This window comes from Vicugna pacos, chromosome 15 (assembly GCF_048564905.1).
Source record: "Vicugna pacos chromosome 15, VicPac4, whole genome shotgun sequence".
In the NCBI taxonomy this organism is placed as follows: domain Eukaryota; kingdom Metazoa; phylum Chordata; class Mammalia; order Artiodactyla; family Camelidae; genus Vicugna; species Vicugna pacos.
In genome coordinates, this window is record NC_133001.1 from 30,006,459 (window position 1) to 30,147,772 (window position 141,314).

The 141,314-nt window shown below is 49.0% G+C and overlaps 1 protein-coding gene across 1 annotated transcript; it reads left to right on the top strand.

Annotated features, from left to right (window-relative positions):
* Positions 1-32,479: 32,479 nt before the first annotated feature.
* Positions 32,480-107,561, top strand: LOC140685710 (uncharacterized). The gene is made up of 87 exons (XM_072937792.1): positions 32,480-32,607; positions 36,437-36,517; positions 37,866-37,887; positions 39,377-39,465; positions 40,055-40,165; positions 40,889-41,018; positions 41,457-41,518; positions 42,439-42,568; positions 43,007-43,068; positions 43,989-44,118; positions 44,557-44,618; positions 45,539-45,668; positions 46,107-46,168; positions 47,089-47,218; positions 47,657-47,718; positions 48,639-48,768; positions 49,207-49,268; positions 50,189-50,318; positions 50,757-50,818; positions 51,739-51,868; positions 52,307-52,368; positions 53,289-53,418; positions 53,857-53,918; positions 54,839-54,968; positions 55,407-55,468; positions 56,389-56,518; positions 56,957-57,018; positions 57,939-58,068; positions 58,507-58,568; positions 59,489-59,618; positions 60,057-60,118; positions 61,039-61,168; positions 61,607-61,668; positions 62,589-62,718; positions 63,157-63,218; positions 64,139-64,268; positions 64,707-64,768; positions 65,689-65,818; positions 66,257-66,318; positions 67,239-67,368; positions 67,807-67,868; positions 68,789-68,918; positions 69,357-69,418; positions 70,339-70,468; positions 70,907-70,968; positions 71,889-72,018; positions 72,457-72,518; positions 73,439-73,568; positions 74,007-74,068; positions 74,989-75,118; positions 75,557-75,618; positions 76,539-76,668; positions 77,107-77,168; positions 78,089-78,218; positions 78,657-78,718; positions 79,639-79,768; positions 80,207-80,268; positions 81,189-81,318; positions 81,757-81,818; positions 82,739-82,868; positions 83,307-83,368; positions 84,289-84,418; positions 84,857-84,918; positions 85,839-85,968; positions 86,407-86,468; positions 87,389-87,518; positions 87,957-88,018; positions 88,939-89,068; positions 89,507-89,568; positions 90,489-90,618; positions 91,057-91,118; positions 92,039-92,168; positions 92,607-92,668; positions 93,589-93,718; positions 94,157-94,218; positions 95,139-95,268; positions 95,707-95,768; positions 96,689-96,818; positions 97,257-97,318; positions 98,239-98,368; positions 98,807-98,868; positions 99,789-99,918; positions 100,357-100,418; positions 101,332-101,461; positions 101,878-101,915; positions 104,260-104,353; positions 106,121-107,561. Exons 1-87 carry the CDS (start codon positions 32,542-32,544, stop codon positions 107,380-107,382), a joined length of 9,381 nt encoding a protein of 3,126 aa, XP_072793893.1. The 5' UTR covers positions 32,480-32,541; the 3' UTR covers positions 107,383-107,561.
* Positions 107,562-141,314: the final 33,753 nt, after the last annotated feature.

Consider the following 141,314-nt stretch of genomic DNA (forward strand, 5'->3'; position numbering starts at 1 on the left):
TTTGTGTGTGTGTGTGTGTGTGTGGTGGTTTCATGGTTCTGTGTATACAGTATGTCATCCACATGTAATGACAGTTATACCTCATCTCTTCCAGTTTGGATCTCTTTCATTTCTTTTTCTTGCCTGATTGCTGTGGCTAGGACTTCCAGGACCATGTTGAATAGAAGTGGTTAAAGTGGGCCTCCTTATCTTGTTACAGATTTTAGTGGAATAGTTTTCAGTTTTTCACTGTTGAGTATTGTGCTGACTATAGGTTTCTCATAAATAGCTTTTATTATGTTGAAATATGTTCTCTGTATGCCCACTTTATTATGAGTTTTTATCATAAGTGGCTGAATTTTGTCATGCTTTTTTGTCATAGTGTTGAGATAACTATGTGGTTTTTGTCCTTTATTTTGTGGCTGTGGTATGTCACATTGATTGATTTGTGTATTTTGAACAATCCTTGTGTCCCTGGGGATGAATGCAGCTTGATCACGGTGTATGATTTATGTGTTGTTGGATTCTGTTTGCTAATATTTTGTTGAGGATTTTTACATGTATGTTCATCAGTGATACTGGCCTGTAATTTTAGTTTTTGGTAGTGTCTTGATTTTGGTATCAGGGTAATGGTGGCTTCATAGAATGAGTTTAGGAGTACTCATTCCTTTTCAGTCTTTTTAGAGTTAGAGGAGGATGGGTGTAAGTTCTTTGTATGTTTCATAGAATTTCTGAGTGAAGCCATCTGGTCTTGGGCTTTTGTTTGCAGGGAGGTTTTTGCTAATTGCTAATTACTGCTAATTCTCTTTCATTTCTAGTGATTGGTCTATTCAAGTGGTCTGTTTCTTCTTATTCAGTCTTGATGAACTGTATGTTTTAAGAAACTTGTCCATTTCTTCTAGGTTGTCCAGTTTGTTTCCATATAGTTGTTCACAGTATTCTGTTATGATATTTTGTATTTCTGTGGTATTGGTTTTAGGAGCTTAGTTCTTTAATGTTTTTCAGATTGGCCTAGCGTAATTCACATTCAGTAAAGCAATGGTTTATAGTTATTAAACTGAGCAAGTAGATTATTTTTAGACGTTACTGTCTTGAGCCTTTGCCCAAAAATGAAGTGTGAATCCTCACATCCGTTCCAAAAGGTTTTGTTTCAGTGAGGGCTTAGAAGCAAGACAGGAGCCTGGGGTTGTTCCTAGGAAAACATGGTGGGTGGGAATGCACATGCTCATTGAGGGGGATGTCCACAATTCATTCACCTAGAAACTTTAGTATGTTAATTTATTCATTGATTTATCTTGACATAGCTTATCTCTGGACATTTTTTCCTGTTACATTGATGGACATATCTTTTTTTTTTTTTAACCAATACCATACTGTGTTTATTACTTTCACTTTATAGTAAGTCTTGAAATCAAACAGTATAAGTCTTCCAACTTAGTTTTTTTTCCAAAATTGTTTGAACTATTCTAGGTCTAGTCTTCTTTAATTTCTTCCAGCATTATTTTATACGTTTCAGAGTAGAGCTCTTTCACATGTATCTGTAGAATTTATTCCTGAGTAGTTAATATTTTCATACCATTGTAAATGATATTTTCAAAATTATAGCTTCCAACTGTTCATGTCTGACACATAGGAGTATAGTTGATTTTTATACAGACCTTCTTGCAGCTTTGCTAAATTCGCATATTCGTTCTAATACCATTTTTTGTAGATTTCTTAGATTTTCTATTTTGATCATATCTGTGAATGAAGAAAGTTTTATATCTTCCTTTTATTCATATATATGATTATGTGTGTGTGTGTGTATATATATATATATTTATTTATTTACTTATTTACTTACTTATTTTTTTGCTTTTTTTCACTGGCCAGGATCTCTAGTCCATTTTGAATAGAAGTAGTGGGAAGTCCTTGCTGTATTCTCAGTGTTAAGGGCAAACATTCACTCTTTCACTGTTAAGTATGAAGTTAGGTGTAAGTTTTTCATGTGTGCCCTTTATTACGCAGAGGAAATTCCTTTAAAATCCTAGTTTGTTAAATTTTTTTTTCTTTTTTAAAGTCATGATTAGATACTGAATTTTACCTCATGCTTTTTCCACATTTATTGGTAGGATCCTATGGTTTTTCTTTTAATATGAAATGCATTGATTGATTTTCAGTGTTAAACTTACAACCTTGCATTCTTAAGGTAAAATCTTTGTCTGATTTTGGTATTAGAAGAGTGGTTGTCTCTTAAAATGAATTGGAAAGTGTTCCCTTTTCTGCTTTTTGGTAGGATTTGTATTCTTTCTCAGAGATTTGGTGAAATTCAGCAGTGAATTCAGAGCCTGGAGTTTTCTTTGAGAAGCTTTTAACTACTTATTTAATTCATTTGATAGACAGACTGCTGTTTGTTACTGGCTTTTTTATTTTTTCTTGAGTGAGTTTTGGTATTTTGGGTGTTTCCAGAAATTTTTCCATTTCCTCTAAGTTGTCAAAAGTTTGTGAGCATAAATGTGTTTTATTATTCTCTTTTTAATACATGTATGATCTGTAGTGTTTTTGTTTTTATTCCTAATGTTGATAATTTGTCATTTCTTTTTTTCTTTATTAGTCTGGCTAGAGACATATGATGTCATTGATTCCTTAAAAAATTAATGTTTGGTATCACTGACTTTTCCCTATTGCTTTTATGTTTTTAGTTCCATAATTTCTACTCTTTATCATTTCTTTCTGATTATTGTGGGTTTAATTTGCTCCTCTCCTGATAACTTAAGATGAAAGCTTCGGTCATTTATTTGAGACTTTTCTTCTTTCCTAATATAAACATTAAAAAAGAATAAATTTCCTGCAGACAACTGTTTTAGCTACATATAATGCTGTTTTTTTTTAACATTCCGTTGAAAATCCCTTTTTATTTTATCTTGTGATTTCTTCTTTGACCTTCAGAGTTTATTTAGAAGTGAATTACTTAGTTTCCAAGTATTTGGAGGACTTATCAGTTATTGTCTTAACTTAATCTTTTTGTGGTCAGAGAAACGACTTGGTATGATTTCAGTTCTCTTTAAATTTATTGAGTTGTTTTATGGCCTAGAACATGATCTGTTGTGGTGAATGTTTTAAGTGTATGTGAAAAGAATGTTTATATGCTGGTTTGGGGTAGTGTATTCCGTAAATGCCCGTTAGATCAAGGTGGTCAGCTTCATTTTGTGACCTCTTGTTCTGTCAATTATTGTGAAACAAATGTTTAGCTGTCCAGCTGTAATTGTGGATGTCTCTTCTGTTCTGTTTTTGCTTCCTGTATTTTGAAGTTCACTACTAACAGACATTTAAGGTTGTCCTGTCCTCTTGGTCCCTTAAGTCCTTTGTTAGTATGGAATGTCTCTCTCCATCCTCAGTGTTTTTTGAGCTGATATTAATGTAGTTATCCCAGCTTTCTTTTGATTAGTGTTTTTGTGGGATGTCTTTTTTCCTTCCTTGTACTTTTAACCTGTCTCTGTCTCTGTGGAATCTGTGTCTGTATGTGTGTAGACAGCATGGAGTGTTCGGTCTTGTTTTTGTTGTTGTTGCTGCTGTTTGATCCAGTCTGCCCATCTCTGCCTTTTATTTGGAGATTCTTTTAGAAAAGACCATTTCATATAATATAATTATAATTTGTTTGGATTTCAAGCTGCCCTTAGTGTGACTAGTTTTCTGTTTGTCCTGTGTGTTCTTTGTGTCCTTTCCCCTCTTACCTGCCCTCTTTTGAGTTAAGTTTTTATTGTTGTTTAAATGAACCCCTTTTATCTGCACTCCTGGCTTATGAGCTCTGCCTCTGTTGATTTACACTGGTTGCTCTAGACTTTGCACATCGTTAACTGATTATAGCCGATCTTTAGATAATACACCAGTTTACATAGAGTGTATGGTCCTTGAAACAATAAACTTCCATTTCTCCCTCCATATTTAGTCCTCTTTTACTTCTTCATATGTATGTTCCCCCACAATACATTATTGTTAGTGTGCTTTAAATCATCATTATCTTTTAAAAATATTAAAAGTGAGAAAAGATCTTTATATTTACTCATCGATAATTTCCAGCTCAGCGATTCCTTTAAATTCCCTCTAGATGGTGTCATTGTCTTTTCACTTGATGAACTTTCTTTTGACATGTCTCACAGTGCAGCCCTGCTGGCAGTGAATCCTCTAAGTTTGTGTTTGTGTGGTATTGCATCACCTTCACTTGTACTTGGAGTGGAGTTCTAGGATGCTAGCCTTCCCCTCTCGTGTTAAGGACGCCCCTCCATTGTCTCCTGTCGTACATCATTTCTGAAAAGCAGTTTGCTCTCATTCTGTCAGTGTTCTTTTTAGTGTGTTTTTTTCCTCTGACTTTTAAATTCATTTCTTTATCACTAATTTTGATGTGATGTACCTTCATGTGGTTTTTCTTTATATTTATTCTGCTTAGGATTTGTTAAGTTTTCTTGAATCTGTGGGATTATGGTTTTTATCATCTTGAAAAAATTTAGTCATTACTTAAACATTATTTCTCCTGTCCTCTCCCTCTCTCCTATTTTTGACCCCAATGACATGTGTGTTATTCAACTGAATATTGTCCCACCAGTCGCTGATACTTTGTTAATTTACGTTTCAGTCTTTCTTGGTCTCTCTGTGCTTCATATTGGACAGTTTTTATTGTTGTTTCTTAAAATTTCCTGATCTTCTGCAATGTCTATTCTGCTATTAACCTGTGTATTTTTTATTTCCAAACTTGTACTTTCCTTTGCTAGAAGTGCAGCTGGATTTGTTTACTTTGTATCTACCATTTCTCTGCTTCCTTTTGCTTTACCTTCTTACTACATGAAATATATTTATAATAACTTCATAATAGCTTTGTTGAGACCTAATCATACAGGTATATAATTTACTCACTTAAAGTGTATAAGTCAATGTCTTTTAGTAACAGAGTTGTTCAGCCACACCCACAATCTAAATTTTAGATTATTTTCATCACCCCTCTGTCCCCATTAGCAGTCACTCCCCATTCTGTCCTCCTCTCCAGCCCAGGCAACCACTAATCATCTTTCTGTCTATAGATTTGATTCCTCAGGACACCTCATGTGAATGGATCATATGTGCTCTTTTGTGACTACTTTTTTTCCCCCACTTAGCATAGTGGTTTCAAGGTTCATCCACACTGTAGCATGCTCAGTACTTCATCCCTTTTTGTTGCTGAATAATACTCCACTGTATGGATATACTACATTTTACTCATTTTGTCAGTTGGTGGACATTTGGATTGTTTCTCCTTTTTGGCTGTTACGAATGATGCTGCTGTGAACACTTGTGTACAGGCCTTTGTGTGGACATAACTTTTCATTTCTCTTGGGTATGTACCTAGGAGTGGAGTTACTGGGTCGTATGATAACCCTATGTTTAACCTTTTAAGGAATCGCCAAACTTTTCCGCAAGAAGCTATACCAGTATAATATTGTTTAATGCTCTTGTCTGCTAATTCCGTTATCTCTTGTCTGAGTCTGTTTCTGTTGATTGCTTTTTCTGCTGGTTTTGGGTCATAATTTCTTCTTCCTTTGCCTGCCTGATGATTTTTGCTTGGATATCAGACATACATTGTTGGGTGCCAGATTTTGTTGTACTCCTTCAAATAGTGCCGGACTTTGTTCTGGCATGCAGTTAAGTTACTGGGACTTAGTTGTATCATTTTGTAGCTAGTTTTTAGGCTTTGTTAGGGTGGGTCTAGGACAGCTGTTAGTTTAGAGATGATTTAGCTCCATTATTAAGGTGGTGATCTTCTGAGGATTGTGTCTGCTGCCGTGTGTGTTTAGGAATCATTTCCACTCTTGGTGGTGGAGCCATGAACTCGTCCTGGCCGTGTGTGAGCTCTGGGCTTTTTAGACCAACTGTTCTCTGGTGCTTGTCTCCCCAGCTTAATTTTTTTAAATATATTTTTATTAACGTATAGTCAGTTTACAGTGTTGTGCCAATTTCCGGTGTACAGCACAATGCTTCAGTCATATAGGAACATACATGTATTTGTTTTCATATTTTTTCACCATAAGTTACTACAAGATACTGAATAAAGTTCTCTGCTGTATAGTATAAACTTGTTGCTTTCCCAAAATTTAGATAGTCTCCTCTTAACACGGATCAGAATTCAGCCTGACTCTAGGGAACCTCTGTGCTGCCCCCTCCTCCCAGGGGTGCGGCACTGCCAAATCTAGCTGTCTTGGCCTCCGTGAATGTTGATCTCTACCCCTCAACTCTGTGACTGCTGTCCTCTGAGTTTCCCCTTCTCTGTGCTGTGGCTTGGAAACTGCCTCCTGGCACTAAGTTCAGGCTGTTATCAGGCGTGCCTCCCTAGTTTTACTGTTCTCAGAAATTCAGTTCTATGCTCAGTGGTAGAGCACGTGCTTATTAGCATGCATGAGGTCCTGGGTTCAATCCCCAATACCTCCATTAAAGTAAAACAGATAAATCTAATTACCTCCCCCTCCCAAAAAAACAAACAAACAAAAAAGATCTTTTCTTCAGTTTTATGAGGTAGAATTGACAATATATTGCATGTAAATACATATATACAATATACTGCACATATTTTGTTAGTTTATGTATATGTATTGATTGTTCTAAGAACAGGTTAGAGCTTTAGCTTTTTAAACTTAGTTATCAAAGGAATAAAGCCAACCAGAAAATAAGAATCAATAAAATGCAGTAATCTGATCATAAAGGACAGCCAAATATGCTTACACATATTTAAGAAGTCAGTCATTAAAGTTATAAATAATAAGTAGTTCACTTGTGTTCCCCCCTTTTTTTATTTTTTAGATTTCACGTATAAGTGATATATGGCATTTTTCTTTCTCTTTCTTGCCTACCTCAGTTAGAATGATGATCTCCAGGTCCATCCATGTTGCTTCAAATGGCATTACTTTATTCTTTTTTATGGCTGAGTAGTATTCCATTCTGTGTGTGTATGTATGTATTTATATGTATATGTGTGTGTGTGTGTGTGTATATATATATATATATATATGTATGTATATAGTCTCACAACTTCTTTATCCAGTCATCTGTTGATGGACATTTGGGTTGTTTCCACATCTTGGCTATTGTAAGTAGTGCTGCTGTGAACATTGGGGTGCATATGTTTTTGAATTTTATTTTTCTCTGGGTATATGCACGAGTGGAATTGCTGGATCACATGGAACCTCCATATCGTCCTCCATAGTGGCTGCACCAGTCTACACACCCACCAACAGTGCAGAGGTTTTCCTCTTTTCTGCACCCTCTCCAGCATCTATCATTTGTAGACATTATAAAGATGGCCATTCTGGCTGGTGTGAGGTGATATCTCGTTGTAGTTTTGATCTACATTTCTCTGACCATTAGTGATGTTGAGCCAATTCATGTATCTATTGGTCATTTGTATGTGGTCATTGGTGAATTGCTTGTTTAGGTCTTGTCCCCGTTTTTAGATTGAGTTGCTTTTTTTTGATATTAAGAGGTGTGAGCTGTTTCTATATTTTGGAAATTAGTCCCTTTTTGGTCGCATCATTTGCAAGTATTTTCTCCCATTCTGTAGGTTGTTTTTTCATTTTGTTGATGGTATCCTTATCTGTGCAAAAAAGTTTTTAATTAGATCCCATTTATTTATTTTTGCTTTTATTTCAATTACTCCAGGAGCTGGTTCAAAAATATATTGCCAGGACTTATGTGTGGGAGTATACTGCCTATGCCCGTGAATGCGCGTGCCAGGGTAAAGGATCTGAAGCCTGGTGCTCCCCCAGGTGCGAGCCCCGCCCCTCTGCATATGTCTCGTGCTGGCCTTCCCATCTGTGTGCCGTGCGTGGTGCCTCCCGGGCGCCCAGTGCGCAGGCGCCATCCATAAAGCTCGATCGTGCAAGGAGCGCCAGCGGGTCAGAGCGGCGGCAGCGGCGAGGATCCCTGGGCGGGCTGGCTGACGTGCGGTCAGGCCATGTCCCCGGGCATCTGCTGAACTGGAGAGCCCAAGAATGTCTACACTGAGGAAGGTGCCAGCCGCTGGCCCAAAGCCGCGCTAGGACCCGGTGGGGGACGCAGGAGCCATTGGGGTTTTGGAGGCGGGGCGAGGGCTGCAGAGAAAAGGACAGCTGGGGCACCGCTAGGGCTGCTGGTGGCGGGGGCACCCGTGGCAGCCTTGCGCGGGGCCCTGGCTCACGAGGCTCCCAGGGGTGCGGGAGCGAGCACCAAGCAGGGCTTCACGGAGAGGTGACTTTCTCCGCTCGGCCCCACGAGCTGGGGGACCCGAGGAAACCCGGGATGGGGCGCCGGCTGCCGAGGGGCTGTGCGCCCTGCTCAGGCTAGGTACCGCGAGGGGGTGGGGACTGCAGCAAACCATCCTCTCTCCCCGCCCAGCGGGGACCTGTAGACAACCACTCTTGGGAATGGATGGAAGGCGCCGGGAGCCTGGGCTGCGCGAAAGGGGCGCGGGGCGCAGCGGGGAGGCTGGAGGAGCCACTCACGCCTTGTGCGACGTCCGCGGCGACCAGGGGGCTGACAGACTGCCCCGGGAGTGTGGCCTTGGGCTCTCCAAGTGGAAGGGGAGCACGGAGGCTTTTTGTGGGCAGTTCCTGAGCGAGGCTCAGAATTCTGTAAGGAGTCTCCCCTGGCAGCAGCGGTTGTTCTGGGCTGGTTGGCTAAAGGTAGCCGAAAGTTGTAATTATTACAGTCTTCCCAGCGAGGGGTGGGGGCGGCAGGCATGGTGGCCCCCTGCTGGGTCAGGTGGGTGCCCGGTTCCTGGCACCCCCACCCTGTAGAACGTGCTGCATGGAGAGACGTGGAGTGGGGTTCACGTGATCCGGTGGGGGCCAGGGAAAGAGTCGGGGGTGGAGAGGGGCGGCAGGGCACAGATCCCAGGGGCGGTGGGTTTGCAGAGGGAGAGGGGCTAGAACCAGCCCCAGGGGGCGACCTGTGTTGGAAACTAAAGAGCCGCTCCCTAGGTGCTCGCTCTCCTTTGGAAAGTGTTCTGGCCACCAGTGTGTTGCTTCCCCCATGAATGGCTACTTGGCAGGTCTCCGGATTCAGGACTTACCTGGCTCCTATGGAGTAAAAATAAAGTGATCATCAGGGATTCTTTGCTGTGATTAATGCTGCCAGTGCAGGCTGTGGGTGGTTTCGGAGCCGGAAATGTAAAGCGCACCTGCTTTTTCTGTCATCAGAGGAGAACTTCAGACAAGGCTTTACCGAGGGGCCTCAGCTGGGGGGGGTCTTTGGGCTTTCCTCACAGTAACTGTGCCTCCTGCTGGACAGTGTATCTGATTGGAACTCGCAGGCCTGGTAATCTGTGACTTCAAGAAGACTCTTAGTTGCAGATGTGAAGTAATTGTATTAGTTATTAAAAAAACCCGCGGCGTCTCAGCATGGCCTGAAGGAGCCCAAGAGCCCCGTCGAAAAAGCAGTCTTTCACTCCCTCAAAGCTAACACCACAGAATCCTTTCCCCTTTCCCACACCTTGGAAGGAACAGCATTCAGGTTTGAGGTTAATGTACATTAAATCACTATTTTCATTTTACTTCCTGTGTGTTCTTTGCAGAAAATAATAGGTAACCAAAGCAAAAAAAATGGTGAAATAAGAAAAAATGGTCATTTGGGGCAGGTCAAGTTTTTGCTCTGGTGTTTAAAAAAATGTCATTAATCAGGAATTTCCAGTAGTCAAATTGGTGCAGGCAGCTGGGTGACTCACAGATGTGACTCTGATAGTAATTCTAGACTGTGTGACTTTCTCATGGCTTGGAAGGGAACGACTTAGAATATTTTTCACCCCACATCTGGCAACATGACCAGCAGGCTGTGGGGAGTATTCTGCCCAGGCACATCTGGGCTGGGAGGTCTGTGGACCCACTGAACAGGAACAGCATGAAGCACTCCCATCCTGGAGCACACTGCCCCTTTCCCCCACCACCTCGGTCCGGTCCGTCCCAGGTCAGGAGTTCCACAAGTGGGAGCCTGCCTTTATTCTCCCTGAGCTCCTGTCAAGGGAGGCTGCTTTGTGTCTATGAGCCCTTCCTGCCCCCTTGTGGCCTCCCCTCACTAATTTTCTCTGCTCTTGGTTAAGAAGTCCATAAGTGTTGAATAAATTATCCCAGTGATCAGGGTTAGCTTTAAGAGCACAGTGAATTCTTTATCAGATCATACAAAGTGATGACGTAATTGGAGGTTTCTCACCACAAAGATACTTTCTGAAATATGACGTCTAAGTCAACTTTCAATGCTGTTAATCATTTTCTCCCTTTCCTTCCGAAGAGCTTTGCGCTTACAGTATAGCTGTCCTAAGTGGTGCTGCTGGAGACATAAATAAACATGGGGTTTATTTAGCAATGTTTTTGTGAGCTTTGGGTTTCCTGAGTTGTAAATGAATTAATAACAAAGTGTTTATTTTTATGTAGTTCAGATTACTTTGCATGATTTCTTCTCAGTGATGTAAATGTCTTCCTACGGCAATCTGTTGCTTCTCTTATTTTTGTCTACTTCATTTTTGAAGTTGGTGGAAATTTCACATTAAATATTAAAAGGAAAAAAGAACTTTGCCAAATTTGAGTCACATAGGATTCTGAACACCCAGAATCCAACCAGTTCTGAAACTAAATTCTCGTATTTTAAATTTGTTACAGGATTTGTTTTCTGTGGTTTTGACAGAGTGTCTCTCATCCTGTGCCTGCACGATGAAATTGAATAAATGCTGTAATCCTTTTCTATTTGAGGAAAAACTTCATGGTTTCTTGGTTACTCAAGGAGTTGAATGATATACATGTTGATCATAGATTTTTAAAGGGAAATTAATCAAATGTGTTATTTATTGACCCTTGGAATGGATATGCCATAGTCATTCACTGGACACAATAAAAGTAACTGATTCATCATTTTGGCCAGATGGAAGTCATATTTCAAGCATTGCCACATGTCGGTTATAAAAGAATTACGGGGGCCACCAAATACGAAGTTAGCAGGCAAAGTATTCTCTGGTTAATCATTCTGATCAACCACAGGTTTACATATAAATCATTTTTATTCAATAACCATCTTCCCATCTGATCGCCAAGTTTTCAAGTAGGTGTTGTTGTCTTTGGTCACAAAGCCTGTTCTGGGTGATTTCATGTTTATTCACGACAAACGCTCTGGTTTCTGGGAGCTAAGCTGTGGGCCTCGGGGTGGATGGTGGGGGTGCAGGGCTGCAGACTCCTCTTTATCTCCTGTGCCTGCTGTTAGAAGGGCTGTTGCGTTTACTGCATGTGCCCCTTCCAGGGCTTAACACCAGCTGCAAACAACAGGTTTGAGTCAATGTTGCTCTCCTGGGAAAGGCAGTGGGAGTCCACGTGCAAAGCCAGCTCTGTTTTCTGTGTGGTCTGTGCACTGGCCTCACCTGTGATAAGAGAGTCAGTCAGGCAGCCCCTCGAGGGGTCCCTCACTCTCAGCCTATTTCTGGCTGTTCCCACACTTCCCACGAGGGGCTTCAGTTAGGTGACTCTCAGGGAACACGTCTCCAGACTCGGTGCTGATGGTTTCTCCTGCTTGGGTGGACTGTGTGTGTTCTTGAAGGCTCTTTCTTGGAGGGTCTCCAAGGAGTTGAGCTCACTAGTCTGATGAGGACATCTTCTGTGGCCTGTGCCATCTGGCCTCCCAGGACAGCTGCACAGTGATTTCTCTGGAGAGCCAGCCTGGCCCACTTTTAGGATCTGGCTGTGGTGGGCCCACTCTCTGCTTGGAGGTGGGCTCTTAGTGGGCTCAGGAAGTCAGGACCCCACCCCTCTCTCAGGAGTAAGTTTCCCGGTGAGGAACATGGCATTTCTTTGGAGCCAAGAATGGTACTCGCCTTTGAGGGAAGTTTAGGAAGTAAATCTGAAGGATGTGGGGCCATCACTGCACAGCCTCTGAGTGAGGCATGGTGGCCAGCCTGGAAAGGAAACCGGTACCCAGGGCAGCAGGGGTTCTGTGGCTCTTAAAAGCAACCAGACAGCACCTGTGAGTCTTCAGTTCATCCACTTGCTTGTTTCTCTAGTGATACTTTATTAAGAGTCATGGCAGGCACTTAGTGTTAAAAAAAAAACCACCAAAAACAGGGATATGCTTTCTGATCTACTCCAAATACCTCTTTTGATGAGGGCTAGCATTTTGTTGATGTTTTGGAGGCTGCCGTATTTCCTCGATTAGCCCGAGAGAGAGGTGAGTTTTCCCCTTTTACTCATCTGACTTGCTGAGCTCCAGCAAGTAGGTCATATCTGTTACCATGTTCGAGGTGTTAGCAGAGGTGGATGCTGGCAGTGGTTACAGGTCTCTGTACTGCACAGTAAGTGGGTTTAGCTGAATCAGAGACTCTCCTGTCCCCAGTGTGCCTTGTGAGTTGCCCTGTTGCAGTTTCCAAAGAACTAAACTTAGTATGAGACACTTGGGTTGAGAATCTGTCCTATAGCTTATCAATAATAAACTAAATAACCAGTGGCCATCAACTGTCTTATGTGTAAAAGACACATTTGATGGATTAGTATTTTAATGGCAGAAACAGAACTTTTGTCTTTGTCAGGCCAGATTTAGGCAAAGCTTAGCATTTCTGTTGTTGGTGATACTGACTCTCCAACTGCTGCTGAGTCTCTCTTACTGTCTCTCAGCTGTTTATCATAATTAGAAGACAGCTCATAAACTTATCCCGTGTAGCATGTTAGCTGATAATCCCTTAAGATTTGTTATTCTTTGGCATATTTGCATTTTAATGCTAGTCCAAGAAATAATCAAATTGATGACTCCCTGGTGCTGGAATGATTTTGGAGAGTTGGATGGGAGAAGTGGGCACACACCCTCCTGCTTCCTTATGAGGCTGGTTCTACTAAGTGGATGCTTTCAGATCGTCAAGTAACAAAAATGTCATGTTGATGCTTTGCTCTTATAACCTCACATACTGATTTTTTTTATTAAAGTATGGTCAGTTACAATGTGTCAATTTCTGGTGTACAGCATAATGTCCCAGTCATGCTTATATATACATATATTCATTTTCATAGTCTTTTCCATTATAGGTTACTACAAGATTATTGAATATAGTTTCCTGTGCTATACAGAAAAATTTCTTTTTTATTCTTTTAACATTTGCAAATCTCAAACTCCCAAATTTACTAAAGTTGTCCAAATTCGCTGCTGTAGCTCATCTTGCTCATCATGAGGATGAGTCCAGTGATCCACTGAGGTTTTCTCTGAAACTGACTCTCTGAGTGGATGGTACTCAGTGGGAAACACCTGGACTGTGCTAGTGCATCCAACCCTCCGCATGTGCACCCACTGCGGGCAGCCTGCCATTTTCATGTGATTTTAATTGGTATGGCATAAACCTCTGAATTCAGTAGACTGTTAACAAGACAGCTGAATATTCATTCAACAGGGTAGCTAGATGGCCGTAAACAGTGAATTAAAAAAAAAAAACCCTTCAAACTCCATAATTGGAGGATATTGAAAACTCTTCATACCAGCAGGCTGGAGTCAGGGAGAGGACTGGGAAGCCCTGCCTGACTGTGGCCTGGCAGGGGGTCCTGTCATGTAGTCTGCACGGGTAACACTGACCGTGGAGAAGTTTTGGAGGGGGAAACCAAAAAGCTTTAGATCTTTTGCTGAATTTTTTTAATGTGCTTCTAAATCAAGTAAAAACCATCTGTAAAAAGGTGAGAATAATACTGAATGGCCTCTACTATTATGCAGACCTTTGCTGTCTTTTCAAGGTCCTTTGCAGCTCACTTAGGACTAATGCCTTTTTGGAGAAGAGATCTGTGAGACATGTTTTGGATGGAACTTTGCAGTGCTGGCCGCTTGATAGTTGAAGTATCTTTTTAAGATCACTAGTTTAAGGCTTAAAAATCCTTTTTATGATTTAAGGGGCCTAGTTTACATTTAAAATGATACCCTAGGATATATTTTAAACTTTCACGGTGGAGTATGTTTCCAGATCTTGACAAAGGTCTCAAACAGAGAAAGAGCTTTTCCTAGCAGATGAGTGAGCTGGAGGGAGCGAAGCTGACAATCCCTGTTTTACTCCAGATCAGGATAGGCGGACAGCAGAACAGTGTGGTCCTGCAGAAGCTGAAGCCTGACACTCCTTACACCATCACCCTGCCCTCCCTGTATCCTGATGCGGAAGGAGGTTGTATGACGGGAAGAGGCGAGACCAGTAAGTGAATCTGGACTCCTGTGGCTTTTTTAGTAAACCATCATGGGGATGGAATCACATCTTCCACTGGAAACACTGGGGTGACACAGAGTTTTGCTAAACTTTTAAGATTTCATGTTAATCTTTGGTTTTTTTTTTTTTTTTTTTTTTTGGTCTCTGTTGGGGATGGAGGGTAATTAGGTTTTATTTATTTTTTAATGGAGGTACTGGGGATTGAACCCAGGACCTTCTGCATACTAAGCATACACTCTACCCATGAGCTATACCCTCCCCCAAAGATCTAAATTGTTTTTAATATCCTTACTGGAGTTATCTGTCTCTGGTCTTGGAGAAAGGTGTTTATTACCTTCTAGGATAACACAAACAAACTATGCTCTGAGGCCACAGTACCTTGTGGAGGGATGAGACATGTACCCGATAATCACAGACCTTTTTTCCTTTATTCACTACTTCAACAGGTATTTGCGGGGTGCCTGCTAAAGGGATCCTGTGTTCTAGGGTTCCCAGGACTCATCAGTAAACCTGGGCTTCGTGTGTGCTGGGTTGTTAGTCACAGTGATGTGCTTTCTGTGCATTTCAGAACCTTTGAATACCGCGAGGAACCTCAGTGTATGACCGACCCTTCCACCAGCACTTTGCACGTTCGCTGGGAGCACACAGAGTGAAATCCTCACCAGTAGAAGCTCTTTTATGCACCCACAGCAGGTGGTCTGTAGGAACTGGTCACTATTTCCTGTAGGGAAAAGTGTGTTAGTTTCAGCTGTAGACTGCAAAGTGGAGATCAAGAGTTAACTAGTGTACCGTAGCGCTGAAGGAGTTCATGTTTCTTCTGTAGAACTTGATGGAGGGTAGTCGGTTGGGGCCTCAGTGCCTGGGTGATGGGAACTTTTGGGGGACTGGGGCTGGGGAATCAAATCATTCTAGGGGCTTTTCAAGAAGGAGCTGGCTGTGTGCAGAGCGGCCTTCATCAACTCTTAACAACAGTTCATATGGGGGCATATCCTTAGGTCCCAATACTACGGAACCTGCTTCTTGACTTGGTCTTCAGTTAATATTTTGAGTGATTGTTCAAAGTATTATTTCTTGTACAAGGTTTTCAAATCAAGTACTTTACATTTTATTAAAATCTTCAGGTGCCAATCCCTGTGAATACCAATGATGCCATTCATAGGAATCTGCAGCCAGATGCCCCAGACACCGTTACAGTGGTTCCCCTTTATCCTGAGGGCGATGGAGGGTGTACACCAGACACTGGAAGGATGTGGAAGTAAGAAGGCAGACAAATTTAGCGTTTTCATGATGCATTTTGCTTTTTAGTGTAGCATAAAGTTTAACATATAAAGAAAATTTGGGAAATTCATAATGATGGAATAAAAATGTAACATTTACACATAGTTTACCTCCCAACCCCCACCAATTGTTAATATTTTAGTATATGAAATAAAAATGACATTCTTCTGAAGTGTTAACTTTAGGATTTATAAATGTGTATACAGTTACCAGTATTCTCTGTCACTGACAAAAGTTCATGAGCTTTGCTTTGTGCTCGATAAATTTGTATGAAGCAGCGTTTTGTCACTGGCTTTGAGTGGCAGTTGTTGAAATCTGTTGGTCACGTTACTTGATAGCACATTTCTCTGCTGATGAAGTGCTTTTTGGCATTGAAAATCTCTGCTTTCATTTGCTATTAACATCTTGGGAAAACAGTTTATAGTGGTTTTACAATTCTTTGTAGTATTGTTTAAAGTCTTTGGTGCATACCTCTAAATATTTTATTTGGCTTAAAAATTTATGTGTTGATGGCTAAAAGAAAGCAAATGTGGATGACTTCTTTTGGCAAAAGATTAGTGATCTAGAAAAATGATGTTATTGGTAAAATGGAGTTTGGGGATAATATATGGATTTAATTTGCATGTTTTTCTAAGTCCCTGTAGGGGCAGTTAATTGAGAACTGAGTTATCTTTGATTTCTCCCTATATTTGCCTTTTCTTTGACTCACAGAAGACATTCAGTGTCTGTTGAATGAGAAGAAATGAATGATTGAAACCAGCTAACCTAGCTGCCACAGTTAGATGGGTGTCCTCGGTGTTGTCAGTTCTCATTTAGAGGCGGAGGTGGTAGAATCCTCTTGTCTCTCTCTCCATGACCTGTGCTGGAAGACTGAAGCTTCTTTTCCAATTTCTCGCTCTTGCTCCTTGTCCCTTGTCCTTTTATGGCCAACCCAGTACTACTACTTGTACTCCCTCGTTTTTATTGGCAACAACTTAGCTTCCATAGAGACCAAGGCCCTAGTTGGCTAAGTTTGGCTAAATGTGGATTTGGAGAGTTTTCATCTGCTTTTGAATGCAGATAATTCAAAGTCTAAAGAGGTCAGTATTTTATCCTGCTACAAAGTGGAAGTTTGGGGGAAGTGATAACAAAAGCTTGACATGTATAAATAGATGTAAGAAATACATGTTGGCTTTTCTTTCCTCAGTGGTGAGAAGACTGGCCAGAGATGTCCAAGTGTACAGTCCGACCCCAAACAGCTGGGACGATCTCGACCCCGCCCCTGGCCAGTGCCGCAGTACCGCGTTGTGTGCGCTCCCCTGGCTAGCACGAGGCCCCCGGAACTTGTAAGTACTGTTGTAACCTTAGAGCTGGCAGAAGAATTTTGTAGATTTTACGGTGCCTCCTGCTGTAGTTGCTGGTGCAGGACAGTAGGTCAGTTGGTGTGGCCCTGGGTCACAGGCACACTCATTTCCTGATGAACTTAGTCTCATATTTGTGTCATGTTTGGCAGCCTGTGAGAACACAGGCCACAAACATGCCCATGTACAATGCTTATTAAGTGATTGCTTTTGATGAATTAAATTGTAACGGTATGAACTGTAGGGTTAGTAAGCAAAAGCAAATTTGGGGAAAAAGCAAATTAGCTATATGAGTTAAAAACCCTAGTAGTAAATGCAAGTCGTTGATACACCTTGTCAATATGGACTTTCATTGTAACACACACGTCTTTGTTAGGACCCTACCTAAAAGTTTGCCTTCATTGGCTCTTAATAGACTGCCCAATCTGGCTTAGTACTATTCCATTCTCTAAGTAGATTAATAACAGAGAGAGCAGAAATGACTAATTTGAGTAGGGAGAGTGTCACAACACCTGAGGGAAAGTAAATTTATGAGACTTTACAAAAAGAAGCAGGGACCATGGACAAAGATAAACACAAGTTGAGCCTGTCCGAGTGTTGATTTGCACCCTTGTGTGTGGCAGGACATGTTCAGACAGCACTGCCCTTGTCCATCGCATGGAGTAGCTCCATTTTAATAGAAAAACCTTTCCCTGAGAAGTGTCTCTAACATTCAGGGTGCTTTGGGGTCACTATCGTAAGCCCTGGATGTTGTATTTGAGAACCTTCGCCAGGAACCTAAATGGGAGGTTGTCGAGGTTGCTAAGGGTCAAGTGTGTACTCAGATTTAGTGGAGAGGGAATTTCTGAGGGAAAAGTGCATGTAATGCTGTGGCCTGGGGAGATGTCACGAAGTAGCACAGAGGTTGGCTTCTGCTGAGTCTGGGCTCAGTCCTTCAGTATAAACATTATTATGCTAATAAAAGAGTAAATAAGCATTTGGGTTGTTACCAGACAGAATTTGGCATGTCATCCCCTCCAGGTTGTGGTGCCAGGGAACACCCCCACGGCGCACTTGGAGCAGCTGGTTCCAGACACACCCTATTCCATGAACATCACTGCGCTCCACTTGGATGGAGGCGGAATCCCAGCCCCACGCGGGGCCAAACACATGAGGCTGAAATCCTTCCCACCCAGTTCCCTTGTGACTCAGTGAGGAAGGCTGGGCAGGTGGGTGCTGAGGGGGGTGCTGAGAGCCACCGCCACCTTGCGCAGGTGAGGGGATGCCTGGAGCCCACTTCTGCCCGGGTTCCCATGTGCACATTCAGTCTGAGGGCCCTCTGGGCTGAGTGAGTGTCACTGGGCCGAGTGTCACTGGGCTGTTTCCTCATCTGGGACCTGGGTTAAGGAGAGGTTTCTTCCCTTCTCCTCCCTGCAGTGGGTCTTTTCACCAACTGGGCACTTTTGAAATGTGAGGGTTCAGCCTGTGTTTCATTCAGCAGGAAATGGTCAGAGTAGTTAAAATCCTGTTCTCTCCCAGTCTGTACATTTAGGCTCCAACCCAGCCTTTTTTTCTTCAGTAATGTTTTGGCAATTCTGAGTGTTTTGTGATTCCGTATAAATTTTAGGATGATTTGTTCTAGTTCTGTGAAATATGTCCCGGGTAATTTGATAGGGATTGCATTAAATCTATAGATTGCCTTGGGAAGTATGAGCATTTTAACAATATTGATTCTTCCAATCCAAGAGCATGGGATATCTTTCCGTTTTTTTAAGTATTCTTTAATTTCCTTAATGTTTTCTAGTTCTCTTGTGTATAAGTCTTTCACCTCCTTGGTTAGATTTATTCCTAGGTATTTTATTACTTTGGGTGCTATTTTAAAGGGGATTGTTTCTTTACTTTCTTTTCCTGTTGATTCATCATTACTGTAAAGAAATGCAACTGATTTTTGAATGTTAATCTCGTAACCTGCTACCTTGCTGAATTCTTTGATTAGTTCTCGTAGTTTTTTTGTGGACCTTTTAGGGTTTTCTATATATAGTATCATGTCATCTGCATATAGTGAGAATTTTACATCTTCTTTTTCCAATTTGAATCCCTTTTATTTCTTTCTTGCCTGATTGCTGTGGCTGGGACTTCCAAGACTATGTTGAATGGGAGTGGTGATAGTGGGCAGCCTTGTCTTGTCCCAGATTTTAAGTGGGAAGCTTTTGAGTTTCTCACCGTTGAGTACTATGCTGGCTGTAGGTTTGTCATATATAGTTTTTATTATGTTGAGATATGTTCCCTCTATACCCACTTTGGTGAGAGTTTTTTTTTTTATCATAAATGGGTGTTGAATAGTTATTTTTGAATCTTGACCAGTATTGCATTTTCAGTATAGTCTACTATTACTCTGTTAATATAATGGCTTAATTCATATAATAATATTTTGTTTGAATATGTACAGCATTGTGTATGTGTATATATATATACATATACACATATATATATATATATATATATATATATATATATATATATATTCCTTTCCTTACTCTTTTTCATTATGGTTTATTATAGGATATTGAAAAACGTTCCCTGTGCTATACAGAAGGACCTTGTTTTTATACTTATTTTACATGTAGTAGTTTATATCTACTGGAGTTTGTATCTGCTCATCCCAAACATCGAATTTATCCCCCTTCCTGCTTTCCACTTAGTAATCAAAGTTTGTCTTTTAAGTCTGTGAGTCTGTTTCTGTTTTGTAAATAAGTTCACTTGTGGCATGTTTTAAATTCTATCATATGGCATTTGTCTTTCTGTAACGAACTTTATTAGTATAATTTGTAGATCCATGCATTTTGCTGCAAATAGTATCATTTCATTCTTTTTTATGGCAGAGTAGTATTCTGGTGTGTGTGTTTATAAAATATATGTATATCTAAAACACTTCTTCTTTATCCATTTATCTCACAGGGGACATGTAGGTTGCTTCCATGTCTTGGCTATTACAAATAGTGCTGTTTGAACATTGGGATGCATGTATCTTTTTAATTTAGTGTTTTCTCTGGATGAGCCCAACAGTGGGATTGTTGGATGACATGGTAGCTCTACTTTTAGTTTTTTAAAGAACTTCCTTACCATTTTCCACAGTGGTTGTACCAATTTGCAGTCCCACCAACAGTGTAGGAGGGTTCCCTTTGCCCAGTGTCTCCAGCATTTGTTATTTGTAAACATTTCAATAATGGCCATTCTGACTGGTGTGAGGTGATACCTCATTGTAGTTCTGACATGAATTTCTCTAGTTGTTAGCAATGTTGAGCATCTTTTCATGTGCCTGTTGGCCATTTGTAGTTTTCTTTGGAGAAATGACTAGGTCTTCAGACTGTTTTGGGGTTTGGATCATTTGTTTTGTTGTTGTTGTTACTGAGCTTTATGTGCTATCTGTAAATTTTGGAAATTAAGCCCTTTTTGGTCACATTGTGAATATTTTCTTCAATTTTGTAGTTTGTCTTTTCATTTTCTTTATGGTTTGCTTTGCTATGTGTGCAAAAACTTGTAAGTTTGTTTGGGCCCCATCTGTTTATTTGTGCTTTTATTTCTTGCCTTGGGAGACTGACCTAAGAACACATTGCTACAATTCATGTCAGAATGTTTTCCCTATTTTCACTTCTAGGAGTTTTATGGTGCCATGTCTTATATTTCAATCTTTAAGCCATCGTGAGTTTATTTTTTATGTATGGTGTGAGGGAGTGCCCTAACTTCAGTCACTTACGTGCTGCTGTCCAGTTTTCCCAATACCACTTGCTAAGGGAACTGTCTTTTCTCGATTATATATCTTGTCACCTTTGCCAAAGATTAATTGTAGGTCTGTGTGTTTTATTTCTGGGATCCCTATTCTGTTGCATTGATCCATGTGTCTGTTTTTATGCCAGTACCACACTTTTTTGATTACTGTAGCTCTGTAATATTGTCTGAAGTTTGGGAGGCTCATTCCTCCAGCTCTATTCGTTTTCTTCAGTATTGCTTTGACAATTCTGTGTCTTTTATGATTCCATGTGAATTTTAGGACTATTTGTTCTAGTTCTGTGAAAAATGTCCTGGGTAACTTGATAGGGAATGCTTTAACTGTGTAGATTGCCTTGGGCAGTGTGGCCATTTTAACATTATTAATTCTCCCAATCCAAGAGTATAGGATATCTTTCCATTTCTTTAAGTCCTCTTTAATTTGTTTAATCAATGTTTCATAGTTCTCCATGTGTAAGTCTTTCACTTGCTTGGCCAGATTTATTCCTAAGTATTTTATTGTTTTGGATGTGATTTTAAAGGGGATTTTTTATTTTTTTTTTTGCTTTCTTTTTCCACTATTTCATTGTTAGTGTAAAGAAATGCAACTGATTTGTGTATGTTAATGTTGTATCCTTCTACTTTGCCAAATGTTTTTGTAGTTCTTCTCTGTCCTTCTTTCTTCATATTCTTCTCTTATGGTTGGTTGATTTTCTTTGTTGTTATGTCTGTGTTTCTCTCACTTGCCTTTGCATATCTAATGTCAGTTTTTGATTTATGATTACCATGAGGTTCATATATTTCGCTCTGTTCCAATATCTGATTGTCTTAAAGTGATTGTGATTTAAGGACATGTAAGTTCTTTTTTTTGGTTTTGATTTTATTTTCTATATCTTCATATGCCTTGTATAAATGTTTACTGTAAGTATAGTTTTTACAAGTTTTGTCTTTCAGTCTTTATAGTGGCTTATTTAAGTGGTTGATTCACAGCCGTTGCTCCATTTTTGCCCTAAAAGTGGGATTTCCCCCTTCACACAAGTTCTTATTTCTTGTTCCTTTTCACATAAAGAAAACCTTTAAATAATTCCTATAAGGTCAGTTTAGGATTGATGAACTCTTAGGTTTTGCTTATCTGAGAAACTCTTTAACTGTCTTTCAACTGTGATTAATAACTTTGCTGACTATGTAGCCTAGGTTCTAGGCTTTTCCCTTTAAGTACTTTAAATATATCATGGCTGTTCCTTCTGGCCTGCAATGACTGCTGAAAAACAGCTGATAGGCCTCCATGAGCTCTCCTGTCCTCACGACTATGGTGAAACCACAGCTGACTGCTAAACAAGCATCGAAAAAAAGATGAACCTGGCAAAAAAGATCTTCAACTGGAAACAAAGCGGGGACCACAGCAGGATGATAGGAGAGGTGTGCTCATGATATAATCAAGCCTTATACCCCCCGGGGTGGGCTACCCACAAGCTAGAGAGTAAATCACAGAGACCCTCCCGCAGGAGTTCTGAGCCCCATGTCAGTCTCCCCAGCCTGGGATTTCAGCATTGGGAGGAGGAAGAGGCCCCAGGACATCTGGTTTTGAAGGCAGGGAGCCCCATGGGGCTGGGGGAAACAGAGAGTTCATTCTCTTGGGAGGCGTACACAGAATCTCATGTGTGCCAGGTTCAAGGGCAGAACTAGTGATTTCATAGAAACCTGGGCCAGGCCTGCCTGCTGGTTTTGGAAGGTCTCCTGGGGTCATAGGGGAAGGCTGTGGCTCACCCAGGGGATATAAAAACTGGTGGCTGACATTCCAGGAGTATTTATCTATGTGAGCTTTCCTGGAGGCTGACATCTTGATTGAATCACTAGCACCAAAACCTAGCCCCACCCAATAACCTGTAGGCTTAAGGGCCGGGAAGCCTCAGGCCAAAGAACATACTGGGTGGGAACACAGCCCCACCTATCAGTGGGCTTCCTGACCTAAAAATACATCGAGACAAGGCCCTTCCCACCAGAGGTCCAGGAACAAGCTTCACCCAGCAGTGGGCAGGCACTGACTTCTCCTGCCAAGAGACCTGCATAAGCCTCTAGTCCAGCCTCATCCACCAGGGAGCTGATACCAGAAGGAAGAAAACAACGGCCCCAAAGCCTGTGGAAGGAGCCCACAAACACAGGCCAGAGTCTACACTGGGACTGGCTGGACTCTGGCCCTTGGGTGACAAGAGGAGTGTACTGCTGGGACACATAGAATGTCTCCCACAGAGGGCCACTTCTCCAAGGTTGAGAAACATAACTATCCTACCTAAAAGTAGAAGTAGAAAGACATACAGAATGAGACGACAGAGGAGTATCTTCTAGGCCAAGGTACAAGATAAAATCCCAGAAAAAGTAAGTGATGAGACAGGCAGTTTATCTGAAAAAGAAGTTAAAGTAATGATGATGAAGATGTTCAGAGAACTCAAGAGGAGTATAGATGCACAGAGCAAAATTTTTAGCAGAAAGTTGGAAAATATAAAGAATACCCAGAGTTGACTAATAAAATCACTGAAATGATTTTAATGCCCTAACACACTAGAAGGAACTAAGGCTAGACTAAATGAAGCAGAACAGATCAGTGAGTTAGAAGACAGATTAGTGGAAATCACTACTGCAGAACAGGAAAAAAAAATGAAGAGGAATGAGGATAGTTTAAGAGAACTCTGGGACAACATGAAGTACACTAATACTCACATTATAGGGGTCTCAAATAGAGGAGAGAGAAAGGACGTGAGAAAATTTTGGGACAGATAATAACCAAAAACTCCCCCAACTTGGGAAAGGAAACAGTCACCCAAGTCCAGGAAGTGCAGAGAGTACCACACAGCATCAGCACAAAGAGGAACACATGAAGGCACAAAGTCATCAAACTTACAAAATTAAGGGTAAGGAGAAAATGTTAAAATCAGCAAGAGGAAAACAACAAAATGACATACAAGGGAGCTCCCATAAGGTTATGTCAGCTGATTTCTCAGCAGATAGTCTTCAGGCCAGAGGGGAGTGGCACGACATATTTAAACAGATGAAAGTGAAAAATTTACAGCCAAGAATATTCTGTGCAGCAAGGCTCTTTTTCAGATTTGATGGAGAAATCAAAATCTTCTCAGATAAACAAAAGCTAAAAAAATTCACCGCCGCCAAGCCAGCTTTACAACAGATGTTAAAGGAGCTTCTCTAGTTATCTAACCATAAGAAAACAGAACCATAAGAAGAAGGGGGGGGGAAGACATACACAAGATTGCTGTGGCTGTTCAGGGTCTTTTACGGTTCCATATAAATTTTGGAATTGTTTGTTCTAGTTTTGTGAAAAATGCCGTAAGTGTTTTGACAGAGGTTGCGTTGGATCTGTAGTTTGCTTTGGGTAGATGACCATTTTGATAATGATGCTTCCAGTCCAAGAGCAGAAGATATCTTTCTGTTTCTTTGTATCATCTTCAGTTTCCTTCATCAGTTTTCAGAGTATAGTAACCTCCTTGGTTATTTATTTCTAAGCTTATTTCTAGGTGTTTTGTTGTTTTTGATGCAATGGAAATGTTTATGCCAGTTATGAGATTCTGGGTTTTGAAGTGAAAAAAAGTGAATGAAAAGCCACAAATTGCAAAATATCCTTCTCTTTTACGGGTGAGTTGTGTTCCATTAGGTAATGTGTATGGTGCATCTTCTTTATCCAGTCATCTGTTGATGTGCACTTGGGGTGCTTTCATGTCTTGGCAATTGCAAAAGTGCTGCTGTTAATAGCAGGGTGTATTACCTTTTTGAATTAATTCTTGCTTTGTGGTTGGCTTTACTCCTTTAGTAACTATGTAAGTTAAAAAAGCTACAGCTCTAAACCTTCTTAGAGACAGTGAACAGTAGATATATGTAAATTTTAAAAATACATGCAATAAGAAGAGCTGATGGGCTTATGAAGGATTTCCTTTAATGTGACATTTTCCTCTTTTTTTGCCTTTAGAATTCTGTTATTGTCTTTCTTTTTGACTTTTTTTATTGATTTATAATCATTTTACAATGTTGTGTCAAATTCCAGTGTAGAGCACAATTTTTCAGTCATACATGAACATACAGATATTCATTGTCACATTTTTTTGTCTGTGAGCTGCCATAAGATCTTGTATATATTTCCTTGTGCTCTACAGTATAATCTTATCTATTCTACAACTTTGAAATCCCAGTCTATCCCTTCCCACCCCCTTCCCCCTTGGTAACCACAAGTTTGTATTCTACGTCTATGAGTCTTTTTCTGTTTTGTATTTATGCTTTGGTTTTTTTTGTTGGTTTTTTTTTGGAGTCCACATATGAGCGATCTCATATGGTATTTTTCTTTCTCTTTATGGCTTACTTCACTTAGAATGACATTCTCCAGGAGCATCCGTGTTGCTGCGAATGGCGTTATGTTGTCGGTTTTTATGGCTGAGTAGTATTTCATTGTATAAATATACCACCTCTTCTTTATCCAGTCATCTGTTGATGGACATTTAGGTTGCTTCCATGTCTTGGCTATTGTAAATAGTGCTGCTATGAACATTGGGGTGCAGGTGTCATCCTGAAGTAGAGTTCCTTCTGGATATATGCCCAGGAGCTGGATTCCTGGGTCATAGGGTAAGTCTATTTCTAGTCTTTTGAAGAATCTCCATACTGTTTTCCACGGTGGCTACACCAACCTGCTTTCCCACCAGCAGTGTAGGAGGGCTCCTCTTTCTCCACAGCTTCTCCAGCATTTGTCATTTGTGAATTTTTGAATGATGGCCATTCTGACTGGTGTGAGGTGATACCTCATTGTAGTTTTGGTTTGCGTTTCTCTGATAATTAGTGATATTGAACATTTTTTCATGTGCCGGTTGATCACTTGTATTTCTTCCTTGGAGAATTGCTTGTTTAGGTCTTTTGCCCATTTTTGGATTGGGTTGTTTGGTTGTTTCTGTCATTGTCTTTAAATTTCACTTTTTGAATAATGATAGGTCTTGGTGTGAGTTGGTTTGAGCTGATCACATTTGGGACTCTCTCTGATTCCTGTGCCTGGATATCAGCTTTGTTCTTCAGATCAGGGGAGTTTCCAGCCATAATTTTATCAAAGGTTTTCTCACCCGTTCTCTCTCTTCCTTCAGGGACCCCTATAATGTGAGTGTTACTGTGCTTGATACTGTCTCAGAAGTCCCTTAACCTCATGTAATGTGCTTTTTCTTCTTACCTTTCTGATTGGGTGCTTTTCATTATTCTATCTTACGGATTGCTAATGGGTCGTCTGGACTGCCTGATCTTCTGTGTTACCTACATTTCTGCTCTGACTGGTTCTTTCTTAGACTTTCTACTTCTTTTTGAAAATTCCCCCTGTGTTCATCTGTTCTTTTTCCCAGTGCAGTTATCATTCTTAATACTGTTGCTTTGACCTTTTTGTCAGGTAAATTCTTTATTTATTTTCATTATGGTTATTTTCTTATTCTTTCACGTAATATATGTTCCTGTGTGTTCTCATTTTAATTTGCTATATCTCTGTGAAATTAGATGAAACAGTTACCTGTCAGAATTAAAGGTGTGTCCTTGTGTGAGAGCACTCCTGTGCAGTCTTCTGTGCTCAGCAGGTTTGTGGGGAAGAGCTGGACCTGAAGTGATTCTGGGCTGCCCTCTTCCCTCAGGATGTGCTGGCAGCCCCTGCAATGGGGGTGGCAGGGCTGGAATCAGAGGGACTGGAGCCAGTTCCAGGTTCAAGCAGGGGCTTCTCCTCTGCTCAGTGACTGTTCCAGCCCTATCAGGGGTGGCATAGGGTCCCATAGGGCTGGAGCAGGATCTCTGTGGGAGTGGGGTTCGCCTGGGCGTGGTGGCAGTCTTTGCTTTGGTTTGGGATGTGGCTGAGGCCTGAGGGCTTGCAGCGGCCCTTCTGTACTGGTATAACCTTTTCTCTGACGTGCACAGCTTGGCTAGAGGGTGGGTCAGGGCCAGAGAGATTGGGGCCGCAGCCCTGAGCTGGCCCCACCGCTTGTCGGGTGTGCACAGGAAAGTGAGTTCTGGGGATGGCAGGCTCTGCCCTGGTGCTAGTGCTGTTCCCTGTAGAGGGTGTGCAGGGACACTCTAGCTGGCCGTGACTGCTGGCCGTCTTTTCAGAGACAGGGCCACACCCAGGCCAGCGCCACTTTCCCCCACTGTATGCACGCTGACTGGCAGTGGAAGCCTCCATCTGAGAGGGGAGCAGGAGCCTGGGGAAGTCCAGGGGGCCCCCGTCTGAGCCACCCCTGCAATCCGGCCAGAGCCCCAGGCAGTGTTCAGCCTGCTGTGTCCCTGCCGTGATGGGGAGTCACTGGGTCTCTGCACAGGCTCTTCATGAGCAGAGGCTCAGCTTCTTACAGTGCTCCAGCAAGCCCGCTGGTTTTCACCCCAGCTGAGGGGGCTCCTTATCCCAGTGCTGAACCCCATGCCTGGGGTGCCTAATACATGGTTCAAACCATGACGTAAGGTGCGGGTGATTGTCAGGGCTGGAGCAGCGCTGGGACCTCATGCTGTCTGAGCATGGATGCCCACAGCTTCTAGTGTGTTAGGCCACTGGAGGGCCCTGCGGGGAGCGGCTGTAAATCTGTGGCACAGGTAGATGGGGCTTGTCATGATTATTCCTCACAAGGATGGTGTAAGGTCAGGATATGCCGTCTTATTTTCCAAGGGATTGATTATTATGTGTAATGTGCCCCAGCTGCCTAGTGTGAGCAGCATAACTGCAGGTACGCTGGGTCCAGGAATGCAAGCTCCAGTTACGCTCTCAGGAACCAAAGGAGCAGGTCCTAAACGGGCATGTTTACCATAAACGCTCTTACACGTCAGTCATGGGGAGCACCAGATTAAGAAATGGATGCTGCCTGAGTTTAGTATTGAATTATTAGAGAATGTAATGAATGTACAAGATTCAGGATCAGAATTAGGGGGGAAGGTATAGCTCAAGTGGTAGAATATGTGCTTAGCATGCGTGAGGTCCTGGGTTCAATCCCCGGTACCTCCACCATAAATAAATAAATAAAGCAAGTGAGTAAGCAAAAGTAAGTAAATAAATAAATAACCCCTGCCCCAGAAAAGATTCTGGATCAAACTTAGTGCAATGAAAAGTGGAAATGATCCAAGGAGTACATACAGTAAGAAATTAAGTCCTGAATTTAATCATCTTGTTTGAGTTTCCCAGTGGGTAAAAAATGATTAGGGTTTTGACTAATGTTGTTTTGATTGAACTATAGAATGTGATCAATTGTGAAGTGTGGAAGTCTAAGGATACTTGTAGTAAGGTTAACATTGTGATGATACCGTTTTAGGGGCTAATGATTCCTGGGATAGATGTAGTGGGCTGGCTATGTGTGCTGGGGGAAGAAGACAAGTTGCTGATGCAAGAGGAGGCACTGTGATAGAGAGGAAGGCTAGTGAAAAGTGAAGGCTAGCGTCACTCAGAGTTGATTCAGGAAGAATGAGCTAATAAGGCTGGTTAATAGACCATGAGATGTAGTATTAATTCAGAGGATATAACTTTTGATAATTATGTTAATGGTATTAATATAATGTTTGTAATAATGAGTTTTATTTAGCCTTGAAGAAGGTTAAGAATTTGTGCATAATCAGTACCGTAGCCGTTGGATCCCACAGCTATTAGCGGTGCAGCCGCACAGGCGGTGAGCACTGACGGTAGGTATTATGCCAGCTAATGTAGAATGGGTGCTGAGCATGCTGACAGTTGCTGTAATGAATAATGATGATATTATGCCATCTAAGCATAGTAATGGGGGTATTAAGTGTGATTGTATATTAGTATCCATATAGGATGCTATAAATGCAAAAATAACAGTAATGTAGACTGATGCCATTTGATAGTTATGAAGCTAATTATAATTTTACGAGTCAGAATGTTTTTCTTTAAACTATCATACATTCATTCTAATCCTTGTAAATTCATTTATAGGCTACGTTTATGGCTGCTAGCAATGAGGATAGAGTGTGTGCTATGAAAACTTTAGTTTTTAAGTTATTCTTTTGAAATGTTCAGGGTAGGGGTAGGAGGAGGCCGATTTCTAGGTCAAATAATCGAAAAGTAGTGACAACTGAGAGTAAATAAATGGAGAAGGTGGGCATGCTGGCCCTGTAGAATCAGACCCACACTTGTGTGGGCTTGATTTTTCTGGACAGACACTTATTAGAGGAGGTCAGAGTGTGACCAGGACAAGCTATGAGTCTGGCAGTGCACTGGTGAGTGACGTCAGTATAAGCTTTATTATTCTTTCTCCAGTTACACGAAAAGCCGTAGGTTGGAAGTCAGTTGTACTGTTTAAGTCTAAAGAATAAAATGGTCATCAATAGATAGCAACCTGTAGGAACAATCACACTTCATCTACAAAACGCAGTATCAGGCTGTGGATTGAAATCCAAAGTGATTAGATGTAAAGGGAAATTTTAGCTGGTATAGAAAGCACAGAATGAGAAAAGTAGAGCCAATAATTTTGTGTAGTCAGTGGAAGCTTTTAGCCATGAAAACTACTGAGCCAAAAACTCCAACTGCAGTTGTGAATTTTATATTCTCCTGAGGCTAGCAGTGATGTAAAATAAGTTCCCAGGGCAACTGTAATGAATCAGACGAAGTATTGTTTATGACTTCTTTCTGTTAGATGATGGTGAGCGCAAGTGAGGGGAACTTCAGAGGCTCACAGAACTGAAGTATTAAGAAGTTATTATGGGAACTGTGTGTGTGGTCAGTGTGCTGTTAGGTGGTGTGTGCACATATTTTTATCATTTTTCTGATCAGAAGGTAGATTATCTTTTTAGGATCTACGTGCATTTGCCTGTGCCTGCGTGTGCGTGTGTGTGTGTGTGTGTTGAGAGTTTGGTCATGGGGTGAAATACTGTAAACTTACCCACCTTGTACTGAGAGCTGTAGGATCTCCTTCTCTGCTAAAAACACCCTGCTCTTGTCACCACATTCCCATCCGTGACAGCACTACTTTGTAATGAATGTATGTAGTGTTCTGTTTCTCATGGATCAATGCAATGCATCCATTTATAGTTCATAAAGTTATTTATTTATTTTATTTAAAGTTATTTATTCATATGTAGTACTCATATGTATGACGGATCTTATGTTTTTACTCTTATTTACTTTGATGCCTGACTTAATGATGATAGAGGACTCATTTCCTGAGACAAAGCTGACTTGCTGTTAGAAGTCAGGAGCGCTCAGGAACATATCCTCGCCCTGCTTGTCCTGACAGCTGCGTGACTCAATGCCATTGGAAGAGGAGTTTCCCGAGACAAAGCCAGCAGTCTCCCTCAGAGCCTCAGGGAGCAGGTCAAAGGACGGGCTCCAGGTGGGTCCCTTTCCAAGGCAGACTTGGTTCAGGGTAAAGTTCCAGCATTCACCACCCCTGAGACCCTTAGGTGATTCAAATCCCCTTTGTCTTCTCATCCATAAAATGGGTTATTGACAGTGTTGTGTAATTGGAGTACTGCACTTTGAATTTGGCCAGTTGGCACGTTTTATTGCTCAGTGTGAGACCTCAATACCTTTGACCTGGTGTTCATTGGTAATTTATAGGTGGTGCCGACTCCTGAGGGCTGGAAGGAATTCTGACAGTACGAGGAGACCCAGGATCCCTGAAGCCTGCTCACCCTGGATGGGGCTCAGTCCCTCCAGGCTGGGGGATCCTCAGGCCAGCACAGCACCTGAAGCCCGGCTGTGGAAGCAGGAAGGCCCATGGTGTAGTTGGAAACACAGCCCCACTGTGTCTGTGAGGATCAGGGTCAGCTCCCCACAGGACAGGCTCTGGAGTTTCCTCCCTCAGGGCAGCCCATTTTCCTGGAAGTCAGCCCCTACAGGGATAGATATAGAGGCTGGAACAGCAGTCCCAAGAAAAATGGGAGGTACCAGTGTTTGAAAGTATGGTGACTCCTGGGGAGCTCAGCTCCAGGGAGATCAGAGCCTCAGAGTGGGAAGGACTGTGATGCCAGGATTCCTGCCTTTTCTGCTCCCTCCACTCTGGGCTTTCCCAGAGTCAGGCCACCCTGTCCCTTCGTCCCCCACCATGCACTGTGGGCTGGCTCCTTCTTGCCTTCTCTTGTCTCTGCTTCTCACTACCTGGTTACCCTCTGTCACCTCCTCTCTAGGACTTGACCACCACCTGTCTATCTGAATCACTCACGCACTGTCTTTCTCCCTGCCTGTCTCTTTCTCTGTCTCTCCACCCAGACGCTCAGGCCCTGGACTGTGGTCCAGCACTGTCCAGGGCCAGAGGGCCCCAGCTCTCCCAGCCCTCCCATTCTCACAGCCAAGTTGTGGCCCCGGCCCTGCGCACAGTAGAGGAGCCCGGTTACAGAGGCTGCTCCTGCTGGTATTTACTGCTGCACCACTGTTCCCCCCTCTTTCTGGGCAGCACAGCCTCACCTTGACCTGTTGGTGGCCCTTGACTTGTTCGTGGCCCAGTCTGGACCCCAGAGCTGCTGCAGGGCTGGTCACCTCCCCCAGCTGGAAGGGGGGAGGGCCCTGTGGGCTTAAGGGGCTCCTGGGAGATTGGATTGAGAGACGTATAAGGAGCCAGATATTTTCACCCACCTCCTCTTTGTGAGTGGCAGAGTCCCAAACCACTGACTGTCCCCTGCCTGTTTCTCACTAAGAGCTCCTGAGCTCCTTAGACTTAGGAGGGAGCTGCTGCCCTCAGTCCTTTTCAGAGTTTGCCTGGAATTGAGGCTCCTGAGGGCAGCTGGCAGGGCAGGGCTGGGGCACAAAGCCTGTGTTAGTGCGGGGCCCTCTCACTGGACTCCCGTGGCCACTCCAGGCACCTTAGCCATCCCTCACTGTCAGCAGTTGGCCATTTCACGGGGACAGATAGGCTCTCTATGACCCTTGAGACTGGCAGGCCCTACGTGCTCAGTATTTCTTGATTGAGTGAACACAACCATGCCCCATATCAAGATACCAAATCTTCCCACCACCCCAGAAGGATTTCTCTAGCCCCTTCATAGCCAATACTGCCCCAAAGCATAACTTTGCTTCTGCCTCACCTCGGTAGTTTCTGCCTCCTCGGACCTGGGTGTACCTGAGTCACCCAAGTGCAGAGTGGAGGGTGTGACAATATACAATTATACTGTGTAGTTGTATATATGGTAAAAATAATAGGGTTTATTTTTATGCATGTATCATGTGTACCTAAAATTAATGTGTCACATACAGGTGTACTACAGATAAGGACGGCCGTATGGGTGTGGTGATGTGATTAGGATGGTTTGCTGTTTAGATCGTCTCCATCTTGTGGACATCCTATCTGCCTTTTGTATGAAGTGCTGAGTGAGGGGGAGTGAAGACCTCCTACCCTGCTTGTGCAGGTGATTCCTCTTGGTTCTGTCATTCTTTTCCTTACGTCTTTTTCAGCCCCTGTCTGTGGGAAACTCTGGGAATCTGGAGAAGGGGGAGGAAGCGCCCAGAATTGGAGGACAGGGAACCTGAGTTGGGCAGGACCAGAAAGCATAAGGTCAGGAAAGTTTGCAGAGAGGACCCAGGGTTGGATGGCAGTTGGTGGGGGGGGGGATCAGGTGGGCGGGGCGCATTCTAGAAGTGAGGTCACCCGGAATGTCCACTGTGAGGACCAGGGGCAAAGGCAAGGCAGGTGATTGGTCGAGAGAGGGCATGAAGCATCAGCGTTGCTAAGGCAGCGTTCAGACAGGAGAAGGCTTGGAGGGAGGCATCTTGTCCCCTCCAGCTGCTCCTGAGAGTCCGCTTGACCTGCTGTTTGTTTTCCTGCCCTGCTGACCTTCTCCCCTGACTGAACCCTCCTTCCTCCCCTCAAGGGTTTGATTGACCCTCACCCTTTCTGTGACCCCCTTCTCCTCCCAAGTGCCCAGCCCTTCTTCCTGTCACACTCCCTCCCCAATCCCATCCCCAGCCCCTTCCCTCCCCTCCCCTCCCCTCCCCTCCCTTCCCCTCCCTTCCCCTCCCTTCCCCTCCCCCCTACCTCCTGCCTGGGGACCTCAGGGCCCTGGGAGGACCAGGACATGAAGATAATGGGGATGCTTTCCTGCCGCTACGTGCTGGGGTGTACTGGATATGAAAATACAACTGTGAGTAAACATTGGGCATCGGGTTTCCTCCTTTTTCCTGGGCTCTTCCACACTATGGTTAAATATCTGCTTTCTCACGGGGTCCTTGATGGGAACATATCGTTGGTGCAGACCAAGGCCCTCTGGGCAGGTTTCTTGACCAGCCTGCAGCGGCCCTGGCCAGCAGCATTTTCATCAAGATCTGGGTCCTGTCATGACCTCTTGGACCAAACACAGCAGGTTGACAAGATGAAACCTGAAATAGTTACTTTATTGCATCAAAGAAGGAAATGTGAATGTACTAAAAAGCCATTGAGTTGTATGCCTAAAATGGGGAAATGTGTGAATTATATCTCAATAAAGCTGTTTTTTAAAAAGTGAGAAGCTTATTTACTAGAAGTCATAGTTAGACTGGCTTCTGGAAAGCTTGTCAAGATCCTGCTTCAAGCTGTGCACGTTTGGTTGCAGTCGCTGTGAAGTGCGCTCTCCTGTGAGTACACTCTTCCCAGTGGTGACATGTGGCAGCCCTGGGAGCAGTTGTGTCTCAGCACTGGGTTGATGCTAGTCTGTTAAACAGTGAAGTGTCATTTGTGCTCTGTGCTTTCTGGTTTGTTAACTTCTAGCAACAATTCTTTTTTCTTTGAAGTGTATTCTTTTCAGAAATCTTAATGTAACAAAAGTATTCAGTAGCCCTGTAATTTTTAAAATATTTTTATTGACATATAGTCAGTTTGCAATGCTGTGTCAGTTTCTGGTGTACAACAGAATGCTTCAGTCATATAGGAACATACATATGTTCTCTTCCATATTCTTTTTTACCATAAAATACTACTAGACATTAAATATAGTTCCCTGTGCTGTACAGTATAAGCTAGTTGTTGTCTACTTTATATAGATTAGTAATTGTGAATCTCAAACTCCCAACTTTTCCCTTCCCACTCCATTCCCCCCAGTTATCATAAATTTGTTTTCTACGTCTGAGTCTGTTTTTGTTTTGTAAATAAGTTTGTCTTTTTTTTTAAGAGTCCACATATAAGTGATATGGCATTTTTCTTTTGCTTTCTGACTACTTCACTTAGAATAACATTCTCCAGGTCCATCCTGGAGAATGGCATCATTTTATCATTTTCTATGGCTGAGTAGTATTCCATTCTATAAATATACCACAGATTCTTTATCCTGTGAGTGGACATTTAGGTTGTTTCCATGTCTTGGTTATTGTACATAGTGCTGTATGAACATTGGGGTGCATGTACCTTTTTGAATTAAGGTTCCCTCTGGATATATGCCCAGGAATGGGATTGTTGGATCATATGGTAAGTGTATTTTGAGGAATCTCCATACTGTTTTCCATAATGGCTGCACCAAACTACATTCCCACCAGCAGTGTAGGAGGGTTCCCTTTTCTCCTCAGCTTCTCCAGCATTTGTTGTTGGTTGACTTTTGAATGATGGCCCTTCTGACTGGTGTGGGGTGATATGTCATTGTAGTTTTGATTTGCGTTTCTCTGATAATTAGCGATATTGAGCAGTTTTTCATGTGTCTTTTGGCCATTTGTATGTCTTCATTGGAGAATTGCTTGATTAGGTCTTCTGCCCGTTTTGAGATTGGGTTGTTTGTTTTTTTCTTAAGTCATACGAGCTGCTTATATATTCCAGAAATTAAGCCTTTGTCAGTCTCATTTTTGCAAATATTTTCTCCCATTCTGTAGGTTGTCTTTTTGTTTTATTTGTAGTTTCCTTTGCTGTGCAAAAGCTTCCAAATTTAATCAGGTCCCATTTGTTTATTTTTGCTTTTATTTCTATTGGACTTCTAGCAAATTCTGAGTCATCTCTTTCTCATCTTGGAGGCTACTACCCCCAGGGACTCTGTGTCTGACTAGGTTGACAGGAGCCCTGAGAGCCCAGTCGATGTGAAAATGAGTGGCTGCAGCCTGCTGGGATGTTTATAATGGGGAAATGCCTGGGAGCGACATGACCAGGAGGGGGATGAGTTGTCATTCTTCCTTTAGTAAAGTGTCCATGTTCAGAGTGTTGGTTTTCTCGAAGCAGAAAGGGTCCTTCATGTCCTTAGAATTGTCCAAATATGAAGAAATAGAGATACATGCTGTGAAATTTTCACTCTATCAGGAAAAAGCACCTCCGCACCCCAAAAAAGAAAGACTGAGAACACCTCATGGATCTAAGTGGGTTTGTTCTGATGGGCTTTCAGCAGATTCTCATGGACCTGGAAAAATTGAGTGTCAGGAACAGTCTTTGCACGGAGGCAGAATCACACCACGTGAACACTCCACCCAAAGAGGAGTCTGTTCTTTTTCTTTCGAGCCTACTGAGGAGGACGTTTCTAGGTCGTATTTCTTGGAATTTTTTCCCTCAAAGAGGATGAGGCTGAGTTCTCATAGGTTAGTTAAGCCCTCTTTCCCTACCGCGTCTTTGAGCATTTGGATAAACTAACTTGTCCTCCTCCTCCGTTGCTCATGGCCGCTGACAGAACCTGAGTCCATCAGCCTGGTGGATAGACTATAGGTAGGAGTCAGCTACTGACATCAGCGCTTAGACAGGACCGTGTGTGACAAGCATGCCCATGACGGAAGGGGTTTTACCAATTGGTGCCTAGATGGTGTTTGTCTTTTTGTCCCCTGGTCTGCATGTCTCCCCTTTGTGCTGAGACCCACTGCTCTCTCAGACTGTGGTTACGCGAAGACAGTGTGTGTTTCCCACAGCACACATTTTACTGACCTCAACGGTGAGAGCAGCTGACAATGACTATGTTACCGATTTCAGAGGCTGCTTTCTAGAGGTTTTATTTGCACAAGACTGAAACTTGGTGTCTAGATTAGTACAAATTACATTGTACATTTATTCCCTCCTATAATACTTATAAATCCAGTTTTTACAAAACTGAGTGTTTGCCTTTTGTTTTGGTGACCGTACATTCCAGAAATACGAATTAATTTTCATTGCAACTATTAATGGATGTAGGTGCAATACTATGAAATATGCATGTGAATTATTTGTACTGATTATTTTGAATTTTCTTTTTATGTTAACTTCATTCTTAGGGTTTAACCATATTATACAAGATTACTCAATAATACAAATCCTTATTTACTTCAGAAGTCTGACATTATATGCTCTGGTTCAGAATCAGAGTGAACATTGAAAAAAACCTCCATGGTTTTTAGAAAGTTGGGCTAAAATAAATCATTAATTTTTGCTGGAATAGTAATTTTGACATTATTATAAGAGCTGGTCTGCTTTCTCACTCATGTCCAATCTATAAACGTACAAATACATCTCTGTACATATCTCTGTATTCTAACACATTTTCATTGTGACTTTTCCGTACATTTTGGGTGCATTTTTGGCGATATTTCATAGAAGTTTGTCCAGATACTTCATTAACATACAATAGAAGATGTAGGCTTCCCATCCCCTGTAGGTTTGCGTTTCCTCATTTTCAATTTCAAGTTGGCTTCTGCATTCATAAGTTAAGTTCTGTTAACTATTTTAAAAATATTTGCAACGTGTCGGCAAAGTCAAGTGTGTAACATTTTGTGTGTCATATTTTTCTGCAGCTTTAGTCTGGTGTGTGTACATGTAATATCAGCACCTTTCCAGTGATACAGTTTATTGATATTTGACATATGTGAGCAGTAGTGAAACTATCACCAAATGAATGCAGTAAACATGCCCACACTCCCAACAGCTTGCTCCTGCTCCTTTTGAACTCAAGTGTCCCTTCTTGCCTCTCTGAGGAGCTGTGGTTTAGGGTTTCTAAAGATGATTCTCTGTGACAGATAAGCTGCAAATGTCTTTGAGGTTCCTCATTATCTCCAATATCTTTTCAGATCCTCGAGATTTATGAACTTCTTGCTGCCTCCTGGGGAGCTTCTCGTTTTCTCTTGTTTGTTTGGAGGACCGTCTGCGCTGTGAGTATTACTAAAGTACCTTATAGTGTCCTTTTAATCACACCTAACAGGAATTTTTATAGTCACTGGACATTTTATTTGCCTGCCTGCGCCAGAATCCAGGAGTCTTTTCTTTGTTTCCTTTTAGATAACTAACTTGAACGGAAATTAGTTTTGAAATGGAAATTTGTTGCAAAATACTATCTTTATAGTAAGAACTCAATGAGCAAGACAACAGTATATTCTCAATGAGACAATGGCAATTTATAAACTCTTCTCTTCAGTAGCAAAACAGGAAGGTTAAGTGTTTGGTGAGCCCATCTCTCTCCCCACCTGCCCCTGTCTGTGTGTTGGGTGACAGGGGACAGGGACTCTCTGTTCCCTGAGCAAGTGTGAAGTGAAGGGAACATCTGTGGTTTTCTGTTTACCCTCCGTGCATACATTCTTCTATAGCCACATTATTGCCGCTGGAGCTTCAACCCTGTGATGATACTCCAATATCTTGGCAAGGTTAGGGCTGGCCTCAGTCTCTGATCATCACTTAAAGTTTTGAATGAAAAAATATGTGTTAAGGGTCAGGGAAGTGTGTCTTTACATGGTATTACAGTGGAGTCCTGCCTGGGTTTTATTGAGCTGTTATTCCTCAGATGATGACTCGTGTCTGAGTTAGGAAGCATGTTCGCTTCTTGAAAATGGTCACTGTCGGTCCTGCTGCTGCTTGTGCTTGTATTACAGCCATTGCTCACTTTCATTCTCGTCTCATGTCTCATTTGATGTCCGTTTGTTTTTAGTGGTCTTGACAAATCTTACGACTTCATATGTTACAATTGCTTGTCAATTCAACAGTCAACTCTATACGATTTCAAAAAAGCTTTCACTGAATGAAAGTTGTGCATGTTAGTATAAAGACTTTGCCTTTATTTTTCTTTCAGTTTCTCCTCTCTCTCTCTCTCAAAGGTTGCACAGCAATCCAGGTTCTGGACTTACGTGTGGATGTTTGGTTTGACAAAAAAAAAAATCGGATAAATGATGCATTACAACATATTATGAAAATAATACAGTTCAGTGTTATTAAACATGAATATGCATTATGAAAATTAAAGTAGATTGGTGTTTGTTTAATAGAATGTAACAGATCTTTTGTTCTAAAATAAGTTATTTACCATTGTGCTATCAGCAATGGTGAGTGAAAGATCATGCCTTAGGTAGGAAATTCTGATTTTTTTTGATTTTTAATCATATGAATCATTATGCTGATCCAAATTGATAATTGTAATTTCAATGGATTACTGTTTTAATAGTTTGTTAGGAACTATATATTTACTAATTATATGTTTTGACTTCAAATTTAATGTTTCTTCCTCTCTAGGTAAAGCCTCCAAAGCCTCAAGGTAAGATGTTAGGGTTTAGTTTTCTTTGTAATGTTTTCTCAATACTGGGATTCAATATGGGTTTTAATTCAACTAAGAATAAACACAGTGACTTCTGATGTCTAACTGACTTAACTCTTGAAAATTTTACTCCTGGGATGGTGTCTAAATGACACCATAGAGGAAGTTGGCATCTATTGAGATATGAGACCAGGAGGATCACAGGAGTAGGGAGAGTAAGATGAGTTTAATTTTGCATAGAAACCTTTAGGAAGCAGGTGATGAGAATGTTCGCAGTGACTGCCTGACCTGACCTGGCTCTTGGTGAAAAGGAAAGATGCTGAAACACCACTGGAGCCTGTCAGGACTCTCAAGGCTGAGGGAGGGATGCAGATGTATCCAGGTGTGTGTGTCACAGCCGAGGGGAAGCCGTGGGCTGTGACTCGGAAGTGAAGGGGGCCATTCGTGCCAGTGGGGACTTAATGGAAGTGATTCAGCCTGAGAATGCTGCTTTCTGCTGACTCAGTGGGGCTGTGCTTGGCGGGCAGGGTGGCTGCCTGGCACTCAGTAGGCCCTCGAGGCCTGGTGTTGGTGACGGTGGATACAGAAATGCTGGTGCTTGGCAGAGTGATCTCAGCATCAGAGCGTCCCCGCTGGGCAGAGAGAAGTTGCATGTGCGCTGTGCGGTCAGATGAGGGACTTAGATGCCCAAGAGAAGAGCCTGGAGCTGAGGGTCGTGTTCTAGAGCATCACACGTGGAGTCGCCTGTGACCGGCTGCTTTGTGTGTGCTGTTTTCCTGAAGCAGTGATGGGAACATTCTCATCCTGGCGATGGAAAAGCTTGTCATTCAGGGACTGTGTGTTACCCAGGCCCTTCAGTGACTAGGTGGTGAAGCCCACATGGTACCAAAGTGTTTAATTCCAGCGACCTTGTCCTCCAGGGCCCCCAGCATGGTTTTCATGAAAGACGATCTGCCAGGCAGCAGGACGACACTGGGGACTTGTGCGGGCCCAGTCAGGCGACGTGTTGAACTTGCCTTCTGTGGTGCTGCGGATAGGATAGAGCCTGGCTGTGGGGTGAACCTGTGTGGGATGAGGGTTCTTTTTTTTTTTTCTTTCTTTTAAACAGGGGCATGTTTACTTACCTTAGTAATTGGAGTAGGGAATCTTCAGGGGACAGGATGCTTGGTTTTTCTTTTTCAGCTCTGGTGATGTCAGAAGTAGTTGAATGATTGAATTTTCTAAGAATGGTGCTTATAACTGGGAGAGAATTTAGGAGAAGACTTTATTGTGTTTCTGCATCCTTGAAAAAAATTGAACTAGGAATCTCAGCGATCTCACATGTAGAATGCCAATAAGATTTGCTTCCTTTAGGTACAGTAGTAAAGTTAAAAAGTTAGTTATACTCTTAGTGCCAGCCAAAGATATGTCTTTGCTGCCAATAAATTGGGGTAATTCTATTCTACTGGATTTTCCTACCAATATGAGAAACTGCTTTATCTCCTTTTAGTTCCTTTAAGGCAGATGGCTGAGAAGATCAAGAATGTTGAGGAAAAAAGCAGAGAACTTGCAGAAAATATATCTGCTTGGAAGCAGAAGGTATCATTGTCCTGATATTCTTTTTCCGATTTCAGCTTCAGTTATTTGGCTCTCTTTTCTCTCATCCTTCTGTTCTGTTCCGTATGTTCTATAAGAGGTCTAGATTCAAAGCAAGTGTCCTAGATAAAAAAAACAAATGTCTTCTGTAGAGCAGAGGGAACTCTACTTGATATCTTGTAATCTATAATGAAAAAGAATGTGAAGACAAATATAGGTATATATATATGTGTGACTGAAACACTATGCTGTATACCAGAAACCGACACATTGTAACTGACTATATTGCAGTAAAAAAATAAACAAAGCAAGTGTCGTAGATGTAAAGCACCGCTTTCTGTATTAGTGGAAGGGGTCACACACAAGGTGCGTTCAGCTACCAGTGTAATTAGTATTTGTAATTCCTTTATTACATATTTGCATAGGCCACTGAGTCAAAGAAGTGCTTAGAGGAGACCATTAGGCAAAAGAAGATGCTCTCTGGTGAAGCGCTGACGTTTAACATGCAAACCTCTTCTTTTCCTAGATTACATTCTGAAAACAAATGAAAGTAATGAGTAATTGTTACTGATTCAATATGTTTTTTTTGAAGGAGAACTTGAAAACCGTTGACAAGGATAATGAGTATTTGAATAACATCATTCAAATTACTCTAGCTAAACTGCAGGCAGCGAGGGGTCAGGATGCCAAGAGTCCACACTCGGTAAGAGTTTGGCTGCAACGTTGACCATAACTGGGCTTCTGAGGCTTTTTGTGCCCTGGGCGAGCTGCGCGCTCAGGTCCACTTGCTTTTGGCCACAGCAGAATTTGGGAGCCCGGTAGCGGAACCTCCCACTGAACAGTGATCCAGAATTTCACAGACTAAAACCTCCGTGACTTTTTAACTTCAGAGACTACGAAATATGTCTTATTTTCACAACCTACGGAGTTTCCTCTCCACTCACACTGTCCATCGCCAGTAACAGTGCTGTAGTCTCCCTTGCGACTTCCTCTGATGCTTGACCCCTCAGCCTTTGGCCCAGGCTGCCCTTCCCCGGAAGCGCCCTCGCTTCCCCCTGTGTGCACTGGGTTGTGTCTCTGAAGACCCAGTGCGGGCTTCCCAGCGCCCCGTGACCTAGCGACCTGCCACGGGCTCTCCTGTCCCTTGTGCCGCTCACCCTATGCCTCCGCCCTGGGTTGGAGAGCGGTCAGACTTCTGCGTGCCGGGTCGTCTTCCTGGCTCCCTCCCGGTGGCAGAGTCGAGAGAAGGGCCCCCCCCCCCTTCATGAGTATCGGCAGCTCCTCCCAGGGGAGAGGGCTTATGCTCTGAGAGGTGGCGTGCGTCCTTGTTGTCCCCATGACTAACTGGGGGAAAGACCCCGTGCGTGAGTGTGATGGTTTCTGGCGTTCGGTTCTTGTTTAATTAATTGCCCTCTTGTGTTCCTAGGGGTTGGCGACCGAGCCAGAGGCTGGCAGGCCAGCAGCCGATAGCCAGACGTTTGGACTTGCTCCAGGGCCAGTAACAGCACATGACACGTTGAGCTGTGTTGATGGAGCTGGCCCAACTGACACGTTCGGTAAGTTAGTGTACACGTCTGGGGGTTTTCTGTCCCTCTCTTGTCTTGATCAGGCGTCTGTCCAGAAACTCAGTTTTCGGAGGGAGCAGTGCAGCTCTGCGGTAGAGTGAACGCATGCTTAGCAGGCAGGGCTTCCTGGACTCGATGCCCACTGCCTCCCTTAAACAGAACGCCCACTGTGAAACACCTGAAAGGTGTAGGTCCTGGCACAGCATCCGTCCCCTTTTGGGCGGTTGGCCTTTGCCACCTGTCCTCACAGAGATCCCAGCCACGACGGCGCTTCTCCTTCCAGGAGGTGCTTTGGCCCCCTGACCTCCTTCTGTGCCCCTTGGTTGCCCTGAAACACGCATGAGTTGGGGATAGGTGAGGAGAGGAGGGGGGTTTGAAGTTCCCAGAGGTTCGTGTCCCCATTAATGTACGTGTGACTCCTTCTTACAGGCCCCGTGACAGTGCCCCAGAGCGGAGAACCGGACGAGGCCGACTTCTTTCCTGATGAAGAGGTACCGTCTCCCTTTGTCACTGTTCTTCTCCTTCGTTCGGTAGGTGGTAAGCGTCAGGGCACGCTGCAGCGGGGACGCCTGGGTGCTTTGAGCCTGCGTCCCCAAGTTTGCATTTGCCCGGGAAGGTCTGCGGGCTCACAAGGTCTGTCCCAGTGCACACCTACTACAGTTACCGGGTGCTTCACGTCGTGTGACTGCACGACGCACCTGCAGTAGTTTTGGAGGCTCACCCCGTGAAACGGGTGTCTGTATCTACGTGGCGTGGCCCAGTTCTTCTCCGTTAGCGTTTGTGAGGGGACGCTGGAGGCGGACCGCGCCCTGTGGCAGTCAGGTGCTTTGCTGTCGTCGTTTGATCTTGGCTTTTTTTCCTGTGGCCACCCTGACCTGAAAGTTACCAGGGGACGTCTGGCCTTGAATGTAGGGGCTTTTGCCCCTTTCCAGCCCATCGCCAGTAACAGTGCTGTAGTTTCCCTCGCGACTTCCTCTGATGCTTGACCCCTCAGCCTTTGGCCCAGGCTGCCCTTCCCCGGAAGCGCCCTCGCTTCCCCCTGTGTGCACTGGGTTGTGTCTCTGAAGACCCAGTGCGGGCTTCCCAGCGCCCCGTGACCTAGCGGCCTGCCACGGGCTCTCCTGTCCCTTGTGCCGCTCGCCCTGTGCCTCCGCCCTGGGTTGGAGAGCGGTCAGACTTCTGCGTGCCGGGTCGTCTTCCTGGCTCCCTCCCGGTGGCAGAGTCGAGAGAAGGGCCCCCACCCCCTTTCATGAGTTTCGGCAGCTCCTCCCAGGGGAGAGGGCTTATGATCTGAGAGGTGGCGTGCGTCCTTGTTGTCCCCATGACTAACTGGGGGAAAGACCCCGTGCGTGAGTGTGATGGTTTCTGGCGTTCGGTTCTTGTTTAATTAATTGCCCTCTTGTGTTCCTAGGGGTTGGCGACCGAGCCAGAGGCCGGCAGGCCAGCAGCCGATAGCCAGACGTTTGGACTTGCTCCAGGGCCAGTAACAGCGCATGACACCTTGAGCTGTGTTGATGGAGCTGGCCCAACTGACACGTTCGGTAAGTTAGTGTACACGTCTGGGGGTTTTCTGTCCCTCTCTTGTCTTGATCAGGCGTCTGTCCGGAAACTCAGTTTTCGGAGGGAGCAGTGCAGCTCTGCGGTAGAGTGAACGCATGCTTAGCAGGCAGGGCTTCCTGGATTCGATGCCCACTGCCTCCCTTAAACAGAACGCCTACTGTGAAACACCTGAAAGGTGTAGGTCCTGGCACAGCATCCGTCCCCTTTTGGGCGGTTGGCCTTTGCCACCTGTCCTCACAGAGATCCCAGCCACGACGGCGCTTCTCCTTCCAGGAGGTGCTTTGGCCCCCTGACCTCCTTCTGTGCCCCTTGGTTGCCCTGAAACACGCATGAGTTGGGGATAGGTGAGGAGAGGAGGGGGGTTTGAAGTTCCCAGAGGTTCGTGTCCCCATTAATGTACGTGTGACTCCTTCTTACAGGCCCCGTGACAGTGCCCCAGAGCGGAGAACCGGACGAGGCCGATGTCTTTTCCGATAAAGAGGTACCGTCTCCCTTTGTCACTGTTCTTCTCCTTCGTTCGGTAGGTAAGCGTCGGGGCACGCTGCAGCGGGGACGCCTGGGTGCTTTGAGCCTGCGTCCCCAAGTTTGCATTTGCCCGGGAAGGTCTGCGGGCTTACAATGTGGTCCATCCCAGTGCACACCTACTACAGTTACCGGGTGCTTCACGTCGTGTGACTGCACGACGCACCTGCAGCAATTTTGGAGGCTCACCTCGTGAAACGGGTGTCTGTATCTACGTGGTGTGGCCCAGTTCTTTTCCGTTAGCGTTTGTGAGGGGACGCTGGAGGCGGACCGCGCCCTGTGGCAGTCAGGTGCTTTGCTGTCGTCGTTTGATCTTGGCTTTTTTTCCTGTGGCCACCCTGACCTGAAAGTTACCAGGGGACGTCTGGCCTTGAATGTAGGGGCTTTTGCCCCTTTCCAGCCCATCGCCAGTAACAGTGCTGTAGTTTCCCTCGCGACTTCCTCTGATGCTTGACCCCTCAGCCTTTGGCCCAGGCTGCCCTTCCCCGGAAGCGCCCTCGCTTCCCCCTGTGTGCACTGGGTTGTGTCTCTGAAGACCCAGTGCGGGCTTCCCAGCGCCCCGTGACCTAGCGGCCTGCCACGGGCTCTCCTGTCCCTTGTGCCGCTCGCCCTGTGCCTCCGCCCTGGGTTGGAGAGCGGTCAGACTTCTGCGTGCCGGGTCGTCTTCCTGGCTCCCTCCCGGTGGCAGAGTCGAGAGAAGGGCCCCCACCCCCTTTCATGAGTTTCGGCAGCTCCTCCCAGGGGAGAGGGCTTATGATCTGAGAGGTGGCGTGCGTCCTTGTTGTCCCCATGACTAACTGGGGGAAAGACCCCGTGCGTGAGTGTGATGGTTTCTGGCGTTCGGTTCTTGTTTAATTAATTGCCCTCTTGTGTTCCTAGGGGTTGGCGACCGAGCCAGAGGCCGGCAGGCCAGCAGCCGATAGCCAGACGTTTGGACTTGCTCCAGGGCCAGTAACAGCGCATGACACCTTGAGCTGTGTTGATGGAGCTGGCCCAACTGACACGTTCGGTAAGTTAGTGTACACGTCTGGGGGTTTTCTGTCCCTCTCTTGTCTTGATCAGGCGTCTGTCCGGAAACTCAGTTTTCGGAGGGAGCAGTGCAGCTCTGCGGTAGAGTGAACGCATGCTTAGCAGGCAGGGCTTCCTGGATTCGATGCCCACTGCCTCCCTTAAACAGAACGCCTACTGTGAAACACCTGAAAGGTGTAGGTCCTGGCACAGCATCCGTCCCCTTTTGGGCGGTTGGCCTTTGCCACCTGTCCTCACAGAGATCCCAGCCACGACGGCGCTTCTCCTTCCAGGAGGTGCTTTGGCCCCCTGACCTCCTTCTGTGCCCCTTGGTTGCCCTGAAACACGCATGAGTTGGGGATAGGTGAGGAGAGGAGGGGGGTTTGAAGTTCCCAGAGGTTCGTGTCCCCATTAATGTACGTGTGACTCCTTCTTACAGGCCCCGTGACAGTGCCCCAGAGCGGAGAACCGGACGAGGCCGATGTCTTTTCCGATAAAGAGGTACCGTCTCCCTTTGTCACTGTTCTTCTCCTTCGTTCGGTAGGTAAGCGTCGGGGCACGCTGCAGCGGGGACGCCTGGGTGCTTTGAGCCTGCGTCCCCAAGTTTGCATTTGCCCGGGAAGGTCTGCGGGCTTACAATGTGGTCCATCCCAGTGCACACCTACTACAGTTACCGGGTGCTTCACGTCGTGTGACTGCACGACGCACCTGCAGCAATTTTGGAGGCTCACCTCGTGAAACGGGTGTCTGTATCTACGTGGTGTGGCCCAGTTCTTTTCCGTTAGCGTTTGTGAGGGGACGCTGGAGGCGGACCGCGCCCTGTGGCAGTCAGGTGCTTTGCTGTCGTCGTTTGATCTTGGCTTTTTTTCCTGTGGCCACCCTGACCTGAAAGTTACCAGGGGACGTCTGGCCTTGAATGTAGGGGCTTTTGCCCCTTTCCAGCCCATCGCCAGTAACAGTGCTGTAGTTTCCCTCGCGACTTCCTCTGATGCTTGACCCCTCAGCCTTTGGCCCAGGCTGCCCTTCCCCGGAAGCGCCCTCGCTTCCCCCTGTGTGCACTGGGTTGTGTCTCTGAAGACCCAGTGCGGGCTTCCCAGCGCCCCGTGACCTAGCGGCCTGCCACGGGCTCTCCTGTCCCTTGTGCCGCTCGCCCTGTGCCTCCGCCCTGGGTTGGAGAGCGGTCAGACTTCTGCGTGCCGGGTCGTCTTCCTGGCTCCCTCCCGGTGGCAGAGTCGAGAGAAGGGCCCCCACCCCCTTTCATGAGTTTCGGCAGCTCCTCCCAGGGGAGAGGGCTTATGATCTGAGAGGTGGCGTGCGTCCTTGTTGTCCCCATGACTAACTGGGGGAAAGACCCCGTGCGTGAGTGTGATGGTTTCTGGCGTTCGGTTCTTGTTTAATTAATTGCCCTCTTGTGTTCCTAGGGGTTGGCGACCGAGCCAGAGGCCGGCAGGCCAGCAGCCGATAGCCAGACGTTTGGACTTGCTCCAGGGCCAGTAACAGCGCATGACACCTTGAGCTGTGTTGATGGAGCTGGCCCAACTGACACGTTCGGTAAGTTAGTGTACACGTCTGGGGGTTTTCTGTCCCTCTCTTGTCTTGATCAGGCGTCTGTCCGGAAACTCAGTTTTCGGAGGGAGCAGTGCAGCTCTGCGGTAGAGTGAACGCATGCTTAGCAGGCAGGGCTTCCTGGATTCGATGCCCACTGCCTCCCTTAAACAGAACGCCTACTGTGAAACACCTGAAAGGTGTAGGTCCTGGCACAGCATCCGTCCCCTTTTGGGCGGTTGGCCTTTGCCACCTGTCCTCACAGAGATCCCAGCCACGACGGCGCTTCTCCTTCCAGGAGGTGCTTTGGCCCCCTGACCTCCTTCTGTGCCCCTTGGTTGCCCTGAAACACGCATGAGTTGGGGATAGGTGAGGAGAGGAGGGGGGTTTGAAGTTCCCAGAGGTTCGTGTCCCCATTAATGTACGTGTGACTCCTTCTTACAGGCCCCGTGACAGTGCCCCAGAGCGGAGAACCGGACGAGGCCGATGTCTTTTCCGATAAAGAGGTACCGTCTCCCTTTGTCACTGTTCTTCTCCTTCGTTCGGTAGGTAAGCGTCGGGGCACGCTGCAGCGGGGACGCCTGGGTGCTTTGAGCCTGCGTCCCCAAGTTTGCATTTGCCCGGGAAGGTCTGCGGGCTTACAATGTGGTCCATCCCAGTGCACACCTACTACAGTTACCGGGTGCTTCACGTCGTGTGACTGCACGACGCACCTGCAGCAATTTTGGAGGCTCACCTCGTGAAACGGGTGTCTGTATCTACGTGGTGTGGCCCAGTTCTTTTCCGTTAGCGTTTATGAGGGGACGCTGGAGGCGGACCGCGCCCTGTGGCAGTCAGGTGCTTTGCTGTCGTCGTTTGATCTTGGCTTTTTTTCCTGTGGCCACCCTGACCTGAAAGTTACCAGGGGACGTCTGGCCTTGAATGTAGGGGCTTTTGCCCCTTTCCAGCCCATCGCCAGTAACAGTGCTGTAGTTTCCCTCGCGACTTCCTCTGATGCTTGACCCCTCAGCCTTTGGCCCAGGCTGCCCTTCCCCGGAAGCGCCCTCGCTTCCCCCTGTGTGCACTGGGTTGTGTCTCTGAAGACCCAGTGCGGGCTTCCCAGCGCCCCGTGACCTAGCGGCCTGCCACGGGCTCTCCTGTCCCTTGTGCCGCTCGCCCTGTGCCTCCGCCCTGGGTTGGAGAGCGGTCAGACTTCTGCGTGCCGGGTCGTCTTCCTGGCTCCCTCCCGGTGGCAGAGTCGAGAGAAGGGCCCCCACCCCCTTTCATGAGTTTCGGCAGCTCCTCCCAGGGGAGAGGGCTTATGATCTGAGAGGTGGCGTGCGTCCTTGTTGTCCCCATGACTAACTGGGGGAAAGACCCCGTGCGTGAGTGTGATGGTTTCTGGCGTTCGGTTCTTGTTTAATTAATTGCCCTCTTGTGTTCCTAGGGGTTGGCGACCGAGCCAGAGGCCGGCAGGCCAGCAGCCGATAGCCAGACGTTTGGACTTGCTCCAGGGCCAGTAACAGCGCATGACACCTTGAGCTGTGTTGATGGAGCTGGCCCAACTGACACGTTCGGTAAGTTAGTGTACACGTCTGGGGGTTTTCTGTCCCTCTCTTGTCTTGATCAGGCGTCTGTCCGGAAACTCAGTTTTCGGAGGGAGCAGTGCAGCTCTGCGGTAGAGTGAACGCATGCTTAGCAGGCAGGGCTTCCTGGATTCGATGCCCACTGCCTCCCTTAAACAGAACGCCTACTGTGAAACACCTGAAAGGTGTAGGTCCTGGCACAGCATCCGTCCCCTTTTGGGCGGTTGGCCTTTGCCACCTGTCCTCACAGAGATCCCAGCCACGACGGCGCTTCTCCTTCCAGGAGGTGCTTTGGCCCCCTGACCTCCTTCTGTGCCCCTTGGTTGCCCTGAAACACGCATGAGTTGGGGATAGGTGAGGAGAGGAGGGGGGTTTGAAGTTCCCAGAGGTTCGTGTCCCCATTAATGTACGTGTGACTCCTTCTTACAGGCCCCGTGACAGTGCCCCAGAGCGGAGAACCGGACGAGGCCGATGTCTTTTCCGATAAAGAGGTACCGTCTCCCTTTGTCACTGTTCTTCTCCTTCGTTCGGTAGGTAAGCGTCGGGGCACGCTGCAGCGGGGACGCCTGGGTGCTTTGAGCCTGCGTCCCCAAGTTTGCATTTGCCCGGGAAGGTCTGCGGGCTTACAATGTGGTCCATCCCAGTGCACACCTACTACAGTTACCGGGTGCTTCACGTCGTGTGACTGCACGACGCACCTGCAGCAATTTTGGAGGCTCACCTCGTGAAACGGGTGTCTGTATCTACGTGGTGTGGCCCAGTTCTTTTCCGTTAGCGTTTGTGAGGGGACGCTGGAGGCGGACCGCGCCCTGTGGCAGTCAGGTGCTTTGCTGTCGTCGTTTGATCTTGGCTTTTTTTCCTGTGGCCACCCTGACCTGAAAGTTACCAGGGGACGTCTGGCCTTGAATGTAGGGGCTTTTGCCCCTTTCCAGCCCATCGCCAGTAACAGTGCTGTAGTTTCCCTCGCGACTTCCTCTGATGCTTGACCCCTCAGCCTTTGGCCCAGGCTGCCCTTCCCCGGAAGCGCCCTCGCTTCCCCCTGTGTGCACTGGGTTGTGTCTCTGAAGACCCAGTGCGGGCTTCCCAGCGCCCCGTGACCTAGCGGCCTGCCACGGGCTCTCCTGTCCCTTGTGCCGCTCGCCCTGTGCCTCCGCCCTGGGTTGGAGAGCGGTCAGACTTCTGCGTGCCGGGTCGTCTTCCTGGCTCCCTCCCGGTGGCAGAGTCGAGAGAAGGGCCCCCACCCCCTTTCATGAGTTTCGGCAGCTCCTCCCAGGGGAGAGGGCTTATGATCTGAGAGGTGGCGTGCGTCCTTGTTGTCCCCATGACTAACTGGGGGAAAGACCCCGTGCGTGAGTGTGATGGTTTCTGGCGTTCGGTTCTTGTTTAATTAATTGCCCTCTTGTGTTCCTAGGGGTTGGCGACCGAGCCAGAGGCCGGCAGGCCAGCAGCCGATAGCCAGACGTTTGGACTTGCTCCAGGGCCAGTAACAGCGCATGACACCTTGAGCTGTGTTGATGGAGCTGGCCCAACTGACACGTTCGGTAAGTTAGTGTACACGTCTGGGGGTTTTCTGTCCCTCTCTTGTCTTGATCAGGCGTCTGTCCGGAAACTCAGTTTTCGGAGGGAGCAGTGCAGCTCTGCGGTAGAGTGAACGCATGCTTAGCAGGCAGGGCTTCCTGGATTCGATGCCCACTGCCTCCCTTAAACAGAACGCCTACTGTGAAACACCTGAAAGGTGTAGGTCCTGGCACAGCATCCGTCCCCTTTTGGGCGGTTGGCCTTTGCCACCTGTCCTCACAGAGATCCCAGCCACGACGGCGCTTCTCCTTCCAGGAGGTGCTTTGGCCCCCTGACCTCCTTCTGTGCCCCTTGGTTGCCCTGAAACACGCATGAGTTGGGGATAGGTGAGGAGAGGAGGGGGGTTTGAAGTTCCCAGAGGTTCGTGTCCCCATTAATGTACGTGTGACTCCTTCTTACAGGCCCCGTGACAGTGCCCCAGAGCGGAGAACCGGACGAGGCCGATGTCTTTTCCGATAAAGAGGTACCGTCTCCCTTTGTCACTGTTCTTCTCCTTCGTTCGGTAGGTAAGCGTCGGGGCACGCTGCAGCGGGGACGCCTGGGTGCTTTGAGCCTGCGTCCCCAAGTTTGCATTTGCCCGGGAAGGTCTGCGGGCTTACAATGTGGTCCATCCCAGTGCACACCTACTACAGTTACCGGGTGCTTCACGTCGTGTGACTGCACGACGCACCTGCAGCAATTTTGGAGGCTCACCTCGTGAAACGGGTGTCTGTATCTACGTGGTGTGGCCCAGTTCTTTTCCGTTAGCGTTTATGAGGGGACGCTGGAGGCGGACCGCGCCCTGTGGCAGTCAGGTGCTTTGCTGTCGTCGTTTGATCTTGGCTTTTTTTCCTGTGGCCACCCTGACCTGAAAGTTACCAGGGGACGTCTGGCCTTGAATGTAGGGGCTTTTGCCCCTTTCCAGCCCATCGCCAGTAACAGTGCTGTAGTTTCCCTCGCGACTTCCTCTGATGCTTGACCCCTCAGCCTTTGGCCCAGGCTGCCCTTCCCCGGAAGCGCCCTCGCTTCCCCCTGTGTGCACTGGGTTGTGTCTCTGAAGACCCAGTGCGGGCTTCCCAGCGCCCCGTGACCTAGCGGCCTGCCACGGGCTCTCCTGTCCCTTGTGCCGCTCGCCCTGTGCCTCCGCCCTGGGTTGGAGAGCGGTCAGACTTCTGCGTGCCGGGTCGTCTTCCTGGCTCCCTCCCGGTGGCAGAGTCGAGAGAAGGGCCCCCACCCCCTTTCATGAGTTTCGGCAGCTCCTCCCAGGGGAGAGGGCTTATGATCTGAGAGGTGGCGTGCGTCCTTGTTGTCCCCATGACTAACTGGGGGAAAGACCCCGTGCGTGAGTGTGATGGTTTCTGGCGTTCGGTTCTTGTTTAATTAATTGCCCTCTTGTGTTCCTAGGGGTTGGCGACCGAGCCAGAGGCCGGCAGGCCAGCAGCCGATAGCCAGACGTTTGGACTTGCTCCAGGGCCAGTAACAGCGCATGACACCTTGAGCTGTGTTGATGGAGCTGGCCCAACTGACACGTTCGGTAAGTTAGTGTACACGTCTGGGGGTTTTCTGTCCCTCTCTTGTCTTGATCAGGCGTCTGTCCGGAAACTCAGTTTTCGGAGGGAGCAGTGCAGCTCTGCGGTAGAGTGAACGCATGCTTAGCAGGCAGGGCTTCCTGGATTCGATGCCCACTGCCTCCCTTAAACAGAACGCCTACTGTGAAACACCTGAAAGGTGTAGGTCCTGGCACAGCATCCGTCCCCTTTTGGGCGGTTGGCCTTTGCCACCTGTCCTCACAGAGATCCCAGCCACGACGGCGCTTCTCCTTCCAGGAGGTGCTTTGGCCCCCTGACCTCCTTCTGTGCCCCTTGGTTGCCCTGAAACACGCATGAGTTGGGGATAGGTGAGGAGAGGAGGGGGGTTTGAAGTTCCCAGAGGTTCGTGTCCCCATTAATGTACGTGTGACTCCTTCTTACAGGCCCCGTGACAGTGCCCCAGAGCGGAGAACCGGACGAGGCCGATGTCTTTTCCGATAAAGAGGTACCGTCTCCCTTTGTCACTGTTCTTCTCCTTCGTTCGGTAGGTAAGCGTCGGGGCACGCTGCAGCGGGGACGCCTGGGTGCTTTGAGCCTGCGTCCCCAAGTTTGCATTTGCCCGGGAAGGTCTGCGGGCTTACAATGTGGTCCATCCCAGTGCACACCTACTACAGTTACCGGGTGCTTCACGTCGTGTGACTGCACGACGCACCTGCAGCAATTTTGGAGGCTCACCTCGTGAAACGGGTGTCTGTATCTACGTGGTGTGGCCCAGTTCTTTTCCGTTAGCGTTTGTGAGGGGACGCTGGAGGCGGACCGCGCCCTGTGGCAGTCAGGTGCTTTGCTGTCGTCGTTTGATCTTGGCTTTTTTTCCTGTGGCCACCCTGACCTGAAAGTTACCAGGGGACGTCTGGCCTTGAATGTAGGGGCTTTTGCCCCTTTCCAGCCCATCGCCAGTAACAGTGCTGTAGTTTCCCTCGCGACTTCCTCTGATGCTTGACCCCTCAGCCTTTGGCCCAGGCTGCCCTTCCCCGGAAGCGCCCTCGCTTCCCCCTGTGTGCACTGGGTTGTGTCTCTGAAGACCCAGTGCGGGCTTCCCAGCGCCCCGTGACCTAGCGGCCTGCCACGGGCTCTCCTGTCCCTTGTGCCGCTCGCCCTGTGCCTCCGCCCTGGGTTGGAGAGCGGTCAGACTTCTGCGTGCCGGGTCGTCTTCCTGGCTCCCTCCCGGTGGCAGAGTCGAGAGAAGGGCCCCCACCCCCTTTCATGAGTTTCGGCAGCTCCTCCCAGGGGAGAGGGCTTATGATCTGAGAGGTGGCGTGCGTCCTTGTTGTCCCCATGACTGACTGGGGGAAAGACCCCGTGCGTGAGTGTGATGGTTTCTGGCGTTCGGTTCTTGTTTAATTAATTGCCCTCTTGTGTTCCTAGGGGTTGGCGACCGAGCCAGAGGCCGGCAGGCCAGCAGCCGATAGCCAGACGTTTGGACTTGCTCCAGGGCCAGTAACAGCGCATGACACCTTGAGCTGTGTTGATGGAGCTGGCCCAACTGACACGTTCGGTAAGTTAGTGTACACGTCTGGGGGTTTTCTGTCCCTCTCTTGTCTTGATCAGGCGTCTGTCCGGAAACTCAGTTTTCGGAGGGAGCAGTGCAGCTCTGCGGTAGAGTGAACGCATGCTTAGCAGGCAGGGCTTCCTGGATTCGATGCCCACTGCCTCCCTTAAACAGAACGCCTACTGTGAAACACCTGAAAGGTGTAGGTCCTGGCACAGCATCCGTCCCCTTTTGGGCGGTTGGCCTTTGCCACCTGTCCTCACAGAGATCCCAGCCACGACGGCGCTTCTCCTTCCAGGAGGTGCTTTGGCCCCCTGACCTCCTTCTGTGCCCCTTGGTTGCCCTGAAACACGCATGAGTTGGGGATAGGTGAGGAGAGGAGGGGGGTTTGAAGTTCCCAGAGGTTCGTGTCCCCATTAATGTACGTGTGACTCCTTCTTACAGGCCCCGTGACAGTGCCCCAGAGCGGAGAACCGGACGAGGCCGATGTCTTTTCCGATAAAGAGGTACCGTCTCCCTTTGTCACTGTTCTTCTCCTTCGTTCGGTAGGTAAGCGTCGGGGCACGCTGCAGCGGGGACGCCTGGGTGCTTTGAGCCTGCGTCCCCAAGTTTGCATTTGCCCGGGAAGGTCTGCGGGCTTACAATGTGGTCCATCCCAGTGCACACCTACTACAGTTACCGGGTGCTTCACGTCGTGTGACTGCACGACGCACCTGCAGCAATTTTGGAGGCTCACCTCGTGAAACGGGTGTCTGTATCTACGTGGTGTGGCCCAGTTCTTTTCCGTTAGCGTTTGTGAGGGGACGCTGGAGGCGGACCGCGCCCTGTGGCAGTCAGGTGCTTTGCTGTCGTCGTTTGATCTTGGCTTTTTTTCCTGTGGCCACCCTGACCTGAAAGTTACCAGGGGACGTCTGGCCTTGAATGTAGGGGCTTTTGCCCCTTTCCAGCCCATCGCCAGTAACAGTGCTGTAGTTTCCCTCGCGACTTCCTCTGATGCTTGACCCCTCAGCCTTTGGCCCAGGCTGCCCTTCCCCGGAAGCGCCCTCGCTTCCCCCTGTGTGCACTGGGTTGTGTCTCTGAAGACCCAGTGCGGGCTTCCCAGCGCCCCGTGACCTAGCGGCCTGCCACGGGCTCTCCTGTCCCTTGTGCCGCTCGCCCTGTGCCTCCGCCCTGGGTTGGAGAGCGGTCAGACTTCTGCGTGCCGGGTCGTCTTCCTGGCTCCCTCCCGGTGGCAGAGTCGAGAGAAGGGCCCCCACCCCCTTTCATGAGTTTCGGCAGCTCCTCCCAGGGGAGAGGGCTTATGATCTGAGAGGTGGCGTGCGTCCTTGTTGTCCCCATGACTGACTGGGGGAAAGACCCCGTGCGTGAGTGTGATGGTTTCTGGCGTTCGGTTCTTGTTTAATTAATTGCCCTCTTGTGTTCCTAGGGGTTGGCGACCGAGCCAGAGGCCGGCAGGCCAGCAGCCGATAGCCAGACGTTTGGACTTGCTCCAGGGCCAGTAACAGCGCATGACACCTTGAGCTGTGTTGATGGAGCTGGCCCAACTGACACGTTCGGTAAGTTAGTGTACACGTCTGGGGGTTTTCTGTCCCTCTCTTGTCTTGATCAGGCGTCTGTCCGGAAACTCAGTTTTCGGAGGGAGCAGTGCAGCTCTGCGGTAGAGTGAACGCATGCTTAGCAGGCAGGGCTTCCTGGATTCGATGCCCACTGCCTCCCTTAAACAGAACGCCTACTGTGAAACACCTGAAAGGTGTAGGTCCTGGCACAGCATCCGTCCCCTTTTGGGCGGTTGGCCTTTGCCACCTGTCCTCACAGAGATCCCAGCCACGACGGCGCTTCTCCTTCCAGGAGGTGCTTTGGCCCCCTGACCTCCTTCTGTGCCCCTTGGTTGCCCTGAAACACGCATGAGTTGGGGATAGGTGAGGAGAGGAGGGGGGTTTGAAGTTCCCAGAGGTTCGTGTCCCCATTAATGTACGTGTGACTCCTTCTTACAGGCCCCGTGACAGTGCCCCAGAGCGGAGAACCGGACGAGGCCGATGTCTTTTCCGATAAAGAGGTACCGTCTCCCTTTGTCACTGTTCTTCTCCTTCGTTCGGTAGGTAAGCGTCGGGGCACGCTGCAGCGGGGACGCCTGGGTGCTTTGAGCCTGCGTCCCCAAGTTTGCATTTGCCCGGGAAGGTCTGCGGGCTTACAATGTGGTCCATCCCAGTGCACACCTACTACAGTTACCGGGTGCTTCACGTCGTGTGACTGCACGACGCACCTGCAGCAATTTTGGAGGCTCACCTCGTGAAACGGGTGTCTGTATCTACGTGGTGTGGCCCAGTTCTTTTCCGTTAGCGTTTGTGAGGGGACGCTGGAGGCGGACCGCGCCCTGTGGCAGTCAGGTGCTTTGCTGTCGTCGTTTGATCTTGGCTTTTTTTCCTGTGGCCACCCTGACCTGAAAGTTACCAGGGGACGTCTGGCCTTGAATGTAGGGGCTTTTGCCCCTTTCCAGCCCATCGCCAGTAACAGTGCTGTAGTTTCCCTCGCGACTTCCTCTGATGCTTGACCCCTCAGCCTTTGGCCCAGGCTGCCCTTCCCCGGAAGCGCCCTCGCTTCCCCCTGTGTGCACTGGGTTGTGTCTCTGAAGACCCAGTGCGGGCTTCCCAGCGCCCCGTGACCTAGCGGCCTGCCACGGGCTCTCCTGTCCCTTGTGCCGCTCGCCCTGTGCCTCCGCCCTGGGTTGGAGAGCGGTCAGACTTCTGCGTGCCGGGTCGTCTTCCTGGCTCCCTCCCGGTGGCAGAGTCGAGAGAAGGGCCCCCACCCCCTTTCATGAGTTTCGGCAGCTCCTCCCAGGGGAGAGGGCTTATGATCTGAGAGGTGGCGTGCGTCCTTGTTGTCCCCATGACTGACTGGGGGAAAGACCCCGTGCGTGAGTGTGATGGTTTCTGGCGTTCGGTTCTTGTTTAATTAATTGCCCTCTTGTGTTCCTAGGGGTTGGCGACCGAGCCAGAGGCCGGCAGGCCAGCAGCCGATAGCCAGACGTTTGGACTTGCTCCAGGGCCAGTAACAGCGCATGACACCTTGAGCTGTGTTGATGGAGCTGGCCCAACTGACACGTTCGGTAAGTTAGTGTACACGTCTGGGGGTTTTCTGTCCCTCTCTTGTCTTGATCAGGCGTCTGTCCGGAAACTCAGTTTTCGGAGGGAGCAGTGCAGCTCTGCGGTAGAGTGAACGCATGCTTAGCAGGCAGGGCTTCCTGGATTCGATGCCCACTGCCTCCCTTAAACAGAACGCCTACTGTGAAACACCTGAAAGGTGTAGGTCCTGGCACAGCATCCGTCCCCTTTTGGGCGGTTGGCCTTTGCCACCTGTCCTCACAGAGATCCCAGCCACGACGGCGCTTCTCCTTCCAGGAGGTGCTTTGGCCCCCTGACCTCCTTCTGTGCCCCTTGGTTGCCCTGAAACACGCATGAGTTGGGGATAGGTGAGGAGAGGAGGGGGGTTTGAAGTTCCCAGAGGTTCGTGTCCCCATTAATGTACGTGTGACTCCTTCTTACAGGCCCCGTGACAGTGCCCCAGAGCGGAGAACCGGACGAGGCCGATGTCTTTTCCGATAAAGAGGTACCGTCTCCCTTTGTCACTGTTCTTCTCCTTCGTTCGGTAGGTAAGCGTCGGGGCACGCTGCAGCGGGGACGCCTGGGTGCTTTGAGCCTGCGTCCCCAAGTTTGCATTTGCCCGGGAAGGTCTGCGGGCTTACAATGTGGTCCATCCCAGTGCACACCTACTACAGTTACCGGGTGCTTCACGTCGTGTGACTGCACGACGCACCTGCAGCAATTTTGGAGGCTCACCTCGTGAAACGGGTGTCTGTATCTACGTGGTGTGGCCCAGTTCTTTTCCGTTAGCGTTTGTGAGGGGACGCTGGAGGCGGACCGCGCCCTGTGGCAGTCAGGTGCTTTGCTGTCGTCGTTTGATCTTGGCTTTTTTTCCTGTGGCCACCCTGACCTGAAAGTTACCAGGGGACGTCTGGCCTTGAATGTAGGGGCTTTTGCCCCTTTCCAGCCCATCGCCAGTAACAGTGCTGTAGTTTCCCTCGCGACTTCCTCTGATGCTTGACCCCTCAGCCTTTGGCCCAGGCTGCCCTTCCCCGGAAGCGCCCTCGCTTCCCCCTGTGTGCACTGGGTTGTGTCTCTGAAGACCCAGTGCGGGCTTCCCAGCGCCCCGTGACCTAGCGGCCTGCCACGGGCTCTCCTGTCCCTTGTGCCGCTCGCCCTGTGCCTCCGCCCTGGGTTGGAGAGCGGTCAGACTTCTGCGTGCCGGGTCGTCTTCCTGGCTCCCTCCCGGTGGCAGAGTCGAGAGAAGGGCCCCCACCCCCTTTCATGAGTTTCGGCAGCTCCTCCCAGGGGAGAGGGCTTATGATCTGAGAGGTGGCGTGCGTCCTTGTTGTCCCCATGACTAACTGGGGGAAAGACCCCGTGCGTGAGTGTGATGGTTTCTGGCGTTCGGTTCTTGTTTAATTAATTGCCCTCTTGTGTTCCTAGGGGTTGGCGACCGAGCCAGAGGCCGGCAGGCCAGCAGCCGATAGCCAGACGTTTGGACTTGCTCCAGGGCCAGTAACAGCGCATGACACCTTGAGCTGTGTTGATGGAGCTGGCCCAACTGACACGTTCGGTAAGTTAGTGTACACGTCTGGGGGTTTTCTGTCCCTCTCTTGTCTTGATCAGGCGTCTGTCCGGAAACTCAGTTTTCGGAGGGAGCAGTGCAGCTCTGCGGTAGAGTGAACGCATGCTTAGCAGGCAGGGCTTCCTGGATTCGATGCCCACTGCCTCCCTTAAACAGAACGCCTACTGTGAAACACCTGAAAGGTGTAGGTCCTGGCACAGCATCCGTCCCCTTTTGGGCGGTTGGCCTTTGCCACCTGTCCTCACAGAGATCCCAGCCACGACGGCGCTTCTCCTTCCAGGAGGTGCTTTGGCCCCCTGACCTCCTTCTGTGCCCCTTGGTTGCCCTGAAACACGCATGAGTTGGGGATAGGTGAGGAGAGGAGGGGGGTTTGAAGTTCCCAGAGGTTCGTGTCCCCATTAATGTACGTGTGACTCCTTCTTACAGGCCCCGTGACAGTGCCCCAGAGCGGAGAACCGGACGAGGCCGATGTCTTTTCCGATAAAGAGGTACCGTCTCCCTTTGTCACTGTTCTTCTCCTTCGTTCGGTAGGTAAGCGTCGGGGCACGCTGCAGCGGGGACGCCTGGGTGCTTTGAGCCTGCGTCCCCAAGTTTGCATTTGCCCGGGAAGGTCTGCGGGCTTACAATGTGGTCCATCCCAGTGCACACCTACTACAGTTACCGGGTGCTTCACGTCGTGTGACTGCACGACGCACCTGCAGCAATTTTGGAGGCTCACCTCGTGAAACGGGTGTCTGTATCTACGTGGTGTGGCCCAGTTCTTTTCCGTTAGCGTTTGTGAGGGGACGCTGGAGGCGGACCGCGCCCTGTGGCAGTCAGGTGCTTTGCTGTCGTCGTTTGATCTTGGCTTTTTTTCCTGTGGCCACCCTGACCTGAAAGTTACCAGGGGACGTCTGGCCTTGAATGTAGGGGCTTTTGCCCCTTTCCAGCCCATCGCCAGTAACAGTGCTGTAGTTTCCCTCGCGACTTCCTCTGATGCTTGACCCCTCAGCCTTTGGCCCAGGCTGCCCTTCCCCGGAAGCGCCCTCGCTTCCCCCTGTGTGCACTGGGTTGTGTCTCTGAAGACCCAGTGCGGGCTTCCCAGCGCCCCGTGACCTAGCGGCCTGCCACGGGCTCTCCTGTCCCTTGTGCCGCTCGCCCTGTGCCTCCGCCCTGGGTTGGAGAGCGGTCAGACTTCTGCGTGCCGGGTCGTCTTCCTGGCTCCCTCCCGGTGGCAGAGTCGAGAGAAGGGCCCCCACCCCCTTTCATGAGTTTCGGCAGCTCCTCCCAGGGGAGAGGGCTTATGATCTGAGAGGTGGCGTGCGTCCTTGTTGTCCCCATGACTAACTGGGGGAAAGACCCCGTGCGTGAGTGTGATGGTTTCTGGCGTTCGGTTCTTGTTTAATTAATTGCCCTCTTGTGTTCCTAGGGGTTGGCGACCGAGCCAGAGGCCGGCAGGCCAGCAGCCGATAGCCAGACGTTTGGACTTGCTCCAGGGCCAGTAACAGCGCATGACACCTTGAGCTGTGTTGATGGAGCTGGCCCAACTGACACGTTCGGTAAGTTAGTGTACACGTCTGGGGGTTTTCTGTCCCTCTCTTGTCTTGATCAGGCGTCTGTCCGGAAACTCAGTTTTCGGAGGGAGCAGTGCAGCTCTGCGGTAGAGTGAACGCATGCTTAGCAGGCAGGGCTTCCTGGATTCGATGCCCACTGCCTCCCTTAAACAGAACGCCTACTGTGAAACACCTGAAAGGTGTAGGTCCTGGCACAGCATCCGTCCCCTTTTGGGCGGTTGGCCTTTGCCACCTGTCCTCACAGAGATCCCAGCCACGACGGCGCTTCTCCTTCCAGGAGGTGCTTTGGCCCCCTGACCTCCTTCTGTGCCCCTTGGTTGCCCTGAAACACGCATGAGTTGGGGATAGGTGAGGAGAGGAGGGGGGTTTGAAGTTCCCAGAGGTTCGTGTCCCCATTAATGTACGTGTGACTCCTTCTTACAGGCCCCGTGACAGTGCCCCAGAGCGGAGAACCGGACGAGGCCGATGTCTTTTCCGATAAAGAGGTACCGTCTCCCTTTGTCACTGTTCTTCTCCTTCGTTCGGTAGGTAAGCGTCGGGGCACGCTGCAGCGGGGACGCCTGGGTGCTTTGAGCCTGCGTCCCCAAGTTTGCATTTGCCCGGGAAGGTCTGCGGGCTTACAATGTGGTCCATCCCAGTGCACACCTACTACAGTTACCGGGTGCTTCACGTCGTGTGACTGCACGACGCACCTGCAGCAATTTTGGAGGCTCACCTCGTGAAACGGGTGTCTGTATCTACGTGGTGTGGCCCAGTTCTTTTCCGTTAGCGTTTGTGAGGGGACGCTGGAGGCGGACCGCGCCCTGTGGCAGTCAGGTGCTTTGCTGTCGTCGTTTGATCTTGGCTTTTTTTCCTGTGGCCACCCTGACCTGAAAGTTACCAGGGGACGTCTGGCCTTGAATGTAGGGGCTTTTGCCCCTTTCCAGCCCATCGCCAGTAACAGTGCTGTAGTTTCCCTCGCGACTTCCTCTGATGCTTGACCCCTCAGCCTTTGGCCCAGGCTGCCCTTCCCCGGAAGCGCCCTCGCTTCCCCCTGTGTGCACTGGGTTGTGTCTCTGAAGACCCAGTGCGGGCTTCCCAGCGCCCCGTGACCTAGCGGCCTGCCACGGGCTCTCCTGTCCCTTGTGCCGCTCGCCCTGTGCCTCCGCCCTGGGTTGGAGAGCGGTCAGACTTCTGCGTGCCGGGTCGTCTTCCTGGCTCCCTCCCGGTGGCAGAGTCGAGAGAAGGGCCCCCACCCCCTTTCATGAGTTTCGGCAGCTCCTCCCAGGGGAGAGGGCTTATGATCTGAGAGGTGGCGTGCGTCCTTGTTGTCCCCATGACTGACTGGGGGAAAGACCCCGTGCGTGAGTGTGATGGTTTCTGGCGTTCGGTTCTTGTTTAATTAATTGCCCTCTTGTGTTCCTAGGGGTTGGCGACCGAGCCAGAGGCCGGCAGGCCAGCAGCCGATAGCCAGACGTTTGGACTTGCTCCAGGGCCAGTAACAGCGCATGACACCTTGAGCTGTGTTGATGGAGCTGGCCCAACTGACACGTTCGGTAAGTTAGTGTACACGTCTGGGGGTTTTCTGTCCCTCTCTTGTCTTGATCAGGCGTCTGTCCGGAAACTCAGTTTTCGGAGGGAGCAGTGCAGCTCTGCGGTAGAGTGAACGCATGCTTAGCAGGCAGGGCTTCCTGGATTCGATGCCCACTGCCTCCCTTAAACAGAACGCCTACTGTGAAACACCTGAAAGGTGTAGGTCCTGGCACAGCATCCGTCCCCTTTTGGGCGGTTGGCCTTTGCCACCTGTCCTCACAGAGATCCCAGCCACGACGGCGCTTCTCCTTCCAGGAGGTGCTTTGGCCCCCTGACCTCCTTCTGTGCCCCTTGGTTGCCCTGAAACACGCATGAGTTGGGGATAGGTGAGGAGAGGAGGGGGGTTTGAAGTTCCCAGAGGTTCGTGTCCCCATTAATGTACGTGTGACTCCTTCTTACAGGCCCCGTGACAGTGCCCCAGAGCGGAGAACCGGACGAGGCCGATGTCTTTTCCGATAAAGAGGTACCGTCTCCCTTTGTCACTGTTCTTCTCCTTCGTTCGGTAGGTAAGCGTCGGGGCACGCTGCAGCGGGGACGCCTGGGTGCTTTGAGCCTGCGTCCCCAAGTTTGCATTTGCCCGGGAAGGTCTGCGGGCTTACAATGTGGTCCATCCCAGTGCACACCTACTACAGTTACCGGGTGCTTCACGTCGTGTGACTGCACGACGCACCTGCAGCAATTTTGGAGGCTCACCTCGTGAAACGGGTGTCTGTATCTACGTGGTGTGGCCCAGTTCTTTTCCGTTAGCGTTTGTGAGGGGACGCTGGAGGCGGACCGCGCCCTGTGGCAGTCAGGTGCTTTGCTGTCGTCGTTTGATCTTGGCTTTTTTTCCTGTGGCCACCCTGACCTGAAAGTTACCAGGGGACGTCTGGCCTTGAATGTAGGGGCTTTTGCCCCTTTCCAGCCCATCGCCAGTAACAGTGCTGTAGTTTCCCTCGCGACTTCCTCTGATGCTTGACCCCTCAGCCTTTGGCCCAGGCTGCCCTTCCCCGGAAGCGCCCTCGCTTCCCCCTGTGTGCACTGGGTTGTGTCTCTGAAGACCCAGTGCGGGCTTCCCAGCGCCCCGTGACCTAGCGGCCTGCCACGGGCTCTCCTGTCCCTTGTGCCGCTCGCCCTGTGCCTCCGCCCTGGGTTGGAGAGCGGTCAGACTTCTGCGTGCCGGGTCGTCTTCCTGGCTCCCTCCCGGTGGCAGAGTCGAGAGAAGGGCCCCCACCCCCTTTCATGAGTTTCGGCAGCTCCTCCCAGGGGAGAGGGCTTATGATCTGAGAGGTGGCGTGCGTCCTTGTTGTCCCCATGACTGACTGGGGGAAAGACCCCGTGCGTGAGTGTGATGGTTTCTGGCGTTCGGTTCTTGTTTAATTAATTGCCCTCTTGTGTTCCTAGGGGTTGGCGACCGAGCCAGAGGCCGGCAGGCCAGCAGCCGATAGCCAGACGTTTGGACTTGCTCCAGGGCCAGTAACAGCGCATGACACCTTGAGCTGTGTTGATGGAGCTGGCCCAACTGACACGTTCGGTAAGTTAGTGTACACGTCTGGGGGTTTTCTGTCCCTCTCTTGTCTTGATCAGGCGTCTGTCCGGAAACTCAGTTTTCGGAGGGAGCAGTGCAGCTCTGCGGTAGAGTGAACGCATGCTTAGCAGGCAGGGCTTCCTGGATTCGATGCCCACTGCCTCCCTTAAACAGAACGCCTACTGTGAAACACCTGAAAGGTGTAGGTCCTGGCACAGCATCCGTCCCCTTTTGGGCGGTTGGCCTTTGCCACCTGTCCTCACAGAGATCCCAGCCACGACGGCGCTTCTCCTTCCAGGAGGTGCTTTGGCCCCCTGACCTCCTTCTGTGCCCCTTGGTTGCCCTGAAACACGCATGAGTTGGGGATAGGTGAGGAGAGGAGGGGGGTTTGAAGTTCCCAGAGGTTCGTGTCCCCATTAATGTACGTGTGACTCCTTCTTACAGGCCCCGTGACAGTGCCCCAGAGCGGAGAACCGGACGAGGCCGATGTCTTTTCCGATAAAGAGGTACCGTCTCCCTTTGTCACTGTTCTTCTCCTTCGTTCGGTAGGTAAGCGTCGGGGCACGCTGCAGCGGGGACGCCTGGGTGCTTTGAGCCTGCGTCCCCAAGTTTGCATTTGCCCGGGAAGGTCTGCGGGCTTACAATGTGGTCCATCCCAGTGCACACCTACTACAGTTACCGGGTGCTTCACGTCGTGTGACTGCACGACGCACCTGCAGCAATTTTGGAGGCTCACCTCGTGAAACGGGTGTCTGTATCTACGTGGTGTGGCCCAGTTCTTTTCCGTTAGCGTTTGTGAGGGGACGCTGGAGGCGGACCGCGCCCTGTGGCAGTCAGGTGCTTTGCTGTCGTCGTTTGATCTTGGCTTTTTTTCCTGTGGCCACCCTGACCTGAAAGTTACCAGGGGACGTCTGGCCTTGAATGTAGGGGCTTTTGCCCCTTTCCAGCCCATCGCCAGTAACAGTGCTGTAGTTTCCCTCGCGACTTCCTCTGATGCTTGACCCCTCAGCCTTTGGCCCAGGCTGCCCTTCCCCGGAAGCGCCCTCGCTTCCCCCTGTGTGCACTGGGTTGTGTCTCTGAAGACCCAGTGCGGGCTTCCCAGCGCCCCGTGACCTAGCGGCCTGCCACGGGCTCTCCTGTCCCTTGTGCCGCTCGCCCTGTGCCTCCGCCCTGGGTTGGAGAGCGGTCAGACTTCTGCGTGCCGGGTCGTCTTCCTGGCTCCCTCCCGGTGGCAGAGTCGAGAGAAGGGCCCCCACCCCCTTTCATGAGTTTCGGCAGCTCCTCCCAGGGGAGAGGGCTTATGATCTGAGAGGTGGCGTGCGTCCTTGTTGTCCCCATGACTGACTGGGGGAAAGACCCCGTGCGTGAGTGTGATGGTTTCTGGCGTTCGGTTCTTGTTTAATTAATTGCCCTCTTGTGTTCCTAGGGGTTGGCGACCGAGCCAGAGGCCGGCAGGCCAGCAGCCGATAGCCAGACGTTTGGACTTGCTCCAGGGCCAGTAACAGCGCATGACACCTTGAGCTGTGTTGATGGAGCTGGCCCAACTGACACGTTCGGTAAGTTAGTGTACACGTCTGGGGGTTTTCTGTCCCTCTCTTGTCTTGATCAGGCGTCTGTCCGGAAACTCAGTTTTCGGAGGGAGCAGTGCAGCTCTGCGGTAGAGTGAACGCATGCTTAGCAGGCAGGGCTTCCTGGATTCGATGCCCACTGCCTCCCTTAAACAGAACGCCTACTGTGAAACACCTGAAAGGTGTAGGTCCTGGCACAGCATCCGTCCCCTTTTGGGCGGTTGGCCTTTGCCACCTGTCCTCACAGAGATCCCAGCCACGACGGCGCTTCTCCTTCCAGGAGGTGCTTTGGCCCCCTGACCTCCTTCTGTGCCCCTTGGTTGCCCTGAAACACGCATGAGTTGGGGATAGGTGAGGAGAGGAGGGGGGTTTGAAGTTCCCAGAGGTTCGTGTCCCCATTAATGTACGTGTGACTCCTTCTTACAGGCCCCGTGACAGTGCCCCAGAGCGGAGAACCGGACGAGGCCGATGTCTTTTCCGATAAAGAGGTACCGTCTCCCTTTGTCACTGTTCTTCTCCTTCGTTCGGTAGGTAAGCGTCGGGGCACGCTGCAGCGGGGACGCCTGGGTGCTTTGAGCCTGCGTCCCCAAGTTTGCATTTGCCCGGGAAGGTCTGCGGGCTTACAATGTGGTCCATCCCAGTGCACACCTACTACAGTTACCGGGTGCTTCACGTCGTGTGACTGCACGACGCACCTGCAGCAATTTTGGAGGCTCACCTCGTGAAACGGGTGTCTGTATCTACGTGGTGTGGCCCAGTTCTTTTCCGTTAGCGTTTGTGAGGGGACGCTGGAGGCGGACCGCGCCCTGTGGCAGTCAGGTGCTTTGCTGTCGTCGTTTGATCTTGGCTTTTTTTCCTGTGGCCACCCTGACCTGAAAGTTACCAGGGGACGTCTGGCCTTGAATGTAGGGGCTTTTGCCCCTTTCCAGCCCATCGCCAGTAACAGTGCTGTAGTTTCCCTCGCGACTTCCTCTGATGCTTGACCCCTCAGCCTTTGGCCCAGGCTGCCCTTCCCCGGAAGCGCCCTCGCTTCCCCCTGTGTGCACTGGGTTGTGTCTCTGAAGACCCAGTGCGGGCTTCCCAGCGCCCCGTGACCTAGCGGCCTGCCACGGGCTCTCCTGTCCCTTGTGCCGCTCGCCCTGTGCCTCCGCCCTGGGTTGGAGAGCGGTCAGACTTCTGCGTGCCGGGTCGTCTTCCTGGCTCCCTCCCGGTGGCAGAGTCGAGAGAAGGGCCCCCACCCCCTTTCATGAGTTTCGGCAGCTCCTCCCAGGGGAGAGGGCTTATGATCTGAGAGGTGGCGTGCGTCCTTGTTGTCCCCATGACTGACTGGGGGAAAGACCCCGTGCGTGAGTGTGATGGTTTCTGGCGTTCGGTTCTTGTTTAATTAATTGCCCTCTTGTGTTCCTAGGGGTTGGCGACCGAGCCAGAGGCCGGCAGGCCAGCAGCCGATAGCCAGACGTTTGGACTTGCTCCAGGGCCAGTAACAGCGCATGACACCTTGAGCTGTGTTGATGGAGCTGGCCCAACTGACACGTTCGGTAAGTTAGTGTACACGTCTGGGGGTTTTCTGTCCCTCTCTTGTCTTGATCAGGCGTCTGTCCGGAAACTCAGTTTTCGGAGGGAGCAGTGCAGCTCTGCGGTAGAGTGAACGCATGCTTAGCAGGCAGGGCTTCCTGGATTCGATGCCCACTGCCTCCCTTAAACAGAACGCCTACTGTGAAACACCTGAAAGGTGTAGGTCCTGGCACAGCATCCGTCCCCTTTTGGGCGGTTGGCCTTTGCCACCTGTCCTCACAGAGATCCCAGCCACGACGGCGCTTCTCCTTCCAGGAGGTGCTTTGGCCCCCTGACCTCCTTCTGTGCCCCTTGGTTGCCCTGAAACACGCATGAGTTGGGGATAGGTGAGGAGAGGAGGGGGGTTTGCAGTTCCCAGAGGTTCGTGTCCCCATTAATGTACGTGTGACTCCTTCTTACAGGCCCCGTGACAGTGCCCCAGAGCGGAGAACCGGACGAGGCCGATGTCTTTTCCGATAAAGAGGTACCGTCTCCCTTTGTCACTGTTCTTCTCCTTCGTTCGGTAGGTAAGCGTCGGGGCACGCTGCAGCGGGGACGCCTGGGTGCTTTGAGCCTGCGTCCCCAAGTTTGCATTTGCCCGGGAAGGTCTGCGGGCTTACAATGTGGTCCATCCCAGTGCACACCTACTACAGTTACCGGGTGCTTCACGTCGTGTGACTGCACGACGCACCTGCAGCAATTTTGGAGGCTCACCTCGTGAAACGGGTGTCTGTATCTACGTGGTGTGGCCCAGTTCTTTTCCGTTAGCGTTTGTGAGGGGACGCTGGAGGCGGACCGCGCCCTGTGGCAGTCAGGTGCTTTGCTGTCGTCGTTTGATCTTGGCTTTTTTTCCTGTGGCCACCCTGACCTGAAAGTTACCAGGGGACGTCTGGCCTTGAATGTAGGGGCTTTTGCCCCTTTCCAGCCCATCGCCAGTAACAGTGCTGTAGTTTCCCTCGCGACTTCCTCTGATGCTTGACCCCTCAGCCTTTGGCCCAGGCTGCCCTTCCCCGGAAGCGCCCTCGCTTCCCCCTGTGTGCACTGGGTTGTGTCTCTGAAGACCCAGTGCGGGCTTCCCAGCGCCCCGTGACCTAGCGGCCTGCCACGGGCTCTCCTGTCCCTTGTGCCGCTCGCCCTGTGCCTCCGCCCTGGGTTGGAGAGCGGTCAGACTTCTGCGTGCCGGGTCGTCTTCCTGGCTCCCTCCCGGTGGCAGAGTCGAGAGAAGGGCCCCCACCCCCTTTCATGAGTTTCGGCAGCTCCTCCCAGGGGAGAGGGCTTATGATCTGAGAGGTGGCGTGCGTCCTTGTTGTCCCCATGACTGACTGGGGGAAAGACCCCGTGCGTGAGTGTGATGGTTTCTGGCGTTCGGTTCTTGTTTAATTAATTGCCCTCTTGTGTTCCTAGGGGTTGGCGACCGAGCCAGAGGCCGGCAGGCCAGCAGCCGATAGCCAGACGTTTGGACTTGCTCCAGGGCCAGTAACAGCGCATGACACCTTGAGCTGTGTTGATGGAGCTGGCCCAACTGACACGTTCGGTAAGTTAGTGTACACGTCTGGGGGTTTTCTGTCCCTCTCTTGTCTTGATCAGGCGTCTGTCCGGAAACTCAGTTTTCGGAGGGAGCAGTGCAGCTCTGCGGTAGAGTGAACGCATGCTTAGCAGGCAGGGCTTCCTGGATTCGATGCCCACTGCCTCCCTTAAACAGAACGCCTACTGTGAAACACCTGAAAGGTGTAGGTCCTGGCACAGCATCCGTCCCCTTTTGGGCGGTTGGCCTTTGCCACCTGTCCTCACAGAGATCCCAGCCACGACGGCGCTTCTCCTTCCAGGAGGTGCTTTGGCCCCCTGACCTCCTTCTGTGCCCCTTGGTTGCCCTGAAACACGCATGAGTTGGGGATAGGTGAGGAGAGGAGGGGGGTTTGAAGTTCCCAGAGGTTCGTGTCCCCATTAATGTACGTGTGACTCCTTCTTACAGGCCCCGTGACAGTGCCCCAGAGCGGAGAACCGGACGAGGCCGATGTCTTTTCCGATAAAGAGGTACCGTCTCCCTTTGTCACTGTTCTTCTCCTTCGTTCGGTAGGTAAGCGTCGGGGCACGCTGCAGCGGGGACGCCTGGGTGCTTTGAGCCTGCGTCCCCAAGTTTGCATTTGCCCGGGAAGGTCTGCGGGCTTACAATGTGGTCCATCCCAGTGCACACCTACTACAGTTACCGGGTGCTTCACGTCGTGTGACTGCACGACGCACCTGCAGCAATTTTGGAGGCTCACCTCGTGAAACGGGTGTCTGTATCTACGTGGTGTGGCCCAGTTCTTTTCCGTTAGCGTTTGTGAGGGGACGCTGGAGGCGGACCGCGCCCTGTGGCAGTCAGGTGCTTTGCTGTCGTCGTTTGATCTTGGCTTTTTTTCCTGTGGCCACCCTGACCTGAAAGTTACCAGGGGACGTCTGGCCTTGAATGTAGGGGCTTTTGCCCCTTTCCAGCCCATCGCCAGTAACAGTGCTGTAGTTTCCCTCGCGACTTCCTCTGATGCTTGACCCCTCAGCCTTTGGCCCAGGCTGCCCTTCCCCGGAAGCGCCCTCGCTTCCCCCTGTGTGCACTGGGTTGTGTCTCTGAAGACCCAGTGCGGGCTTCCCAGCGCCCCGTGACCTAGCGGCCTGCCACGGGCTCTCCTGTCCCTTGTGCCGCTCGCCCTGTGCCTCCGCCCTGGGTTGGAGAGCGGTCAGACTTCTGCGTGCCGGGTCGTCTTCCTGGCTCCCTCCCGGTGGCAGAGTCGAGAGAAGGGCCCCCACCCCCTTTCATGAGTTTCGGCAGCTCCTCCCAGGGGAGAGGGCTTATGATCTGAGAGGTGGCGTGCGTCCTTGTTGTCCCCATGACTGACTGGGGGAAAGACCCCGTGCGTGAGTGTGATGGTTTCTGGCGTTCGGTTCTTGTTTAATTAATTGCCCTCTTGTGTTCCTAGGGGTTGGCGACCGAGCCAGAGGCCGGCAGGCCAGCAGCCGATAGCCAGACGTTTGGACTTGCTCCAGGGCCAGTAACAGCGCATGACACCTTGAGCTGTGTTGATGGAGCTGGCCCAACTGACACGTTCGGTAAGTTAGTGTACACGTCTGGGGGTTTTCTGTCCCTCTCTTGTCTTGATCAGGCGTCTGTCCGGAAACTCAGTTTTCGGAGGGAGCAGTGCAGCTCTGCGGTAGAGTGAACGCATGCTTAGCAGGCAGGGCTTCCTGGATTCGATGCCCACTGCCTCCCTTAAACAGAACGCCTACTGTGAAACACCTGAAAGGTGTAGGTCCTGGCACAGCATCCGTCCCCTTTTGGGCGGTTGGCCTTTGCCACCTGTCCTCACAGAGATCCCAGCCACGACGGCGCTTCTCCTTCCAGGAGGTGCTTTGGCCCCCTGACCTCCTTCTGTGCCCCTTGGTTGCCCTGAAACACGCATGAGTTGGGGATAGGTGAGGAGAGGAGGGGGGTTTGCAGTTCCCAGAGGTTCGTGTCCCCATTAATGTACGTGTGACTCCTTCTTACAGGCCCCGTGACAGTGCCCCAGAGCGGAGAACCGGACGAGGCCGATGTCTTTTCCGATAAAGAGGTACCGTCTCCCTTTGTCACTGTTCTTCTCCTTCGTTCGGTAGGTAAGCGTCGGGGCACGCTGCAGCGGGGACGCCTGGGTGCTTTGAGCCTGCGTCCCCAAGTTTGCATTTGCCCGGGAAGGTCTGCGGGCTTACAATGTGGTCCATCCCAGTGCACACCTACTACAGTTACCGGGTGCTTCACGTCGTGTGACTGCACGACGCACCTGCAGCAATTTTGGAGGCTCACCTCGTGAAACGGGTGTCTGTATCTACGTGGTGTGGCCCAGTTCTTTTCCGTTAGCGTTTGTGAGGGGACGCTGGAGGCGGACCGCGCCCTGTGGCAGTCAGGTGCTTTGCTGTCGTCGTTTGATCTTGGCTTTTTTTCCTGTGGCCACCCTGACCTGAAAGTTACCAGGGGACGTCTGGCCTTGAATGTAGGGGCTTTTGCCCCTTTCCAGCCCATCGCCAGTAACAGTGCTGTAGTTTCCCTCGCGACTTCCTCTGATGCTTGACCCCTCAGCCTTTGGCCCAGGCTGCCCTTCCCCGGAAGCGCCCTCGCTTCCCCCTGTGTGCACTGGGTTGTGTCTCTGAAGACCCAGTGCGGGCTTCCCAGCGCCCCGTGACCTAGCGGCCTGCCACGGGCTCTCCTGTCCCTTGTGCCGCTCGCCCTGTGCCTCCGCCCTGGGTTGGAGAGCGGTCAGACTTCTGCGTGCCGGGTCGTCTTCCTGGCTCCCTCCCGGTGGCAGAGTCGAGAGAAGGGCCCCCACCCCCTTTCATGAGTTTCGGCAGCTCCTCCCAGGGGAGAGGGCTTATGATCTGAGAGGTGGCGTGCGTCCTTGTTGTCCCCATGACTGACTGGGGGAAAGACCCCGTGCGTGAGTGTGATGGTTTCTGGCGTTCGGTTCTTGTTTAATTAATTGCCCTCTTGTGTTCCTAGGGGTTGGCGACCGAGCCAGAGGCCGGCAGGCCAGCAGCCGATAGCCAGACGTTTGGACTTGCTCCAGGGCCAGTAACAGCGCATGACACCTTGAGCTGTGTTGATGGAGCTGGCCCAACTGACACGTTCGGTAAGTTAGTGTACACGTCTGGGGGTTTTCTGTCCCTCTCTTGTCTTGATCAGGCGTCTGTCCGGAAACTCAGTTTTCGGAGGGAGCAGTGCAGCTCTGCGGTAGAGTGAACGCATGCTTAGCAGGCAGGGCTTCCTGGATTCGATGCCCACTGCCTCCCTTAAACAGAACGCCTACTGTGAAACACCTGAAAGGTGTAGGTCCTGGCACAGCATCCGTCCCCTTTTGGGCGGTTGGCCTTTGCCACCTGTCCTCACAGAGATCCCAGCCACGACGGCGCTTCTCCTTCCAGGAGGTGCTTTGGCCCCCTGACCTCCTTCTGTGCCCCTTGGTTGCCCTGAAACACGCATGAGTTGGGGATAGGTGAGGAGAGGAGGGGGGTTTGAAGTTCCCAGAGGTTCGTGTCCCCATTAATGTACGTGTGACTCCTTCTTACAGGCCCCGTGACAGTGCCCCAGAGCGGAGAACCGGACGAGGCCGATGTCTTTTCCGATAAAGAGGTACCGTCTCCCTTTGTCACTGTTCTTCTCCTTCGTTCGGTAGGTAAGCGTCGGGGCACGCTGCAGCGGGGACGCCTGGGTGCTTTGAGCCTGCGTCCCCAAGTTTGCATTTGCCCGGGAAGGTCTGCGGGCTTACAATGTGGTCCATCCCAGTGCACACCTACTACAGTTACCGGGTGCTTCACGTCGTGTGACTGCACGACGCACCTGCAGCAATTTTGGAGGCTCACCTCGTGAAACGGGTGTCTGTATCTACGTGGTGTGGCCCAGTTCTTTTCCGTTAGCGTTTGTGAGGGGACGCTGGAGGCGGACCGCGCCCTGTGGCAGTCAGGTGCTTTGCTGTCGTCGTTTGATCTTGGCTTTTTTTCCTGTGGCCACCCTGACCTGAAAGTTACCAGGGGACGTCTGGCCTTGAATGTAGGGGCTTTTGCCCCTTTCCAGCCCATCGCCAGTAACAGTGCTGTAGTTTCCCTCGCGACTTCCTCTGATGCTTGACCCCTCAGCCTTTGGCCCAGGCTGCCCTTCCCCGGAAGCGCCCTCGCTTCCCCCTGTGTGCACTGGGTTGTGTCTCTGAAGACCCAGTGCGGGCTTCCCAGCGCCCCGTGACCTAGCGGCCTGCCACGGGCTCTCCTGTCCCTTGTGCCGCTCGCCCTGTGCCTCCGCCCTGGGTTGGAGAGCGGTCAGACTTCTGCGTGCCGGGTCGTCTTCCTGGCTCCCTCCCGGTGGCAGAGTCGAGAGAAGGGCCCCCACCCCCTTTCATGAGTTTCGGCAGCTCCTCCCAGGGGAGAGGGCTTATGATCTGAGAGGTGGCGTGCGTCCTTGTTGTCCCCATGACTGACTGGGGGAAAGACCCCGTGCGTGAGTGTGATGGTTTCTGGCGTTCGGTTCTTGTTTAATTAATTGCCCTCTTGTGTTCCTAGGGGTTGGCGACCGAGCCAGAGGCCGGCAGGCCAGCAGCCGATAGCCAGACGTTTGGACTTGCTCCAGGGCCAGTAACAGCGCATGACACCTTGAGCTGTGTTGATGGAGCTGGCCCAACTGACACGTTCGGTAAGTTAGTGTACACGTCTGGGGGTTTTCTGTCCCTCTCTTGTCTTGATCAGGCGTCTGTCCGGAAACTCAGTTTTCGGAGGGAGCAGTGCAGCTCTGCGGTAGAGTGAACGCATGCTTAGCAGGCAGGGCTTCCTGGATTCGATGCCCACTGCCTCCCTTAAACAGAACGCCTACTGTGAAACACCTGAAAGGTGTAGGTCCTGGCACAGCATCCGTCCCCTTTTGGGCGGTTGGCCTTTGCCACCTGTCCTCACAGAGATCCCAGCCACGACGGCGCTTCTCCTTCCAGGAGGTGCTTTGGCCCCCTGACCTCCTTCTGTGCCCCTTGGTTGCCCTGAAACACGCATGAGTTGGGGATAGGTGAGGAGAGGAGGGGGGTTTGAAGTTCCCAGAGGTTCGTGTCCCCATTAATGTACGTGTGACTCCTTCTTACAGGCCCCGTGACAGTGCCCCAGAGCGGAGAACCGGACGAGGCCGATGTCTTTTCCGATAAAGAGGTACCGTCTCCCTTTGTCACTGTTCTTCTCCTTCGTTCGGTAGGTAAGCGTCGGGGCACGCTGCAGCGGGGACGCCTGGGTGCTTTGAGCCTGCGTCCCCAAGTTTGCATTTGCCCGGGAAGGTCTGCGGGCTTACAATGTGGTCCATCCCAGTGCACACCTACTACAGTTACCGGGTGCTTCACGTCGTGTGACTGCACGACGCACCTGCAGCAATTTTGGAGGCTCACCTCGTGAAACGGGTGTCTGTATCTACGTGGTGTGGCCCAGTTCTTTTCCGTTAGCGTTTGTGAGGGGACGCTGGAGGCGGACCGCGCCCTGTGGCAGTCAGGTGCTTTGCTGTCGTCGTTTGATCTTGGCTTTTTTTCCTGTGGCCACCCTGACCTGAAAGTTACCAGGGGACGTCTGGCCTTGAATGTAGGGGCTTTTGCCCCTTTCCAGCCCATCGCCAGTAACAGTGCTGTAGTTTCCCTCGCGACTTCCTCTGATGCTTGACCCCTCAGCCTTTGGCCCAGGCTGCCCTTCCCCGGAAGCGCCCTCGCTTCCCCCTGTGTGCACTGGGTTGTGTCTCTGAAGACCCAGTGCGGGCTTCCCAGCGCCCCGTGACCTAGCGGCCTGCCACGGGCTCTCCTGTCCCTTGTGCCGCTCGCCCTGTGCCTCCGCCCTGGGTTGGAGAGCGGTCAGACTTCTGCGTGCCGGGTCGTCTTCCTGGCTCCCTCCCGGTGGCAGAGTCGAGAGAAGGGCCCCCACCCCCTTTCATGAGTTTCGGCAGCTCCTCCCAGGGGAGAGGGCTTATGATCTGAGAGGTGGCGTGCGTCCTTGTTGTCCCCATGACTGACTGGGGGAAAGACCCCGTGCGTGAGTGTGATGGTTTCTGGCGTTCGGTTCTTGTTTAATTAATTGCCCTCTTGTGTTCCTAGGGGTTGGCGACCGAGCCAGAGGCCGGCAGGCCAGCAGCCGATAGCCAGACGTTTGGACTTGCTCCAGGGCCAGTAACAGCGCATGACACCTTGAGCTGTGTTGATGGAGCTGGCCCAACTGACACGTTCGGTAAGTTAGTGTACACGTCTGGGGGTTTTCTGTCCCTCTCTTGTCTTGATCAGGCGTCTGTCCGGAAACTCAGTTTTCGGAGGGAGCAGTGCAGCTCTGCGGTAGAGTGAACGCATGCTTAGCAGGCAGGGCTTCCTGGATTCGATGCCCACTGCCTCCCTTAAACAGAACGCCTACTGTGAAACACCTGAAAGGTGTAGGTCCTGGCACAGCATCCGTCCCCTTTTGGGCGGTTGGCCTTTGCCACCTGTCCTCACAGAGATCCCAGCCACGACGGCGCTTCTCCTTCCAGGAGGTGCTTTGGCCCCCTGACCTCCTTCTGTGCCCCTTGGTTGCCCTGAAACACGCATGAGTTGGGGATAGGTGAGGAGAGGAGGGGGGTTTGCAGTTCCCAGAGGTTCGTGTCCCCATTAATGTACGTGTGACTCCTTCTTACAGGCCCCGTGACAGTGCCCCAGAGCGGAGAACCGGACGAGGCCGATGTCTTTTCCGATAAAGAGGTACCGTCTCCCTTTGTCACTGTTCTTCTCCTTCGTTCGGTAGGTAAGCGTCGGGGCACGCTGCAGCGGGGACGCCTGGGTGCTTTGAGCCTGCGTCCCCAAGTTTGCATTTGCCCGGGAAGGTCTGCGGGCTTACAATGTGGTCCATCCCAGTGCACACCTACTACAGTTACCGGGTGCTTCACGTCGTGTGACTGCACGACGCACCTGCAGCAATTTTGGAGGCTCACCTCGTGAAACGGGTGTCTGTATCTACGTGGTGTGGCCCAGTTCTTTTCCGTTAGCGTTTGTGAGGGGACGCTGGAGGCGGACCGCGCCCTGTGGCAGTCAGGTGCTTTGCTGTCGTCGTTTGATCTTGGCTTTTTTTCCTGTGGCCACCCTGACCTGAAAGTTACCAGGGGACGTCTGGCCTTGAATGTAGGGGCTTTTGCCCCTTTCCAGCCCATCGCCAGTAACAGTGCTGTAGTTTCCCTCGCGACTTCCTCTGATGCTTGACCCCTCAGCCTTTGGCCCAGGCTGCCCTTCCCCGGAAGCGCCCTCGCTTCCCCCTGTGTGCACTGGGTTGTGTCTCTGAAGACCCAGTGCGGGCTTCCCAGCGCCCCGTGACCTAGCGGCCTGCCACGGGCTCTCCTGTCCCTTGTGCCGCTCGCCCTGTGCCTCCGCCCTGGGTTGGAGAGCGGTCAGACTTCTGCGTGCCGGGTCGTCTTCCTGGCTCCCTCCCGGTGGCAGAGTCGAGAGAAGGGCCCCCACCCCCTTTCATGAGTTTCGGCAGCTCCTCCCAGGGGAGAGGGCTTATGATCTGAGAGGTGGCGTGCGTCCTTGTTGTCCCCATGACTGACTGGGGGAAAGACCCCGTGCGTGAGTGTGATGGTTTCTGGCGTTCGGTTCTTGTTTAATTAATTGCCCTCTTGTGTTCCTAGGGGTTGGCGACCGAGCCAGAGGCCGGCAGGCCAGCAGCCGATAGCCAGACGTTTGGACTTGCTCCAGGGCCAGTAACAGCGCATGACACCTTGAGCTGTGTTGATGGAGCTGGCCCAACTGACACGTTCGGTAAGTTAGTGTACACGTCTGGGGGTTTTCTGTCCCTCTCTTGTCTTGATCAGGCGTCTGTCCGGAAACTCAGTTTTCGGAGGGAGCAGTGCAGCTCTGCGGTAGAGTGAACGCATGCTTAGCAGGCAGGGCTTCCTGGATTCGATGCCCACTGCCTCCCTTAAACAGAACGCCTACTGTGAAACACCTGAAAGGTGTAGGTCCTGGCACAGCATCCGTCCCCTTTTGGGCGGTTGGCCTTTGCCACCTGTCCTCACAGAGATCCCAGCCACGACGGCGCTTCTCCTTCCAGGAGGTGCTTTGGCCCCCTGACCTCCTTCTGTGCCCCTTGGTTGCCCTGAAACACGCATGAGTTGGGGATAGGTGAGGAGAGGAGGGGGGTTTGAAGTTCCCAGAGGTTCGTGTCCCCATTAATGTACGTGTGACTCCTTCTTACAGGCCCCGTGACAGTGCCCCAGAGCGGAGAACCGGACGAGGCCGATGTCTTTTCCGATAAAGAGGTACCGTCTCCCTTTGTCACTGTTCTTCTCCTTCGTTCGGTAGGTAAGCGTCGGGGCACGCTGCAGCGGGGACGCCTGGGTGCTTTGAGCCTGCGTCCCCAAGTTTGCATTTGCCCGGGAAGGTCTGCGGGCTTACAATGTGGTCCATCCCAGTGCACACCTACTACAGTTACCGGGTGCTTCACGTCGTGTGACTGCACGACGCACCTGCAGCAATTTTGGAGGCTCACCTCGTGAAACGGGTGTCTGTATCTACGTGGTGTGGCCCAGTTCTTTTCCGTTAGCGTTTGTGAGGGGACGCTGGAGGCGGACCGCGCCCTGTGGCAGTCAGGTGCTTTGCTGTCGTCGTTTGATCTTGGCTTTTTTTCCTGTGGCCACCCTGACCTGAAAGTTACCAGGGGACGTCTGGCCTTGAATGTAGGGGCTTTTGCCCCTTTCCAGCCCATCGCCAGTAACAGTGCTGTAGTTTCCCTCGCGACTTCCTCTGATGCTTGACCCCTCAGCCTTTGGCCCAGGCTGCCCTTCCCCGGAAGCGCCCTCGCTTCCCCCTGTGTGCACTGGGTTGTGTCTCTGAAGACCCAGTGCGGGCTTCCCAGCGCCCCGTGACCTAGCGGCCTGCCACGGGCTCTCCTGTCCCTTGTGCCGCTCGCCCTGTGCCTCCGCCCTGGGTTGGAGAGCGGTCAGACTTCTGCGTGCCGGGTCGTCTTCCTGGCTCCCTCCCGGTGGCAGAGTCGAGAGAAGGGCCCCCACCCCCTTTCATGAGTTTCGGCAGCTCCTCCCAGGGGAGAGGGCTTATGATCTGAGAGGTGGCGTGCGTCCTTGTTGTCCCCATGACTGACTGGGGGAAAGACCCCGTGCGTGAGTGTGATGGTTTCTGGCGTTCGGTTCTTGTTTAATTAATTGCCCTCTTGTGTTCCTAGGGGTTGGCGACCGAGCCAGAGGCCGGCAGGCCAGCAGCCGATAGCCAGACGTTTGGACTTGCTCCAGGGCCAGTAACAGCGCATGACACCTTGAGCTGTGTTGATGGAGCTGGCCCAACTGACACGTTCGGTAAGTTAGTGTACACGTCTGGGGGTTTTCTGTCCCTCTCTTGTCTTGATCAGGCGTCTGTCCGGAAACTCAGTTTTCGGAGGGAGCAGTGCAGCTCTGCGGTAGAGTGAACGCATGCTTAGCAGGCAGGGCTTCCTGGATTCGATGCCCACTGCCTCCCTTAAACAGAACGCCTACTGTGAAACACCTGAAAGGTGTAGGTCCTGGCACAGCATCCGTCCCCTTTTGGGCGGTTGGCCTTTGCCACCTGTCCTCACAGAGATCCCAGCCACGACGGCGCTTCTCCTTCCAGGAGGTGCTTTGGCCCCCTGACCTCCTTCTGTGCCCCTTGGTTGCCCTGAAACACGCATGAGTTGGGGATAGGTGAGGAGAGGAGGGGGGTTTGAAGTTCCCAGAGGTTCGTGTCCCCATTAATGTACGTGTGACTCCTTCTTACAGGCCCCGTGACAGTGCCCCAGAGCGGAGAACCGGACGAGGCCGATGTCTTTTCCGATAAAGAGGTACCGTCTCCCTTTGTCACTGTTCTTCTCCTTCGTTCGGTAGGTAAGCGTCGGGGCACGCTGCAGCGGGGACGCCTGGGTGCTTTGAGCCTGCGTCCCCAAGTTTGCATTTGCCCGGGAAGGTCTGCGGGCTTACAATGTGGTCCATCCCAGTGCACACCTACTACAGTTACCGGGTGCTTCACGTCGTGTGACTGCACGACGCACCTGCAGCAATTTTGGAGGCTCACCTCGTGAAACGGGTGTCTGTATCTACGTGGTGTGGCCCAGTTCTTTTCCGTTAGCGTTTGTGAGGGGACGCTGGAGGCGGACCGCGCCCTGTGGCAGTCAGGTGCTTTGCTGTCGTCGTTTGATCTTGGCTTTTTTTCCTGTGGCCACCCTGACCTGAAAGTTACCAGGGGACGTCTGGCCTTGAATGTAGGGGCTTTTGCCCCTTTCCAGCCCATCGCCAGTAACAGTGCTGTAGTTTCCCTCGCGACTTCCTCTGATGCTTGACCCCTCAGCCTTTGGCCCAGGCTGCCCTTCCCCGGAAGCGCCCTCGCTTCCCCCTGTGTGCACTGGGTTGTGTCTCTGAAGACCCAGTGCGGGCTTCCCAGCGCCCCGTGACCTAGCGGCCTGCCACGGGCTCTCCTGTCCCTTGTGCCGCTCGCCCTGTGCCTCCGCCCTGGGTTGGAGAGCGGTCAGACTTCTGCGTGCCGGGTCGTCTTCCTGGCTCCCTCCCGGTGGCAGAGTCGAGAGAAGGGCCCCCACCCCCTTTCATGAGTTTCGGCAGCTCCTCCCAGGGGAGAGGGCTTATGATCTGAGAGGTGGCGTGCGTCCTTGTTGTCCCCATGACTGACTGGGGGAAAGACCCCGTGCGTGAGTGTGATGGTTTCTGGCGTTCGGTTCTTGTTTAATTAATTGCCCTCTTGTGTTCCTAGGGGTTGGCGACCGAGCCAGAGGCCGGCAGGCCAGCAGCCGATAGCCAGACGTTTGGACTTGCTCCAGGGCCAGTAACAGCGCATGACACCTTGAGCTGTGTTGATGGAGCTGGCCCAACTGACACGTTCGGTAAGTTAGTGTACACGTCTGGGGGTTTTCTGTCCCTCTCTTGTCTTGATCAGGCGTCTGTCCGGAAACTCAGTTTTCGGAGGGAGCAGTGCAGCTCTGCGGTAGAGTGAACGCATGCTTAGCAGGCAGGGCTTCCTGGATTCGATGCCCACTGCCTCCCTTAAACAGAACGCCTACTGTGAAACACCTGAAAGGTGTAGGTCCTGGCACAGCATCCGTCCCCTTTTGGGCGGTTGGCCTTTGCCACCTGTCCTCACAGAGATCCCAGCCACGACGGCGCTTCTCCTTCCAGGAGGTGCTTTGGCCCCCTGACCTCCTTCTGTGCCCCTTGGTTGCCCTGAAACACGCATGAGTTGGGGATAGGTGAGGAGAGGAGGGGGGTTTGCAGTTCCCAGAGGTTCGTGTCCCCATTAATGTACGTGTGACTCCTTCTTACAGGCCCCGTGACAGTGCCCCAGAGCGGAGAACCGGACGAGGCCGATGTCTTTTCCGATAAAGAGGTACCGTCTCCCTTTGTCACTGTTCTTCTCCTTCGTTCGGTAGGTAAGCGTCGGGGCACGCTGCAGCGGGGACGCCTGGGTGCTTTGAGCCTGCGTCCCCAAGTTTGCATTTGCCCGGGAAGGTCTGCGGGCTTACAATGTGGTCCATCCCAGTGCACACCTACTACAGTTACCGGGTGCTTCACGTCGTGTGACTGCACGACGCACCTGCAGCAATTTTGGAGGCTCACCTCGTGAAACGGGTGTCTGTATCTACGTGGTGTGGCCCAGTTCTTTTCCGTTAGCGTTTGTGAGGGGACGCTGGAGGCGGACCGCGCCCTGTGGCAGTCAGGTGCTTTGCTGTCGTCGTTTGATCTTGGCTTTTTTTCCTGTGGCCACCCTGACCTGAAAGTTACCAGGGGACGTCTGGCCTTGAATGTAGGGGCTTTTGCCCCTTTCCAGCCCATCGCCAGTAACAGTGCTGTAGTTTCCCTCGCGACTTCCTCTGATGCTTGACCCCTCAGCCTTTGGCCCAGGCTGCCCTTCCCCGGAAGCGCCCTCGCTTCCCCCTGTGTGCACTGGGTTGTGTCTCTGAAGACCCAGTGCGGGCTTCCCAGCGCCCCGTGACCTAGCGGCCTGCCACGGGCTCTCCTGTCCCTTGTGCCGCTCGCCCTGTGCCTCCGCCCTGGGTTGGAGAGCGGTCAGACTTCTGCGTGCCGGGTCGTCTTCCTGGCTCCCTCCCGGTGGCAGAGTCGAGAGAAGGGCCCCCACCCCCTTTCATGAGTTTCGGCAGCTCCTCCCAGGGGAGAGGGCTTATGATCTGAGAGGTGGCGTGCGTCCTTGTTGTCCCCATGACTGACTGGGGGAAAGACCCCGTGCGTGAGTGTGATGGTTTCTGGCGTTCGGTTCTTGTTTAATTAATTGCCCTCTTGTGTTCCTAGGGGTTGGCGACCGAGCCAGAGGCCGGCAGGCCAGCAGCCGATAGCCAGACGTTTGGACTTGCTCCAGGGCCAGTAACAGCGCATGACACCTTGAGCTGTGTTGATGGAGCTGGCCCAACTGACACGTTCGGTAAGTTAGTGTACACGTCTGGGGGTTTTCTGTCCCTCTCTTGTCTTGATCAGGCGTCTGTCCGGAAACTCAGTTTTCGGAGGGAGCAGTGCAGCTCTGCGGTAGAGTGAACGCATGCTTAGCAGGCAGGGCTTCCTGGATTCGATGCCCACTGCCTCCCTTAAACAGAACGCCTACTGTGAAACACCTGAAAGGTGTAGGTCCTGGCACAGCATCCGTCCCCTTTTGGGCGGTTGGCCTTTGCCACCTGTCCTCACAGAGATCCCAGCCACGACGGCGCTTCTCCTTCCAGGAGGTGCTTTGGCCCCCTGACCTCCTTCTGTGCCCCTTGGTTGCCCTGAAACACGCATGAGTTGGGGATAGGTGAGGAGAGGAGGGGGGTTTGAAGTTCCCAGAGGTTCGTGTCCCCATTAATGTACGTGTGACTCCTTCTTACAGGCCCCGTGACAGTGCCCCAGAGCGGAGAACCGGACGAGGCCGATGTCTTTTCCGATAAAGAGGTACCGTCTCCCTTTGTCACTGTTCTTCTCCTTCGTTCGGTAGGTAAGCGTCGGGGCACGCTGCAGCGGGGACGCCTGGGTGCTTTGAGCCTGCGTCCCCAAGTTTGCATTTGCCCGGGAAGGTCTGCGGGCTTACAATGTGGTCCATCCCAGTGCACACCTACTACAGTTACCGGGTGCTTCACGTCGTGTGACTGCACGACGCACCTGCAGCAATTTTGGAGGCTCACCTCGTGAAACGGGTGTCTGTATCTACGTGGTGTGGCCCAGTTCTTTTCCGTTAGCGTTTGTGAGGGGACGCTGGAGGCGGACCGCGCCCTGTGGCAGTCAGGTGCTTTGCTGTCGTCGTTTGATCTTGGCTTTTTTTCCTGTGGCCACCCTGACCTGAAAGTTACCAGGGGACGTCTGGCCTTGAATGTAGGGGCTTTTGCCCCTTTCCAGCCCATCGCCAGTAACAGTGCTGTAGTTTCCCTCGCGACTTCCTCTGATGCTTGACCCCTCAGCCTTTGGCCCAGGCTGCCCTTCCCCGGAAGCGCCCTCGCTTCCCCCTGTGTGCACTGGGTTGTGTCTCTGAAGACCCAGTGCGGGCTTCCCAGCGCCCCGTGACCTAGCGGCCTGCCACGGGCTCTCCTGTCCCTTGTGCCGCTCGCCCTGTGCCTCCGCCCTGGGTTGGAGAGCGGTCAGACTTCTGCGTGCCGGGTCGTCTTCCTGGCTCCCTCCCGGTGGCAGAGTCGAGAGAAGGGCCCCCACCCCCTTTCATGAGTTTCGGCAGCTCCTCCCAGGGGAGAGGGCTTATGATCTGAGAGGTGGCGTGCGTCCTTGTTGTCCCCATGACTGACTGGGGGAAAGACCCCGTGCGTGAGTGTGATGGTTTCTGGCGTTCGGTTCTTGTTTAATTAATTGCCCTCTTGTGTTCCTAGGGGTTGGCGACCGAGCCAGAGGCCGGCAGGCCAGCAGCCGATAGCCAGACGTTTGGACTTGCTCCAGGGCCAGTAACAGCGCATGACACCTTGAGCTGTGTTGATGGAGCTGGCCCAACTGACACGTTCGGTAAGTTAGTGTACACGTCTGGGGGTTTTCTGTCCCTCTCTTGTCTTGATCAGGCGTCTGTCCGGAAACTCAGTTTTCGGAGGGAGCAGTGCAGCTCTGCGGTAGAGTGAACGCATGCTTAGCAGGCAGGGCTTCCTGGATTCGATGCCCACTGCCTCCCTTAAACAGAACGCCTACTGTGAAACACCTGAAAGGTGTAGGTCCTGGCACAGCATCCGTCCCCTTTTGGGCGGTTGGCCTTTGCCACCTGTCCTCACAGAGATCCCAGCCACGACGGCGCTTCTCCTTCCAGGAGGTGCTTTGGCCCCCTGACCTCCTTCTGTGCCCCTTGGTTGCCCTGAAACACGCATGAGTTGGGGATAGGTGAGGAGAGGAGGGGGGTTTGCAGTTCCCAGAGGTTCGTGTCCCCATTAATGTACGTGTGACTCCTTCTTACAGGCCCCGTGACAGTGCCCCAGAGCGGAGAACCGGACGAGGCCGATGTCTTTTCCGATAAAGAGGTACCGTCTCCCTTTGTCACTGTTCTTCTCCTTCGTTCGGTAGGTAAGCGTCGGGGCACGCTGCAGCGGGGACGCCTGGGTGCTTTGAGCCTGCGTCCCCAAGTTTGCATTTGCCCGGGAAGGTCTGCGGGCTTACAATGTGGTCCATCCCAGTGCACACCTACTACAGTTACCGGGTGCTTCACGTCGTGTGACTGCACGACGCACCTGCAGCAATTTTGGAGGCTCACCTCGTGAAACGGGTGTCTGTATCTACGTGGTGTGGCCCAGTTCTTTTCCGTTAGCGTTTGTGAGGGGACGCTGGAGGCGGACCGCGCCCTGTGGCAGTCAGGTGCTTTGCTGTCGTCGTTTGATCTTGGCTTTTTTTCCTGTGGCCACCCTGACCTGAAAGTTACCAGGGGACGTCTGGCCTTGAATGTAGGGGCTTTTGCCCCTTTCCAGCCCATCGCCAGTAACAGTGCTGTAGTTTCCCTCGCGACTTCCTCTGATGCTTGACCCCTCAGCCTTTGGCCCAGGCTGCCCTTCCCCGGAAGCGCCCTCGCTTCCCCCTGTGTGCACTGGGTTGTGTCTCTGAAGACCCAGTGCGGGCTTCCCAGCGCCCCGTGACCTAGCGGCCTGCCACGGGCTCTCCTGTCCCTTGTGCCGCTCGCCCTGTGCCTCCGCCCTGGGTTGGAGAGCGGTCAGACTTCTGCGTGCCGGGTCGTCTTCCTGGCTCCCTCCCGGTGGCAGAGTCGAGAGAAGGGCCCCCACCCCCTTTCATGAGTTTCGGCAGCTCCTCCCAGGGGAGAGGGCTTATGATCTGAGAGGTGGCGTGCGTCCTTGTTGTCCCCATGACTGACTGGGGGAAAGACCCCGTGCGTGAGTGTGATGGTTTCTGGCGTTCGGTTCTTGTTTAATTAATTGCCCTCTTGTGTTCCTAGGGGTTGGCGACCGAGCCAGAGGCCGGCAGGCCAGCAGCCGATAGCCAGACGTTTGGACTTGCTCCAGGGCCAGTAACAGCGCATGACACCTTGAGCTGTGTTGATGGAGCTGGCCCAACTGACACGTTCGGTAAGTTAGTGTACACGTCTGGGGGTTTTCTGTCCCTCTCTTGTCTTGATCAGGCGTCTGTCCGGAAACTCAGTTTTCGGAGGGAGCAGTGCAGCTCTGCGGTAGAGTGAACGCATGCTTAGCAGGCAGGGCTTCCTGGATTCGATGCCCACTGCCTCCCTTAAACAGAACGCCTACTGTGAAACACCTGAAAGGTGTAGGTCCTGGCACAGCATCCGTCCCCTTTTGGGCGGTTGGCCTTTGCCACCTGTCCTCACAGAGATCCCAGCCACGACGGCGCTTCTCCTTCCAGGAGGTGCTTTGGCCCCCTGACCTCCTTCTGTGCCCCTTGGTTGCCCTGAAACACGCATGAGTTGGGGATAGGTGAGGAGAGGAGGGGGGTTTGAAGTTCCCAGAGGTTCGTGTCCCCATTAATGTACGTGTGACTCCTTCTTACAGGCCCCGTGACAGTGCCCCAGAGCGGAGAACCGGACGAGGCCGATGTCTTTTCCGATAAAGAGGTACCGTCTCCCTTTGTCACTGTTCTTCTCCTTCGTTCGGTAGGTAAGCGTCGGGGCACGCTGCAGCGGGGACGCCTGGGTGCTTTGAGCCTGCGTCCCCAAGTTTGCATTTGCCCGGGAAGGTCTGCGGGCTTACAATGTGGTCCATCCCAGTGCACACCTACTACAGTTACCGGGTGCTTCACGTCGTGTGACTGCACGACGCACCTGCAGCAATTTTGGAGGCTCACCTCGTGAAACGGGTGTCTGTATCTACGTGGTGTGGCCCAGTTCTTTTCCGTTAGCGTTTGTGAGGGGACGCTGGAGGCGGACCGCGCCCTGTGGCAGTCAGGTGCTTTGCTGTCGTCGTTTGATCTTGGCTTTTTTTCCTGTGGCCACCCTGACCTGAAAGTTACCAGGGGACGTCTGGCCTTGAATGTAGGGGCTTTTGCCCCTTTCCAGCCCATCGCCAGTAACAGTGCTGTAGTTTCCCTCGCGACTTCCTCTGATGCTTGACCCCTCAGCCTTTGGCCCAGGCTGCCCTTCCCCGGAAGCGCCCTCGCTTCCCCCTGTGTGCACTGGGTTGTGTCTCTGAAGACCCAGTGCGGGCTTCCCAGCGCCCCGTGACCTAGCGGCCTGCCACGGGCTCTCCTGTCCCTTGTGCCGCTCGCCCTGTGCCTCCGCCCTGGGTTGGAGAGCGGTCAGACTTCTGCGTGCCGGGTCGTCTTCCTGGCTCCCTCCCGGTGGCAGAGTCGAGAGAAGGGCCCCCACCCCCTTTCATGAGTTTCGGCAGCTCCTCCCAGGGGAGAGGGCTTATGATCTGAGAGGTGGCGTGCGTCCTTGTTGTCCCCATGACTGACTGGGGGAAAGACCCCGTGCGTGAGTGTGATGGTTTCTGGCGTTCGGTTCTTGTTTAATTAATTGCCCTCTTGTGTTCCTAGGGGTTGGCGACCGAGCCAGAGGCCGGCAGGCCAGCAGCCGATAGCCAGACGTTTGGACTTGCTCCAGGGCCAGTAACAGCGCATGACACCTTGAGCTGTGTTGATGGAGCTGGCCCAACTGACACGTTCGGTAAGTTAGTGTACACGTCTGGGGGTTTTCTGTCCCTCTCTTGTCTTGATCAGGCGTCTGTCCGGAAACTCAGTTTTCGGAGGGAGCAGTGCAGCTCTGCGGTAGAGTGAACGCATGCTTAGCAGGCAGGGCTTCCTGGATTCGATGCCCACTGCCTCCCTTAAACAGAACGCCTACTGTGAAACACCTGAAAGGTGTAGGTCCTGGCACAGCATCCGTCCCCTTTTGGGCGGTTGGCCTTTGCCACCTGTCCTCACAGAGATCCCAGCCACGACGGCGCTTCTCCTTCCAGGAGGTGCTTTGGCCCCCTGACCTCCTTCTGTGCCCCTTGGTTGCCCTGAAACACGCATGAGTTGGGGATAGGTGAGGAGAGGAGGGGGGTTTGCAGTTCCCAGAGGTTCGTGTCCCCATTAATGTACGTGTGACTCCTTCTTACAGGCCCCGTGACAGTGCCCCAGAGCGGAGAACCGGACGAGGCCGATGTCTTTTCCGATAAAGAGGTACCGTCTCCCTTTGTCACTGTTCTTCTCCTTCGTTCGGTAGGTAAGCGTCGGGGCACGCTGCAGCGGGGACGCCTGGGTGCTTTGAGCCTGCGTCCCCAAGTTTGCATTTGCCCGGGAAGGTCTGCGGGCTTACAATGTGGTCCATCCCAGTGCACACCTACTACAGTTACCGGGTGCTTCACGTCGTGTGACTGCACGACGCACCTGCAGCAATTTTGGAGGCTCACCTCGTGAAACGGGTGTCTGTATCTACGTGGTGTGGCCCAGTTCTTTTCCGTTAGCGTTTGTGAGGGGACGCTGGAGGCGGACCGCGCCCTGTGGCAGTCAGGTGCTTTGCTGTCGTCGTTTGATCTTGGCTTTTTTTCCTGTGGCCACCCTGACCTGAAAGTTACCAGGGGACGTCTGGCCTTGAATGTAGGGGCTTTTGCCCCTTTCCAGCCCATCGCCAGTAACAGTGCTGTAGTTTCCCTCGCGACTTCCTCTGATGCTTGACCCCTCAGCCTTTGGCCCAGGCTGCCCTTCCCCGGAAGCGCCCTCGCTTCCCCCTGTGTGCACTGGGTTGTGTCTCTGAAGACCCAGTGCGGGCTTCCCAGCGCCCCGTGACCTAGCGGCCTGCCACGGGCTCTCCTGTCCCTTGTGCCGCTCGCCCTGTGCCTCCGCCCTGGGTTGGAGAGCGGTCAGACTTCTGCGTGCCGGGTCGTCTTCCTGGCTCCCTCCCGGTGGCAGAGTCGAGAGAAGGGCCCCCACCCCCTTTCATGAGTTTCGGCAGCTCCTCCCAGGGGAGAGGGCTTATGATCTGAGAGGTGGCGTGCGTCCTTGTTGTCCCCATGACTGACTGGGGGAAAGACCCCGTGCGTGAGTGTGATGGTTTCTGGCGTTCGGTTCTTGTTTAATTAATTGCCCTCTTGTGTTCCTAGGGGTTGGCGACCGAGCCAGAGGCCGGCAGGCCAGCAGCCGATAGCCAGACGTTTGGACTTGCTCCAGGGCCAGTAACAGCGCATGACACCTTGAGCTGTGTTGATGGAGCTGGCCCAACTGACACGTTCGGTAAGTTAGTGTACACGTCTGGGGGTTTTCTGTCCCTCTCTTGTCTTGATCAGGCGTCTGTCCGGAAACTCAGTTTTCGGAGGGAGCAGTGCAGCTCTGCGGTAGAGTGAACGCATGCTTAGCAGGCAGGGCTTCCTGGATTCGATGCCCACTGCCTCCCTTAAACAGAACGCCTACTGTGAAACACCTGAAAGGTGTAGGTCCTGGCACAGCATCCGTCCCCTTTTGGGCGGTTGGCCTTTGCCACCTGTCCTCACAGAGATCCCAGCCACGACGGCGCTTCTCCTTCCAGGAGGTGCTTTGGCCCCCTGACCTCCTTCTGTGCCCCTTGGTTGCCCTGAAACACGCATGAGTTGGGGATAGGTGAGGAGAGGAGGGGGGTTTGAAGTTCCCAGAGGTTCGTGTCCCCATTAATGTACGTGTGACTCCTTCTTACAGGCCCCGTGACAGTGCCCCAGAGCGGAGAACCGGACGAGGCCGATGTCTTTTCCGATAAAGAGGTACCGTCTCCCTTTGTCACTGTTCTTCTCCTTCGTTCGGTAGGTAAGCGTCGGGGCACGCTGCAGCGGGGACGCCTGGGTGCTTTGAGCCTGCGTCCCCAAGTTTGCATTTGCCCGGGAAGGTCTGCGGGCTTACAATGTGGTCCATCCCAGTGCACACCTACTACAGTTACCGGGTGCTTCACGTCGTGTGACTGCACGACGCACCTGCAGCAATTTTGGAGGCTCACCTCGTGAAACGGGTGTCTGTATCTACGTGGTGTGGCCCAGTTCTTTTCCGTTAGCGTTTGTGAGGGGACGCTGGAGGCGGACCGCGCCCTGTGGCAGTCAGGTGCTTTGCTGTCGTCGTTTGATCTTGGCTTTTTTTCCTGTGGCCACCCTGACCTGAAAGTTACCAGGGGACGTCTGGCCTTGAATGTAGGGGCTTTTGCCCCTTTCCAGCCCATCGCCAGTAACAGTGCTGTAGTTTCCCTCGCGACTTCCTCTGATGCTTGACCCCTCAGCCTTTGGCCCAGGCTGCCCTTCCCCGGAAGCGCCCTCGCTTCCCCCTGTGTGCACTGGGTTGTGTCTCTGAAGACCCAGTGCGGGCTTCCCAGCGCCCCGTGACCTAGCGGCCTGCCACGGGCTCTCCTGTCCCTTGTGCCGCTCGCCCTGTGCCTCCGCCCTGGGTTGGAGAGCGGTCAGACTTCTGCGTGCCGGGTCGTCTTCCTGGCTCCCTCCCGGTGGCAGAGTCGAGAGAAGGGCCCCCACCCCCTTTCATGAGTTTCGGCAGCTCCTCCCAGGGGAGAGGGCTTATGATCTGAGAGGTGGCGTGCGTCCTTGTTGTCCCCATGACTGACTGGGGGAAAGACCCCGTGCGTGAGTGTGATGGTTTCTGGCGTTCGGTTCTTGTTTAATTAATTGCCCTCTTGTGTTCCTAGGGGTTGGCGACCGAGCCAGAGGCCGGCAGGCCAGCAGCCGATAGCCAGACGTTTGGACTTGCTCCAGGGCCAGTAACAGCGCATGACACCTTGAGCTGTGTTGATGGAGCTGGCCCAACTGACACGTTCGGTAAGTTAGTGTACACGTCTGGGGGTTTTCTGTCCCTCTCTTGTCTTGATCAGGCGTCTGTCCGGAAACTCAGTTTTCGGAGGGAGCAGTGCAGCTCTGCGGTAGAGTGAACGCATGCTTAGCAGGCAGGGCTTCCTGGATTCGATGCCCACTGCCTCCCTTAAACAGAACGCCTACTGTGAAACACCTGAAAGGTGTAGGTCCTGGCACAGCATCCGTCCCCTTTTGGGCGGTTGGCCTTTGCCACCTGTCCTCACAGAGATCCCAGCCACGACGGCGCTTCTCCTTCCAGGAGGTGCTTTGGCCCCCTGACCTCCTTCTGTGCCCCTTGGTTGCCCTGAAACACGCATGAGTTGGGGATAGGTGAGGAGAGGAGGGGGGTTTGCAGTTCCCAGAGGTTCGTGTCCCCATTAATGTACGTGTGACTCCTTCTTACAGGCCCCGTGACAGTGCCCCAGAGCGGAGAACCGGACGAGGCCGATGTCTTTTCCGATAAAGAGGTACCGTCTCCCTTTGTCACTGTTCTTCTCCTTCGTTCGGTAGGTAAGCGTCGGGGCACGCTGCAGCGGGGACGCCTGGGTGCTTTGAGCCTGCGTCCCCAAGTTTGCATTTGCCCGGGAAGGTCTGCGGGCTTACAATGTGGTCCATCCCAGTGCACACCTACTACAGTTACCGGGTGCTTCACGTCGTGTGACTGCACGACGCACCTGCAGCAATTTTGGAGGCTCACCTCGTGAAACGGGTGTCTGTATCTACGTGGTGTGGCCCAGTTCTTTTCCGTTAGCGTTTGTGAGGGGACGCTGGAGGCGGACCGCGCCCTGTGGCAGTCAGGTGCTTTGCTGTCGTCGTTTGATCTTGGCTTTTTTTCCTGTGGCCACCCTGACCTGAAAGTTACCAGGGGACGTCTGGCCTTGAATGTAGGGGCTTTTGCCCCTTTCCAGCCCATCGCCAGTAACAGTGCTGTAGTTTCCCTCGCGACTTCCTCTGATGCTTGACCCCTCAGCCTTTGGCCCAGGCTGCCCTTCCCCGGAAGCGCCCTCGCTTCCCCCTGTGTGCACTGGGTTGTGTCTCTGAAGACCCAGTGCGGGCTTCCCAGCGCCCCGTGACCTAGCGGCCTGCCACGGGCTCTCCTGTCCCTTGTGCCGCTCGCCCTGTGCCTCCGCCCTGGGTTGGAGAGCGGTCAGACTTCTGCGTGCCGGGTCGTCTTCCTGGCTCCCTCCCGGTGGCAGAGTCGAGAGAAGGGCCCCCACCCCCTTTCATGAGTTTCGGCAGCTCCTCCCAGGGGAGAGGGCTTATGATCTGAGAGGTGGCGTGCGTCCTTGTTGTCCCCATGACTGACTGGGGGAAAGACCCCGTGCGTGAGTGTGATGGTTTCTGGCGTTCGGTTCTTGTTTAATTAATTGCCCTCTTGTGTTCCTAGGGGTTGGCGACCGAGCCAGAGGCCGGCAGGCCAGCAGCCGATAGCCAGACGTTTGGACTTGCTCCAGGGCCAGTAACAGCGCATGACACCTTGAGCTGTGTTGATGGAGCTGGCCCAACTGACACGTTCGGTAAGTTAGTGTACACGTCTGGGGGTTTTCTGTCCCTCTCTTGTCTTGATCAGGCGTCTGTCCGGAAACTCAGTTTTCGGAGGGAGCAGTGCAGCTCTGCGGTAGAGTGAACGCATGCTTAGCAGGCAGGGCTTCCTGGATTCGATGCCCACTGCCTCCCTTAAACAGAACGCCTACTGTGAAACACCTGAAAGGTGTAGGTCCTGGCACAGCATCCGTCCCCTTTTGGGCGGTTGGCCTTTGCCACCTGTCCTCACAGAGATCCCAGCCACGACGGCGCTTCTCCTTCCAGGAGGTGCTTTGGCCCCCTGACCTCCTTCTGTGCCCCTTGGTTGCCCTGAAACACGCATGAGTTGGGGATAGGTGAGGAGAGGAGGGGGGTTTGCAGTTCCCAGAGGTTCGTGTCCCCATTAATGTACGTGTGACTCCTTCTTACAGGCCCCGTGACAGTGCCCCAGAGCGGAGAACCGGACGAGGCCGATGTCTTTTCCGATAAAGAGGTACCGTCTCCCTTTGTCACTGTTCTTCTCCTTCGTTCGGTAGGTAAGCGTCGGGGCACGCTGCAGCGGGGACGCCTGGGTGCTTTGAGCCTGCGTCCCCAAGTTTGCATTTGCCCGGGAAGGTCTGCGGGCTTACAATGTGGTCCATCCCAGTGCACACCTACTACAGTTACCGGGTGCTTCACGTCGTGTGACTGCACGACGCACCTGCAGCAATTTTGGAGGCTCACCTCGTGAAACGGGTGTCTGTATCTACGTGGTGTGGCCCAGTTCTTTTCCGTTAGCGTTTGTGAGGGGACGCTGGAGGCGGACCGCGCCCTGTGGCAGTCAGGTGCTTTGCTGTCGTCGTTTGATCTTGGCTTTTTTTCCTGTGGCCACCCTGACCTGAAAGTTACCAGGGGACGTCTGGCCTTGAATGTAGGGGCTTTTGCCCCTTTCCAGCCCATCGCCAGTAACAGTGCTGTAGTTTCCCTCGCGACTTCCTCTGATGCTTGACCCCTCAGCCTTTGGCCCAGGCTGCCCTTCCCCGGAAGCGCCCTCGCTTCCCCCTGTGTGCACTGGGTTGTGTCTCTGAAGACCCAGTGCGGGCTTCCCAGCGCCCCGTGACCTAGCGGCCTGCCACGGGCTCTCCTGTCCCTTGTGCCGCTCGCCCTGTGCCTCCGCCCTGGGTTGGAGAGCGGTCAGACTTCTGCGTGCCGGGTCGTCTTCCTGGCTCCCTCCCGGTGGCAGAGTCGAGAGAAGGGCCCCCACCCCCTTTCATGAGTTTCGGCAGCTCCTCCCAGGGGAGAGGGCTTATGATCTGAGAGGTGGCGTGCGTCCTTGTTGTCCCCATGACTGACTGGGGGAAAGACCCCGTGCGTGAGTGTGATGGTTTCTGGCGTTCGGTTCTTGTTTAATTAATTGCCCTCTTGTGTTCCTAGGGGTTGGCGACCGAGCCAGAGGCCGGCAGGCCAGCAGCCGATAGCCAGACGTTTGGACTTGCTCCAGGGCCAGTAACAGCGCATGACACCTTGAGCTGTGTTGATGGAGCTGGCCCAACTGACACGTTCGGTAAGTTAGTGTACACGTCTGGGGGTTTTCTGTCCCTCTCTTGTCTTGATCAGGCGTCTGTCCGGAAACTCAGTTTTCGGAGGGAGCAGTGCAGCTCTGCGGTAGAGTGAACGCATGCTTAGCAGGCAGGGCTTCCTGGATTCGATGCCCACTGCCTCCCTTAAACAGAACGCCTACTGTGAAACACCTGAAAGGTGTAGGTCCTGGCACAGCATCCGTCCCCTTTTGGGCGGTTGGCCTTTGCCACCTGTCCTCACAGAGATCCCAGCCACGACGGCGCTTCTCCTTCCAGGAGGTGCTTTGGCCCCCTGACCTCCTTCTGTGCCCCTTGGTTGCCCTGAAACACGCATGAGTTGGGGATAGGTGAGGAGAGGAGGGGGGTTTGAAGTTCCCAGAGGTTCGTGTCCCCATTAATGTACGTGTGACTCCTTCTTACAGGCCCCGTGACAGTGCCCCAGAGCGGAGAACCGGACGAGGCCGATGTCTTTTCCGATAAAGAGGTACCGTCTCCCTTTGTCACTGTTCTTCTCCTTCGTTCGGTAGGTAAGCGTCGGGGCACGCTGCAGCGGGGACGCCTGGGTGCTTTGAGCCTGCGTCCCCAAGTTTGCATTTGCCCGGGAAGGTCTGCGGGCTTACAATGTGGTCCATCCCAGTGCACACCTACTACAGTTACCGGGTGCTTCACGTCGTGTGACTGCACGACGCACCTGCAGCAATTTTGGAGGCTCACCTCGTGAAACGGGTGTCTGTATCTACGTGGTGTGGCCCAGTTCTTTTCCGTTAGCGTTTGTGAGGGGACGCTGGAGGCGGACCGCGCCCTGTGGCAGTCAGGTGCTTTGCTGTCGTCGTTTGATCTTGGCTTTTTTTCCTGTGGCCACCCTGACCTGAAAGTTACCAGGGGACGTCTGGCCTTGAATGTAGGGGCTTTTGCCCCTTTCCAGCCCATCGCCAGTAACAGTGCTGTAGTTTCCCTCGCGACTTCCTCTGATGCTTGACCCCTCAGCCTTTGGCCCAGGCTGCCCTTCCCCGGAAGCGCCCTCGCTTCCCCCTGTGTGCACTGGGTTGTGTCTCTGAAGACCCAGTGCGGGCTTCCCAGCGCCCCGTGACCTAGCGGCCTGCCACGGGCTCTCCTGTCCCTTGTGCCGCTCGCCCTGTGCCTCCGCCCTGGGTTGGAGAGCGGTCAGACTTCTGCGTGCCGGGTCGTCTTCCTGGCTCCCTCCCGGTGGCAGAGTCGAGAGAAGGGCCCCCACCCCCTTTCATGAGTTTCGGCAGCTCCTCCCAGGGGAGAGGGCTTATGATCTGAGAGGTGGCGTGCGTCCTTGTTGTCCCCATGACTGACTGGGGGAAAGACCCCGTGCGTGAGTGTGATGGTTTCTGGCGTTCGGTTCTTGTTTAATTAATTGCCCTCTTGTGTTCCTAGGGGTTGGCGACCGAGCCAGAGGCCGGCAGGCCAGCAGCCGATAGCCAGACGTTTGGACTTGCTCCAGGGCCAGTAACAGCGCATGACACCTTGAGCTGTGTTGATGGAGCTGGCCCAACTGACACGTTCGGTAAGTTAGTGTACACGTCTGGGGGTTTTCTGTCCCTCTCTTGTCTTGATCAGGCGTCTGTCCGGAAACTCAGTTTTCGGAGGGAGCAGTGCAGCTCTGCGGTAGAGTGAACGCATGCTTAGCAGGCAGGGCTTCCTGGATTCGATGCCCACTGCCTCCCTTAAACAGAACGCCTACTGTGAAACACCTGAAAGGTGTAGGTCCTGGCACAGCATCCGTCCCCTTTTGGGCGGTTGGCCTTTGCCACCTGTCCTCACAGAGATCCCAGCCACGACGGCGCTTCTCCTTCCAGGAGGTGCTTTGGCCCCCTGACCTCCTTCTGTGCCCCTTGGTTGCCCTGAAACACGCATGAGTTGGGGATAGGTGAGGAGAGGAGGGGGGTTTGCAGTTCCCAGAGGTTCGTGTCCCCATTAATGTACGTGTGACTCCTTCTTACAGGCCCCGTGACAGTGCCCCAGAGCGGAGAACCGGACGAGGCCGATGTCTTTTCCGATAAAGAGGTACCGTCTCCCTTTGTCACTGTTCTTCTCCTTCGTTCGGTAGGTAAGCGTCGGGGCACGCTGCAGCGGGGACGCCTGGGTGCTTTGAGCCTGCGTCCCCAAGTTTGCATTTGCCCGGGAAGGTCTGCGGGCTTACAATGTGGTCCATCCCAGTGCACACCTACTACAGTTACCGGGTGCTTCACGTCGTGTGACTGCACGACGCACCTGCAGCAATTTTGGAGGCTCACCTCGTGAAACGGGTGTCTGTATCTACGTGGTGTGGCCCAGTTCTTTTCCGTTAGCGTTTGTGAGGGGACGCTGGAGGCGGACCGCGCCCTGTGGCAGTCAGGTGCTTTGCTGTCGTCGTTTGATCTTGGCTTTTTTTCCTGTGGCCACCCTGACCTGAAAGTTACCAGGGGACGTCTGGCCTTGAATGTAGGGGCTTTTGCCCCTTTCCAGCCCATCGCCAGTAACAGTGCTGTAGTTTCCCTCGCGACTTCCTCTGATGCTTGACCCCTCAGCCTTTGGCCCAGGCTGCCCTTCCCCGGAAGCGCCCTCGCTTCCCCCTGTGTGCACTGGGTTGTGTCTCTGAAGACCCAGTGCGGGCTTCCCAGCGCCCCGTGACCTAGCGGCCTGCCACGGGCTCTCCTGTCCCTTGTGCCGCTCGCCCTGTGCCTCCGCCCTGGGTTGGAGAGCGGTCAGACTTCTGCGTGCCGGGTCGTCTTCCTGGCTCCCTCCCGGTGGCAGAGTCGAGAGAAGGGCCCCCACCCCCTTTCATGAGTTTCGGCAGCTCCTCCCAGGGGAGAGGGCTTATGATCTGAGAGGTGGCGTGCGTCCTTGTTGTCCCCATGACTGACTGGGGGAAAGACCCCGTGCGTGAGTGTGATGGTTTCTGGCGTTCGGTTCTTGTTTAATTAATTGCCCTCTTGTGTTCCTAGGGGTTGGCGACCGAGCCAGAGGCCGGCAGGCCAGCAGCCGATAGCCAGACGTTTGGACTTGCTCCAGGGCCAGTAACAGCGCATGACACCTTGAGCTGTGTTGATGGAGCTGGCCCAACTGACACGTTCGGTAAGTTAGTGTACACGTCTGGGGGTTTTCTGTCCCTCTCTTGTCTTGATCAGGCGTCTGTCCGGAAACTCAGTTTTCGGAGGGAGCAGTGCAGCTCTGCGGTAGAGTGAACGCATGCTTAGCAGGCAGGGCTTCCTGGATTCGATGCCCACTGCCTCCCTTAAACAGAACGCCTACTGTGAAACACCTGAAAGGTGTAGGTCCTGGCACAGCATCCGTCCCCTTTTGGGCGGTTGGCCTTTGCCACCTGTCCTCACAGAGATCCCAGCCACGACGGCGCTTCTCCTTCCAGGAGGTGCTTTGGCCCCCTGACCTCCTTCTGTGCCCCTTGGTTGCCCTGAAACACGCATGAGTTGGGGATAGGTGAGGAGAGGAGGGGGGTTTGAAGTTCCCAGAGGTTCGTGTCCCCATTAATGTACGTGTGACTCCTTCTTACAGGCCCCGTGACAGTGCCCCAGAGCGGAGAACCGGACGAGGCCGATGTCTTTTCCGATAAAGAGGTACCGTCTCCCTTTGTCACTGTTCTTCTCCTTCGTTCGGTAGGTAAGCGTCGGGGCACGCTGCAGCGGGGACGCCTGGGTGCTTTGAGCCTGCGTCCCCAAGTTTGCATTTGCCCGGGAAGGTCTGCGGGCTTACAATGTGGTCCATCCCAGTGCACACCTACTACAGTTACCGGGTGCTTCACGTCGTGTGACTGCACGACGCACCTGCAGCAATTTTGGAGGCTCACCTCGTGAAACGGGTGTCTGTATCTACGTGGTGTGGCCCAGTTCTTTTCCGTTAGCGTTTGTGAGGGGACGCTGGAGGCGGACCGCGCCCTGTGGCAGTCAGGTGCTTTGCTGTCGTCGTTTGATCTTGGCTTTTTTTCCTGTGGCCACCCTGACCTGAAAGTTACCAGGGGACGTCTGGCCTTGAATGTAGGGGCTTTTGCCCCTTTCCAGCCCATCGCCAGTAACAGTGCTGTAGTTTCCCTCGCGACTTCCTCTGATGCTTGACCCCTCAGCCTTTGGCCCAGGCTGCCCTTCCCCGGAAGCGCCCTCGCTTCCCCCTGTGTGCACTGGGTTGTGTCTCTGAAGACCCAGTGCGGGCTTCCCAGCGCCCCGTGACCTAGCGGCCTGCCACGGGCTCTCCTGTCCCTTGTGCCGCTCGCCCTGTGCCTCCGCCCTGGGTTGGAGAGCGGTCAGACTTCTGCGTGCCGGGTCGTCTTCCTGGCTCCCTCCCGGTGGCAGAGTCGAGAGAAGGGCCCCCACCCCCTTTCATGAGTTTCGGCAGCTCCTCCCAGGGGAGAGGGCTTATGATCTGAGAGGTGGCGTGCGTCCTTGTTGTCCCCATGACTGACTGGGGGAAAGACCCCGTGCGTGAGTGTGATGGTTTCTGGCGTTCGGTTCTTGTTTAATTAATTGCCCTCTTGTGTTCCTAGGGGTTGGCGACCGAGCCAGAGGCCGGCAGGCCAGCAGCCGATAGCCAGACGTTTGGACTTGCTCCAGGGCCAGTAACAGCGCATGACACCTTGAGCTGTGTTGATGGAGCTGGCCCAACTGACACGTTCGGTAAGTTAGTGTACACGTCTGGGGGTTTTCTGTCCCTCTCTTGTCTTGATCAGGCGTCTGTCCGGAAACTCAGTTTTCGGAGGGAGCAGTGCAGCTCTGCGGTAGAGTGAACGCATGCTTAGCAGGCAGGGCTTCCTGGATTCGATGCCCACTGCCTCCCTTAAACAGAACGCCTACTGTGAAACACCTGAAAGGTGTAGGTCCTGGCACAGCATCCGTCCCCTTTTGGGCGGTTGGCCTTTGCCACCTGTCCTCACAGAGATCCCAGCCACGACGGCGCTTCTCCTTCCAGGAGGTGCTTTGGCCCCCTGACCTCCTTCTGTGCCCCTTGGTTGCCCTGAAACACGCATGAGTTGGGGATAGGTGAGGAGAGGAGGGGGGTTTGAAGTTCCCAGAGGTTCGTGTCCCCATTAATGTACGTGTGACTCCTTCTTACAGGCCCCGTGACAGTGCCCCAGAGCGGAGAACCGGACGAGGCCGATGTCTTTTCCGATAAAGAGGTACCGTCTCCCTTTGTCACTGTTCTTCTCCTTCGTTCGGTAGGTAAGCGTCGGGGCACGCTGCAGCGGGGACGCCTGGGTGCTTTGAGCCTGCGTCCCCAAGTTTGCATTTGCCCGGGAAGGTCTGCGGGCTTACAATGTGGTCCATCCCAGTGCACACCTACTACAGTTACCGGGTGCTTCACGTCGTGTGACTGCACGACGCACCTGCAGCAATTTTGGAGGCTCACCTCGTGAAACGGGTGTCTGTATCTACGTGGTGTGGCCCAGTTCTTTTCCGTTAGCGTTTGTGAGGGGACGCTGGAGGCGGACCGCGCCCTGTGGCAGTCAGGTGCTTTGCTGTCGTCGTTTGATCTTGGCTTTTTTTCCTGTGGCCACCCTGACCTGAAAGTTACCAGGGGACGTCTGGCCTTGAATGTAGGGGCTTTTGCCCCTTTCCAGCCCATCGCCAGTAACAGTGCTGTAGTTTCCCTCGCGACTTCCTCTGATGCTTGACCCCTCAGCCTTTGGCCCAGGCTGCCCTTCCCCGGAAGCGCCCTCGCTTCCCCCTGTGTGCACTGGGTTGTGTCTCTGAAGACCCAGTGCGGGCTTCCCAGCGCCCCGTGACCTAGCGGCCTGCCACGGGCTCTCCTGTCCCTTGTGCCGCTCGCCCTGTGCCTCCGCCCTGGGTTGGAGAGCGGTCAGACTTCTGCGTGCCGGGTCGTCTTCCTGGCTCCCTCCCGGTGGCAGAGTCGAGAGAAGGGCCCCCACCCCCTTTCATGAGTTTCGGCAGCTCCTCCCAGGGGAGAGGGCTTATGATCTGAGAGGTGGCGTGCGTCCTTGTTGTCCCCATGACTGACTGGGGGAAAGACCCCGTGCGTGAGTGTGATGGTTTCTGGCGTTCGGTTCTTGTTTAATTAATTGCCCTCTTGTGTTCCTAGGGGTTGGCGACCGAGCCAGAGGCCGGCAGGCCAGCAGCCGATAGCCAGACGTTTGGACTTGCTCCAGGGCCAGTAACAGCGCATGACACCTTGAGCTGTGTTGATGGAGCTGGCCCAACTGACACGTTCGGTAAGTTAGTGTACACGTCTGGGGGTTTTCTGTCCCTCTCTTGTCTTGATCAGGCGTCTGTCCGGAAACTCAGTTTTCGGAGGGAGCAGTGCAGCTCTGCGGTAGAGTGAACGCATGCTTAGCAGGCAGGGCTTCCTGGATTCGATGCCCACTGCCTCCCTTAAACAGAACGCCTACTGTGAAACACCTGAAAGGTGTAGGTCCTGGCACAGCATCCGTCCCCTTTTGGGCGGTTGGCCTTTGCCACCTGTCCTCACAGAGATCCCAGCCACGACGGCGCTTCTCCTTCCAGGAGGTGCTTTGGCCCCCTGACCTCCTTCTGTGCCCCTTGGTTGCCCTGAAACACGCATGAGTTGGGGATAGGTGAGGAGAGGAGGGGGGTTTGCAGTTCCCAGAGGTTCGTGTCCCCATTAATGTACGTGTGACTCCTTCTTACAGGCCCCGTGACAGTGCCCCAGAGCGGAGAACCGGACGAGGCCGATGTCTTTTCCGATAAAGAGGTACCGTCTCCCTTTGTCACTGTTCTTCTCCTTCGTTCGGTAGGTAAGCGTCGGGGCACGCTGCAGCGGGGACGCCTGGGTGCTTTGAGCCTGCGTCCCCAAGTTTGCATTTGCCCGGGAAGGTCTGCGGGCTTACAATGTGGTCCATCCCAGTGCACACCTACTACAGTTACCGGGTGCTTCACGTCGTGTGACTGCACGACGCACCTGCAGCAATTTTGGAGGCTCACCTCGTGAAACGGGTGTCTGTATCTACGTGGTGTGGCCCAGTTCTTTTCCGTTAGCGTTTGTGAGGGGACGCTGGAGGCGGACCGCGCCCTGTGGCAGTCAGGTGCTTTGCTGTCGTCGTTTGATCTTGGCTTTTTTTCCTGTGGCCACCCTGACCTGAAAGTTACCAGGGGACGTCTGGCCTTGAATGTAGGGGCTTTTGCCCCTTTCCAGCCCATCGCCAGTAACAGTGCTGTAGTTTCCCTCGCGACTTCCTCTGATGCTTGACCCCTCAGCCTTTGGCCCAGGCTGCCCTTCCCCGGAAGCGCCCTCGCTTCCCCCTGTGTGCACTGGGTTGTGTCTCTGAAGACCCAGTGCGGGCTTCCCAGCGCCCCGTGACCTAGCGGCCTGCCACGGGCTCTCCTGTCCCTTGTGCCGCTCGCCCTGTGCCTCCGCCCTGGGTTGGAGAGCGGTCAGACTTCTGCGTGCCGGGTCGTCTTCCTGGCTCCCTCCCGGTGGCAGAGTCGAGAGAAGGGCCCCCACCCCCTTTCATGAGTTTCGGCAGCTCCTCCCAGGGGAGAGGGCTTATGATCTGAGAGGTGGCGTGCGTCCTTGTTGTCCCCATGACTGACTGGGGGAAAGACCCCGTGCGTGAGTGTGATGGTTTCTGGCGTTCGGTTCTTGTTTAATTAATTGCCCTCTTGTGTTCCTAGGGGTTGGCGACCGAGCCAGAGGCCGGCAGGCCAGCAGCCGATAGCCAGACGTTTGGACTTGCTCCAGGGCCAGTAACAGCGCATGACACCTTGAGCTGTGTTGATGGAGCTGGCCCAACTGACACGTTCGGTAAGTTAGTGTACACGTCTGGGGGTTTTCTGTCCCTCTCTTGTCTTGATCAGGCGTCTGTCCGGAAACTCAGTTTTCGGAGGGAGCAGTGCAGCTCTGCGGTAGAGTGAACGCATGCTTAGCAGGCAGGGCTTCCTGGATTCGATGCCCACTGCCTCCCTTAAACAGAACGCCTACTGTGAAACACCTGAAAGGTGTAGGTCCTGGCACAGCATCCGTCCCCTTTTGGGCGGTTGGCCTTTGCCACCTGTCCTCACAGAGATCCCAGCCACGACGGCGCTTCTCCTTCCAGGAGGTGCTTTGGCCCCCTGACCTCCTTCTGTGCCCCTTGGTTGCCCTGAAACACGCATGAGTTGGGGATAGGTGAGGAGAGGAGGGGGGTTTGAAGTTCCCAGAGGTTCGTGTCCCCATTAATGTACGTGTGACTCCTTCTTACAGGCCCCGTGACAGTGCCCCAGAGCGGAGAACCGGACGAGGCCGATGTCTTTTCCGATAAAGAGGTACCGTCTCCCTTTGTCACTGTTCTTCTCCTTCGTTCGGTAGGTAAGCGTCGGGGCACGCTGCAGCGGGGACGCCTGGGTGCTTTGAGCCTGCGTCCCCAAGTTTGCATTTGCCCGGGAAGGTCTGCGGGCTTACAATGTGGTCCATCCCAGTGCACACCTACTACAGTTACCGGGTGCTTCACGTCGTGTGACTGCACGACGCACCTGCAGCAATTTTGGAGGCTCACCTCGTGAAACGGGTGTCTGTATCTACGTGGTGTGGCCCAGTTCTTTTCCGTTAGCGTTTGTGAGGGGACGCTGGAGGCGGACCGCGCCCTGTGGCAGTCAGGTGCTTTGCTGTCGTCGTTTGATCTTGGCTTTTTTTCCTGTGGCCACCCTGACCTGAAAGTTACCAGGGGACGTCTGGCCTTGAATGTAGGGGCTTTTGCCCCTTTCCAGCCCATCGCCAGTAACAGTGCTGTAGTTTCCCTCGCGACTTCCTCTGATGCTTGACCCCTCAGCCTTTGGCCCAGGCTGCCCTTCCCCGGAAGCGCCCTCGCTTCCCCCTGTGTGCACTGGGTTGTGTCTCTGAAGACCCAGTGCGGGCTTCCCAGCGCCCCGTGACCTAGCGGCCTGCCACGGGCTCTCCTGTCCCTTGTGCCGCTCGCCCTGTGCCTCCGCCCTGGGTTGGAGAGCGGTCAGACTTCTGCGTGCCGGGTCGTCTTCCTGGCTCCCTCCCGGTGGCAGAGTCGAGAGAAGGGCCCCCACCCCCTTTCATGAGTTTCGGCAGCTCCTCCCAGGGGAGAGGGCTTATGATCTGAGAGGTGGCGTGCGTCCTTGTTGTCCCCATGACTGACTGGGGGAAAGACCCCGTGCGTGAGTGTGATGGTTTCTGGCGTTCGGTTCTTGTTTAATTAATTGCCCTCTTGTGTTCCTAGGGGTTGGCGACCGAGCCAGAGGCCGGCAGGCCAGCAGCCGATAGCCAGACGTTTGGACTTGCTCCAGGGCCAGTAACAGCGCATGACACCTTGAGCTGTGTTGATGGAGCTGGCCCAACTGACACGTTCGGTAAGTTAGTGTACACGTCTGGGGGTTTTCTGTCCCTCTCTTGTCTTGATCAGGCGTCTGTCCGGAAACTCAGTTTTCGGAGGGAGCAGTGCAGCTCTGCGGTAGAGTGAACGCATGCTTAGCAGGCAGGGCTTCCTGGATTCGATGCCCACTGCCTCCCTTAAACAGAACGCCTACTGTGAAACACCTGAAAGGTGTAGGTCCTGGCACAGCATCCGTCCCCTTTTGGGCGGTTGGCCTTTGCCACCTGTCCTCACAGAGATCCCAGCCACGACGGCGCTTCTCCTTCCAGGAGGTGCTTTGGCCCCCTGACCTCCTTCTGTGCCCCTTGGTTGCCCTGAAACACGCATGAGTTGGGGATAGGTGAGGAGAGGAGGGGGGTTTGAAGTTCCCAGAGGTTCGTGTCCCCATTAATGTACGTGTGACTCCTTCTTACAGGCCCCGTGACAGTGCCCCAGAGCGGAGAACCGGACGAGGCCGATGTCTTTTCCGATAAAGAGGTACCGTCTCCCTTTGTCACTGTTCTTCTCCTTCGTTCGGTAGGTAAGCGTCGGGGCACGCTGCAGCGGGGACGCCTGGGTGCTTTGAGCCTGCGTCCCCAAGTTTGCATTTGCCCGGGAAGGTCTGCGGGCTTACAATGTGGTCCATCCCAGTGCACACCTACTACAGTTACCGGGTGCTTCACGTCGTGTGACTGCACGACGCACCTGCAGCAATTTTGGAGGCTCACCTCGTGAAACGGGTGTCTGTATCTACGTGGTGTGGCCCAGTTCTTTTCCGTTAGCGTTTGTGAGGGGACGCTGGAGGCGGACCGCGCCCTGTGGCAGTCAGGTGCTTTGCTGTCGTCGTTTGATCTTGGCTTTTTTTCCTGTGGCCACCCTGACCTGAAAGTTACCAGGGGACGTCTGGCCTTGAATGTAGGGGCTTTTGCCCCTTTCCAGCCCATCGCCAGTAACAGTGCTGTAGTTTCCCTCGCGACTTCCTCTGATGCTTGACCCCTCAGCCTTTGGCCCAGGCTGCCCTTCCCCGGAAGCGCCCTCGCTTCCCCCTGTGTGCACTGGGTTGTGTCTCTGAAGACCCAGTGCGGGCTTCCCAGCGCCCCGTGACCTAGCGGCCTGCCACGGGCTCTCCTGTCCCTTGTGCCGCTCGCCCTGTGCCTCCGCCCTGGGTTGGAGAGCGGTCAGACTTCTGCGTGCCGGGTCGTCTTCCTGGCTCCCTCCCGGTGGCAGAGTCGAGAGAAGGGCCCCCACCCCCTTTCATGAGTTTCGGCAGCTCCTCCCAGGGGAGAGGGCTTATGATCTGAGAGGTGGCGTGCGTCCTTGTTGTCCCCATGACTGACTGGGGGAAAGACCCCGTGCGTGAGTGTGATGGTTTCTGGCGTTCGGTTCTTGTTTAATTAATTGCCCTCTTGTGTTCCTAGGGGTTGGCGACCGAGCCAGAGGCCGGCAGGCCAGCAGCCGATAGCCAGACGTTTGGACTTGCTCCAGGGCCAGTAACAGCGCATGACACCTTGAGCTGTGTTGATGGAGCTGGCCCAACTGACACGTTCGGTAAGTTAGTGTACACGTCTGGGGGTTTTCTGTCCCTCTCTTGTCTTGATCAGGCGTCTGTCCGGAAACTCAGTTTTCGGAGGGAGCAGTGCAGCTCTGCGGTAGAGTGAACGCATGCTTAGCAGGCAGGGCTTCCTGGATTCGATGCCCACTGCCTCCCTTAAACAGAACGCCTACTGTGAAACACCTGAAAGGTGTAGGTCCTGGCACAGCATCCGTCCCCTTTTGGGCGGTTGGCCTTTGCCACCTGTCCTCACAGAGATCCCAGCCACGACGGCGCTTCTCCTTCCAGGAGGTGCTTTGGCCCCCTGACCTCCTTCTGTGCCCCTTGGTTGCCCTGAAACACGCATGAGTTGGGGATAGGTGAGGAGAGGAGGGGGGTTTGCAGTTCCCAGAGGTTCGTGTCCCCATTAATGTACGTGTGACTCCTTCTTACAGGCCCCGTGACAGTGCCCCAGAGCGGAGAACCGGACGAGGCCGATGTCTTTTCCGATAAAGAGGTACCGTCTCCCTTTGTCACTGTTCTTCTCCTTCGTTCGGTAGGTAAGCGTCGGGGCACGCTGCAGCGGGGACGCCTGGGTGCTTTGAGCCTGCGTCCCCAAGTTTGCATTTGCCCGGGAAGGTCTGCGGGCTTACAATGTGGTCCATCCCAGTGCACACCTACTACAGTTACCGGGTGCTTCACGTCGTGTGACTGCACGACGCACCTGCAGCAATTTTGGAGGCTCACCTCGTGAAACGGGTGTCTGTATCTACGTGGTGTGGCCCAGTTCTTTTCCGTTAGCGTTTGTGAGGGGACGCTGGAGGCGGACCGCGCCCTGTGGCAGTCAGGTGCTTTGCTGTCGTCGTTTGATCTTGGCTTTTTTTCCTGTGGCCACCCTGACCTGAAAGTTACCAGGGGACGTCTGGCCTTGAATGTAGGGGCTTTTGCCCCTTTCCAGCCCATCGCCAGTAACAGTGCTGTAGTTTCCCTCGCGACTTCCTCTGATGCTTGACCCCTCAGCCTTTGGCCCAGGCTGCCCTTCCCCGGAAGCGCCCTCGCTTCCCCCTGTGTGCACTGGGTTGTGTCTCTGAAGACCCAGTGCGGGCTTCCCAGCGCCCCGTGACCTAGCGGCCTGCCACGGGCTCTCCTGTCCCTTGTGCCGCTCGCCCTGTGCCTCCGCCCTGGGTTGGAGAGCGGTCAGACTTCTGCGTGCCGGGTCGTCTTCCTGGCTCCCTCCCGGTGGCAGAGTCGAGAGAAGGGCCCCCCTTTCATGTGTATCGGCAGCTCCTCCCAGGGGAGAGGGCTTATGATCTGAGAGGTGGCGTGCGTCCTTGTTGTCCTGGTGACTATTTTACTGAAAGACCATGTGTATTATTTTAATGTTTTGTAACTTTTGGTTCTTGTTTTTGGGTGTGTGTGTGTGTTCATAGGAAGTCTTGACTGGGCCTGAAATTGACAGATCAGTTCATGTTTCTGAGTCGGTTCACATTGCTCCAGAGGAACTAGCCGATCATGGCTCTTTGACGTCTGTTATTGCAGCAGAAAAAAGCTGTGCATTAAGTAAGTTGATGAATATGCATGATAGTTTTTTTCTCTATCGTAATACCTAGTGTGCCAGGGTAGATTTTTTAGCTCAGTAAGAGATAGAATGTATGCATTACAGGTAGTAATATTCGGTTCAGTTTTCAGTTCTCAAAAAAATATTATGAAATTCTGCTCTTTGTAAATATATATGTTATGACCATTTGTTGTTAGTGGTTTCCATTTAACATCTATCTTTATAGCTGTCCCATGTTTGATGATGTTTTTCGTCCAGAAAATGGTACAACTTTTGAAAGTGGCTTTTCTGCTTATTATATAGTAATATGCATGAGTGGCAGTTGATGTATATGTGTGTTCAAAATTTAGTTTGTAAGTATTCTCATTTATGTGTGTGTGCCTTAGTTTTATATGTAACATTTCCTCTTTTCATTTAGGTATCCAGGAAGATACAGAATCATCTTCTCATTTAGAGGTAGTATTCTATTTTTATTATTATTAGTATCGCCCTTAAATATTAACTAGTTTTGTTAATACATAAGTGAAGGGATGCTTTGAGGTTAGTTTCTCTTTTTGCATTTTCCCATCCATATTTTTCTTATGTTTTTGAATCTTCCATTAAGAAATTCTTTGAGTGCTAAAGGTCTTACTAGTACCTAGTATCCTCTTGTTAATTTTCCAGTCTTACCTAATGAAACCAGTGTTTATAGCCCAGAAAGCAATGCGTATTTGTCCTATGGAATCGATTTGACTTCTTGAGTTGTTTTCTCTAAAAAGTAGAGAGTTATTCTTTTTCAGCCTGTGACCAATTGTGTGTGTTTCTTATAAATGGATTTGTCCAACTCTCAAGGCATATTCAGAGAAAAATGTTTTGGGTCAAAAAGAAGACTGTTTTCATATTGTTATGTTTTGTTTTATGTTTTTACCAATTTGACCTTCAAAAGCAAATGCCTGTGAGTTGGAAATATTACAGTTTTCTTGTCAAGTAGATCTGCAGGGATAGTTTCATGTAAATCAAAAGCATGGTGAAGATTAGTAAATATGTGGGGTTAGTATACCAACAGTTTGGGTGAGTGACATTGTAATGAGGACAGCCCATATTGGATAGTTAGTGTGGCCTGCATGTTGTACTTTGATCGTGACCGTAGTTGAAGTATTGTAAGTAACAATGGTGGAGTGTTCTAAGCTGACAGCTGTGAAGAGAGGTAAATTGACCCTGAACTCTTGGATCTAGACAGATGCTGCCTAGTGGCACAGCACTGTATTTCAAGTCAGCAGATATGTTGGCATCTTTGTTCTGTCATGCATAAGCTGTGGGGTCTCGGAAAAACTTGTTGGAGCTGTTTGAATGTCAGTGACCTTGTTGGTAAAAGGGCACTGGCACTTAACTCTGAGGTGTGTGCAGTGAACAAATGTAACAAATGTGAAAAGATGTCATCTGTAAATGGTGCTATAAAGTGTAAGACAGGATGATCACAGTGACAATGAATGACTTACTAAGTGTTGAGGACACTTTTTGACACCTGAAGGACAAGAAAATGGCAGTGGATAGTTAAGAATGGGAAAGTTAGAGTGGGCATGTGGATTTCTCATTTAAATGGGGGTATGTCGTGTTTTAGTAGACTATTAGTGAAGATCTCTGATAGGTATAGAGTGATTTGGTGCTTGTCGGCATCTTGAGATTTTCGATGTTTTGACCTTAAAGAAATTCCTGCTTCTGAACACCAACTGCGTGCCAGGCAGTTAAGACACTGAACTAACCGAAGGGTTGAGGGGTTAGGCTGTAGTGGTAGGAACAGAAGGACAAGTAAACAGGAATCTTCTGTCAGTCACAGTAAGTCCTTCAGGTAAAGGAAATGGAGAACTTTAGTTTTTGACAGAAGGGGCGTGTCTGTAGTTATGATGGGTGTGGAGTAAGAGTGGAATTCACTTAGTTGGCACAGATCAGAATGTGACCAAAGCTGCCAAGGGAAGGACGGGAAGGAGCCAGTGACTTGAAGGCCCAGGGAAGGAACACTCTGGACAGAGAGAAATCCTTGTAGTTTTTTGAAGAATTGCGTAACTGTACTTAAAGATTCCGCTGTTATTAAGACATCAATGTTTTTCTTATTACTTTGCTACTTTATTCAACTAGTTTTCCTAACTATAAAAGTTTTATCAAATAATAAGATTGTGCTAAGCCATTGTTTACTGAAATGAAGCAGCTTCTACAGTGTTCTGTCAGTACTCAATGTGACAGACTCCAAGGTTTGTTTTCATGTCAAGGATCTCAATTTAATACTAAATCCGTATCTGTCGTTAGAAATATTTTAAATTTATAGCAAGTATATTTATGAAAGTACTTGTTTTAAAATAAGTGCATTTTAAGTTTTGCTTTTTTATTGAAGTGTGGTCAGTTTACCATGTTAGTTTCACATGTACTACAAAGCAATTCAATTTTACCTACAAAAATACGTATTTTTAAATATATCTTCATTTTTGTGGGGGAATGTAGAATGAAGTTAGGTGTTTTGAAGTTAATTCTTTGTTGAAATGTGAATATAAGTCAATATTTTGCCTGTGAAAATACTTGCTCTGGCTTTCCATGTTCAGCTTACTGAATCAAAAGCCAAATGAAAATAAAAGATAGGCTTGTTCTAGAGAATGTATATGAAGTTTTCTATTTATATGTTTGGTTTCCCAAGATACTCTTCTCTTGTTTTTAAGTCTTAATTGCTTTTAAAATAGGAAGGCTTTTTTTTTTAAGTTTTGAAATGCAGGGATTTTCTTAGGGATTAGGAATTCTTTATGCGACTCATTATTAATATTGATTTTAACAGAGTATCTCTGAGAGTCTACCACAAATGTATGTGGATATTTCATCTGGAGCTGCAGGTCAAACAGGAAAAAATATATTAAGTGGACAGGTAGAAGGTAAGACCTGTATTTTATTAAAAAGCCATCTGACAGAATGTTGATTTCCAACATGAATTCTGATATATTCTAAAACCCAAAGAAAAATCACCTGGTGAAGGTATAGTGAGGGAAAAATGAGAAAAGGAGGTAAATTTTATAACTTAGGTGTCAACGACAGATTAAATTGAGAGTGCCATTTAAGGAGCTTAATTGTTTCATTTCAGAATGCTCTGTGACCTAAGGACAGTCAGAAAATGAGGCAGGAAAGAGGGGATGAAGAATGAGAGCGGCAGAGGGGACAGGCAGTAAATGAAGGGAAAGGAGGTAGGGGCCTGTGGGAGAGGGTGGGAAGGTAGATCAGTTCTTTGGAAAAAGAAAGTGTCTGAAATGTGAGATGGACCTGAAGAGAGCTTCCAGCACCGTAGCTTGTCCGAGAAGCATGAATGTTCCCACTGTCCCCATATTCCTCATTGTTAGGCAGGCAGTGAGGACTGAGGTGCCTGATCACGCAGAGCTGGGTTTTACCTGCCGTGGGTGAACACAAGCAGATGTGGGCAGCTGTAAATGTCTGGACCTTCATGTCATGTAGTGTGTTGCTGCCTTACAGGATGGTGTCACCTAGGCCAAAAGAGAATAAGGAAGAGGAAGAGAGCAGGGTGTGTTATGGGGGGTGAGGGGGGCAGGGAAGCTGTTTCCTGATAAATAGTCCATTAGAAAGTTTGCAACTTCTAATGCAGTTTCAATTTGGAGAAGTGTTATAGTGGGCACTTGAAGCTAGATTTTTCAGAAGGATCAGTTAAGTCGAGTAGACTCGGTATAGACGAGACTGTCTCAAATTTTAACTAGTCACCTGGGGACCCATTGAAAAGTGTGCATTCTGAACAGTAGGCCTGAGATTCTGCATTTCTAATGAGTTCTAAGCTGACACTCTTGTTGCTTGTCTTGAGACCACGCTCAGAATAGCAAGAGGGTAGATTTGTGTTTAGAGAAATCTGGGAGAAGAGCCACTAGAGAATTCAAGACATAAAGCATCAAGGAAAAGCGTAATTTTGTTTTTCTTTCTGAGCACGTTTATAGCCAGAGGGAGGCAAAGAGTTGAAGCAGAAATTACCGATGTAAGTTCCTGCCATTAAGCAGAGAGAAAAAAGAAGTGGTGGGGATAATCCATCAAAAGAATATAAAAGGGGGGAAGAATTAAGACCACAGATCTAGAGCTACCTTTGAAAAGGGAAGGATACAGTGAAAGGAAAGAGAAAAAAAAGGTGATAGGTGATCTGGGAACTGATGAGGAAACTTGAGAGAACTTCTTTCAGATGGCGTCATATGTTTGCACTGAAGCAAGATTAGATCATTGCCACTGCAGAGAATTCCGGAAGCAGGAAGGGGCTAGAACTGGGGTAAACCACAGTCACTCCTCACAACTGTCAGACATCAAAACTATATGTTGAATTGGCATTTGTTACTCAAATGAGATTAATTTCTGTATGGAAGCACTAGCTTTTTTTTTTTTTTTTTTTTTTTTTTAGGATAGCTAATTTTTTGATGATTCTGTCATAGAAAGGCTTTTAAACATTAACATGAGGTACCAAACCAAACTAATTTTGGAAACAGAAGAAATTAATAGCATTCATTCCCTAAATGCTAAAAATGTTTTCAGTGAATACTACAGTGATCTTGAAATATAAAAGACTTAATATCTAATAATTCTGTGGCAATTAAATTAATTTTTTACCTTTTCAATAACCTTATGTCAATATTGAAAACCTAATATACATTATTTCTTAGGTGTGTCTTACATACCTTCTTGCACGAGTGGGTCAAGAAACTTCAAGATGACAGCTGAGACCACGTCCACTCCAACAGCACAGGCCTCTCACCACTCCACCTTTGCCACTGGTCTACTCCACCACCAGTTTGCCATGGATAACGATACTGCTGCAATCGTGGTTGACAGCGGCTCCGGCATGTGCAAGGCTGGCTTCGCGGGCAACGATGCCCCCCAGGCCGTCTTCCCCTCCGTCGTGGGACGCCCCCGGTACCAGGGCGTCATGGTAGGCATGGACCAGAAGGACTCCTATGTAGGTAATGAGGCCCAAAGCAAGAGAGGCATCCTGACCCTCAAGTACCCCATTGAACACGGCATTGTCACCAACTGGGATGACATGGAGAAGATCTGGCACCACACCTTCTATAATGAGCTGCGCGTGGCCCCAGAGGAGCACCCCTTGCTGCTGACTGAGGCCGCACTGAACCCCAAGGCCAACCGTGAGAAGATGGTTCAGATCATGTTCGAGACCTTCAACACCCCAGCCATGTACATGGCCATCCAGGCTGTGCTGTCCTTGTACACCTCTGGCCGCACCACTGGCATTGTGATGGACTCTGGTGATGGGGTCACTCACACTGTGCCCACCTACGAGGGGCATGCCCTCCCCCACGCCACCCTGCATCTGGACCTGGCTGGCCGGGACCTGACGGACTACCTTATGAAGATCCTCATGGAACGTGGCTACAGGTTCACCACCACGGCCGAGCGGGAAATCGTGCGTGACATCAAAGAGAAGCTCTGCTACGTTGCCCTGGACTTGGAGCAGGAGATGGCCACTGCTGCCTCCAGCTCCTCCCTGGAGAAGAGCTATGAGCTGCCCGATGGTCAGGTCATCACCATTGGCAGCGAGCGCTTCCGCTGCCCTGAGGCTCTCTTCCAGCCCGCTTTCCTGGGCCTGGAAGCCTGTGGCATCCACGAGACTACCTTCAACTCCATCATGAAGTGTGACATGGACATCCGCAAGAACCTCTATGCCAACACGGTGCTGTCTGGCGGGACCACCATGTACCCCGGCATCACCGGCAGGATGCAAAAGGAGCTCACTGCCCTGGCCCCCAGCACGGTAAAGGTCAAGATCATTGTGCCCTCTGAGCGCAAGTACTCCGTGTGGATGGGCGGCTCCATCCTGGCCTCGCTGCCCACCTTCCAGCAGATGTGGATCAGCAACCAAGAGTATGATGAGTTTGGTCCCTCCATCGTCCACCACAAGTGCTTCTAGGTGGACTGAGTTACCTTCCACCCTTTTCATGAGAAAACCTAACTTGCACAGAAAAGGTGACGAGATTGGCATAGTTTTATTTTTTTTGTTTTGAATTTTTTTTTTTGGTACTGACTCAGGACTTAAAAACTGGAACAGTGAAGGTGACAGCAGGCAGTTGGATCAAGCATCCCCAAAGTTCTACCTTGTGGCTGAGGACTTCGTACATTTTTTAAAATAGTCATTTCGAATGTAAGATGCATTGTTATAGGAAGTCCCTTGCCTTCCTGAAAGCTGCCCCACTTCTCTAAGGAGAAGGGCCAGTCCTTGCCTAAATCCACACAGGGGAGGGTGATGGCATTGCTTTTGTGTAAGTGATGGTCTCCAAAAAAAAAAAAAAAAATTACCTTAAATCTTGCTTTTGTTTTACTTTGAATGATCAGCCCCCCTTTTTTGTCCCCAAACTTGAGATGTATGAAGGCTTTTGGTCCCCTTGAGAGTAGGCTGAGGCATGGAGGCAGCCAGGGTTTACCTGTACACTGACTTGAGACCAGTTCGATAAAGTGTACAGCTTTAAAAAAAAAGGGGGGTGGGGGATCAGCCAAGATGGTGGAGTAGAAGAATCCTCGTAGCTCACCGTCTCCCACAAATACACCAAAACTCACATCCATGGACCCACCCAGCCAAGCAGAGCACCTGCTGAACTCTGACAGAACATTGCCTTCTTCAAAAGACGGAGACACCACAAATATGGTAGGAAAAAAGTAGAAGTAAAATAACTTGGGACTAGTCCTGCAGGGAGGAAGCTGCAAAGGAGAAATAGCGTTCACTTGCTGGGTCTACCCCTCTCCAAGGGAGAGGTCATTGGGACTGAGGGGGATCCTCCAAGGCCCAGATCTATATGAAATAGCTCTTGACAAACAGAACTAAGTTAAATGGGCACAGAGGTTCTCTGCAACCCCTAGCCCTAGAGGGAAAGTGGCAGGTGGAGGACAGGACAAGCTGCCTGAGCCAGGCGGAGGGCAGGCAGGCTGCACAGAGGCAATCCCAGGGAACTATAGGGTATTTCACACTGTGGATTAGTGGGTACACAGGGCAGAAAAACCTGGGCCCTCCAAAAAATACTAAAGAAAAAAAAAAAGCAACATGGCTGATGTGCCCTGAGGGGAAGGGTACAATATCTCCTACCTCTGAAAATCTGTCGAGTCAAGAGGTGGTGCTCAGACACAGCTTCCATATCCTCCAGTGCTTAGCACCCAGGTGTGGCGTGGTTGAAACCTGAATCCATACCTAAGGGCTTAGCAGCCTCAAAGGGCAGGCTGAGACTTGTTCATAGCGCAAGGCAGATAGGATAGTTCTGTCCTGGGAACTCTTGAGAACTTAAGCCTCCAAGACAAACAAGGAGCTGAGTTTGGGCACAAATCATGGGTGGCGCTGTTCTGCTGTCTCCTGGAGTGCAGACCCGAGGTGGAGCGGGCAGCTGCACAGAGCAGGGGAGTGATCTGCACTGGGAGAGGGCAGGTGGCTACCTGCCTTCTTGGCAGGAGTGCAGTACGTGACCGTGGCATAAGGAAGGGTGTAACCCACCTGCCCACTGTGTAAGAGCGCAGCACCTGACTGCAGTTTTGGGAGGGGATGTGATCTGCTTGCCGACCTGCACTGGGAGCAGCACAGACCAGGCGGCCAACGGAGGGGTTCTGAATGCAGCGAGCTCAGTTCATGCAGCAGGGAGAGGACAGAAAGACCTCTCGATAAAACCATTAAGAGCACACGGTCTCCACGAGAACACGACCACTTTATTTCTTTTTCTCTTTTTCATCTGTTCTATTTTCTATTACCTTTTGAATTTTTAAATTTTTAAACAACTGTATATATAGTTTCCCATTTTAATCCCTTTAAAATATTTTTTATTTTTATTATTACTAGTTTTCAAAATCCACTGCAATTTCAGTTTTATTTATCTTGGTTTTGATCTGTTATTGATTATACTCAAGTTTCAAAATTTTGGGGGGTCTTTTCTCCTTTTTTTGAGGTTTTTAAAAGACGTCTCAACTCAAATTGTTACATTGCTTCAACTTGTTCTTCTGTTGTTGATTATACACTTTTTTCAAGCTTTTTATCTTCCTTCTTTAAAAATTCTTTTTAAATTTTATTCCTGCATAGGCTTAGATAGATTAATAAACTCCTTGATGACCACAATAGATAACTGATACTCCGTAAGAAACAATGCCAGAGAGAGATAAGCAAGATGAAGCAGAGGGACCACTCCCAATTACACGAGAAATTCCCTGATGATCAGTGAAATAAACACTGATGGCCTACTAGATAAAGATTTCAAAAAAGTGATCTGAGTACTGAAGGAACTAAGAGTGTGTAGAGATATAAAATATGTCAAAAATGAAATTGAAGCTATAAAGAAGAGCCAGGTAACATTGGAAAACCCACTTGCTAAGATAAGAGCTGATCTAAAGGTTGTACAAAGCAGGATAGATAATGCAGAGGAACAAATAAGTGACCTAGAAGACAGGACAATAGAAAGCACCCAATCAGAACAGCTTAGAGAGAAACAAAAACCAATGAAAACAATATAAGGGACCTATGGGATAATATAAAGCTTGCCAATCTACACATAATAGGGCTTCCAAAAGGGGAAGAAAGAACAAAGGGCATTGAAAAGGTATTTGAAGAAATCATGACTGAAAACTTCCCAAACCTAAAGAAGGAATCATAATATCCAAGTACAGGAAGTTCAGAGAGTCTCAAACAGAAGAACCCAAGTAGACCCACACCAAGACATATTATAATCAAGATGGCCAGGGTTAAAAGGATAAAGAAATGATCCTAAAGGCAGCAAGAGAAAAACAGAGTGAGTTACAAGGGAACTCCCATAAGGCTCTCAGCTGATTTCTCTACACAAACACTACAGGCCAGAAGGGAGTGGTTAAGATACATTCAAAGTCTTGAATGAAAAAAAAGATGCAGCCTAGGACACTCTATCCAGCAAGGTTATACTTTAGAACAGGAGAGATGAAGAACTTCATGGACAAGAGAAAACTAGAAGAGTTTTAGCATCATTAAGCCTATGCTAAAAGAAATACTGACAGGTCTACTCTAAATAGAAAAGAAGCAGAATGCTACAGAAATGAGAAAATCATGACTGGAAAGGTGATAACTACCATGAATTACAAATAGAATAAACACAAAGTTGTAAAAGAAGACATCTAAATCATAAAGAGTGGGAAAGGAAAGCAAGGAAATATATATTTTTTTTCTTTTCAAAATTTTGTGTTCTTGGTAGGATGGGTTTGAGCTTATAGTACTATCTGTTTAATACAAACAATTATTGTAATGGGTTAATAGACTTACAAAAAAAGGGTAACCGCAAGCCAAAAACTTACAAGTGAGTCACAAAAACTAAATAAAATCCAAGATAATACAAAGGAAAATTATCAAACCACAAAAGGAAGAAGAAAGGAACAAAGAGGAAATACCAAATCAACTGCAAAAATAAATACAAAATGGCAATAAACACACATCATTAATTACTGTAAATGTTAATGGACTAAATGCTCCAGTTGAAAGATGTAGAGTGGCAAACTGGATAATAAAAGAAGAATCGTCAATATGCTGTATACAAGAGACCCTCTGTAGGGAGAAGGATACATATAGATTGAGAGTGAAAGGATGGAAAAGGATATTCCATGCAAATGGAAAAGCCAAGAAAGCAGGTGTAGCAGTACGGACTTCAAACAAAATAGACTTTAATACAAAGGCCATAAAGATAAAGAAGGACATTTTATCATGATTAAAGTAGTAATACAAGATGAGGATATTACACATTAATATATATGCACCCAATATAGTAGCACCTAAGTACATAAAAAATTACTAACAGAGATAAAGGGGGAAATCGATGGGAATACAATCATTATTGGAAATTTTAATACCACATTAACATCACTAGACAGATCTCCTGGACAGAAAATAAATAAAGCAACAGAGAAATTAAATGATACAATAGAAAAATTAGATTTGGCTATTTTCAGAGCATTACACTCCCCAAAATAGGATATACATTCTTTTCAAGTACACATGGAGCATTTTCTTGGATTGATCATGTACTTGGGCACAAAAGAAGCCTCAACAATTTTAAGAAGATAGAAATTATCTCAAGCATCTTTACTGACCACAATGCCATGAAACTAGAAATCAACAATAGAGAAACAAAGGAGAAAAAAAAGGAAAGCATGGAGATTAAACAACATGCTACTAAAAAACAATGGTTCAATGAAGAAATCAAAGTTGAAATTTTAAAAGTACCTTGAGAGAAATGAAAATGAAAACACAACCACACAAAATTTATGGGACACAGCAAAGGCAGTGCCAAGAGGGAAGTTTATAGCAATACAGACCCTCCTCAAAAAAAGAAAAAAGAAAAAAAAACCTATCTCAAATAAACAATCTAACCCACCAACTAAAAGAATTAGAAAAAGAAGAGCAAAAAATCCCGAAGTCAGCAGAAGGAAGGAAATAATAAAGACGAGGGAGGAAATAAATAAAATAGAGATTTTAAAAAATTAGAAAAAAGTCAATCAAACCAAAAGCTCTTTTTTTGAAAGAATAAATAAAATCAACAAAACTATGGCCAAACTCACAAAGAAGAAAAAGGAGAGAGCACAGATAAGCAAAATAAGAAAGGAAAATGGAGAAAGAACAACAAATAACATAGAAATACAGAATATCATATGAGAATATTATGAAAAAATATATGGAACCAAAATGGATAACCTAGAGGAGATGGACAAGTTTCTGGAAACATACAGTCCACCAAGACTGAATCAAGAAGAAACTGACCGCATGAACAAACCAATCACTAGAAATGAAATCAAATTAGCAATAAAAAAAACTTCCCTACAAATAAAAGTCCAGGACCAGACGGCTTCACAGGGGAATTCTACCAAACATACAAAGAACTCATACCAGTCCTTCTCAAACTCTTCCAGAAGACTGAAAAGGAGGGAATACTCCCAAACTCATTCTATGAAGCCACCATCACCCTGATACCAAACCCTGTCAAAGACACCACCAAAAAAGAGAATTACAGACCAATATCACTGATGAACATAGATGCAAAAATCCTAACCACAATATTAGCAAACAGAATCCAACAGCACATAAGAAAGATCATACATCATGATCAAGTGGGATTCATCCCAGGGACACAAGGGTGATTCAACATACACAAATCAATCAATGCAATACAACACATCAACAAGAAGAAGGACAAAACCACATGATCATCTCAATTGATGTAAAAAAAGCATTTGATAGAATTCAACACCCATTTATGATAAAAACTCTCACCAAAGTGGAAATAGAGGGAAGGAACATAGCTCAACATAATTAAAGCCATATATGACAAACCTACAGCCAGCATAGTATCAACAGTGAGAAACCCAAAAGCTTCCCACTAAAATCTGGGACAAGACAAGGCTGCCCACTATCACCACTCCTATTCAACATAGTCTTGGAAGACCTAGCCACAGCAATCAGGCAAGAGAGAGAAATAAAAGGGATCCAAATTGGAAAAGAAGAGGTAAAAGTGTCACTATATGCAGATGACATGATACTATATATAGAAAACTCTAAAAGTTCCACACGAAAACTACTAGAAATAACCGAAGAATTCAGCAAGTTAGCAAGTTACAAGATTAACGTTCAAAAATCAATTGCATTTCTCTACACTAATGATGAATCAACAGAAAAAGAAAGTAAAGAAACAATTCCCTTAAAAATAGCACCCAAAGTAATAGAATGCCTAGGAATTAATCTAACCAAGGAGGTGAAAGACTTATACATGGAAAACTATAAAACACTGAGTAAGGAAATGAATGAAGACTTAAAAAAATGGAAAGATATCCCGTGCTCCTGGATTGGAAGAATCAATATTGTTAAAATGGTCATACTGCCCAAGGCAATCTATAGATTTAATGCAATCCCTATCAAATTACCCAGGACATATCTCACAGAACTCGAACAAATCATAGTAAAATTTATATGGAACCACCAAAGACCTAGAATTGCTGAAGAGAAAGAAAGAGGCTGGAGGAATAACTCTCCCAGACTTCAGACAATACTACAAAGCTACAGTAATCAAAAGAGCTGGTATTGGTACAAAAACTGACATATGGACCAATGGAACAGAATAGAAAGCCCAGAAATGAACCCACAAACTTTTTGTCAACTAATACTTGACAAAGGAGGCAAGAATATACAATGGAATAAAGACAGTCTTTTCAGCAAATGGTGTTGGGAAAACTGGACAGCAGCATGTAAATCAGTGAAGCTAGAACACACCCTTACACCATATACAAAAATCAACTCAAAATGGATTAAAGACTTAAACATAAGACAAGATACAATAAACCTCCTAGAGGAAAACATAGGCAAAACATTATCTGACATACATCTCAAAAATGTTCTGTTAGGGCAGTCTACCCAAGCAATAGAAATAAAAGCAAGAATATACAAATGGGACCTAATGAAACTTACAAGCTTCAGCACAGCAAAGAAAACCATAAGTAAAACAAAACGACAACCTATGGAATGGGAGAAAATTTTTGCAAGTGGAACCAACAAAGCTTGATCTCCAGAATATATAAGCAGCTCATACGACATAATAAGAAAAAAAAAAAAAGAATAACCCAATCCCATAATGGGCAGAAGACCTAAACAAGCAATTCTCCAAGGAAGAAATACAAATGATCAATAGGCATATGAAAAAAAAAGTGCTCAATATCACTAATTATCAGAGTAATGCAAATCAAAACTACGAGGTATCACCTCACACCAGTCAGAGTGGCCATCATTCAAAAGTCTGCAAGTGAGAAATGCTGGAGAGCTGTGGAGAAAAGGGAACCCTCCTACACTGTTGGTGGGAATGCAGGTTGGTGCAGCTACTGTGGAAAACAGTATGGAGATTCCTCAAAAGACTAGGAATAAACTTACCATATGACCCAGGAATCCCGCTCCTGGGCATGTATTGAGAAGGAGCCCTACTTCAAAAAGAAAACCTGCACCCCAATGTTCATAGCAGCACTATTTACAATAGCCAAGACATGAAAACAGCCTAAATGTCCATCAACAGATGAGTGGATAAAGAAGATGTGATATATTTATTCAATGGAATACTATTCAGCCATAAAAACGACAAAAACGCCATTTGCAGCAACATGGATGTTCCTGGAGAATGTCGTTCTAAGTGAAGTAAGCCAGAAAGAGAAAGAAAATACCATATGAGATTGCTCATATGTGGAAATTAAAAAAAAAAGACATAAATACAAAACAGAAATAGACTCATAGACATAGAATATAAACTTGTGGTTGCCAAGTGGGTGGTTGGTGGGAAGGTACAGACTGGGATTTCAAACTTTGTAGATACTGACAGACATGTGCAGAATACAAAGAAAAAAGTTTATGGTGTATAGTACAGAGAAATATGTACAAGATCTTCTGGTAGCTCACAGCAAAAAAAAAAGACTGAATACATGTATGTTCATGCATAACTGAAAAATTGTGCTGTATACTGGAATTTGACACATTGTAAAATGACTATAATTCAGTAAAAAATGTTTTTAAAAGAAGTGAAGTGACTTACACAGTAGAGAAATCAGGATTGGAACCCAGTTTTGTTTGATGCCCAAACTCATTCATTCATTCATTCATTCATTCATTCATCTACAGACTGGGACTTGTGGTGTTGAATAGGGGCTAAGTCCTATGTCTGAAACAAGCTAAACAACACTTACTGAAGATTTGAGCAAGACCCTCAGTGGCAGGTTTATGAAGCAGCAGCAGGATGGGACCTGTCATCACCCACTGCTCTCCCTCTAGCCCCTCCCCAGGCTATTTGGGAAGAGGACTGGGAGGCAAGGGTAGGGGTGGTCTTTCTGGCACTCAGGCCATATGTGTGCTGGTATCTCACCATGAGGAAAGGAATGTTTTCCCTTCTTCTATGCCATGTGCAAAGGCTGGGTGACCCATTAGAAGGGAAACCAGCTGCTAGAGGATGGCTGAGATGCAGAACCCACAGGCTCACCCTGTGTTCTTACCAAAATTCAGCATGATGAAGGAAAGGCAACCTGGGCCCCTGAAGGAGAGAAAATGTGGACATAAAACTTGTCCAATGGTCTAGAGAGTTCTGAGGACAGAAGGCCCACTAGAGTTGCTGGTACCAGTAAGACATGGATTATAGGGCAGTGTCCTTGGGAAGAGGAGGGAGCAGCTCTCACCCTATCTTGTTCTCTACAGTCCTTAGAGAATAGTAGAAGCACCCCTAAAGCTTGTCCTCTTCTTTGTTCATTCTTAACAAAGTTCCCTGGTGTTAAAAAGAAAAACCATAGGATCAAAATGACATAAATTGAGCCAAAGCCCATGATACCAAATCTATACTTAATTGTAGTTTTGACCTTCCCCACAAATGTAATCTTTTCAAAATTTGAAGTATAGTTGATTTACAATATTGTGTTAGTTTCAGGTGTACAGCATTATAATTTTTTTCCTGCAGATTATATTCCATTATAGGTTATTACAAAATATTGGGCATAATTCCCTTTGCAATATAGTAAATCCTTGTTGCTTATCTAGTTTATGCTTACTAGTTTGTATCTGTTAATCTCATATTCCTAATTTGTCCCTCCCCCATTTCCTCTCCCCTTTGTTAACCATGTTTGTTTTCTATGTGAATCTCTCTGTTTTTTATATAGATTCATTTGTATTATTTTTTAGATCCCACATGTGAGTGATATCATATAATATTTATTTTTGTGTGTCTCAGCTATTGTAAATAGTATTGCTATGAACATTGGAATGCATGTATCTTTTCTTGGTGGGGGAAGGATAGAAAAGAACTGCTTTATTGCTCTGCCAGGCAAAGGGAGTCACAGCAGGCTAATGCCTTAAAGACTGTGCGTCCCTATCTTTTCAAATTAGAGTTTTCATCTTTTCTGGATATATGCCCAGGAGAGGGATGGTTGGGTCATATGGTAGCTCTATTTTTAATTTTCTAAAGAACCTCCATACTGTATTCCATTGGGATTGCACCAATTTACATTCCCACCAACAGTGTACAAGGGTTCCTTTTTCTCTCCATCCTTTCCAGCATTTATTATTTGTAGACTTTTTGATGATGGCCATTCTGACCTGTGTGAGGTGATACCTCATCGTGATTTTGATTTGCATCTGTCTACTAATTAGTAATATTGAGCATCTTTTCAGGTGCCTGTTGGCCCTCTGTATGGAAGAATGTCTATTTAGGTCTTCTGCACATTTTTTGATTGTTTTGTGTGTGTGTGTGTGTTTTGATACTGAGTTGTATGAGCTGTTTGTATATTTTGGATATTAACCCCTTGTTGGTTGCCTCATTCACAAATACTTTCTCCCATTCCATAGGTTGCTGTTTTCTTTTGTTAATGGTTTCCTTTGCTGTGCAGAAGTGTTTAAGTTAGATCAGGTCCTATCAGAAATGTAATCTTAATCAACCATTCTCGAATTTTCTCATGAGGCAGTCTGTTACATGAGCACTCTGTCCAGTATCGCAACACTTCCCAGGAAGAGGCAATCTGCGTGGTAAAACCCTTGTCATTCCCTTCTTCCCTGGAAGAGGATGTCGTGGCCTGAAAAAAATAAATTCTTTTCTTTTGCTAATACCTCCCTTGCTCCATCCTTCTTCCTATAAAAACTTGCCATTTTTTAACAATTTCCATTTTTTTCCACACTTCTGTTTACTAGATGGGATACTGTGCCATTCATGAATCTAACAAAGGCAATTAGATCTTCAAATTTACTGAGTTGAATTTAGTTTTAGTTTAGTTTTTTTTTTTAACATTGGACAGATAAAAATAAAAGCCAAAAAACTCTCTAACTTAGAGACTTTGAGCAAGGTGTTGAAATCCACTGAAGCCCTCAGTTTTGCCATCTCTAAAATGGGCCCAAGATTCCCCCAACCCCCACCCCCATCCACTGAGATTTTGTAAGACTTCACTGTAATCAGCCTCAGATGTGTCTCACAAGCCGGCTCACACAGGACACTCTAAACATGATGTGAAATCTGTTTCCTGTGATTAATCTTTCATCATTTTTCCTGCTTCTTTCCTCTGAGTCTATTCCAGGAATCCCTAAATATCCTGCTTTTATGGATTGCAGCCCTCTTTCTTTATGTCTATGGATTAGAATATTCTAGAGAATTAGAAAAAAACACAGATTCCCACTCAAGGTGCTTCTGATTGAGTGTCTAGAGTAGAGAGTAGGAATCACAAGTTTTAAAAGCCCCACAGGTGGTTCTGATTCATAGCCAGGTGTGAGCCCTTCTGCCTCAGTCTACACTTGAAAATTCTGGTCTTTGTTGCCTTTTGTATGGCTTGAACTGGGTGCCACCTGCTCCTTGCTCATATATCACTCCTCTGGTTCTACAGGATGTGTGAGGTTCCCATCTTCACCTGAAAGGCACAGTTATTTCAAGAGGTGCTTGCAAAGAACCTTAATTACTGCTAACACTGCAGCTCAGATTGGTTTATCAGATGTTCTCACCAATCTCATAGGTCCCTGAAAGAAGGGGACTCAGCATAGATTAATTTCATGATCAAGAGGGTGAAGATGTCCTTTCTTAATGGGACCATCTATTCAAATCAGCTCAAAAAATATGTGCTGAGTGTCAGTTAGGTGCTATTTTTTGCAAGGATACTAACCTAGTAAGAGACAACATAGTGATGTTTTTAGGAGCTTTGATGACAGACCACTTGGGTTAGGATCCCAGCTCCCTCTGGCTGTGTGACCGCAGGCAAATTACTGAATTTCTCTGAGGTTCTATTTTCTCATATGTAAAATATATCGCACGTTTGTTACATGGATTAAATGATTTACTACATGTAAAGGACTTGAAAAAAAAAAAAGAAAATGAGGGTGGCCCCATGACAGGTAGCCCTGAGAAGCCAGGACAGCCAGGGAGAGGGGACACCTTAAAGAAGGAAGAAGAGGGGATGGAGAAGGAAGAAAGTCATCCTCACTTAACAAGTATTTCTATCATTAATATTTTTAATATCTCATTTTGAAGTAATGTCGGACTTAACAAAGAAGTTGCAAAAGTCTTGTAAAATTTCCTACACCATTCAGTTAGCTTCTTCAAATATTAACCTCTTAGAAACCATAGCCCAATGATCAAAACCAGGAAATTAACATTGATATTAAACTATTAATTAGTCTATAGATGAATTCTGTAGAATTTAATTCAAATTTAATTTAAAATCAAATCATTTGACTTTCATCAAGTGCCTCACTTTCTGGCCCAGGAGCCCAGCCAGGATCCCACAGCACGTTTAGGTGTCGCACTTCACCAGCCTCCTTGGGCCGGGAACAGCGCCTCTTCTTTGCCTTGCAGGACTGAAGAGTGCTGACTAGTTATTTTGTAGAATGTCTATGAGTTTGAGTTTGTCTGATGTCTCCTCCTGATCAAACTCATTCCTTTTTTAGCAAGAATCCTACAGGAGGTGATCTTAGTGCATTAAAGGAAGTGGTGCAAGATTAGAAGTTTGCATTATTATCCCCCAAAAAGCATCATGGAAGAACCTGAATGAACAAGATGGCTGTTCTGTACATCCCCTGCTCAACCAGTCGCTGCCTCACCCCCACCCTGCTCACCTGCCTGACTTTCCTTCTAAGTGCTCACATACTTGCCCTCAGCCCCTGGCAGCGGTTGTTCTAATATTTAAATAAGAACGATCTCCACTATGATGGTTTATCCAAAGAGTGGTAAGGAGCATGCTGTGCTCCCCTGCTGGCTTTCCTGGCAGCTGAGAAGTGAACTGGACAACAGTTCCTCCTATAACTGGTAACCCACTGTCTCCACCCCTCACCCCAGGAGGGAAGACTGCCGCCGTGTCCTGTCCACCGTCTGCTGCACACGGTGGGGAGTCGCTCCGGGACATTGCTTCAGACAAGTAACACCCACCCCCCCCCGTCTGTTAAACCACTGGTGTCTCTGTTGCTGACTCTGGGCTCTTTCTTCAGTCTTAAGGCTTGGAAAGTACAAGGCTTACAAACCTGCAGAGCGCAGGCCAGCAATACCCATTGGTAACAATGAGCAAGCAATTTTTAAAAATAACGAAGAATGGCTGATGCCCCCCGCGGACCGGCGCTGCGTGGGGTGCCGCCCGGCCGCCTCGCCCCGCCTCTCACTCGCGGACTCGGCAGCTCCTTCCCCGCGCTTCCTTCCTCACGCCCGGCCGTCGAGTGCGCGAGGCCTGCTCCTAGCGCGGTGAGGTGCTTCAGAAAAGGTACGTACACGCTCTCATGAAAACGGGTCCGGCGAGTGGTAGACATGCGGCCACCGCCTCTAGAGAAGCGCGGTTTCCCTTGGAGAGAAAATCGGGTGTAACAAAATGAACTGAGTGTGGCCGAAGAAAAACACCTACTTGTTCCAGAATATGTGATGCAGGCAAGTGGTCATGATTTCAGTTTGACTTATGTTCTATCTAATTTTCTCTATGTCATCTTGGAATTTAATGTTTTCATTTAATGTGTCTTGGACCCAACAGCTTTCTACCTGATGTTGGTGAGGCCCCTTGACCTTTTTGGTATTCAGTCTCATCTCTCTGAGTGTGGTGGCGATCACCTGTATTGTAAGGGTTTTTCTCATTTCTCACCCTGCCTGATATTTTAGGAGTGTCTGTCTCCACTGACTACCCCAACCCTCTTCAAAATTCTCCTCTTTTGAGTTCATGGCACTGCCCTCCCCCCCACCACCCAGTCCAGGCATCTCCCCTCCATCCCTGCACACGTTCTCCTCTCTTGAAACCAAAAGCTCCTTCCCTTTTCCTGACCCCTCGTTCCCCTCTGGCTTCTTGGCTTGCTTATCACATGTGGCTCTTCGCTGTCACTCAGGTTTGGATCTTCCCTCCCCTCTCCGAGCCTTCTTGAAAGATGACTGCACACCGCCTACAGCTTCAGCCCTCACACTGATCCCTAGCTGGGAACCTCGTCTGCGTCAGTTTCCTGCAGCTGCTGTTACAAAGCACCACAAACTGCATGGCCTAAACCAACAGAAACTTGTTCTCTAACGGTTCTGGGGGCTAGAAGCTGAAATCAAGTTGTTGGCAGGCCCATGCCATCTCTGAAGTCTCTGGGGGAGAAATCCTTCCAGACCTTATTCTGGTTTCGGGTGGTTGCTGACAACCCTTGGAGCTTCTTGGTTTGTACACACATTACTCAAACCTCGGCCTCTGTCTTCCCATGGCCTCCTGTCTGTGTGTCTGGGTCTAAATCTCCCTCTCTTTGCAGGGAAACCAGTCATTGGATTAGGGCCCAGTGTGATCTCACCTTCACACGACTAATTACACCTGCAAAAGCCCTGTTTCCAAATGAGGTCACATTCAAAGGTTTCAGGTGAATGTGAAATTTAGGGGGACACTATTTAGCCCAGTGCACTGCTCTAGATCCCTGTTACCACTTTCCTTTCAACACTTCCTTGTAGATACACAACTGGTGTCTCTAACTCAACATGTCAAAAAGAGAGGTCATGATCTTACCTGTCCAGCCCTGCTTTTTACTGTTCACAGTCATTGCCTTAGTTCAGAATTTGGACTCAAATGCCTGGAAGGACCAAGAAGATAATATAAATCATTGAAGTGCGGGCTGTGACACAATAGGGTGGACTGAGAATCACAGGTCTTCTAAAAGTATTCAGTTTCAATTCTATTTCCTCCCGCAACATGATAGGGAGCTCTCCTTCCTGTTTGCAGTTTTGATTCAGCCCCTCATTGTCTCCATTCTGGATTAAAATGAGAGCTTCCTAAATGTTCTGCCTGCAGGCCCCATCCCATCCACTACAGAGACCATTTCCTAGAATACAGATTAAAACCTGCTATTCCTGCCTCCAAAATGTGCAATGGCTTCCATTATCTACACTGCTGGCTGCTCCCCAGTGTGGAAGCACACTCTGTAGACAGTGTGCAAGAGGGAGGCAGGAGGGGGATTCTGGAACTTCTGTTTCTGTGTATTTACGAACATTGTTTATGTGGATTGACACCAGCACCCTGCTTGGGTCTCAAGTAGTTGTGAGAAGGAGCTGGAGTCTCAGCTCACTGGAAGTGTGAGTGGAGTTCATCCTCAGGCCACATCTTACGGGAGACCAGGGACAGATGTTAGCACCTAGTGTTGGCTAAACAAGCCTTTATAAGGTGTACAAGAGGCTTCAACATTGTTGCAAGGCTGATGGGGATGCTAGTGGTAAAGTACAAACAAAGAAGCAGCTAGGCGGGCCTCACTGCTGGGCCTGCGTGAGCCCCCTGCCCGCTGCTTCACGAGGAAACAGCAGCGACAATCCAAGGAGCCCTGGCAAGAAGCTGGCTGCGCAAGTTCAAAGTTATCAAGAAGATGCTTTGAAATATAAATGTTAATTACAAGATTTGTCGAAGTAAATGTACATTGTGCTTTGAGGATGCGCTTCTGCCAGTAGGAAACCCACGATAAGCACGACATTCAAATATTATAATCTGATTCTTTTTAGGTTATATTTTCCTATATCTTTCATAATATACGTAGATAGCACATAGCACATTAATGTAGTAGTAGGTCAGGTATATAATTTAATAAGTAAGTGCATAGACCTGTATTAGGGTGTGTGCTCAGAGAGACTTCTAAATGAGTGGAGTGTGTGATCAAAAATTTGGCGAGCAGTGGTTTACAGAGTCAGTTTCACATTCCTTAGCACTGCATGCAAGGCCTTTAGTTACAGCCCCCAATCTTTTTTTCTTTTTTTAAGATTTTACTTGTTTACATTATTTTTAGGTTTGCAGCAAAATTGAGAGGAAAGTACAGAGGTTTTCCCTGTCTTCCCTGCCCCATGCACGCACAGACTGCCCTTTTATCCACATCTCCCATTAGAGTGGTACATTGGTTACCAAGGCTAAACCTGCGTTAACACATCATAATCACCCGAAGCCCAGAGCTGACCTTGGAGTTCTCTCTCGGTGTTGTCCATTCTGTGGATTTGGACAAATGTGTAACAGCACGTGTCCACCACTACAGTATCACACGGAGTAATTTCCCTGCTCTCAAAACCCTCTGTGCTCCACTTATTCACCCCTCTCCCCCAGCCCCTGGCAACCACTGAATTTTTACTGTCTCCATAATTTTGCTGTTTCCAGAATGTTGTGTAGTTGGAATCATACCGTGCGTAGCCTCCAACCTTCTTTTTAACCTGGTCCCCATTGTATCTCTCCATGCCAGCTGGGCCTGGTGCCGCGTGCATCCATGTACACACTCAGGGCCTGGGCTGCGGCTGTGCTCTCCTTCTGTCAGAGCTTCTGTTCATGGTTCCCTGTCCGACGTCTGCAGCCCTCTTCTTCTCTCTAAGGTGGGGTCAAACCCATGTCCTCCCCTGTCCTCAGACCCCCTCAGCTCTTGCTCACATGGTTTCTGTTGTCAGCTCTGTGTGTATGTGCGTGTGTGTGCCCTGTACTAGGTGGAAGGCTCTCTGAGGACCGTTCCTCATTCTTGGTCACCCTCATCTCCCCTTCTCTGTTCCAACAAGGCACTTAATATTCATTCAATACACTTTTGCAGAATTGCTTAGTTATTTAAAGTTTATTAAATTAATAATCTTTTATCCTTGAGCATGGTCACATTGCCTATGAAATAATGAGGCTCATTAGGAAATGAGAAAAGGGTAAAAACCAGCAGTTCTGATACTGTTTCTTGCCCAGATCTTCCCCATTTTTCTCCCTAGAACTGCTTATTGAGTAAGTTTTTATGGGGATTAAACACGGCAAAAGAGCAGAGGGCACAATCTCAGGTGAGACAAAGAGGTAAAAACGGAATACTTTCCATTCTGTTTGTATTTTTTGTTGTTACAAGAGACTGTTTTTAAAAACAGTGTTTTCGTACTAGCCAAAAGCAGTAGTCATTCTGACTAACTAGAAAAAGCATTTCCTTTCCTTTTTTCAGTTCTCTAAGACATACATTTCATCCACTTTTAGCATTCCCTTTTTTGGCAAAACAAGAAATTTTTTTTTTTTTTTACTGGATATGAATGAGTTGCAAACATTACATACAAAAGAAATGAGCTGTTGTCATCAGTACAACCTACGCGGGCGCTCATCCCAGGAAGGGCCACTGAGCTGAGCGGCGTGCGGCAAGGAACCGCTGGCTGCGTGGCTTTCTTGCTTGCCGCCTGCAGTGGCTATGAGGGCTCCTAGCATGACACCCAGTGTTTATACTTGGGCTGCACATAAGAAACAGACAAAAGGTAATTTTCAGCCATATCTGTCTTATAGTGTGTTCAGGCGATTGTAAGGACAGGCATATGTATCATGTTGTAAAAATCATAAAATGATAACATACAGTTTTGGCTCAGCGATGGGGCGAAGTGCACTCAGCTCCTCTTGGCAGGAGTCTGAATTGTATAACTCAAGTGTAGTTTTCTGGAAAGCCACTTGAGATAATACATCAAAAACTCCTAAATGTGCATATCCTTTGAGCATATCCTTTCATTTTTAACAATGTATTCTAAAAATATCATTATACTTTTGGACAGAGATTAGTACAAGGATTGTTTATAGTGGTGGCGGAAACCTCAAAATGACCTATGTGTGAAATAACAGGAAATTGCTGAAATAAAACATGATTTTCCCATATGACAGAATACTTCGTGGCTAGTACAAATCCCATGGTAAGACAATTTTTACAATACAATATATTGCCAAGTGAATTAAGCAAGCTAACTATATGTATATATAAACCCTTGAGGTGACATGACCTAAAATATAAACATCAGTGAACTCTGGGTTACAGTATATTAGTTATCGATTGCTCTGTAACCACTTACCTTAAAATTTAGCAGCTTAAAGCAATAAGCATTTATTATTTCACGGTTTCTGTGGATCCGTTTCTGAAATCTAGATGCAGCTTGGTTGGGTGTCCTCTGGCTCAGGGTCCCTCACAAGGATGCAGTCAAGGTTGTGGCTGGGCCTTAGTCATCTCAGGGCTCAATGAGGGAAAGATGTGTGTGTGTGTATGACAGAGGGAGAGAGGAAGACAGAGAGAGAGTAAGAGATGGAGAGAGCAAGGGAGATTTTAGTCTTTTGGTGGCCTAACGTGGGAAGGTTTCATCCTGAAATCCGAGCTCCAGGATGCTGGCCAAAGGGCCAGCTGTGAGAGCAGGCCTTTCTGAGGATGACAGTCTCAGGTCTTCTCTGGTAACTCTTTTGGGCACACCTAAGCTTGGGAGCGACAGCCATGACTTTTTCTGTATTCTGTTCATTAGAAGTGACCCATGAGGCCCACCCACGGGCGTGAAGAGGACTGCACAAGGGTGTGAATAAACACCAGGCGGAAGGCTCCCTGGGGACCGTCTTAGAGACCAGCCGCTACAGGTGTGGGGGGTGGGTGCTTTCCTCATCTGTATTTTCTATTTTCTCCCTAATGACTCAAAGCACTTTTATAATAAGAAAGAGCCATTTGAAAACCATGATTAATTATACAGCCATACAGACTGTGGTGGAAAAAGCACTGTATTTCTTGGTGGAAGAAAACAGATTTTTTTACTCCACTCTTAGGTGTATATTCTTACGACTTAATAACTCTTGTTGGTATTTGAGATGGTGAAGTTCCCTGGCAGGAGAAGCTGGAATGTTCCTAATTATAAGAATAAACACTGGCTTTTAAAAAAAGATGTAGTGTTTTAGAGACAGCATCGGTAGTGGCAGGAGAGCTGAAGTAGGTAATTATTTGTGAAACGGCAGGTTGTGGAGGCTTGGGGAAACCTCATCAGCCTCTAGAAAACTTCAGACCAAGGCAAATGTTATGCCTTGAAATATTTGGCAAGAATGCTTGCAGGACACTGATACATGCATGCAAATGTAGGGGCAGGGAGAGGGCGCCGGTGGGGGATGGTGCTGACGTGATGGCATTTCCAGGGCTGCTCTGCTGGGAAGAGATGAGGGGGAAAGATCATTTTCCCTCTCTCCTTCTGAGCTCAGAATTCCAGAGAGGAAGGGAACCTAGCCTGGGGGAAGATGGACATGGCACAGAATGAGTGAAAGTTGCTGCCTGCTGGTCCATTGCCCACGCGCGCCAGCGGAGTCCCAGAGCCCGGGGGGCGCCAGGCTTCCCGCCGAGGCCAGCACCGCCTTGGCGCTCCGGAGGCCCAGGCGCCCGGGACGGCGGCGACGGCCGAGGCTGCCGAGGCGTCTGCGTCCCCTCGCTCTGCCGGCGGTTCTGGCCTCGGGGCGCCCGCAGGCACGCGGCGCGCTGCGCGAGCCACCCAGAGCCCCGCGGGCCGGCCCCGCTGCCGCTGCCGCCGCCCGGCCTCCGGGGCGCAGCCAGGCCCCCCCACCCCGGCGCCCTCCTCCCCGCGTCCCCGTCGTCGTCCTCGCGGAGGAAGCGGGCTGCGGTCCCCCCGCTGAGAGCCTGGCCGACCCCGCGGAGCTGCGGCCGCTGCCGGCGCCTGGCTGAGGGGCGTGGCCGGCACTGGGCCGCCCAGTTCCCATGGTGTCACTTCAGACTTTTTTGTTGTTGTTGAGGTTTGCTGAAAATCTTTTAGCTTAGAATTTCTTAGCTGAGGATCAATAAATTGATCCATCATTTTATTTTTTTTAAATAAGCATTCTATCATCTAGGAATTGCGAATTTCAAATTTTACACTATTAGCAAACTATAGAAAACAGTACAGTTTTATTATAGAAAATACAGTAAATGTGTAGTGTGTGTGTGTGTGTGTGTGTGTGAGAGAGAGAGAGAGAGAATTACCATATTCTGACCCCATGGTCTGAAAAGAAACATTAAGAGACGTGGATGTGCCAGAAAGTTTTTTTTTAATGTAGATAACGAGATTCATATGAACATTCTTTTGCTTAGACAGACTGCACGCCTAAATATTTATATTTTACCAGATTTAGATCAACATAGTGACTCACAAATATCGTAGAAAGTTCAGATAAAATCGCCATACCTTCCTTGCTGTCTTTATTATGATGAGGCATTAAAATAATGACTGGGTTCAGAAATACAGCTGATTTTGCAATCAGCCAAGATTGTCAAAGTTAACACAATCATTAGTCCCAGAATTTTTCAAACATTTCAATTCAGAATTTAAATTTCTCTGGATACAACTAATCAATTTCTATATGAATATCACACGTATTACCTATACATTTACACATTTCTATAAGTAACTCTAAGTCTTGGCTGATACTGGCTGAGTAAATTGATTTTCTAGGGTAAAAATTACTTTCAGAGGAGAAAGGGATTGCATTTTTTAAAAATTACTTGAAGGAGATGCAAATATTAAAATGATCATGTTTTAAAATTATGCATTCATTTAGTTGTATGAGACTCATTTTATATAAATCATTTCTATTTAACAAGACTGTAGGATAGAACTGATTATCCTTCTGGATGTGATTGCTAGGTTATTATACAGAAAGGTGGTAAAATTTGGAAATATGTGGCTACTAAAAGTGTAGAAATGAACATTATCTTTTTAGTGTCACCAGTGCTCTTGGTTTCACCCAATATTACCTCTTTGGGCTTTCAAAATTTTATTAAAATAGTACTTATGACATCTAGAGGTGTGGATTTAGTCAAAATTCTGTCATGGAGAACTCGGGTGTTAAATCGTGTGAAGAGCATCTGCTGAGCCAGCTGTTGTCACCATTTAAGTTCAAGCTGTTTCCAGGAAGCTTTTCCCCCCAGTGGTTTTATTTGTTCTCTTGGGAAGCATGATCCGGGACTGAGTGCCTCAGCTAGATATGATTATTAAGGCATAGAATGATTTAGTGAGCCTTAAATGGGCCGTCACATCTTTGCAAATCAAATGGTCTGGATTGCCGCCAGGACGTGTTGGAGTGCACTTGATAGATACACTGCATGGCGCTGCTAACAGTGATGGCGCACTATGCTGCTTGAGTGATGGTGAGTGTGAACTCTGCACTGGGACCTTCTGTAAGTGTAGTCATTTCACCAGGACGAAGTACCTGCTATGCACTGGACTCAGGTAACAGAGCCAGGAGTCTGACCCATGTGGTCAGAATGACTTGCAGGTTGAGGGTGAAACTCAGTTACTTTCGGCGACTATAGAAACACCCGCATTATCTAGGTCAGCAGTCTACATTTTCTTTGTTCTGGATGATTGCTAAACTCTTTACTTTTTGTAAGTAGAAGAAAAGATTTGAAATATGATGGTCATTTGATTTAGTTGTAAAGATTAAATAGATGTTCAAATATCATTGAGAATTGCCTCCGATTATTCAGCAAGAGAAAGAGGTCAGAAACATAAAATTACTTCTTTGCTACTTTGTCTCACAAATAAATTTTTAATTAGAAGAAAGCAGTGATTTGTGGGTATTTTCTGTACATTTGCCTCAGGCAATCACAGACCCCTGAACTGACCTGTCCATGAGAGAAAAGAGAGCTGAACTTGATGGTAAATTTTGTAAATTGTGAGACAAGCAAGATTCCACCAAGGAGAAGAAGAGCAAACAAACAAAAAATGCTTTTTACAAATGTTTTTACGTTGTACCGGGGAGGAAAGGAGTTATCTGGTAAAATGATGTGCATGTCAGTGATTTTGCAGAAATAATCATTTACAGAAGCTTGCATGGATGCATCATGTCCATAAGTGCCTTGCTGTTTAAGGTGAAGGAAATACATTTCACAGTTCGGAGGCTCATGTGTCTAAGACGTCCCAGGAGCACAGGTTTACTTCTCTCTGGCATTAGGTCAGCTTCTCTGGAAAAGTTAGCTGCTCTGCCAAACGCTGTTGCTCACACGCTGTAGAAGAAAACAAATTGACTTACGCTGGATTTTAGTAGGCACAGAGAGTGACTTTGCTTAATATTGGTATTAAATTATTCAATAATTAAAAGATGATAAAAATCTTTAACAAATTATTTGTATTTATTTTTTGGTGGGGGGGGGGTTAGGTTTATTTATTTTAATGGAGGTACCAGAGGTTGAATCCAGGACCTTGTGTTGCTAATCACGTGCTCTGCCACTGAGCTACACCCTTCTCCCCAAAGGTGATGAACATCTTGATGTGAATTGATAAGTTGCAGGTTTTTTTATCCTCAAAGAGGAAAACTCCTGTTGTCAAGGAGACGGGACCCGATTCCTTGGGAAACTGGAATAGGTCTTTGCTCCTCCCCATTTATAAGAAATCATCACTTTACCATGAGCTGCTTTTCAAGATATTGCTTCTTTTCGTCCACTCTTCTAATGGCAACGTCTCCTTCACACTTCCCTCTTTACACCTTTGAATCATCAAATGACCTTCCCTCCACTTCAGCATGTGACAACTTCATGCCTTCACCTTGGCTGAGAGCAAATTAAGCAAGTTTTAAGATGTCACACTCAGGAATTTGGAATACTTTTGGAGCAAGTAGGGAAATTACATCCTCAGATTTAATAATATCATTGATTAAAAAAACAAAACAAAACAAAATACATATGTATTCCTACTTTTCTGCAGCAAAATCTGCCACAGAAAATTCAGCACAGTTTCAAACTGGCTTTTAGAACTTTGGTAAAGTGTGTAAAAGATGGGTTTTGTGAGGGCTGGAAGACGGCCCAGTGGGAACCAGTTATTTTGGTGAATGATGGGGAAGAGAGATAAAAAGAGGATGCAGCGAAGTGTCAGCAAACTGTGCCTTGTCATTGCTTCAACTTGTCAAGAGAGTTTTTTTGACCTGGTGAAATGAGAAGCCACGGGATGTGGGATGGGGCTGAAATGCTTCTGTGATTAACTCTATCTGCATCTTTGGTCGAGCACAGAGGTTGACTTCTTCAAGTAAGGAGGCCTGAGCATCCAGGAAAGATCTATCCTCAGTCTGTGAGAAGCAGGAGTTTGAGGGCCACAGTCTGTTTCAAGTCACGTTGACACAGCCAACTCTTGCGGCTCTCGGCCTGCTGCAAGCCAAGGATGCCAAGGGGCTCAGGACAGGAGGACAGGCAGCCGGGACTAATAAGCCTGTGTCCCCATCAGCAGCAGGGTGCATGGGTGCTTCGAGATGGACCTGGGCAGTTTTTTAGACAATGTTAATGCCGTCGTGCAAAAAGTAGTGTCAGTCACAGAATTTTCCTATATCTCAAGAATTTCCTCTATTTTTTTGAACCAAAGCAAAAGAATATGGGAGGGCAGGGTACAGAATTCCTTTTGTCTGTTAATCAACACCCTGAGTATCCTACCCTAAACCGATGTATTGGGGAAGTATGTCTTATACCTATGTTTTAAGTTTCCTAATATGAGCCAAAACACAGATTTAAAAAACACAAGGCATCTGTTTTGAACTAGGTATTTTTATTGGGTTGATTTTCATGAGAGCTTCTCTTTTTTTTTAAGGCTTGAGAGGCAGAAGCAGAGACATGGAAGCAAAGTGACACATGTCCATCCATCAAGTAAGGCACTACAGGCAGAATTTAAAGATACTTTCACATAAAGATGTCTGCGAGGTAGTCAGTAAAAACAGGGCGTCCGTGCCATTTCCCCACAGAGCCCAGTTGCATAGGTGTGCAGGTATTTAGAAAGCCAAGTCAGCAAGATGTGGTGATAGGTGGCATATTAGGGATAAAAAAGAAGTGATTGGCAAGAATTCTTTCTTATTTTTTTCCCTTGTACAATGAGATAAATTGTGCAGTGAGGTACAGTCTTTGGTAAAGATCACAGAAAGATAGTCAATTTGGGGATAGAGAGAGCACAAACATTAGTTCAGATGTGGGCCTGCTGAGTTTGTATGATCTGTAAGGTTATCCAATAAATGACATCCAAAAGGCATTGGACCTGTGGACCTGAGACTTAAAGGAGTGCCCTGAGACATGGAGTAAGGGGGCCAAATGCCACACAGCATTGGTTGTGCAGTGAATGAAACATGAAGACATGAATACGAGTACAATGGAGACCGCTTTTCAAGAGCACGGGCTCCAAAGAGCAGTGCTGAGAAACAGGCGTGTTCTAATCATCACGACCTAGTGTTTGAATCTTCAGTCTGCAGAAACCTGGAGGAACATAGGGAAATTTCATTTTTAGAGATGATTTTTGTTTTTATTTTCTATTGTTTATTTCCTAGAGTTTAGATACTGGATTTATGGAAGCATGTTGGTAGAGTGGAAAGACCATTTAACCCATATAGTTGCTTTCAAACGCCAACACTGCAGCTTAGTTAGTGACATGGTCTCTGGTATGATACCCAATCTTTCTAAGTCCCAGTTTTCTCATCTTAAACTTAAGATAATTGCATCACTTTAGAGACTTAAGTGAAATAATGGAATACGAAACACCCAGTGGTCTGTTTTGCACATTGTTTGCACTTGATCTTAGTTCCTTTCTCAATTTAGTCTGATGAAAGGTGAAAATTTTAGTTTCAAGGTTGAAGTTAGAACAGAATATTTTCCCCCTATTCATAGACTGAACGATTGGTTTGTATCTTGTCATGACAGCCATGAAGTTGACTCATGCAGATTTTGTCTTCATTTTTTCAAAAGAGGAACCACAGTTTTGGCAACAGCATCTTAGGTACTTACATTGGCAACTACGGGTCTACAGAATAGCCAACTCTGTGGATCTCTGTCTCTGATAATGAATGACCAAGCAAGCAATGTAGACCGATTGGAAAGTGGTGGATTTCACTCTGCTTCTCAAGTAGGTGTTTTCTCAGTGCAGAGCTTACCCAGTAGGGCCTTTGCTCTGGCTTCCAAGACCGTAATATTTAACGTTCAGAACTCAGGTAACCACGCATGTTATATATTCTCTACCTTTCACAGAACTCACTACACTCTTATAAACCGTGTCTCAATTATAGTAATTTAGTTGGGTTTTAGAATCAGACTGCCTGCATCAAATTGTAGCTTCAATAAGTGATTTCAAGTGCCCTAAGCTATTTATATTTCAGTTTCCTCATTGGTAGACTGGGTATAATAGCACAGTATTATTTTGATGATTAAATGAGATAATGTGTTGAAATCTGTTAGAGCATTCTCTGCCTCTGGTAAATGCGCAGTAAGCATAAGCTACCCATTTCCTTGGTATTCCGTGACTGTTCTAACAGCATCAGTGTTCATCCCTTTTCCTTTTAAAAACTCATTTCATTCAGGAAACTAAGCTCTTCAAGCAAAGGTTTGGGTTTAGAAGCACAGCATGTTGCTAACAGCCCCAGTCCAAATGACTATTTCAGAACCAGGAGCTGATAGCTCAGAGGATAAACTTGAAAGTCCCTAAACTAGGGTGAAAGTGGAGTGAACACTCTCTTCTCCTTTGCTGGTGGGTGGACAGAAAAAAAGAAAGAAAATAAAAAATAAGAAGACAATTTAATTGTTTGATGCCTTACTCTTTTATTATTCATATTTTATAAGAAGAACTTTAATAATTTAATATCATTTCCCTTTATCTTGGGAAAAACTTGAGTATGCATAGTACCTTGCAAAGAAGAGAAATATTTTTAAGCATGTTTAAGCATGTTTAGAAATGAAAGTTATGCTTGGTTATTGGATTTGTTTTAGGAAGTGCATGTTTATTTGGAATAAAAAGCAATACTTGTACACAGTCCTTGAGAGGACACTGTAAGGGAAAAAAAAGATGTCATTTTGAAGAAAAGGAAATAAATTTTTTAAAAAAAGATGTGATTTCTTGACAAGAATTAATGTTTGATCTTTGGGGAAGGAAATAATGAAACCTAACCTCACTTAAGTTCCTGATGAACAAAACACTAGTGTTTTTATTTTCTGAAAAATTGAAGAAGCTGTTCCTTGAATTTTCCACAAAAGAAAATGTCTGAAAATTAACGACAACGCAAAAGCAGGGAAGCGCAAACCTTTCAAGTAAACAGGAGCATCTGGAAGAAACAGAGCTGAGCAACATGCAGTAAAGCAGTTCTGGATTTTTTTCGGTCCTGAAATGAATCAGCATTGGAACATAAAATGGTACAAGAGAGGCATGCAGAATTTTGGATTTTTTTCTCGACAAATATTCAGGAAGAATCATAAAGAATAATTCATCTTTACTCTTTCCTGCAGCACCCCTGTGAGCCAAGCTAAACTGAATAAGAAGCATGTGGTTCATATCTCATTGCTCTTCTCTCTTTAGGGTTTAGTTTCCTATTCCCTACTCATTTTTTTATTCCATCTAGTGCCCTTTATATGAATGATCAGTTTGATGATTGTTCTATATTAACTTCCTTGTACAATGTCAGCTAAGGGAATCAAGATGTCTGTCTGTCCATCCATCCATCCATTCATCCATCCAGCCATCCACCTAGCCATTGTATCTATCATCTCAAATGATGTCTGTAATTTAAATACCTTATGTAATTATTAATAATTATTTTACTATAAACAAAGATACTATTACCCAGTTCTTGATAACTTCTTAGCCATTGTTTATTTCTTGATCAACCTACACTAAAATTACAGAAGATTATTGAATAAAGAAAATGCCTTCATATTTGAAAGATGCATAATCATCTCTGTGAATCAGCATTTCCTAATAGATTTTAATAAGTGAATAGAAGAAAGTAAGAGTGCATAGACAAATAATTTCTGGAAATGCTCAGTAACATGAAGAAAAATTGAATTCTTAACTGTAAAATTTTACTGAGCTCTTGGACTACTTTTGTGCATGAAATATTCCACAAGCCTGTATGACCAAAGGATCTTTCTACACAAAGCCTTTTGGAGGACTGGTTTTGGAAGAAAATGGTTGTCAAATGTGGAAACCTATCTCTTCGTGCTATCATATTTTAAAGCATGCAGCATCATAGTACTGCTGTGTGTGTAGACATTACTGAGTTTTGGACACAGTATCCTCATTTGCAAAATTAGGTGCTTGAGGAGATGAATTCAAAGAGTTCTATGTCCCTTGTGTCAGAGATATGTTTTGATTATGTGATTTTATGTTACACATCACCGTGATAAATTCATGCTTCAGTGCTAAGGACGAATACTTTATTTCTCACTGGCAAACTCCATTTGACAAGAAAACTCATGTAGTAGCAATTTTTAATTCAGGTAAAACGTGAACTTTTGACTCTCCTGCAAGACGAGCACAGCCGTCCTTTCTGTCAAGATGCGTCCTTCTCTGAGACTCTGCGCCACGATGCTGGGAGCCGGGCAGGCCGCGCTGCTGTCAGGAACGCCACACATGGTCTTCCCAGTCCACATGCAACTTACTGAGTCTGGAGCAGAGCTGGAGAGGTTTTTCTTACTTTACAATTAATACTGGGTGTGTTATTGTGCCCTAACACCCCCAACTAAGAGATTTATGCAGCCATGAGCCGCAAGTTATCGTAGAAAGAGCATTGACTGGGTCAAAGTGTCGCTAAAGGTAACTAACAACTTTGAGTCTAATATTTCATCCCTGTAAACTGAGAGGAAAATCTCTCTCTTTTCCATCTGACAGTAGGATGACTACACAGCGTATCTTCCAAATCAGGACAGTTTTTAAAATGAAATGGGACACTATGAATAATTCTACCTAGTTAGCAAGTATAATCAGGTCTGTTCTAGACAAACTGGGGTGTGTGGTTACCTTTCCTAACAAGCGGGATCAAATAAAATGACCTGTGCCAGGGGGCCAGTGGTTGTATGGATTCAGGGTATTGTGAACCCTTTTACTGCAGATGTGCTTTTGATGAAGAGATGTGGAAATAGTCAGGCTACTTCCAATGTACAAAAGGAGAAATGAGGCTGTGGCAGTAACTCATCACCCAGATTCATACCAAGAGGAGGCTGGGAGACTAGAAATTTGCAGGACTGCTGATTAATAGATTCATGAGAGCTTTAGTGGCCGGCTAATTACTAGAGAGAACTCCCTGCTTAGCGGAGGGAATACAGATGTTATTCTAAATATAAGGAAGTGTGTCTTTGGCTTTTGTACCATAGTTGAGCAAATTATGTATTCAGAACTTTTCAGATCCTTTTCTCAGATTAAGCTATGTTTTAAAATTTATCGATAGGTACCCATGTCTAGAACTATTGAGGATGTTTGTTTTTCTGTCTTTCATTGTTTTAACAGAAAATATTTTGTCCAATGTTAGCTTCTGTTGGCCTGTGAAAACATGTCTACAACAGAAATAGCTGTATTGAAACATTCAAGAATCACACTGCGGGCTTTCTAATTAAACCCCAGGCCATCTTTATTGAACCATGAGGAAGGAGGGAGATCTGGTCTGAATTCCTGTGCAAGTGGAAATGTTAAATGTTTGATCTCCTGCATTATATCCATAACATTCCAAAAATAAGATCTGTAAAGTCAATCTCACGTAAATCTCTCTGAGCCATTTGATGGCATTTAAACGGCGCTCTGGACACATGCATTTTTTGGTCCTCACTTTCGCTTAAACTTGTCATCCAAACAGGGACTGTTTATTGCATGGGGGTGAGACTAATACGGGATCACGGGTCAGTGCTGAGATCATGAAACCCATTTCATTATTATTTACGCTAGCAATCTAACCAGAATAATTCTTTGACAAATCTTATTAGTCTAGATATGAGCCTCAGCCCCTGCAGGAAGCTGTCTGTGATTCATTTTTGTAGCTACTCAGTTCCATTTCCTATTATTAATGTGTTTATCATTTAACTGTATTCAAGGGCTTAGCATTTTATCTGATTTATAAACACATTTAATACAGTTTGCTGATGCAAGTTGCAATGTGTTTAATGAAATGACAACTTTGCTATCAATGTGTAAATTTCATAGATAACTGAGACTGTATCTTCTATCTAGGTCATATGCTAAACAATTTATAACAATTTTTAATGTTTTATTTAGATGCCTTTGGAATGTGGAATGAAGGGTTTGAAATGAGACTGAGGCTGCTTACATGGCATACTTATTTCAAGGCGCGGTTTTACAATTCTAATAGATTTCCATGCACATAGAACCGCCTTTGAAGCCTATTTTTAATGTAGATCTGGATATACTATGGGCCATTTTTTTCCCCTCTGAAATAAAAACCATGAACAGGATATAATTTATCTGGTTCAAATTTTTTTCCTTACAGCCTCTAAGTTACAATGAATTTCTAACTCCTACACTTTGAACTTTTCTTGCTTTTATAGAAAATGTGCTTTCCTAGCACCTATTCTAGATGCAAGGAAGACAATTTTAAACAATAGAAAATGCTTCCCTTTACGCTGTCTTTAAATCAGTGCAAAAAGGTAAATGACCAGCAGATGAGACAGTCCCTTCAGACTATGTGAAGGATCTAGAAAAGAATGACACAGAGAGGGAAATGCCGTGGACAGGGAGGGAAGACCGTGGAACTTCACATACCGTGGATGGAGTAGGCTGTCACAGAAATGGAGATAATTAAGGTGGTAATGAAAACATACACAAAAGTTTAGTGGCCTTGTAGCACCTAGGAAAACAAGAGCGGGGGAAGATATAGCTCAAGTGGTAGAACATACGCTTAGCATGCACAAGGTCCTGGGTTCAATCCCCAGCGCCTCCATTAAAAAAAAAAAACACTAGAAAATTAAATGTTAAAGCATTTTGGTGAAGATATCACCCATATTCTCTTTCTAAACTTAGTAAAGTCACTGTCCCTTTAGACAGCCTAAGAGATGCCTACCTAGACTGCCTTTGATTGTTGAAAATATTGCAGGAGACAAATCGGCTTTATATTCTGATTTCATGTGTCTCAGAAAAATATTTTCTCTTCATTTGTTTTCTCAAAAGTTGGGTCATTTAATAAAATTTTCCCAGGTTTCCTCCTATTTATATTTCTCACTGTACATCACCGAATTGGATTTCTTTTTTTTTTTAATTGAAATATAGTTGACTTAACAATATATTATTTTCTGGTGTACACATAGTGATTCAGAACTTTTAGAGATTATGTACCATACAAACTTATTATAATATTATGAACTATATTCCTTGTGCTGACATCGCTTCCTGTGTCTTATTTATTTTATAATTTGTAGCTTATAACTCTTAATCCCCTTTACCTATTTCGACCAAACCCTTCCACCCCTGTCAGCAACTAGTTCATTCTCTCTATGTGTGAGTCTGTTTCTATTCTGTTCTATTTGTTCATTTTGTGTGTGTGGCTTAGTTTCCACATACAGGTGAAAACATCCAGTATTTGTCTTTGTCTGACTTATGTCACTAATACCCTCCAGTTCCACCCATATTGTTGCAAATGTCAATGTTTCATTCATTCTTATGGTAGAGGAATATTCCATCGTACATGTACCACATCTTCTTTGTCCGTTCGTCTGGTGATGGATACTTAGGTCGCTTGCAACTTTGGCTATTGTAAATCATGCTTCAGTGAACACTGGGGTCCATATATCCCTTTTGAATTAGCATTTTCATTTTCTTTAGATAAATACCCAGGAGCTGAATTGCTGGGTTGCATGAGAGTTCTATTTTTAATGTTTTGAGGAAGCTCCATGCTGTTTGACGTAATGGCTCTCCCAATTTACATTCCCACCAGCAGTGCATAAGGCTCCTTTTCACCACATCCTCACAAGCAATGGCTATTTGTTGTCTTTTTGATGATAGCCATTCTAACAAGTGCAAAGTGATGTCTTATTGTGGTTTTGATTTTTTTTTTTTGTACAGAGTCATCTTGTATAAGCTTAGACATCCTACACTCCTTTTCTCAGTTCAGGTACTCATTGGAAAATGTCATTTCTAAGGTGTCAGACCAGCTCAGGGAAACAGACTCTGAACTAGTAACACCATGTGACACATAGCTTGGTGTTATCAGCCTTTGGTCCCATCAAAAGCATGCATTAGGGAAGATGCTAGCATTCTTTATATTATATGTATGCATGCTTCTGAGGCTGTTTTCCTAGCCCTTATTAGAACATGTAGCAACATATAATCATGTTATCTTGAACAGTAGGAATAGAAAATTTAAGAAATAAATACCAGTGCAAGTGTAGAAGTTAATGTGCATGCTAAGTGATTGCATTCTTAGACTTTGTGCCTAGAAAAGAGGATGAATTATGAAAGCAAAGGATGGAAGTATTATAGAGAAAAAATACTTTAAAATAGATTTGGCAAAGCTTCTGGTACAGAAGATGAACTGAATTTATTTTATGTCCTATTTCTAAACTGCAATACAAACTTCCTCTTTGAGTTGACTCAGTCAAGACTGATTAAATCTGAACTGGATATTAAATAATCAGTATTAAGTAGGTTATGAAAAGGTTGCTAAGGAAATGGAGCTACTATTCAGTTGAGCATCTATAATATGCCAAATGTTTTTTATATTACTTTATGACATCTGGGGGGAAGCAATTATAATCATCTTCACTCTTTAGACAAGAACAACTTCTCAGTTTAGAGTTATTACGTTGACAGCGGTGAGACTGATTTGAACCCATAAGATTCTGACTCAACACAATACGTTAGCATTTCCATAATAAATTGAAAATAAAATAAATATTACCCAATTTCTCTTCAACATACTATAGTGACATAAAAGACATTAAAGCAAAAGGAAAACTCCCATATTTCCATATCAGAGGGCAGAGGGAAGTGGGTGGCCTTACTTCAGACCACAGGACAGGGCAGGAGAGAATAAAAGAGGGTCCTCACACAGCCCCTTGCCTCCTTCTGCGGCTTGTTACCTCAGTGAAGATTTCTGATTTCTTTGGGGAGATTACAGGAAAGTTAGAAAGAGCTGGAAATAAAGTCTAAGTGAGGAAGTGGAGAAGCGTTTAGCATGTAGAAATATAGTTATATTTATTACTCAACACTTTTTAATGATCTTTTAATTTCAAAAGTAGAAGTAATAAATGTTCACTTTACATCATGAAACAATGCAAATATTTTAGAGAAAAATGTAAGCTAGCTCCTCTCAGCCCTGTTTCATATTAATAGCTTCATGATATCTCCCCAGACTCTTACGTACACACATAGAGGGGGGATTACTGGGTTTTTTTATATAATAGCTTTGACTCATAATTTTCTTATTTAAAATGTATCATGATAATCTTTCCAAATTAATATATATTTCTAAGTAGTTTTTGTTTTAACAACTGTGTTAACAACCTCAATACTATCACAACCATGATGTGTATAGCTGTTCCCCTATTAAAGGCATTCTGATTATTTCCAGCTATTTTGCTGTTACAATTAATGCTGTAATATTCTTTAAGTACTGGTGCTTTTGTTTTAATAGGCTAGATTTTCAAAAGTTGCTGGTGGAAGATTACATATATTTTTAGCTTTAATGTACAGTCAGATTGCTTTTTGTATCATTTAGGCTCCCAGCATGAAACATTGACAGACTAAAGTCATCAGATTTGAGAAGAGTTTAATAGAAGGACCAATTATAAAGGATTGGGCAGGATTTAAAGAGAATACAAAGGATGGTTCAATTCCCTAGTGCTCATAACACTGAGGAATTACCACTTTCAGATCAGAAAGCCTTTGAGGCAGACAGAATGTGTGCAGGGGCCGCCTTAGAGGGGTTTCAGCCATCCTTGAGGGCTGCGGTCGGCCAGCGGACAGCCTGACAGTAGGGAGTTGATGAGATACATACTCTGACCTCAATCTTCCTTCTTTTTCTCATCTTCTGCTGGAGCCTCCTCATTGGCTGAATACAACCAAGAAAGTCAAGGGATGGGGATCCTGTTAATGTAATTTTTCTACAGGTAAGTTTCCCAAAATCTCAAAGAAGGATGGGAAAAGGTGGAGAATGGAGCAAGAGGAAGGGATGGAAAATAGCCTTGCCAGCACTTATCTCGGTGCCCTTAGCGCTGGTCCTCCCTCTGTCCCAGTGAAATACTTGTGCTCCCCCTACAGAGATCGCAAAAATCCCCTCAATTACCATGTCAAGGTGGGGTGAAATCAGTTAACGAAGGGAAGCTAGCCAGCATCTCATCCAAATATGTCAGAGAAATCCATTCCTCCTCAGCCTCTGCTCTTGTATATTTTTTAAATATGCTAAATCTGATGGAAAAACTGGAAATCTCATTTTTAAAAATTTTACAATTACTTTTACTGTGTTGAGTTGATATTTTCATATTTTCAAATGTTTATTTGACTGTTTAGATTTCCTTATGAATTGCCTGTTCATAGCCTTTGCCAACTTTTTTTTTTACTATATTGCTTTAAAATTGCTTTGAATATTAAATGTTCACTCATTTCATTCATTTATTTATTCATTCAATAAATATGCATCAAATACCCACTATGTAACAGGTTTTGTCCTAGGCAGTGGGATCCAGAGAACAAAATAGGCAAAAATGCCTGCCTTCATGAAAAAAACCCACATTCTAGAGATTAGAGATGTGAATGAAAAATATTGCAAGCCATGTCAGTAAACAAGGATGCTGCGGCCATGAAGTCATCAGCTGCTGCCGCCAGCCCCCTGACAGTGAGGCGAGGGAACTCCAGATGCAGACAAGCAGGCAGTCTGGCCTCTGCAGCCACCCTCAATGGCGCCCCCCACCCCCGAGGAAATTCAGGATGGGAAAGAGCAGGATACTGGCCCTAGATAGTGAGGTGCATCTCAAAGGAATGATTTCAATGCGCCCAGACCTTTGTACCTTCCCATATATAGAAAAGCACTGAATTCCTTAACTTGAGGTATCTGGTTTTCTTTAATTAGCAATAATCTTTTGATGTTCTGACTACCTGGTCTTTGCTGCAAAAACTCATATATCCCGGCTTCTACCTTGCCACTTTGGAGCAGTCCCCAGGGCGATCAGAGAGGCAGTCATCTTGGGCCTAAGTACTCAGAAATATCTGCCAAATAAAACATCAGTCTCAATTTTTAGGTTGTGCATTTTTTTTCAGTCTACAGAGATAATTAACGTATTAGTAGAACACATGGTGTATTGGATGGTAGAACCTAAAGCAGGAGGGAGGAGGCAAAAGGAAGTATATTTTTTGGAATTGCTATTTTAAATGGAGCAGTCAGTAAATGCTCAGAGAAGGTGATAGCTAAGCAAAGATCCAAGGATCTAAGCTAGGAAATAAGTGATGCCTGTACCTTGTGAAGAGCATTCCAAACAGAGGGAAGAACAAGCACACGTTCCCTTCGGTGAGCATCTCTGACTGGTGGTTGAGCTGCCGGAAAGCCTGTGTGGCTGGAAAGCAGAGCGTGAGAAAAGTGGTCCATGAGTTCAGTGAGTCCTCTGTGGTAGAAGCTTATAGATCATGTAGGACCCAGGGGGACATCCTAAGAATTTTAATTTTCATTCTGAGAGAAATGGAATGTTGTTAGAAAGATCCGAGGAGTGGCAAGATCTAACTCATTTTAAAGAATCACCCTGGCTGCCAAATTGACAGTGTTAAGTTTGGCCAGATAGGGGGGAGGTTTGTTAAAGGCAGAACGCAAAAGATAACTTTGGAGACTACTTCAATAATCCGGAGAAGAGATGAAGGTGACTTGAACCTAGATGGCAGTGGAGGATAAGAAAACTGTTGAATTTGGGGTGTAATTTGAAGGTATAGCGGATAAGTGTTAAGATTTCTGATGCTGCATTCAAACTTGTTTGTTTGAGGACCAGAGGTCTTGTTAATGGCAGGATGAGCTTGAGATGCTGACCGCACGTCCCGGTGAAGCCATGGTTGGATGCAGAAAGTCTGGGGTTCCTTGGAGCGATACCAGCAGGAGATACCTTCTCTTTGCACATGAAATGTGTTGCAATTACACTTTCCCCATTCTTGTGCTTTTGCCATTCTCTTTGCTGCTGTCGTTATTTGTGTCTCTGTTCCTTGTTCACTTTGAGTTTCCTGTTTGCTTGGCAAAATCTCCAACCATACTAGTTTACAAATGTAGTTATTTAATTTGTATGATTAGAAAGAAGCCATATCATATTTCTGTATTTTATAAACTTTTAAATTTTTTTACAATTTTAATTCACCTGTAACATTCTAAATTATAGAGTAAAGGGGATATTCTAACTTTGTTGCCAGATGAAAGCCAATAATAAACAATAAT

Excerpts from the sequence above, each read along its gene's own strand:
- LOC140685710 (XM_072937792.1), top strand. The coding sequence starts at position 32,542 with ATGAAGATAATGGGGATGCTTTCCTGCCGCTACGTGCTGGGGTGTACT. Across the intron at positions 82,869-83,306 it reads TGGCCCAACTGACACGTTCG|GCCCCGTGACAGTGCCCCAG; the intron begins GTAAGTTAGTGT and ends TCCTTCTTACAG. Across the intron at positions 101,462-101,877 it reads AGAAAAAAGCTGTGCATTAA|GTATCCAGGAAGATACAGAA; the intron begins GTAAGTTGATGA and ends CTTTTCATTTAG.